The sequence below is a fragment of the Temnothorax longispinosus genome, chromosome 1 (assembly GCF_030848805.1).
Source record: "Temnothorax longispinosus isolate EJ_2023e chromosome 1, Tlon_JGU_v1, whole genome shotgun sequence".
In the NCBI taxonomy this organism is placed as follows: Eukaryota; Metazoa; Arthropoda; class Insecta; order Hymenoptera; family Formicidae; genus Temnothorax; species Temnothorax longispinosus.
In genome coordinates this window covers 27640854-27784305 of record NC_092358.1, presented here as the reverse complement: position 1 = coordinate 27784305, position 143452 = coordinate 27640854, and the positions used below count along the sequence as shown (strand labels likewise).

General features: G+C 40.9%; 9 protein-coding genes and 1 long non-coding RNA gene across 47 annotated transcripts in view; 3 read left to right on the top strand and 7 right to left on the bottom strand.

The window, feature by feature from the left end:
- The window catches only part of Nup58 (nuclear pore complex protein Nup58), a 4637-nt gene extending 4421 nt beyond the window's left edge, over window positions 1–216 (bottom strand). For all 4 annotated transcript variants that reach the window (XM_071794747.1, XM_071794756.1, XM_071794776.1 and 1 more), the window contains exon 1: window positions 31–216. In XM_071794747.1, the coding sequence (XP_071650848.1) occupies window positions 31–98 (68 nt within the window). In that variant the 5' untranslated portion in view covers window positions 99–216. The remainder of the gene's footprint in view (window positions 1–30) is intronic.
- A 558-nt stretch (window positions 217–774) lies between these two features.
- Window positions 775–15419, top strand: Hppy (MAP4K3-like protein hppy). 22 transcript variants are annotated; one of them, XM_071794617.1, is made up of 23 exons: window positions 775–1115; window positions 1197–1254; window positions 1532–1687; window positions 1971–2203; window positions 2294–2557; window positions 2682–2877; window positions 2957–3060; window positions 3241–3308; window positions 4076–4159; window positions 5054–5092; window positions 6310–6363; window positions 7028–7095; window positions 7200–7358; window positions 7514–7689; window positions 7938–8142; window positions 8228–8411; window positions 8614–8891; window positions 9034–9117; window positions 9199–9291; window positions 9370–9496; window positions 9592–9792; window positions 11614–11715; window positions 11819–15419. In XM_071794617.1, the coding sequence occupies exons 1-21, from the start codon at window positions 1002–1004 to the stop codon at window positions 9689–9691; spliced, it is 2844 nt and encodes a 947-aa protein (XP_071650718.1). In that variant the 5' UTR covers window positions 775–1001; the 3' UTR covers window positions 9692–9792; window positions 11614–11715; window positions 11819–15419. The 22 variants fall into 22 exon arrangements, with proteins under 22 accessions (XP_071650718.1, XP_071650710.1, XP_071650736.1 ...); XM_071794609.1 differs by having other exon boundaries at window positions 9592–9802; XM_071794635.1 differs by having other exon boundaries at window positions 7212–7358; window positions 9592–9802; window positions 11614–15419.
- Window positions 15420–24657: 9238 nt separating this feature from the next.
- On the bottom strand, window positions 24658–65639 carry Gefmeso (Guanine nucleotide exchange factor in mesoderm). 4 transcript variants are annotated; one of them, XM_071794556.1, is made up of 7 exons: window positions 65239–65639; window positions 29708–31182; window positions 29121–29216; window positions 28880–29009; window positions 28642–28796; window positions 28452–28550; window positions 24658–28132 (listed from the first exon to the last, which is right to left on the bottom strand). In XM_071794556.1, exons 1-7 carry the CDS (start codon window positions 65321–65323, stop codon window positions 25781–25783), a joined length of 4392 nt encoding a protein of 1463 aa, XP_071650657.1. In that variant the 5' UTR covers window positions 65324–65639; the 3' UTR covers window positions 24658–25780. The 4 variants fall into 4 exon arrangements, with proteins under 4 accessions (XP_071650657.1, XP_071650671.1, XP_071650677.1 ...); XM_071794570.1 differs by lacking the exon at window positions 65239–65639 and adding an exon at window positions 37433–39299; XM_071794576.1 differs by lacking the exon at window positions 65239–65639 and adding an exon at window positions 38986–39299.
- Window positions 65640–67579: 1940 nt separating this feature from the next.
- On the bottom strand, window positions 67580–74979 carry LOC139822622 (serine/threonine-protein kinase VRK1). Of its 2 annotated transcripts, none has more exons than XM_071794521.1 (10): window positions 74112–74979; window positions 72493–72665; window positions 72252–72377; window positions 71920–72116; window positions 71578–71818; window positions 71108–71308; window positions 70797–71017; window positions 70429–70697; window positions 70204–70334; window positions 67580–69788 (listed from the first exon to the last, which is right to left on the bottom strand). In XM_071794521.1, the coding sequence occupies exons 2-10, from the start codon at window positions 72656–72658 to the stop codon at window positions 69712–69714; spliced, it is 1629 nt and encodes a 542-aa protein (XP_071650622.1). In that variant the 5' UTR covers window positions 72659–72665; window positions 74112–74979; the 3' UTR covers window positions 67580–69711. The 2 variants fall into 2 exon arrangements, with proteins under 2 accessions (XP_071650622.1, XP_071650614.1); XM_071794513.1 differs by having other exon boundaries at window positions 74098–74978.
- Window positions 74980–75722: 743 nt separating this feature from the next.
- On the bottom strand, window positions 75723–78150 carry LOC139822635 (retinol dehydrogenase 11). The gene is made up of 4 exons (XM_071794535.1): window positions 77416–78150; window positions 76998–77233; window positions 76626–76923; window positions 75723–76537 (listed from the first exon to the last, which is right to left on the bottom strand). The coding sequence occupies exons 1-4, from the start codon at window positions 77686–77688 to the stop codon at window positions 76364–76366; spliced, it is 981 nt and encodes a 326-aa protein (XP_071650636.1). The 5' UTR covers window positions 77689–78150; the 3' UTR covers window positions 75723–76363.
- An 856-nt stretch (window positions 78151–79006) lies between these two features.
- Calpb (calpain-B) lies at window positions 79007–94604 on the bottom strand. Of its 8 annotated transcripts, XM_071794461.1 has the most exons (16): window positions 94346–94604; window positions 93592–93718; window positions 85445–85621; window positions 85139–85326; window positions 84549–84852; window positions 84291–84472; window positions 83970–84220; window positions 83737–83894; window positions 83223–83440; window positions 83109–83151; window positions 82474–82518; window positions 81823–81952; window positions 80896–81030; window positions 80259–80386; window positions 79976–80171; window positions 79007–79796 (listed from the first exon to the last, which is right to left on the bottom strand). In XM_071794461.1, exons 1-16 carry the CDS (start codon window positions 94423–94425, stop codon window positions 79711–79713), a joined length of 2448 nt encoding a protein of 815 aa, XP_071650562.1. In that variant the 5' UTR covers window positions 94426–94604; the 3' UTR covers window positions 79007–79710. The 8 variants fall into 8 exon arrangements, with proteins under 8 accessions (XP_071650562.1, XP_071650592.1, XP_071650588.1 ...); XM_071794491.1 differs by lacking the exons at window positions 93592–93718; window positions 94346–94604 and adding an exon at window positions 88756–88896; XM_071794487.1 differs by lacking the exons at window positions 93592–93718; window positions 94346–94604 and adding an exon at window positions 87965–88413.
- Window positions 88446–101896, top strand: LOC139822640 (uncharacterized). Its single transcript, XR_011734564.1, has 5 exons — window positions 88446–88747; window positions 88966–89174; window positions 91651–91751; window positions 100150–100493; window positions 101036–101896. It is a non-coding gene; the product is annotated as an uncharacterized lncRNA (long non-coding RNA).
- Window positions 95128–111275, bottom strand: Alk (Anaplastic lymphoma kinase). Of its 3 annotated transcripts, none has more exons than XR_011734557.1 (25): window positions 110395–111275; window positions 105634–105928; window positions 105190–105388; window positions 104989–105116; window positions 104519–104641; window positions 104234–104389; window positions 104021–104160; window positions 103395–103558; window positions 103188–103282; window positions 102993–103091; window positions 102375–102552; window positions 102012–102159; window positions 101444–101590; window positions 101053–101209; window positions 100757–100942; window positions 100318–100560; window positions 100148–100246; window positions 99625–99826; window positions 99068–99347; window positions 98588–98880; window positions 98155–98380; window positions 97855–97971; window positions 97514–97768; window positions 96680–97213; window positions 95128–96223 (listed from the first exon to the last, which is right to left on the bottom strand). XR_011734557.1 is itself a non-coding variant. In XM_071794419.1 (25 exons), exons 2-25 carry the CDS (start codon window positions 105917–105919, stop codon window positions 96176–96178), a joined length of 4428 nt encoding a protein of 1475 aa, XP_071650520.1. In that variant the 5' UTR covers window positions 105920–105928; window positions 110395–111275; the 3' UTR covers window positions 95128–96175. The 3 variants fall into 3 exon arrangements, 2 of the variants coding, with proteins under 2 accessions (XP_071650520.1, XP_071650527.1); XM_071794419.1 differs by having other exon boundaries at window positions 96755–97213; XM_071794426.1 differs by lacking the exon at window positions 110395–111275 and adding an exon at window positions 108263–108640 and having other exon boundaries at window positions 96755–97213.
- A 6400-nt stretch (window positions 111276–117675) lies between these two features.
- LOC139822568 (uncharacterized) lies at window positions 117676–121668 on the bottom strand. The gene is made up of 3 exons (XM_071794411.1): window positions 121364–121668; window positions 119523–119954; window positions 117676–119272 (listed from the first exon to the last, which is right to left on the bottom strand). Exons 1-3 carry the CDS (start codon window positions 121437–121439, stop codon window positions 119178–119180), a joined length of 603 nt encoding a protein of 200 aa, XP_071650512.1. The 5' UTR covers window positions 121440–121668; the 3' UTR covers window positions 117676–119177.
- Window positions 121669–122577: 909 nt separating this feature from the next.
- Window positions 122578–129564, top strand: Toll-7 (Toll-like receptor 7). The gene has a single exon (XM_071794400.1). It carries the CDS (start codon window positions 123651–123653, stop codon window positions 128001–128003), a length of 4353 nt encoding a protein of 1450 aa, XP_071650501.1. The 5' UTR covers window positions 122578–123650; the 3' UTR covers window positions 128004–129564.
- The last annotated feature ends 13888 nt before the right edge of the window (window positions 129565–143452 follow it).

The following is a 143452-nucleotide window of genomic DNA, read 5'->3' as shown; positions in this document are numbered from 1 at the left end:
TTAGTGTTAACGCGCCGAAGCTATATTTACTTTTGCGTCCCAAATCCGAAACCCGTGCTAGCAGAGGTGACCGCTGGAGTTCCAAAGGTAAACGCCATTTCACGCTACGTCGAGTAAATGTGTCACACACGATAAAAAAAACAATCTATTTACAATATCACATAACCACACCGCGTACTACGTCCCAAACTCCTTTTCTCATGTTCACTGGTTCATTCGGGACATGCGCAGAAACGACAAGACCTTATGGAGCATTCGCAATTCGCTCTGCAAAATAGGGAAAATGCGCCTTTCACGATCTCTAGCTAGAGTAGTAATATATTTGACGAGAGAAATTTTGAATGGATTTTTTAAATTGTTTAAAATATTATATTTTTAATGCTTTACATATGTTTTTAAATAATATTTAAAAATATCCTTAAAAAATTAATCTACACATTTAAACATGTTTTAAATATTAAATACATTATTTATTGTGTATTTAATTTATAATATGATATTGTATATATAATTTATACATTCATATAAATAAAAATTTCTAAATTCTACACGTTTTATTCTATACAACACATATATATATATATTATATGCATGACATTGTATTCTCTCTCCACGCTAATATATTTTCAAAATTTAATTTTATCAATAAAAAATAGATGTAATAATATAAATATTAAAATTTATGATGTAAAAGTAAAATATATTGTCACAGATAGAGTTTGATCAAAGTCGCCCGTATGAACGGGTTCCCATGCGAGCGCGCACGCGCTAACGAGCGGTTCAGCTGTTGCGGACAATGGCGACGTCTCGACGGACGGTGTGACATCCCGACGGGCTAGATGTTCCCGCTACCCTGCCCGGACGCGGGACGCGGCTGCACGTAAACGCGCATCGGTTCGCGGACGCTGAGGACGGATCCACGGCACGCGGCCCCGGGTGTCCCGCTCTCCTACTCCCTTCCTCTCTCTTCTTTCGTTACGTTCGTCTCCTAGCCGCTCGCGATGGCTGCGGTGAACGCGAACGCGCTCTCCAGTGACATAAGCCGTAGGAATCCCCAGGACGAGTACGAACTCATCCAGAGGATAGGCAGCGGGACCTACGGCGACGTCTATAAGGTCGGTATCCCCCCTACGACTTGGCCCTCCCGTCAACGATTATGGCGAGATGTCAATTTACCGTGTTTCCCCTCTCCGCAGGCTAAACGGCTGTCCATGAACGACCTCGCGGCGATTAAGGTTATCAAGCTGGAACCTGGTGAGTGTGATCTCCACGAAGTGTCCGGTATCATGGTCATTGCAATCGGCTTCTCTATATCTGACCGCTCGTTGATTTTTCGTAAAGTGTCATTGCAGTTTTTTTCTACGAATTCACGTGCAGCGACATGGGAATGTAAAAGATACCAAACGCTTGTGTGCTCTTCAGATTATCTGTTTGCGTGTACTTTGTCCTCGTAATGAAAGTGCTGAGCTGTTACAAATCTTGTTTCAATGTGACAAAGTAGGATAGTTTGCAATATCTGTGTGTCTTTTAGGTGATGACTTTGCAATCATTCAACAGGAGATCCTAATGATGAAGGACTGCAGGCATCCAAATATTATTGCATATTACGGCAGTTATTTAAGGAGAGACAAGTTGTGGATATGCATGGAGTATTGCGGAGGTGGATCGTTGCAGGATATATATCATAGTATGTGAAATATTTATTACCCAATGTTTACATAATGTCAGAAAAAGGACATAAGGCCTTGATTTTGATGGTTGAAATATTTGAGTAATATTTAAGAAGAAGAATGCAGATTTATGATAATTTATAAATGTTAAAATTAATATTTATATACATATAAAATATATATAATGTATATAATGTAATTGTATATGATATATACAATTACAAAATATATAACATGTAGTCTTTAAATTATTTAAATTTGACTTTAAAGTTGTAATATTGAGTTTTAATGTGTTTCTAGTTACTGGACCATTAACAGAAATACAAATAGCATATATGTGCCGGGAGACCCTCACTGGTTTAGCTTACTTACATAGCATGGGCAAGATGCATCGTGATATTAAGGGTGCCAATATACTGTTGACTGAAGCGGGTGATGTGAAATTGGCAGACTTTGGCGTGTCGGCGCAGATTACCGCGACGATTAATAAGAGAAAAAGTTTTATCGGTACACCTTACTGGATGGCTCCTGAGGTATATATTCATGCTTATCAATAATATTTGAGGATCACGCTTTACAATTACATTGAGGACCAGCATAGCTGATATTTTTACAATCTACAGGTAGCAGCCGTGGAAAGGAAAGGAGGTTACAATCAATTGTGTGATATTTGGGCATGTGGGATAACCGCGATTGAATTAGCGGAGTTACAGCCGCCGATGTTCGATCTGCATCCGATGCGCGCTCTGTTTCTCATGTCCAAGTCTGGCTTCAAGCCACCGACATTGAAGGATCGTGACAAATGGAGTCCAACGTTCCATAACTTCGTCAAAATTGCCCTTACGAAAAATCCGAAAAAAAGGCCGACAGCAGAGAAATTGCTTCAGGTTATTTTATTATTTTATTATTCTTATTTTATTAGGTATTACGATTTATACAAAAAAGGTGTAATATTTTCATAAAATTGCATCAATGTGGTAATCTATAAGAGGTATCTATTTCGAATTATAGCATGCGTTTTTCCAAGGGGAGATGAGCAAGAGACTGGCTTTAGAATTATTGCAAAAAGTGTCGAATCCCAGCCATATGTTTACGGATTTGGAGGCCGACGAAGACGGAGCAGTGCCCAATGTTCCGCAAAGAATAGCTTCACGTCACACCGCAAGGCCTAGGCCGAAAAGTCCTATATCGCAACTGGATAGTGACGGTAAGATTAATAATAATTAAATAATGAATGATAGATAATCTCAAAGTATGATATAATCGTGATTATGATTTACCTGCAGATCAAATCAACATCGATGGAGGGACATTACACAGAGACTCCATATCACCATCTGTGGACGCTAATCCAGCGTGGGACATTATGGATATCATGAATAACGTCAAGGTAAATCTATATCAGACGCTTATCCTGTTTATGTGTTATTCACTGAGTATATTTTTCATAAAAAAAAGTAATTGCAATATTGTATAAGTATTTTTCCAATATTATAATAATTATAGTAATTAATGAAAAGGCGATTTATATCAGTGAAGTTGAATGTCTAATTTACGTACGTACATATAGGCCGTGCACAATTGTGATGTGCATCCAGACTGTGGGATTGGATCTGCGTTTGAAGACGTCCAGGAAAAGTAAGTTGTTTTGTATTTTATTCCATCAATTTTTTTTATTGCACATATGTGCGGAAAACATCGAAAAATATCGAAGCTTTTCTATTACTTTCACTAATATGGTAGTTGCTGTTTTGTTCGAAATTGTAAATATATCCTTATATATACATATTCAGAGCGAGATCCCAGAAATCGTTATATAGAAAGGTTTTACGTAGACTTACATAACATTACGTATCTATAGATATCTTACAATATATGTATATTGTAAGATGTTATCTTCCAAATGTACATATTGATTAAAGAGATATAGAGTAAGTTATAAGTTCAACGTAATCATTATACACACTACTAAACAAGACAGCAATATAATATATACATCGTATTATAAAAGTCACAAACATCTTACTCGTGGCTGATAGTAACTAATATGTTACATTGCATATGGCATGTGCGCTTATGCTTGTATCATGTCATACTTGTTGTCAAAGTGAAAGAAATATGTACATTCATAACTTTTACACTTGAAACAGCAGCACATCATATTCTAAAGTATATACCTTAATAAGTATGGACATTTTTTTTTATAAAGCAAAGAGGAATTGATTGGAAAGATATTATTAAATCTTTGAATACGAATATAGATTTTTTTTTGCAATCTTTGCCTCCAATATTATAATTATTAAGTTATTATTTTTCTCTGCTTTTATTGCGAATTCGAAACTATTTATTTTACTAGAAGAATTGTGATAGTATATTTTTCAAAGATATACTTATTTTTGTATTAGTACACTTGGCGCAAACCTTAAGACAAGTAAAATATCGAAACGTCGTAGCAAAACTGGCACAGAGATATTTCGTATGTCTTTAAGGTAAATTCGTTTGATTGAAGTGAAAAGTTTCTTTTTATTTTTAACATAACAAAAATATGTTTTTGTATACCAAAACAAATTATGCTATTTACACTTACTCACTTTTATAAAATGCTTGGAAAGCTTTGACTGGTTTGTCCCTGAATGATAGAAAAGTCTTGTAATATTAAAACGGATCAAATTATAATTCTCTCTGTAATTTATAACACAAAAATGTTATATTAAAGTGATTTTAAAAAGTATAAAAATTAAACATATATATTATTTGTGGATAGAGTTAACAATATCAGATATTTAATCAGACTTTTAACCGATATATAATTAAACTTTTCTATATAACAAAAGGACAATTATATATGTATTGTACAGACAACTTTCAACAGATTTAACAATATATTGTACATATACAAAATTACACTACTTTTTGCATGTTAGGCAATAAATGTAATTGCTTGTATGATATTGCATGATAGCAAAGTTGTTATGCATTTTATTAAAGTAAGAACGATCACTTTGAACTATACCATATATACATCAACATAATCCATTTACTGGAATGATTTAATTTGACATAAAATTGAACGGAAAGAATGAATTCTATGTATTTGTAATTACATTCTTTTTTTTAAGTATTCAAGAAAGATTTTCAACAAGACTTCCTTAAACCGTCGTTTAGTTTGTACAGAAATTGAGATTATGCCCATATCCTCGATATATTTTAATAACGTAGTATTCGGTTATATATATAAAAAATAATATTTATATCCTGCCTTTGTTAGTCCTTGCTCCCGTAGCATACCTGCTCTATGCCCTAAGTTTAGTAATCCATTCCCATTATTCTTTGTATTTTAATTTTTCTGATCAGTTTGTAATTCTAATAATTTCTCCCAACAGGAGTCTATTGCAGTACATTGATGAGGAGTTGTTGCTAAGGTATTGGCAGGTAACCCTTTTCCCTTGCACCTTGCACCTTGCACTTATATCTCCTAATTCTGTGCATAATTCTTATAAATTGCATTACTCAGACGATTAATTCGTCGCGTTTATTCGCTTACATTTGTTTGATATTTTTTTTTTTTATTGCAAATATTAACATAATTTGAATTAACATGCATTTTTTTCAATTTTGTTAGTTTTTATTTGACTCCTTTGAAATTAAATGTATAATTTCTAAATTATCCCTTACGTCGCATTCAAGTTGAATAGGGAACTGTATAATTTCTAAATGTACACATGTGAGAGAACCAATTCAATTAATTGCGTTTAAAAAGAGGATTATATGTTGATATTGATACATAATATTTTAACATAACTAAACGACACTGAAGTTATGTAATGAAACTGATTAAATATTAAATAATACAAATGATATTATTATATGTTAATAAAACTATAAAATTGTATAACAAGAAGGAAGCACAACTGAATATCACAAATTTAATCGACATTCACACAGCGTGATTTATAGAAAAACATTAATGTGCACAATTTTTAGATAGATATAGAATGAAGTATGTTTCCTGTTACGCGTTTGATGTTATTTGTTGCATGTTAGTTTTTCCAACATTCTAAACACACTGCAACTATTTCTATATAGTGTATCGGCCATACTGGTGAAGGAAATTTATATACATATATGTATATACAATCTTATATCACAAAATCACAAAACACAACAAAACAAAATGACGTAACACAAAATGTTTATTAATTAAATTTTCTATCATATAGGATTGCCTCTCTCGATTTATATATATTCTTGTTAATATATTTATAACTACTTGTCATACTGGAAACTTAAAACGCCATTTGGGAAAATCGATTGCAATTACGATTGCTATAGACTTTCTTGATATATTATGGATAAAATTATGGATTAAGAGTATATTTTATATAGAAAAATTCGACGACGTGTCCATTTAATCATCTCATAATCATTTGTTATGTAAAAATGTGACGTATTTATTGAAGAGCAGAAACAGTATTAATCGTTTTATCAAGTATTTTATTTTTTTATGTATGTTATTTATATATAACATTAAATACATTGTTTGTAAAATTTCGAGACATATTGTAGTCATACATCCAGTAGCACCACAAAACTAGTTTATAATTTTATAGTATATGACCACAGTTTCACATGTGTGCAGGGGGAATGCAATGTCGATGGTTGGTGGGCATTGCGACCAGCTATATTCCCTGCAGTAAGTAAATAATAAATTACAGTAAACACAATTTTATTTCTGATTTTTTTGATAATATATCATCGTGAAAACATGATTTATTTTATTGTGGGTGACTAATTGAAACATTGAAATTATAAACATATAGGATCACACCGCATTATACAAGTAATTATTACTTCATCAATATATTTGTATCTAATTATCCTTTACTAAACGATATAGGTACATAAAAAAAAAGTTTGATTCTATTATGCGGGGAATATTAATGGCTAACGTATCTGTTTCTGCGTATCATTTATTTCACTAGCAATATATGTTAAATTCATTCATGTATCCCATAACACCAGAATAGGCATTATATGTACGTTCGATCTCATTAACACCTTAATAACGCGATTGCCTTGTGTACTAAAATTTGCTAGAAATATGCAGCTTTACTTCTTTAACTTATTTTTTCATTATGTCTTATTCGATTTTTTTTGTTCAAAAAGCTACCATATATTCCCAAAAGAATACACAATCCAAACGTTTATTTTATTATTTATGATATATACATCATATTAACATGTTCACTTTTTAAGTATCGCTCATTTTTTATTAACAACATTTATGATTCTTCTTTCGTGATGATTTAAAGAAAACGATTTTACGTTAACATTTGCTTAAACGTTTTCTTTTTTAGAGCTACTCTTCCATTGGGGGAATCTTCGAACGATTGCGAAGTTCATTGTCCATATTACAATGTGTCCGGTATGTAAATTATATTGTAAATTGATGAAAAGGGTCTCATTATATTCATACAACCTATCAGATTGTCCCCTTCTTCAATCTATGTGTATGAGAATGAAGAATAGATTCATGTACAGGGTCACAAGCGAGCCCCAGACGTCACAGCTCTGTGGACGAGTTGTACGGTCTCGTCAATAGTTCTCAGTCTTTAACAGCTGTGAATGGGCAACGGCAACGATCATTATCGGACAGCGGCCCTAGGGACGAGCCCGCGCAGTCAAACGGTATATATCATGAGCTTAGCACTTGAATAATATAGATATTCACACGATCATCTCGTTCCATCGTAGCCTCTTATGAAGATATTATTTTATCAGAGATCACTAATATCTTGCCTACATTCAATCGTTATTTAATATCTTTGCATAATCATTTTCAGGTGACAATGAGATATCGGCCGATCGAGATAGGGAAGGTATGAGCCCTGACTTACTGTCAGACACACCACCCGTCCCTCCAAGGAGAAGGGATCGAAAGAGACATACGCCACCGAGACCCATAAGCAATGGATTGCCTCCCACACCGAAAGTGCACATGGGAGCGTGTTTCTCGAAGGTCAGTTTACAAAAAGCGAAGATTTTATATCATCTTTTCGTTAAAAGGTGTTTTTTATTGCTACAAATCAGTCTGTCATAAATAAATAATCTTTTTGTGTTGTTATATCACAGATTATTATTTGATCATATTATTTGTTACATACTTACTTTAATTTAAAAAAATATACATTGCGAAAATATTTTTATTTTATGTTCTTCGATAGCTATCAGTAAGATATTTATTATTTTTGTTGCAAATGTTAACAGGTATTCAACGGCTGTCCACTGAGAATACACTGTACCGCAAGTTGGATTCATCCAGATACAAGGGATCAGCATCTGCTGATTGCAGCGGAGGAAGGAATTTATAATTTGAACTTGAACGAGCTCCATGAGACTGCGATAGATCAGCTATATCCCAGACGTACTATCTGGATGTACGTTATTAAAGATGTTCTTATGTCTCTTTCCGGTAAGCAAATCTTGATCTATATTGATACTGCTGCACGAAAGATTGATTTGTATCCTTTAAATATTATGAGCAATGTGTATTGCAGGAAAAACGCCTCAATTGTATAGACACGACTTATTAGCGATACTAAGTAAACAAACTCATAGATTTTCATTGCACATGAATAAAATACCAGAGAGATTAGTCCCTAGGAAGTTTGCTCTTACGACGAAAGTACCGGACACAAAGGGATGCACTACATGTTGCGTTGGCAGAAACCCATATAATGGGTGAGTGAAAACAACATTTGTACATTTTTTCCCGAAAAAAATATGTATATTACTCTTCAATGAAAGGAAATTGTAAAGAAACTTAAGTATATTAGTGATTTTTGCGTAAAAAATTGATATTCGATATAGAATAATTAATCATATTTTCAAACTTATCTTGTTAAATAAAATTTGACAAACAATGGCAAATATTTTCTAATAGGTACAAATATCTGTGCGGTGCGATGCCGGCAGGTATATTTCTAATGCAGTGGTACGATCCATTGAACAAATTTATGCTTTTAAAACATTTCGATTGCGTTCTGCCGTCGCCTCTAAATGTCTTTAAAATGGTTATCACACCGGAGATGGAATACCCGATGGTATGTGTCTCAGTTAAACAACCGTATCAGCAGAACAAACTAAAGCTGGACTTAATTAATATGAATTCGGGAGCGAGTTGGTTTCACAGCGATGAATTGGAAGATATGGATGGCTCAGGTATTCTTATATGTCATACACGTCTGACAATAATTGTTTATTTGTCTACAATCTTTATTTTTGTCTTTAAAAACCTTTGAAAATTTAATATTTATGATCAAGGAAATGCGTCATCTGTTCTGTAATAAAAATATTGTTTCAGCAACTGTGATACCAAGACGAGAGAATTTGAACGTTATTAACGTTACGCAATTTGAAAAGGATGCAATTCTCGTTTGTTATGATAGTGAGTATTATTAATAGATATTATCTTATCGCATGTCTTATCGGTGGTATGTTATTAAATTGAACATTTTTGAATTTATAGATGTGGTGAAGATGGTAACTTTACAGGGGAAACCTCGTATTAGTAAGAAGCAACTGTCAGAGCTGCAATTTAATTTTCAAATCGAATCTATCAGTAAGCATAACATATTTCCTCTATTTGTAATCCATACTGTAATCTTCATAAATAAAATATTGTATTATATATTTTCAGTTTGTCTACCTGATAGTGTATTGGCATTCCACAAACACGGTATGCAAGGTAGAAGTTTCAAGAATGGCGAAGTTACGCAAGAGATTAGCGATCCGAGTAGGACTTACAGGCTACTTGGCTCAGATAAGTACGTATTTAATGATATAAAGAAGCCGATCACACATATTAATCCAAGTTTTGAAGAACATTTGAGAAAACAATTAATCATTATGTCTTAAACAGGGTTGTGATGTTGGAAAGTCACCTGGTTCACAGTGGCACATTGACTGAATCGGAAGGAGCGGATTTGTACATTCTCGCTGGACACGAGGCCAGCTATTAAGCATTGATCCTAAATAGCGAGCACACGCTGCATGGTCTCGCATGATATGTGATTGAACTGCATGTAACGTGAAACGACTACGAGAACGATGAGAGATTAAAGTATGCGGAGGTGAAAATTTTACAATTAATTATTCTACCGCGAATGCACGTGCGATCGGCACAACCAGCGTGCGATTCAAACGATAGTCGTTGTCTCTCCGTGTAGTCGATATCGCATAGACTGGTTATCTCCGCGATAATTTCTTTTTTTTAACGAGAGTCGTAGGGCTAGACAGTACTTTTAATAGCAAAGCTATAATGGGGAGAAATAACGAGTTTAACAAGAGGACAGAGTAAAGAGAGCGTATGTACGCAAAACTATCTTTATGCCTAATTAAATGAAGCTAATAATAGCCGCACCACTTTGAAAAGTATCGGATAAAGGCGATTTACTAGTTTATTTAGCTATATATGTATAAACTACGCTCTTATAAATCGTAGGAATACGAAAAGAGGGATTTAAAACGAAATCTCGGGAATAATTCTGTCTGAAAAGTTGTGTGAAAATGAGAAAAATAACACTTATTATATAAATTGACCCCAAGCTATCGATCAAGATCGATCTACTTAGAACTTGATCCGTTCACTCGTTATTGAGATCTCAAAATCTCGGGTACTCGCAACTCGTGCGACTCGTTGCGATAATGTCACAACGTAATATATTTTTCTTTAAATTTATTTTTTTATAATTTCTATAACAATGCACAGCAAATAAAAATAAACAGAACGATCTATTTCCGAGATTTTGATTTTACTTAAAATATTTTTGGTAGTAAATATGTTTATAGGAGCGTACTTTATGTAAAATGTTCTCCGTGCTTTTCTGACGTTTTAATATATAGTAAAATTAACTAGCATACCGCCTTACTGCAAGAGAATCGTTGCGTTGTATCGCTTCAAACGCGCGAAGGTAACGAAGTTCTAGCAGTGCTGTACAGATTTCCAATTTTATCTTTCTAGAATTGCATTATATTTAATAGCTTTTAGCCTTCGAGAACCGTTTAATCATAATAGCGTTTAACAGAATAAGAGTTCAACATGTTTGTATTTTTAACTATTACGAGATTACTAGACGAGATGATATTTATATTCTTACACAAGTGATCGCATAGTTTTCGAAGGTTAAAGCGCTATCGCTGCATCCAGATGGGACATCCAAATACGATTCAACGAGATTGATATACCTATCTTCGCGTTGTATAAATGGGATTTTCGTGTAATCGAGTTTTCGCGGAATCTGTGTAACAATAATCAAGATTATACGTGTAATTTAGTATACGGGCTGTCTCGCTTTTACCGAATCGAATTTCAATCGACTTCTCGACGAGAGAACTTTCTCGGCGAAAATCTCGTAACATGTTTTACGGCCTCTTCACTCTCTCGACATTAACCATCCTATAATTTTGCATATAAGAGACAGAAAATTGAAGATTGAATAGAAAAACGATATTTCTATTCAATTCCTGTGACTCGGTATCAAAGGACCCGAGTTGCCATTTTTATCGTTCAAGTAGCCTTCTCCGTAAATCAATCATATATAACTATGTATTAAAGAACACAATACGCGAATCTGTTCGTAGCAGCTCTTTCTTTATATCAAGTAATTTTTTACGTTCGACGCGACGATACGATCATACATGTGTAAAGCGACGGAATAACTTCCATGTGATCGGTCTTAAGACTGGGAGAAATGCATTTCTTTGTTTTAACAATGGCATTTCTTAACTTGAAAGAGAGAGAGGACACATAGGACTTATAAAGGAAGATGATTATCTGTTTTGCGTTCACGTATTATAAAACGTTTAACTTGACTTCGACTGATTTTTAATGTCATTTAATTTAACAGAATTTCATTTACCTGCTTAAATTCGAATATTTCAGAATATTTGTTGCCGAGGTTCATAATCGATCTACTTACAAGTCGATGCTTATTGACAATATTGAAAACATTCCTTTTTTTATTTGGAATATTTGACCAATGCTGTGAGTTATATTCATTAATCGCACAACTAATTATTAACGAACATGTTGAAGGATATTATATTTACTGTATATAACGCTATATTCTATTTGTATTTTCTTGCAGGATCGATGCTAGAATTTAATATTGCTTTCTAATGTCCACACGTTGGAAATATTTAATTACGCACAAAATCAATTATTCATTCAGTTATATCCTGAACGCAAGTAAATAGCGCGATTAGCTCGTAAAATAACATGGACGTGTTTCTCGACAAAATTGAGTGTTAATTACGTTAGAGTCAAATGATTCATTTATACCCGGCTGTAAGAAGATCAGGAGTTTTCGGAAATCAGCCTTGTGAGATACGTAGAACATACGTATTTTTATGTGCTTCTCGAGCTAATATTCGGCACATTTATTGTAAAGATATAAATATAGTATCCGGCACTTTTTTCCACGAATTTCTGTCGTCGAGCTCTTGCAAGTTGACGTCCTTAATTTGCACCTTTTAGGCGAAATGTAAATTGAATTGTAAAGAAAATCATCAGAGTAAAATGTATAATTATCCGCGGAATGTTAAACTATTTTGATATTTTATACGGACATTTGCGCGCTGTATATTAGAGAGAATAGATTACTGAAGAAAGTACTATGATATCGAAAAAAAAAAAAAAAACAAATTTAATATACATTAGCGAAGTTGTGCGAGTGTCTCGATGAATTTTGTTGTTTCTGCTAAGTCTCTTTGTGGCGAAAATTACGCGTCTAGATTTATATCCAAAGCAGTACAGTTTATCCTTAATGTTATCATTTACCGCAGATCCAAATGTCCGGAAATTCGTAGCGTAGCGTTTTTCTAGAGGAAGATTTAACGGAAATCTATTCCTAATACGTAATTATAATCGTTGCTCTTATGCAATCAAACACCAAGTCGACCGTTTAAATCAAATTCTGCGCTGGCCGCTGACTACACATTATTCGCATATACATAAATATAATAGAACGTGCAATGTGTCTTCCCGTTATTTGCAAATAGCACACCGTATTGCTAGATGTGTTAAATGTATTCGCAATATAGCAACGTATTTGATAGTATCCGTCGATTTATCTAGGAATCCAGCTTCGTTAACACTAAGAGAACTATTCGAGCGAGTTATTGTACGAGAAGCGTGTCTTCTTTTTGCAACAAGGCAATCGCGAATTTTTTGCGACGTTCTCATTGTCTAGCAGGAAGAGAAAGATTGTGATATATGTCGGGAAAGAAAGAGACAAGAGCTATCTTTATTTCACGCGAGATATAATTCAACCGAGAATATATTCTGAAAGCAGTTTCAATGCTATTAGAAAGTTCAGTCAAATGGGAGGATAGAATTATTTCGTTCCCGTATACGGATGATTATTTGCGCAAGAGTTCTACTTCTTTCTAAAGACATGTATATTCGCGAGATATTTTGATAACGACGGTAAATAGTAACTGCAATGTTACCTGACGTGACTTTTTGTATTATTGTAAAGACAATAATTTTATTCGGAACGTCGTACACAAGTCACGGGAGACAAAAAAAAGGATAGACACATCGGCATAAAGGTATATAGTATTAAATCCTTGAATCTATATAGAACGGATAAATTAGCGAAAAGTGAAGAGGGGAAAGTAAAAATAATTAGAAAGTTTTAATCCCGTGTCGCAGACCAAGTATTAGAACCGTGAGAATTAGAGAGACAGACATACACACGTACCGTACACACAGTTTGTGTAGATTTCACATATCTGAGTTTTGCTCGCGACCATACACACAAATGAGAGTTTTATTTTCACAAAAGAATAGAAAAATTAGAAGATACGGGTGTAAGACACTCCAATACTCGCTTCCTTAATTATATATATATATATAATCAAGTCAATTTTTATCATTTCTTAAACTTAAATTGATTGTTTTGAACTTATACGTGCAATACATTAAAATTTATTTATTATCTGAACGGAATATGACTTCAAAAATATTATTTAAAAAAAAATGCTTAAACAAAATACGAGTATGTGATTAATATTCTGCTGGCTGTTGCATCTTATCCGCAGTGTCATATACCCGTACTCTTTCTAGCGATCTTCGAAAAATCTCTTCTATGCAGACATGTACACGTATAAGTGCTAGGACAATTAATACAGCGATAAAATGTACCTGTACACCGACCATATGGATGGTTTGCCTCTACATACGGATGTTTAAGTTTCGAATTCTCAATTCTTGCGTGTCTGAAACTTCGAAATTAAGATAGCGAATGTGTAGCGAGACAGTAACGACTGTTTATTCCTTCAGCTGTCCCTCGGATCTATTCAGACTGAATTAATTGCTCTTTAAAAGAGGGCATTACTCCAACATTATCTTTGACGTTTTCCAGTTGTGGAATGCAAAGACGATTTAAAAAATTAGAAACACTCGTTACGTCAAATTGGAACATCTATTCGATAAAATTTATAAAATTCTACTATTTTTTCAGGATTCCCTGAAATATGCGAAAATTTCTAAGTTACGAATATCCTACACTCTATGATTAATATATGCGCGTTTTATTCAATTATGTTCAAAAGTTATCGAAAAAACTTTTGTTTATGAAACCAATATCTATTTTAGGATACGAGAATCTCAATCCCGAATTGAAGATCCATATTTCTGATATTTCCCAATCCTACGTTGGTTTAAAGAGAAAAACGCCGCTCATAATTCAATAAGGATAAGAATCCAAGGGATAGAAGATCGAGCATATGCACATACGGCTTACCATTATTTCCAATCAAGAAGATGACGATTAATGACACACATGCGTTACGTTTTGCATGCAAAGAGATACAAAATATTTTGAGAGGCAAATTCGTGAATTATCGTAAGATGGATAAAAAGAGAAATACATATATACATATATACATAAACAAATATATTTAATAAAATTCCTTGACATATATATTGTAAATTCGAAGAGATATTCATTAATCTATAATAGGATGGATTCCGATAATTTTGTTAATTAGCCGGTGGCGTTGAAGATACGAATTGCCGATATATCAGTAGTTAGTAACCAAAGCCGTAGCGACCAATAGATAACGCAATGAATGAATAAAATTATTCTTACAACTGGAAGTTAGGAGAGCGATCGAAAAAGAGATATACCGTGTTACAACGTACAGAGATTTTTAGGAATAAGGAGCTTCTGCTACATAAAATTCTCTTAAGTATCCGTTACGATATTTAATGCTCACGTAATTATTTATTTAAAGAGTAATGCTTTCCCTCAAATTTTTCCACGGTACAGACAGCGGAAGTTGAACGATGAAAGATGATTCTTGTTACATTGTCGGAGACTCGTGAAAGAGGTGGACGTTAATTTATTCTTTACAGTCGAAAGTTACGTATTAGCGAGAAGTATTAGCGGGAGAAGAGTTAAGTATAGGGCGTTTCTTATAAATATTATAATTGTATATGTGAACTGTACTAGCAACTAAGTCTTGTAATTACGAAAGCTTGTATATAATGTGTATAACGTATTATATATGTTACTCTTGCGTTCGCCGAACTTTCATTTTAGTCATTTTTTATATGAATGCAGCATTGTGAGAATAATTTATAATTATAAACATATTTAATTTACCTGTATCTATAAAAGCAACTAGCCAAACTTCTGTAAATAGACCGTCTCGTAATAAAATCTGTCTAAGGAAAAAATATATAGATATACTTACCTGAAAATGATTATATCCCGAGCACTGACTTCAAAACACATGAAAGATTTTTACATGTGTATGAGAAACCTTGTATTAATATGTACATAATCCAATAACATATTACAAAGATTCTCTTGTTGTCAATGTTTTAATTATTGATCATGGTAACACAACAACGTAAGAAGTCAGTTATATGTGAAAACGATAGTAGAAAATGATAGAAAATAAAATTTATTTCGACGATGCGAAAACTTGCATTTTCAAATTCTTTCTTAGATTACAGTACCTCTTCTAAGCTAGCAGGACCAAATCGGCAGAATCAAACCGGACCTATCAGAATATTTAGTACCCATTTTGTACTAATTTGTACCACGAGTAACAATTTTGTATCCCGTGCCATTTCGGAGAAAATCGTGGCGGTGCTACCTTAGCAAAGCTAGAAAGACCACAAGAAAAAAAGAAAATTAAAATTTGTACCATACAAATAATACATTCATCCCTTCTGCTCGAAAAATAACTCGCCGGCTGATGCGCAACAGCGGAGTTGTTTTAGCGTCCATTCGTATCGTTAATGAAATTCTTTATCCGTGTTCCGAAAACGATGTCCAATCAACTTTGTTCCGAATTTCGAAGTCGCGCGACACAACGCGAGACGCGGAGTCATTGGCTGCGTTTCTTTTGGGCGCTCACGCGCTCACACGCGCTGTAAGCATCATTCTATCTTCGTTACACATCGAATATCAAACGAAGATAGAGCGATGCTTACAGCGCGTGAGCGCCCAAAAGGAACGCACCCATGGTCGGTAAAAGCGAGATTGATCGTCCGAAAGAACGTATAATCAATATTATACTATCGAATATATTATCGAATGCGACGTACCTCGGTATCTATATAAATTTCGCGAAGCACATGTATTAAATTCGATACATCAGTTTTTCGTAATCTAAACCGCCGCGCCGGGACCCGGCGGGCGCGATTCATTCGTGTATTATCTATTATTATTCCGGCGACGTTAAAGCGTGGTCGTGCGCGCCGCGGTAAACACGAGTAGTGGGGGTAGAAGAGCGGTTCGAGGCGTGCTGACGTCACGCATACCGTGCGCGCATCGTGCCTAGTCACTTGTAGCCCCCACTTTGTCCCTACCAATCGCGTTGACGAGAAGCCGTTAGCCGCGGCGCGGCGCCCGCGTCCCGCGACTCCCGCCTCCCGCGCTCCATGCATCAGTGCAGAGCGCGGCTTCTTCGTCGTAATCAGTCGTAATTTTTCCGTTGCCGTGTAACTAAGTAGGTACGTGCCGCGTCGCGAGATTAATGCCGGGAGTGTCGTGCGAAGTGTTGAAAATATCGCGGAGATCGCGCGATCATAAGCGACGATATCGGTCGATTTTCATGAATGTCGTGAGTGAGTGGACGCGACGCCACGGTTGCTTTTGGCGAGTCAAGTTGGCCGTGCGATTTACGAAATTCCGCCATGTTCGTCTACCTGCGGGACATCGCGGATCGCGGCACGGGTGCGGCGGCGGCGTCGAGCGGATCGTACAGCTTTTTCGCCGTAATTTTTCCGTCGCCGTGTAATGTACTCGCCGCGAGATTAATGCCGGGAGTGTAAAGTGTCGAAAATATCGCGCGATCATAAGCGACGCGATCTTATCGTCGCTTTTCGTGAAAGTCGCGAGTGAGTAGTGACGCGACGCCATGGTTGCTGTTGGCGAGTCCGCGAGTGAAGTCAACCGTGCGATTTACGAAATTCTCCGCCATATTGTCGTCTCCCTGCGGGACATCGCGGCACGGCGTCGAGCAGATCGTATAGTTTCGTTCGTAGCTGCTCCGCCGTAATTTTTCCGTTGCCGTGCAACCAAGTACGCGCCGCGAGATTAATGCCGGGAGTGTCGTGCAAAGTGTCGAAAATATCGCGCGATCATAAGCGACGCGATCTTATCGTCGATTTTCGTGAAAGTCGCGAGTGAGTAGTGACGCGACGTCACGGTTGCTGTTGGCGAGTCCGCGAGTGAAGTTAACCGTGCGATTTACGAAATTCTCTCCGTCATATTGTCGTCTCCCTGCGGGACATCGCGGCACGGCGTCAAGCAGATCATATAGTTTCGTTCGTAGCTTCTCCGCCGTAATTTTTCCGTTGCCGTGTAATTAAGTACGTCGCGAGATTAATGCCGGGAGTGTCGTGCAAAGTGTCGAAAATATCGCGCGATCATAAGCTACGCGATCTTATCATCGATTTTCGTGAACGTTCGTGAGTGAGTGCGGAGTGCGCCAACCGGCCAGCGGAGTACGGATTAACGCTGCAACGGAGAAGGACCTGGCCGACCTGGCGAATCGTGGAGAGGAGGAGGAGGCCTGGCAAAGGCATCGGGCCCCGACGGAGCAACCTTGGGGTAAGTGTTATTTCTCATTTTTTAAATTAATTGTTCTTTTCTATTTATTCGCGTCGATTTATCTCGGATAAGCAAGAAATAATTTGAGAAACCGAACGTTTATCTAAAATTTTATAAAAGTTTATATTCTCATAAAGGTTTTTCTCAGGAAATAAGTAAATTATATATTAGTAAATCTAATTAAAAGACGACGTAGACGTGACGTTTAAAAATTATTTTTTGAAACATTGATTATTTTGAGCGTCTATTTAATATGAATCTTTCATTTTTGTGTTACAGAATCATCGGAGCTTCGTGGCTGACTAACTCCGTCCGTTGCGCATCGGTTGGTGAGTGACTTTTTTTATAATGATCACTTGATATCTGAGGTGAGATTGGGTGAGATCAAATAATGTTTGCGATTTATTTCGCGGTTCGGTTCGTGGTTCGCGGTTCGCGATTCGGATTGTACTAATTTTTTTCCAACATTGATTTATTTACCTATTGATTTATTCATCGTTTGATTTTTTAATTTTGGTTACATATATATATATATATATATATGTATCTCTTTTTTTCTTTTTTATTTTTTGAATTGATAGCAAAGCAAAGAATACAACGACCATACCTACCGGTCCGACAAAGATCAAGGTCTTGCCGGTCTTACCTCGGGGCTATCGTGAATTTATAGTCGGCGCCGTCTTTAGATTTGTAGAATTCGAACTGGATATCTATTTGTCCCAACATTAGTTATCCGGTCCATTGCTACGATTATTACAGCTTTTTTTATTATTATGTCGCTGCGGCGTCGAATAAAGTCGGGATTAATAATGCGCGGACAGCTCTCTCGGTTTAATATACATAACGCCGGTTAATATTCGTCGCGTTTGTAGCTTTGTATAAATTTTACGTCCGACATTGGCCGAACGCGGCCGAAAATATATCCGAGATTTTTAGCTATTGCGTCCATTGCGCGTCAAATGCGCTTCATTTCTCGTCATCAACCCCCTTACCCTCCGTTTGATTTTTTAATTTCGGTTGTTTCGTGTACATTATGCTATTTAAATTCAGATATTCGCGATCAAGATATAATCTCGACGATTTCGATTAAAATGCGGTTAATATATTCTTTGCATTCTTTGAGTCGGGGCCGGCCGCTTGGTTGCCTTTACCTTTACCTAAACTTAAACGCATAAAAATATACAAACAAGCGCAGTTCTCGTGCCTCTTCTTGTTTAAGACATTTTCGTTATTTTTTTTGGAACTTGCAGCTGAAACTTATCAAAAATATATTTTAAAAGAAATACCTAATACAGATTTCTCTAAACATTTTTACGTAATATTTAATTAATATTTAAATACTGTCTAACATTCCTTTTGTAATACGTTAGCTCCAGTTTAAGTGCACAAGCAGAGATAGTTTCCTAGAGATATCAAACTGTTAGAAAAAACGTGGTCTAAATTTTTTAGGTAAAGAATTAAAAATTGGTAATATGGAATACACATTGGAAAGACTACTGTGATTCCATTTTACGTAGTTGCCATTCACATATTTCATTCATAACTTCCGAAAAAAGTACTGTAGGTGAAATAAGAACTGCCGAAATTCAGTAGCTTTGAATCGGTAACATTCGCCTAAACTTCTCGTGCGCGAACTTTTTTGGACAACTATGTGTAGCTATTGTTAGTAAACGCTCGGAAATATACCTTTTTGTTTATATTTAGTGCTCTTGGTTTAAATTTTTCACCAATCCATGCAGCCAGTAAAATATCGGTTCGGTTCCGGTTTCGGTACATAAAAATATTTAATAAAGGTTTCGGTTTCTCTGTTTCGGTTTTCTAGCTAACAAAAGTATCGGTATTGCGCAAATTAGTTTTTTCGGTTCCGGTTTATCAAAATTTTTTTATTTGAAATTTGTATTAAATTAAATTATTTACATATTATCAGTTTTTTATTTAATGATTTACTTTTAATACGTAATTAGGATAATAATTGTATCAATAATTATGTGCAAAGCATTAATGGACTTTAATTTAAAATTATAGATCTATTTTTCACATATATGTTTTGTATTTTGACAATTAGTAGTCCTGAGAAATGAGGAGGGGAGGGAAGTCGCTGACCACTTTTATTTACATAAATTACAAAAATATTTTTTAGGCTCTAGTAGAATCTAAACTTGACCATATCGCTGTTCTATTTTGTTTGAGTGCCCCTTCCTGTCGCATATATCACAATAACGCTTCATCAGAGCACTAACTCGATGATAAATCTGCGTTGTGTCTTCGGATTTACTTTGTAAAACGAAATAACGTAAATCAATTATAGATTGCCATCATGCAAATCAAGCTGTTAACGACATCACACGTCGTATCATCGTTATTGCGGTCGCAAGCAAAACGATTCGGATATAACGCGCAGACGAATGTTCTCAAAGTAAATGCTGCGCGACAGTATCGTCGTCGTCGCGCAAAAATTGGCCGTATTTTTCATATTTACAATTAGCCAAGATTAGAGACACTGATGAACACAATGTCTTAATAAGGATCGAGGTGATCCCATGCCCAATGAAATGAAGCTTGGAAATAGTATAAGTTTGATACGCACGTTCTCGAGGGTGCGACATTGATACAAGAGAATTTTGTACTGTGTATACGAATATATATATACACGATATTATACAATCTCTATGGGAAATCCGTTTCTATGGAATTCTTCAAAAACTTTTTATGACGCTACACATTTTAATTATCTACTTTCCTTCTATATCGTTGTCGTTTTCTCTACGGTCTATCGTTTCTGGAAGAAGATATACGGTGTCGCGCTTCTAACAGATCGGATTGATTTTTTTCTCAACAAAAATCATCCTTTTCAAGGCAATAGATTATAATATATGCGCAACTTACAGTTTTTTTCCGGTTCCGTTTTGTTAAAATTTTCTTGAAATTTTTATTAAATTAAATTATTTACATATGCATGCTGCGTGTGCCACTGTAAAGTTGGCACCTCCATTTTCAAAAATCGTTTGAATGTATCTTTTCCAGAAGAAACCTTTCCCCAACTTTTTTTTCTTTATTTTAATGAATTTTTGACTCAATGTGTTCCGTACAGAACATTGCCAGCTTTTTTTATCCGCGGTTCTATAGTACGGGTAATGCTCAATGATATACGAATAGATGCCATTCAATACTGAATAAAGGTTTCGGTTTTCTAGCTAACAAAAGTATCGGAATTGGGCAAATTACAGTCTTTTCGGTATTGATTTAAAAAAATTTTTTTATTTGAAATTTGTATTAAATTAAATTATTTACATTTAGATTTATATTTAGAATCGGTACTTTCCCCAAGGGGCCTTAAAGGGCGTTTTTAAGGAACGTACCCAAATTTTTACATATTCTCTATTCCCATAAAAGAAACACCTGGCCATCGTGCGACTTCACAAATTAACACCCACCCTCCCTTTCTCTTTATATATTTCTAGGACCTAGACCGAACGAAAATATCGGTTCGGTTCCGGTTTCGGTCCATTAAAATACTTATTTATAAAGGTTTCGTTTTCGATTTCGGTTTTGTAGCTAATAAAAGTATCGGTATTACGCAAATTAGTTTTTTTGGTTCTGATTTATTAAAATTTTCTTAATGAATATGGAGAAGAACAGTATGTTATATCAAAAGATTTGTTGTACGTCACCAACAGTAACTATTTTAAGAATAATATATTTTACACATGAGGGAAAAGAGAAAGTTATGATAAATGGATTATAATGACGCGTAATGAGTTAATATTTATTTTAAAGTAGATTAGTGTAAAGTAGATTATGGCATTTAAAATTATCATGTGAACATTATTTGTTACACTTTGTGAATCGCTTATTACCTTTTGTGAATTATGGCAGAAAGGATAAAAGGTTTATAGACATATTATAGTTATCTCACGAATCTCACGTGTTGACGCTGAACGACCCTTCTTAAGAGTTCCAAGCTCATTGAAGCATGCGATTATCTATCACTTTAGCCGGGGTGTTGAAGTTGGCCGGCCTTGCAACGTGGGAGAAGCGGACGCGATTTTCGCCACCGCTGCGAGTCGAGCCCCGGCGCCGGGTATGCTTGAAACGCAATGCCAGTGCACTACGTTTGACACACATGGATATCCATTCACGAAATAACAAGTATTTGTTTCTATTTTAATTTGACACGGCTACTGGGGGCAAATCTCGTGGAGACCGTGGACATATTCGGACGAGTCTGTATTTATTATCTTCGACTTGTTCTTGGCCGTTATGTGATCCCGAGGAGGATTAGCCATAAAATCAAAGAAGAAGAAGAAGAAGACTACTGAGGGCCACGGCACGAGTCTCGTGCATCAAGAGGCGTAATCGTTTCTATACCCGATAACTGGCTCCTACTCTCAAGGGACCAGCAGCTATGCACTCACTGGGTGTCTCCGTACTAAGTCACCACTCTCGCATCGCTTGCACGTGACCATCCGAGAACCCGGGCATGAAGTTTCATTCTTGACTTTTTCATATTTACTACGTGTTGGAGAGCAAACGGATTGACAGCCGAGAGCTCCCCAGATAACCGTGCTCTTTCTTGGCCCCACAACTCACCATGGACAGCGGTACTTGGGCCTGTATCATTACAGGCCCTTAGTGGCGCATTCAGATCGCCATTGACGTCGCTTGGTTACTGCAGAGCGCGCCGACCAGCCGACATCAGATCTTGCGACCGAGCCGTACTGAATCAGAACAGCCCCATTGCAACGTTCCAGCGAGACCACTGGGAGGTGGGCGCATGACTTGACTGGGAGAGGCTATATATTCGCATCACCAGATTAATTGACTTTAACCCTAGGCCCAAAGGAACTCGTGCAGAGAATCAAAGGCTTAAGACAGCCTAACTCGGTCGATACAATACGACAGTGCTCGCACCAGCGCAGTTTTCGAGCCACTCGGATCGCCGGATCCTAACACGGATCCGCCACTTTTTTCGCGCTCCTTTTTGCCACGATTCACAAAAGGTAGTAGCCTTGCCACTGTTAACAATGTGGACGGGAGCGAGGCCGCCGTGGCCAGCGTGATTACCGGTAGTAGGTCCGACGCACGTTGCACGTAACTTTTAACTTTTTAATTCGTCATGATTATTTGTACTTAATGCATTAAATTATGCGTTTTACTCATTGATATTGTTTAACAATAATCTTATCGTTGCTTATTAAAAATGCAACGATAATTTTATCATTGCATCTTTAATACGCGTATATATCGATGCTGTGAGATTTATATCAATATTACTCGTATAAAGCCGGGTACTCACTAGGACCGTGCAACGTGCAACGCAACGGTTGCTACAATTTTTTCACAATGTGTTTGTTCCGGAATAAGACGTATTCACTAGTTGCAGCAACCGTTGCGTTGCACATTGTACGGTTCTAGTGAGTATCCGGCATAACAAACTCCCTCCGTGATTATATCTCCGATTTAAGATGAGCTTAGTGTACTTTCAACGCAAATACGTGTGTTAGAAATTCGCGGTTGACTTATGGCCGCTGGACATTAGTATACTCTGCCTGTTGCGTTTCGCCGCAAAACCTAAGGCCGGGTACTCACTAGGACCGTGCAACGTGCAACGCAACGGTTGCTACAATTTTTTCACAATGTGTTCCGAAATAAGACGTACTCACTAGTTGCAGCAATCGTTGCGTTGCACGTTGCACGGTCTTAGTGAGTACCCGGCATAAGATGGCTAATAGAATGGCTGGCAAAAAATGATGCTGTTGATACATCATTTTTTTTCCGTGTATATTTCCCTTATTACCTGTAGCATAGCGTGACCTTGCGATCTCGTAATATCAGGAATTGAGCGCTAGTCAAGCGAAAAGCATTAGAACTCGTCAACATAAATCGTGTAGATACTCTTCGAAAAGAAGCTGAAACTCTCTAATCAGAACTATCGAATTTTAAAGTAGGAGTGTCAGCTTCACACACCCGTCAGATTATATCCTTTCGCGAATTTTTAGAGCTATGTCAACGACAGGAAAAATAAAATGAAATAATTGCAAGCGATCGGTTCCGATCGGTCAGATTCAGATGAAAGCACAGTAAATCTGAACTGCTTCGTGTTCGCCCCAAATACTGGTAAAACCCCTGTTGAGCTGGCCCCCCCACCTTGCAGAAATTAAAAAAAAAACCGCAAAATTACAAGCTATTTGTGAGCTTTTATATCCTGCAGATTAAAATTTTTGAGCTTGTCACACTGAACAGGAATTTAATATTTTTTATGGAGGGCTGAGTCAACGTTTAAAAATAGATATTGAATTGATTTTTACGGCAGAATTAGGAGCTATTTATGAGTTTTCAAAATGATATAGTTTTGATTTTTGATCTCATCCTTTTAACCCCGAAACAACCTTTTAATTGATTCAACTCAAGAGAAAAATGTTGAGAAAAATTTAAATATATCGTATCGCGGATATAATTCGTATAGCGTATAAACTCTAAGAATAAATTCTTAAAATACGCGCATTTTGATTATTGAGCTACAACCTCTTCGCAAGAAAACCATCCCATCTTCCTGGCTTAAGAGAGAACTGTACTTAAAATGAATAAAATTATTTTACGACTAAATATTGTTTACTAAATTCTGAACACTAAAATAAAAAGAAAGAGTACTTCACTCTTGAGACTGTTAGGGATCGGGGGTAGTTTTCCATCAAACGGCTAGGGTACAAAATCTGAAACTTCATATTTTTGTGATACAAATTATCCTGAATCGAGTCTACAAGTAGCAATTGATTCTGCTGATGAGAACGAGTACTTTACTCTTGAGACTAATAGGACTGAGTTCTATTAGGAGGTGTTTGAAGCAGAAGGGATGAATATATTAAGTTTATTTGTATGGTACAAATTAGTACAAATTCAGTCCTTCAAATTTCTGTATTTAATTTTCTTTTTTTTTCTTGTGGTCTTTCTAGCTTAATGCTAAGGTAGCACCGCCACGATTTTCTCCGAAATGGCACAGGATACAAAATTGTTATTAGTGGTACAAAATAGTACAAAATGGGTACTAAATATTCTGATAGGTCCGGTTTGATTCTGCCGATTTGGTCCTGCTAGCTTAGAAGAGGTGATTACAGTTTAACTGATGATTTTTTCAATCAAACACAAAGTTAAATGGCTTTATAAATGCTTCGTTTAATTAAAAACTGCTCCTTTTGCTCTATACAACATAAGTAATATCAAACAATACTTAACATACAACAGTCTATAGGTGAACATTAATTTTTTTACGTTCCTATGACGATAACACGAACGTAAACGTATGGATGCGTCTTTCTTATATTTACGCGCTCATCAATCACACATTAAAATATGAATTTATTACACAATAATAGTATCACGTTATGTCAATGTTATTCTTCAGGCACATGTGAAAAATATTAAAATAGGACTCTAATTAGCTCTGCAACATCACGGCATCATGTTTATATGAACAAAGCGAAGCAAATGTTTTTACTTTCATTTAGCAATGCAAAAAAATTTCAGAATACCAAAATAGAGATATTAAAGGATTATTTTTATTTATATTTTATCCAAAAATAATTACGCAATAATTTAAATACATATATTTCGAATAAATTATTCTTGTTTAACTTGTTTTAGCCAAAATAAAACAATATTTTTTCTTTAATTGCATGCATATAAGTTTTTTTATCAAATTATTTCTATTTTTTTCCAATTATTACAAATTTCTTTGCATATGTACAAGTTTCTTAACTAGTATTCTTATATTATTACGTGATGACTCAAGCAAGCTAGAGTCATCATTCGCGTGACTTATGTTAATATAAAATATTGATTTAAAACACATTGTGCTTTTCTATTTTTGACAAGAATATTTGCTTCACTTTTATCCACACGACTTACGCCGATTATGACTCGAGATTTCTATTGACTTTTCGACATGTAATCCTCATCTTGTAGGCCATCTACAGATCACGTCTCGACGTGACCTTGCAATTGACCTACTATTTTCCGTACCCAACCAGCCTGGCTCTGCCCCGCGGAAACGTCGTCTCTATCCATCTCGACGTTCCGATTATAACCATTCGCTGAACCATTCAGTGGTTGATGAGTCACATTCGCCAGTCTCGCGGTAACTCTGGACTCCGAATCACCAGCGGCATGTCCCCTCGCCAACAGCGACTTTATCTTCAAGTAATCCGGCTTCTGCGCAACGCTCGGCTTGCATCTCGCCGACGACATCTCTTGCTTCTTCTTGGCAGGTACCGGCGGTGCAATCTTCGTCTTCGCCGTCGACGCTGCTGTTGTCATCGTCGTCGTTGTCGTCACTGGTGTCGACTGCCGCATCACGAATACCTCATCGACGTCGCTGAATATTGCACTGTCCCGGAACGCCTCGTCCACGTCAGCGTCCGCGTAATTCTCGATGGTCTCGAAGCTCCTCTCATAGAAGCTGTCCGTCTCGCTCTCGTGACGCTCTGTATCCTTGTTGCTACTCGTCTCCTCTTCGCAGTTTCTCCTCTCCGTCTCGGCGATCTTCTTGGATTGATTAATATCAACGGAAGAAGACTGCGCACGTTTGTTCTCGGCAAAGAGGATCATTGGATCGGCATAGTCCGACTGGGCAATTCTAGCACCCAGACTGGAGCTGCCTTGCTTGTAGTAGAGTTGGGGAACTCGTTGATCACTCGAGCAATTTAGCAGCTCCTCCACATCCGAGGACGGTTGTTCCCTCGCGTGCTGTTTTGCCTGCTTGGTCCGCCTTTTCGGATGCTTGCCTCCGGAGTTCAATGAGCGGAAATAACGTGTTCGTTCGACCTCATCATTGCACTCGAGCGTCTCCGTGCTCATGGTATTTCTCAGACGACCCTGCAAACGGCTTCCCGCCTTGAAGACATTCCGGAAAATTGTACTGCCGCTACCGTTACCATTCGCCCGGTAGATCTTGTGGTCTGGATGAATATTCGCATTGTCGCTGGCAGATATGGATCGCACGTCGGAGTAAGTATCGTCGGTCAATCGTGTGTCCTCCAGCGAACAGAAGAAAGTCGAACTGGAGCTTGTCGAGGCGGCGGGCATGGGAAATTTGGCGATTCTACCCTCCGGCTGACACGTGGACGCGTACCTCTCCATATCCTCTAAATTAATTTCCGCTGGCTTGTCGGATGCAATCGTGAAAGGTCGCTCGCTCATCGGCTTGCCATCCCGCTGTAGGAAGCGAGACTTTGTCACGTTCATCGGTTGGGAGTTTGGGCTTATCTGAAAGCTGCGCGGTAGCGAACCGCTTTTAGGCGGCGAGGTGGGCAGGCCCTCGCACAATTTGGTAAGCCAAACGGCGGGCCGAGTCGGACTGTCGTTACCGTCGACATCACCTTTCACCGTCTGCAGACCTTCCCAGACGTGCTGTAGATTGTCATAGTTGCCGAAGCCCTTGGACTCGGCGTCTCCCGCATCATTCGCGTCGCTTCTCTCGTCGTTACATCGTTCCGATCCATCCTTTTCGATCCGTCCCGACATTACAGTAGAATTTATCTCCTTTCGGTCTACCGCTTGGTGATTTAACGTGCACGTTGTCGGGGATGATACGACAGTCTCCTCATTGTCTGTCGAATTCTCGCGAATACGCAACGCTGTCCGCATCACTTTATTTTCGGTGACAATGCTTTGTCGTTTGAACGTTTCGAAGAGTGCCTTTTTCTCGTGCAACTGGTTCGTCTTATCGTTATGCGCGATCATTTTCGTCGATTTCTGAGTAGTTTTTAGGTTGTCATAGAGGAGCTGCAGCGGCTGTTGGTTTTCTCGCGCCGGTGCCGAGGACAATACATTCCACGCGTTATTCGTCCTGATCAGTCGCTGCTCTCGATGTGTTGCCCGAGCGCGTCCTAATCTATTATTGTTGTTGTTGTTAGTCAAACCATAATTAGCGTTCTCCGAATCACTCTCGTCCGATGTATCCGCCGAGATACGCTTGTTAAAGCGTTGATGTCGCACGTTGATAATGCTGCTGGTCCGTTGTTTCTCCAACAGCTTTTGAAACTCTTGATTCTGCATGAGAATGTGACCGACGATCTCCTCCACCGTTTGCGTCGAATTAGCGTGTTGTTCGTTATTATTTTCTTTGGCTTCAGCCGGTGGCGAGGAGTTCAATGTTGCCGTCTGATTCTCTTCCTCGGTATGAATTTCGACTGCTTCTTCAGTCTCGACCGTAGTAGATTGAGCATCGCCGGCGGTATCTTCTTCTTTTTGCTCCTCGTCCGAATGATTGAGACAAACGTACGACTGGAAACCTGGCTCGGACTTCCGTCTCCAACCGGTGAATCGATCCTAAATAAATTCCAACAGATTTGTTGAGATTGTACATTTCGCTGCTTTTCGCATGCCAACTCATTGTTCAAGATAGTTTCAAAATTCCAAAACAAATCTAATAATTTCGTCAAGCGAGATAAAAATATAATAAAAACTAAAAGCGCTTAAAATAATTGAAAGAATCATAATTTGATTTAAAAAAAATAATAAGGATTAATAAAACGTATAATTCAGAAAGTAAATTAATAATTTAATGAATAGAAGTGATTTCTTAGAATGTGTTGTACAGCTTTATAATAATTATGTGTAACAAGTAGAAGAGTATACATAGACTTACTTTAACTTTTGAAGTGCGTACATCTGAAGACCTGTTGAAAGACTCCCTAGAGTTATTAACGTCTTCATTGTCATTTTTACGGGACGATGCAGGCGAATCCTAACAATGTAAAGAAAAAATCGTAAAATTTCTTATAAATAAAGAAGAGAAAGCGAAGTAAAAAAGAGAAAACATTTTCGCTAGACCTCACCTCCATCGTAGTATCAGATTTCCTGACACCCTTTTTGAACTTCTGCCTCAGACCAGTTTCGGATCTACGTCTCTCCCTCTCCTGCTTACGTTTCTCCAAGTATTCCGGAGGGGCAGAGTGTTTCTTCGCCGATCCTTTATCCGTCAACGCGTCATCTGTTTGAAGTATTAAGTGCATTTACTCTTTGGTCGATTTCGCCTGACGATTAAAAGTACATTCTAAAGTGGTTAAATTGTACCTTCTTGTTGCGTCTGACCCAATTGTAACACTAACTGTCTCGCATGCGACGGTATAACCGCATTATAATTCTCTAGTATCACTCTCTTTATCTGTAACGTCCATTCCCTCTTTTGTTCTAAATTGCGTGCCTGAAAGACAGATGGTTTAATGAGAATACAGAGAATAGCGTGTATATAAAGCCTGCTTTCCAATCAATATCAATAGATATCTCAATCAATAGATATCTCAATAATACTTACTTGCAATGTGTACTGCAACCGAGGATTATCAAAAGGTATTACGTGAAAGCTAAGTGGCTCTCCCGGGATACTTTCAATCAGCATTAGGTTTGAACACTAGAAGTGTAAAAAAATAAAGAAAATATTTTATCAATTTTTATCAGTTCAATACTTTATCAATTCTTATCAATTTAATTATGTAATTGTACTATTCCATTGCAGCTTCAGCTTCAGACTGCATTTCAAGACCAATAGTAACGGCGTAGTTTGCGAAACAAAAAATGTACATAAATTCGAGAAAACATTATTAAGCACAAAAGATCCAGCCTGATCATATATTGGTACATTTTCTATTTTGATTGTTATCATAATAATAATACTCACTTGATATACTTTACTGAAAATACTTTACATTTGTAGTTGTATTTATTTTCTAAAGAACTATAATATTTAAATATATGAAAGAGATGTTCGAGAAATCAAAGTATCTTTTATAAAGAATTTTTAAATATCCACTATGAAAATTATACGAGATAAATATTAAGTAGAAGTAAATTTTTTTGAAAGCCGTACAAAGAAAAGGCGAAAGGTCATGACGGAAATCGTACCATAATATGAGCTTTATAGACGAGAAGGCCATCCTCCTTCTTCTTCGTCAGAAGAAGCATTCGATCGAAGAGGAAGGCGTGCCTCGGGGCCTTGGCCCCTCGCATCCTGAATCGACCTTCCGCGACCAATTCGCCACTTGTAGTTAGGTCTGGTCCCAGCCAACCGTACAGAAGTGATTGAATTTCTTGAACACGTACGGCGTGCTCGTGCCGCCTCTTCATAGCATTGATGTGTTTCGCAATGCCAGTCATCGCGGCAAGCGCAGCCTCAATGGCACTTCTGCCTTCAGCCTCATTCTCTCTCGAATCACAATCGGCGTCGTACTCCTTCGATAAATTATCCAGAAGCAAATGATACTTAAGGATCCTTTGGACAGGCTTCAAAAGATAGGAGCCGAGCGGCAGCGCGTGCCCCAGAGCCGCTTGCCGTTCGCGGAACGCGGATGCGGTTTCTTCCTGGCCCATTAAATCGGTCAGTACCGAGACTGTCCTCGGATAATTGGTACAGTATTCGGTATACACTTTGAATCCCGAATTATGCTTAATGAATGTATTCGCGACGCAAACGGGATCCAGACCGCATTTCTCTATCTCCCACAAGAATTCTCTATTAAATTCGAATATATCCTCGATATTGCTAAATAGATCGCCGAGGTGCAACCGACGCGCGAACGACGGTAGACTGTCTCTCCAGAATATGAGATAACCCTGAATAACTTGACGCAGATGCTCGACGTATATCGCCTCCGTGTCCACGATCTCGAGGAGCACCCTCTCGACGGGATTGCGATGCGGATCGCAGTAGCGCGGCCTATGGCATAAAGGATCCTCCTCGGCGCTGTTCCTCCTCCTCTGTCCGTTGTCGTCGTTCAAGACCCGACAGCTAGCTTCCGAAACCGTCACGACTCCGCTGTCCGCGGAACCCTGGGAGCTGGCACAGGTGTCGGCGAGGGACTCGACGGACGCCAGATAGGGATTGGCGGTACAAGTGTTCCCCTGATTGCTGCAGCTGCTGGAAGACGTGCTGGACGCGATCGAGCTTCCGGAGAGCGGTCTATTGCCGTTCCTATTGCGTCGCCTGTTGTACCTGAGTGGGGTGGTAAGACCGTTGGTCTCCCGCCTCTCGTACATCGGCTTCCCAATGGTTTCCCCGTTTCCCTCGTGCTCCAAAGCCGCTACCGGGATCACCGTCTCCACCATGGTGTTATCGGTGGCGACCTCGTCGTATTCGCCTTCCTGCTCCTTGCTCTTCAGCACGTCCTGATGCACGGGCTTGGCTAAGTCGCCGTTTGTGCAGAGCTGACCGAATACGGAGCCCCGATGGGCGACTGGCACCCTACTTAAACGTTTCTGAAGGACCGCGGGTACGCCGCAGGACGATGGTAGGATTACGCGATCGCCTTCGTAGCCATCGCCGCGACGTGCCAGCTCGTCAAACATGCCCAGCAGTTGCGGGACTAGATCCGTACTGGTACCTGAAAACAAATAATTCATTCCGATTAAGAGATATCAGAGCTGCGTTATCAAATACCAATGAAATTTAACGATTAGCTTTAACAATAATTTTCAGCGTAAATAAATTTCTACGGGAGGCCAGATTAATGCCAGATTAATCCTTTAATTGTTTATTGTTAGCATATTTTCCGACAATTTATTTCGGGCCTTATTTTCTTCAAGTATTTCTTCGAACAGACTTGATGACATTTCCTGACGTTTCATTACATGATTTGTCGCGCGAATTTTTTCACGGTCCAGTCGTTCAAACCCGTCGTAAATCAGCAATATATTATAACGATTGGCAACGCAGATGCCTCTGGTAGGGAGAGTATCAGTGGAAGAAATATACAGATGAAATCTATTCTTATTAACATTAATAATAACCTTCAATTCACGCGAGAAAGACAATGGCTTTGTTCGCGTGAAAATGCTGTCGACACTTTCTTTCGTGTAATGATCAATCATTCTCGAGCGTATTAGAGATTCTGAGAATACCGCCTGGAAATTACCGTGCCTTTCCTGGCACTCAACTTATTTCACCGAATGCAATAATTAATCAATGATCTCACGAGAATCGTCATTGTCATAGCAACGTAATGAAAATTAATTTTTCTCGCTCTGCGCCACATGACATATCGGAGAAATAACTTTGCGTGTCTCATACCTAATCACTGACCGCATACACAATGACGAATATGTCTTTAAACACTTGTGAATTTCATATATCTTTTTCGGGTATGCATGCAAATTTTTAAGCTTGGCGGGATTTAATATTTAGGCGGAATTATATTAATTTTAATAATTATGTTAATAAATATATATTTTATGCAGACACATGTGTGTTATCAAATTCTTCATCAATAAAAATTTATATTTTGATTTTTTTCACGCGATTATTTCCAAAAGTTGCGGTCTAAAAAGATTCTACTATAGATTAAAAATTTTTGGTTCAAGAAGTTTTTTACATTTTTGGAATATTACATCTATTGTTTTAAATGCAAGTGCATGATCTTTATAGTTATTTTTATATATAAATGGATTCCTCTATTTATTCTTCGCGTTACATTAAACTCATCAAAAAGTCAATCACTCAACATTTATTGTCTGCGAAATCTTTTTTTTCTTATTTTTTAATTTTCTCGTTTTTAGTACAAAATAATTATTATTTAATATAAGTTTCTTTAAAAAAAGCAAGCGATTGTGAATTTATCAGAAACCACGTTATTGAACATTCGAATGTACGTTCTACGAGACACCCTGTATAGGCACAAAACAGTAAGAAATTAATTAGTACTCATATATTCCCGTTTATATTAAACCAATAAATTTACACGAGGCAACAGGATGCCCCTATTGACATATATCCGCGATATTTCATAAATCATTAAAAATCACCGATAAGAAATATCGCCGCTGCCGTTGGCTGCGTTTATCGTTAATGCAATCGCCTCCAATTAACTCGCTACCCGTTTATCGGCGCTAAAAGATTGGCGGACAGCTTGCGCCGATCCGATTACACGCACACAGACAAAAAGCACGACGTAATTATACGCACACATGTAAATGTGCACACATGTGCTTGACATGCATGTCGATATTTATACGTACAGAGTACTCCTAAGCTTAGAGTCTTATTTCTTTAATGAGCTAGATTCTTTGACAAATATGGAAAAAAAGAGAAAGAGAGAGAGAGCGAGAGAAAAAGAGAGAAGAAGGGAGAAGGGAGATCAAACTCCGTTTATTAGATTCTAAAGTTGTCTATGTGGATTATTTTATTTTACGAATCTTCTATCCCCCCCTTAAGAAAGGAACAGATCCCTGTATGCACAAATCGCGCCGCAGCCGCGGTTACATCTCGCGACTTTGCTCTCTCGCGCACACGTGTGTGGAACTCGTCGATTGTGCATGGCGAAACAAACGAGCGGGACGGCGGTTTCCAATTTCCGCGGCGGCAGACGTGAAATCAACGTCCATATACCGGTACTGGTGCGCGTGACCATGCATTTATGCGCGCTGCACCCGCGGTATACCGCCGCTTGAGATTTCTCTATGGTCACCCATGGAGTTGCCACTACGAGAGTGTACATCCAGTCTGGCCCTAACAGTTTGAGATGTTAACTCCGCTTCGTTCGTTCGGTCGATGCGATCCGCAATATCTCGTGCTGGACTTACCTGTGTTACGAGGGTGATCGACGTCCGCCTATAATGCTCCTTGTCCTGGCGGAGCGTGAGATCGGCATTACTCACGATGTCACGTGAACGTGACGGTACAATCGTTACGGAGAAACGGATTTTCTCGAAGAGCGACCGCTTTGTGTGTTCCGGTTCAGGCGTGTCGCGCGGCAATTAACGGAAGTTTACGCGAACGGGGGACGATTGACGATCGTTTCGAGCGATTCGCCACGAGTGATCGACGTTGAAGCGAACCGATTGAAACGAGGCGGTGCGTGATGTATCGGGCTGTGTTGCGATAAGGCCGTCAATATCAGCGACGGGGGTGAAAGTGAAATACAGTAAGTTATTGTTGCTCGCACCGGGACGCCTGCCGTCCGCTTTTGAAAAGCATATTAGAGAGGTAACCGTTCTTTTTTTTTCAGTCCGAGGTCAAAAGCCAGACACTTTTATTGAAATTGAATCTTTGCCTTAGACAAGCATTATTTTCTATTTCAATGGATTTATTCATCATTTCTCGTTAGACACCTACTTGTAATTCCACGGGCGAACCGGCACTTATCCCGAGGACAGTTTCGAGGCCGAAAACTCCGGTTTCGTAAAAACAGCTGCGCTTATGTAATTATTATCGTCGCGTATGCTCGTAAAATCTGTCGTGTGCTTTAAGAGAAAGGTGCGTTAAGAGCTATCTATCCCGTTTCTCTCTTTGCGATCTTTTGGGAAAAGTACACGATGCACGTATCCCAATATCATCGCAGTCTCTGAGATTTTTATTTACTGCAGTTGTTTAGCTTTCCGTTTCGTGATATTTTTCAAATTTGCTGAGTAACCTAATGTTTTCTCTTGCGTGACTTGTCTTTGGGATAATTTATGTGGGGAGGGCGGGTCTCAGACATATTCACTTTGTTGGAAAAGTTTATTCAGGTGCTGAATGTAAAAATATTTGACTTATCTTCCGTAAGTTTTTACAACTGGAACTTGACGTACGTTACCTAGAAGTCACTTATCGGAGATAGACAGACTCGATACCTGATGACGAAAGATAATCGATCGTAGGCGACCGTATAAATCGAGGTACAAATATTTGTCGAGTCTGTGGCTTTTGTGAATCTCTCCAAACTTATTGACTTAACAAGAACGATTCTATCGTCGCAAAGATAGATACAAGTAAAATATTCGTTAAGAAATACTGCGATAAATAACTTGAATTCTTACTAAATGAAAGTATATTATTATTACACGTTTACTTTTCAGATATTAATTAGCTGCGTAAAATTGACGTATGTTATTTAAAACTGCGATATGAATGGAAAATGTTGAAACTATGGAAATTACTATAGTGAATTAATAATAAATAAATATAAATTAAATCAAATTTTTGCTAAGCAGAAATTGACTCTAATTTAATGAATGTCATTAGGATGGCGGATAAAAAAATTTTGTGATGGTTCTTTAGATTAGCGGAGCTAGTCAATGTTTTGAAAATATTGGAATGACGATAAAAGCGTGCAAAAGACTCATAGTTCTTTGTACACTGCGAATAAAGATGGATGTTGCGACGTTGTTAATGCAGGGAGATGAAAATGTGATTTAATTTCTTAATTGAGCATTCTGGGCATTCTGATTTCGCTCATCGATTTAATTGACTCTCCCGATGTTCATCTAAAAGTACAACGTTTGTGCGAAAGTTTTGATTTCCGTTATCTCATATCAAATATTAGCGGGGCAGCGCTGTTTGCTCTGTCTCGTTTGCCGTACCTCATTATCTCATTGTGCCGCGATTGTGCAAGATTTGCACAATCAAGCGAGGATTGCGTCGTTACGATCTCGGGATAAAAGCGGGAACAGTGAATATGGAAATATTATTTTCTCAAAGATTCGGATCCGAGGTACAATATTTTATATTGAGAAACATATCTGCTCCGATTTATCGCTCCAGTGTATTTCTCTCAGACAAGATATATCCCTGCATAAATCTATATGTATTTATAGATATTATTATATCCAATTCTTTTATTGCTGCAGTATTATGTTTTAAATCAGCTCCTTTTTTAATTTAATAATGGTGGTTTTGCATGGTGAATTCTATGCCCTGAAAGCAAATGTTAGCTCGTCGATGATTCATCATCTTTACCCACGTGACGTGCACCTTGACTGGTATTATTTTCGACAACTCCTTCGCTCGTTATCTTCACACGTCCGTTTTTATCTTCGGCGCGGCTGCTCCCGAGCGCGCGCCTCGGAATGCGCGCGTCCCGAAGCGTTGGCGCATTTCCGGGTATATCTCTGGGAACAGATAACAGGTCACAAAAGGAAGGCACTCTGGAATCCCGGGGTGCAGCGGCCGCGACACACGCGGGGTCCTTGCACTTGTCGTCGCGGCTATACCTACCTACGTGAGGCGCATAAAACGGTTTGCGGCTTCTCTCCCGATTTCCTTTCTGGCGTCGCGCTGCTCTCGCGGCGCGATTTTCCGAGAGAACCGCAAGTTACCGCGCGTGATCGGTTTCCAGAACAGCCCGATCGCCGAGAGTTCGCGCGAGGCGCGATGCAATTACCGGCGTGCCTTCTCTCCCATGCCATGCTTTCCCGAACTTTGGATATCAGCCAGTTAACGGTAGCCACCGTCCTTCGCCTCCGGCGCGGCGACACGTTTCTCAATCTTTTCGAGTATGTCCGGAAAGAAGGGCATTCGATAATATCAATAGTTATAATATTATCTCGCTAAAAAAGTGTCATTAAGTATAATTATCTAGGATTTTGATAGATATTAGTAGATATCTATGAGAAAGTTGGGATTGCTGCAAGAAAAGGAAACCCACAATAATAAAAGGATTTGCAGAGACATCACGTTATTATTTTTTATATCAAACGAGACATCTTTTTTGAAAGAATTGGCGGAATTTTTTATATTTAATTGTTTATTTTCATACCATGCCCTAATTAATTAAGTTACGTTAATTCTGTTGAATCACTTTTGCAGCCGTGGTTAGCATAAATATAATATTAGTTAAATCTTCTCCGACGTGACTAAATATTCTCTCAAGGAAACAGGAAATCGTTAGAGTTAATTGACCGGAGATGCCGTCGGTGCAATTGACCCTAATTTGCCGCGAAACGTTCGCTGAGTATTGCCACGGGAAGGAATTATCGACTCGCTGCGAGTTGTCCTCTCGCAGAAGTGCCCCTGTCCCTCATCCGCGATGCAGATTTATGCGACGAGTCTGTTGTAGGCCTTTCGTCGGACGCAAATGCAAGCGCATGTCCACGCCTATGCGGAATCATGATTCATAGGAACGTGTTGGCATGCAGGCGTGCCCGCGGCGCCGAAAGCACTTGAAAATTTTCTCAGTGACCGCTGCTTTCCATCACCGAACGCCATTTCTTCCTCGCTTTTAGAGTCTGTCTCCGTTAGTCTTTCTTTCTTCTTTCCCTTTTTTTCTTCTCTTACATATCTTCTCCATTTTCTCATCTCTTCTCTTACATATCCTCTTTTTTTTCTCATCTCGGTCCTGTCATCGCTCACAAAAAGCACTGTTTCTATTTACAACACAAAATTGCGCTCACCTCACACACAAAATGAATAAAAAAAATGTAAAAAAAAGGATATATATAGTTTTATTTAAAATAAAAATAATCTCTATATTCTTCGAAGCAATAGAAGCAACTCTATATTCCTATAAAAAAAGTTATGATCACAAAATATTCTTCTTAAACCAACTTTGAAACACTTCATTCTTTATCGACTACTGCTTTTAGAGATAAAGTCATGAAGATAATCAAAATAGAGCATTCTGAATATGTGCGCGCGCACACACATACACACACACACACAATACGCACAAAAAATTACATAAAATAATAAACAGATAATGAGAATGACAAATAGTCCGATGAACAACGTTGACGTCGAAACAAATAATAAGTAATACATGAATAATATATAATAATTACCTACTCTAAAGAGCAATATATTATTAAAATATAATATTATTAAAAAAGGAGAAGCTATTACAATAAAAAAATTCAATTAAAAGCTATTTGCATTAAACTTACCTTAGGACAAAGTCAAAGATGGGAGGAGAACACGCATTTCTTTTGACTTATTTAGATGATACACATGCCATAAGGATACTATTTACTATTGATTTTGACTACAATATATCCTGATCCGTTATTTATCATTACCTTTACAAGCTTTCGCTTATTTATCGTAAGCAATAAAATATGTTTTAATAGGATAGAAAGGAATGAAAACAACTGTAGATCATTATGGAATATTTCCATTATCCAATGATTTACGTCATGAAATAAGGAAAGTCATTAAATCAAACAAGGAAAAACATTTAGAGATGAAAACATATGAATAATACGATTCGGTTGAAAGAAACGTTACAGATGCATGAGATGAACAATATTGGAACGATTGAAAACAGTTTCTCTATCTGTCTATCAGAATGTGTTTGCACATCTTGCTCTGAAGATCGTCCGCGATTTATAACTTTATCGAATTTGCCGAAAGAGAAAATATATATTGTCCATTATTCATTTTCAAATTTTTTTATCCATTAAAATAATTATTCCTTTTTAAATTTTTATTTAAAGTCCGGAGAAAATGTCAAATCTAAAAGAAACTACAAATAAATTATGTTTAAATTGTGTCGGATATTATTTTTTAATATATTTTTCGTAAATGGTACTTAAATTTATTTTCTTTGAAGTTTTTAACATAATCATTTGTGAGATATTATTTTTGGTCGTATAACGTTCGAAAAGAATTCGAACACGACTGTGATACATTTTAAAAACGAAACTGATACATTTGAATCTTAGGACCGAGAGCTATAATAGTAGACATAGGGACTCGAAGATCTCAAAGTTTATTCGCTCGTAAACCCTTAAGTCTCTTCATGCCGGAAGGATATAAATAAAACGCTGTTATTTTCTCCGTGAAAAAATCGTTTTCTGTCGTTCGTATTTATATGTTACGTTAAATGTATCGCGCGCGTGTTCGTTGGTAAGCCGAACCGAACAGTTCTCCTGTTTTCAAAACAATATGGAGGACGTTTCGTAAGATTCTCAAGTTTCAGCGCTTTCTGTGTCAATAAATTCTTCAAGAATTTTAATTGGACACCAGGCACTTCCTCTTTCGCTTTCGACAATTTTTTTAGTTAATAAAAGATAAGAGTAAATAATATAAAAAAAATGCCTTCTTTTTGTAAGATTACTAACGCATAACGTGTAGTCGGAGTTTTTTTAAGCAGCCTAGATGAGGTGGCTGGACAGAAGTCCGCGTGATTAGAGAACTTCCAAGCCAAGTGCATCAGGAGGCAAGTCAAGGGATTGCGACAGTCGAGATGATATTGCGAGGGAAAGACATAAAGGGTTTAGGGCCAGTCCGGGAGCAAAATCCGTTTCTCCGTAACGATTGTACCGTCACGTTCACGTGACATCGTGAGTAATGCCGATCTCACGCTCCGCCAGGACAAGGAGCATTATAGGCGGACGTCGATCACCTTCGTAACACAGGTAAGTCCAGCACGAGATATTGCGGATCGCATCGACCGAACGAACGAAGCGGAGTTAACATCTCAAACTGTTTCAATTACCGAAAAGTATCTCGATGCGATCAAAGAAAACTTAAATCATCTGCGGTGGGCGACCGATACGCGTTTGAATCACCCTTGTTCCACACGTCACACGGCACGCGCGATAAGGGAGATAAGGAGTAGTTCGTCCGCTGCTGATCGGTAGTTGGAACGTGTCCCACTGTGATCGAAAAATGCACCGTGCAAATGAAAAGAGAAAAGGAAAGACGCGCGACGTCGCGACGCGAGTATAGGTCTCGGCTGCCAAGTGCCAGGTAGAGACCGAGCCAGCCTTCGCTGCTCGAGCAACAGGTAGATACTGGCGACGGGAGGCGGTCGAGGATGGGAATGGAGCGAGTGTGCCAACTCTCGGATGGACGACCACGGGATCGAAATGCCTCGATGCCGGAGCGGCTCGTTAAGCCGGCGTCCACAACGTCTGAGGAGGCGGAGCGGGTGTCGGATCGCGATAAGCGACCGTCGAGCGCATTCCTATCTGTCGTCCTACGTCGCCGGATAATCGGCGTCGGATAACCGACAGTTATTGACATCGGCCACGAGAGAGTGTGACTCGGACCGGGAATTAGAGGTGTGGTAATTGCTGCAGCGCCGGCGCGATTATCTATACGCGATACAACGCGATGGGAATAAACTCAATGCGGGACGTCGCCGCGTCGTCGATCGCCGTGGAGAACGTGTGCCATTGTCTCGTCCGACCGCGTGGTAGGGTTGCGTTATCGCGATAGTCGAAAGACCTTCTCTCGTTTTAAGATTCCTCAGGAATCATATGAAACGCGTGAGTTACTCCAATATCGCAAATACAGCATAAAATGAGAGAAAGACAGGTTGTGTTACGGATATGTGTATCATCGTTACGAAACAATTATTTCTGCATAAATGCTTTTGCGTGCGTATCCGTGTATATGGTCATATCTTTCCTACCTTTGATAATTTGTATTATATAATATAATTTTTCTGTAAAACTCGTGCACAGCTTAGACACCTATCTCTGTCATGTAATGAAGTATATGAATCTCGTTTTCTAAATGCGATTAAAGCACGAGACGGAAAAGACGTATCGTGCGATATCCCGCGTAATACGGAGGCTAAAGTTAAGCCGAACGACAATTGCATAATACGCCTATAGCTGGGTATGTCAATCTGATTAATAACTCGACTATTAAAACGTTACATCGATATATCACGGATCAATGCACATGTATAACAGGACATCGATTTTCCGATGGTTCTCAGAGATATATGTGCAAAGTAATCTGTCGCTCACGAATTTTCAGCGATAATCTTGCGGCGTACGCGACTTTAAAATGCAATATGATCGATATATGTGGCACACGCTCATATTGACTTATCATAATGGAATGACGTTTTAATTAATCGTGAATGTACTTAGTACTTTCTATTAAATAATCGATTGATTGCGCACAATAAATAAATAAAAATAACGTTCCCCTCATCGAACGTAGAAATTAAGCCAGCTATAAATCATTATGAATACATAATGAATCATTGGAATTAAAGCAATTTTCTCTTATCTTTTAAATCAAATATCGATCAAATTTTTAATAAAACACCAGATTTTAATAATTGAATAATACCTTCTCTTTATCTCTTGTTTCCAATATTCAAAATTTTAACTTTATAAAGCTGTTTTAGAAGCTGATGTGTTTTAGAAAAGATTTTATATATTTGTTTTCACATATTGACTTCTTCTATTCTTCAAAATCGAAAGTACACGTTAAATTCATTCTCCTCTCGAGTTTTAATCAAATATTCACGAATGCAGAAACATTCCTTTGTGGCGCGATTTGTTTAAATCATTTCTTGTAGAAAAAGGAACTAACAATATAAGATTATGTGCAAAATATTCTTCAAACCGTAATATCTTTTACTTTAAAAATTTCTTTTAGCCTTATCAAGATATATCGATACAATGCTACTTTTTGTAGCTCAGACTCGGCGTCTTTTATCTCTCTTTTTTTTTTCAAGATAATTTTAAAAGCCTATAAGCTACTCCTAGGTGTGAAAGCCGCTTCAGTGCGTACGCGCGAGAGGTAGGGGGGGTTCAATCGTCGCAATGAATTACAACGAGCCAGTCACTGAGAGTGACTCACCGAGTACTCTAAGCCACCAACCGCGGCCGCAGCCGCTGCCGCACGGCGCGCGTCACACGCCGATAAAAGGCTCTCTCGGCTCTCGTTGCTCTGGAAAGAGGAATTTGAACCGAGAGGGAAGTGAATAACACGAGAGCCAGGCATTAGGCGGATGCCAGGGGGTCCCGGGCCCCTCCGTGCCCTTGCGCGCCCCGCGTCCAGCCTGAACCGGTTCGGCCGCGAATTATATGAATCATCGAAATACCGTATCGAAGCGCGTCTATAAGCGTGGATTCCGAGTAAAATCAAGGGCCTAACGGTATCCTCGGGAAATACTGAGAGCGCGTTTGTTCGCGGATTATAGCGATTATATAGCGATGACGAGAGGGCACTTGCGCTAAGTGCTGGAACTCGACAGTGGAACGATAAGCTAAATTTGTCCCCTGTATGCGGCACACTTTCGGAAAGTGCATAGAAAACGAAATGCTTTCACGGGTAAAGGAAATCCATCATAGGGATATCGCGTGTGCGCCTGGCTTATTATCCGATCGAATAATCTCGTAAGCATTATCTTTAATATAAACGATCACTTATCGAGTCTTAATCTAAATTAGTCGTAAATTGACGGCAATCTATTCTGTACAAAAGAATCTTAATATCTGAAAAAATTGCATATTGGCAAGAAACTTATTGATATTTTATCTTGCCTGATTTTCAAGACTATAATTTTATTAATTATCTATATCACTACTTAAAGAGTCTGAAAATGTGGACCAAAACGTCTCATAAGTTGATCGTTGTCTAATTAATTAATTATTAATAGATTTCGCGATTCCTAATATAATTTCGCGCATTGGCATTCACTTATTGCCGATCATTTTATTATCTTTGTCTCCAATTGTGTATCTCAGCATGACACACAATTTAAAGAACTATTGCAAAGAACTATTACTTTGATAAGTCTCGCATAAAGAAATATATAATACATTCTTAAGAGTTTTCTAAGCGATGCGTGTCACATATAAATCTGCAGTCTCACACAAAGCTATATACGTCATTTAAAATTATTATGTCTCGGAGATCCCACGGCGTTTCCGGAGTACCCGAGCCGCACGTATGTATATACCTATACACGTGACGACGAGAAACGTACGTGGTATTCGCTAATTGACAGTCAAAGGGTAAACGCAAGCAATTCGTAAACGGCGCGTGCTTCTGTTTGCTCAGCCCGACGCGGCATTAATTATGTTACAAGCGTACTGTTATATTTAGCGGCGTCGGGATGATGCACGCGCACCCGCGCATCCGCGCACACGCACGCACGCACATACGGGGATTTTCCGATGAACCGTTCGCCGCTTCGCACGCGAATTCTTCAACGCGAATATATATTTGATGCATCGCAACGTTCTTACGTTCTCAGCCGAGGACATGCGGCTGTCGTAAGAGTCGCGACGAGTTGCTGTCGCTCAGGTTCCTCAAGGTCAAAGAAATGCGTCCTCCTCGAATTGAATGGCTCTTGGCACGGAAATTCCGCGTCGCGGACTCGCGGGAACGAAGCTCGCGCAACACTCGATCGTAAAAAGCCCGCAATTTTACAAACGCGCGTTCGAGTCGAGAATGCTTCCACGCGCGTTATATTATTGCGGGCTCTCGCATATGCTCTCGCGTTACGAATCACCGAGAATCACGGGCTAACGAACGCCGTGCTCGGTTTTCGCTTATCGGAGTAAACGCCCCGCCCGGGGGCCCCGAATTGAACCTTATCATTTTCCACGTACGGAAGCACTTATGTTAAACTCGAGAGATCGATGCGTGACGATGCACCGCGGAGTATGCCGCATGCAATACGCGGCCCGATACCTTCTGTACCTTTCACCGAGTTCGATAAGGAATTATATTTACGTTTTAAACCATTTACGTTTTAATCAAGATTTATTTGGCATATATTTTTAGAACGCGGTCCGGAGAGTATATCTTTTCTCGAGTGCTTCTGATACACGAATTCTAATGATAGGTTTATAGCGTCCAAACTGCTCCCGAGAGAATCGCAAGTAAGCTTTTTGTACAACTAAAAGTATCGAGACAACATCGCGTTAGATATACATGTGTTTCTATCGCGACAAGTTGCTTATCTCTCGGCCTTCTCAGCGTTTAATCTCTTAACTCAACGGTTTGGTTAGGATCTTCTTATTCGTCAGCCTTTAACGATGTGAAACATCGACGATTTCAAGAAGCTAACTGATATAGAATTTAATGTGAGAAATATAAATCAACGTATTCCTTATTCAAAATGTAATTTTTATTTTCCTTATATTTTCTTACAAATAATACCTCTATCAGAAAAACAGCGCTTTTTCTATATCTACATATTACCGACAAATAGAAAATGAATTAAAATAATACAACAAAGATTTTGTAAAAAGTTTATGAGTATATTTGCGAGAAGAAACGCAGTTTTTTTATCAAAGCGTCATCTAATTTTAATTTTTAGACCACTGAATATCTCCACACTGAAGATGGGAACGTGTAGATAGGATTATACTCAATCAAAGGCTCTCAGAGGTTTATCCATTTGTTAAGATCATTTAATAAACTGGTGTAACTTCTTTCCATGTCAGGTACACCGTGTTTACGGAAATTCGATACCTTCTTCTCTCGCGTAAATCGAACTACGATATCGCGTCGACCTTGATACTCTCTTATCTCCTTGCGAGCGTCGCTGCTCCGCAACGCCTTGATTTTCTCGACCTCTAATTTATCCCCGTTGCACCTCACAATTTCTCTCTAGAAATAATCTCTTATGGGAATAAAACGCTTGTATGCTTTAAAAACATCTTACATAAAATTATCGGAGAAAATTTTTACGTAATCCTTTTCGATGTAAAAATGAAATTGCAAATTTCAGCCGACTTCTGATTCATTTCCTGTGGGACATCGATAGCGCGCGCGGTGTTAAATTCCAAGAACAATTTCTTCGTCATTTCGAGCTTGAAGGCGTTTCTCCCCGAGGAATCCACGCGAGAAACGGCGTTGTTTTCACGCGCAGCCGGCCGAAAATCCCAGATATTCCTTTTTCCGTCGAACCGTCGAATCCAGTTTCTGGAGTAGCCGGTCATCGATGTATCCAGGACATCCCGGCGCGATCCGGTCGGCATACCTGGCCCGTGGGACGACGATCGACGGGTGTCGCGTGCGCGCGCGCGCTTATGAAAGCTCCTATCCGGCCAGTTTCCGATCGGACGACGATAATAACACGTATTCGCGGCAATGCCGGCGCGCGAACCGGATTTCACGCCCGCAGTTACTTACGAACTCGGGCTCCCGGCCCGGTCGCAACATTAAACTCGGGCGCGTATATCTGCGGCCGCGGCGGCGCCGCTATATATAGACCTTCCGCGAACGCGTTGTACGCACCGTGCGGTCGAGCGAGCGAGATCGTTGCATCTTGAGAAAGTTTTCCGTCTCGCGGGAAAAGGAAACCGCCTCGCGGTGTCCTCTCGATAGAGAAACGATCCGCGCAGCTGCGCCGCTGATTTTCCATGACGCAAACGATATTTGGTATACCGTTCAATTCGGTCCCGGACCGCGCGCCGGTGTCAACAGCCGCCGCGCCGGTTCAGTAGTCGTCCCGTCCCACACGCGTTTGACGTTCACCAAGTACGTGGGCATACTTCTGACTTCTGGCATCCGGTGATATCTGTTTAATATGTATCTGAACTTGGTTGAATGACTCTCTTTGATAACGATCGCGATTCGCTGTCGGTTCAGTCTCTCTGGGTTAATAGAGTGATAGTCCCGGCAAAGAAATCGAGAACGGTTCGCAGAAATGCACTTTCATGATGTTAACAAACTCTACCGGCGCGATTCTCGGCTATGGTCAATAATTATTTCGCCTTTCCACGCGCCGATATTAGGCATCTTATACTTACAATTGGTCGGTATATATACGGAGTGTTTGGAAATGATAGAGCGGTGAACTTTGCTCACGGATTCTTGCGGCAATTGGAAGTCGATCGTTGCTTAATAAAATTTGCCAAGTATAAAGTCACAGTTTCTAAATTATAAATGGTATGAGGGCATTTGGCATTTCGCTAATTAAATCGAAACTGCAGGTTACTTAGATAACAAAATGTTAAAGCTTTTCCTTTTTATAGATTAACAAATTTTTTAAATAAAAGCATGAAATGAATTATGTGAAATGAAGTAAAATATAAAAAGAGATAGTAACCGAGATAAAATCATCAACTTTAAATTAGTCGAGGAATCTCCGATGTACGTGTTGTTACGGAGCACCCCGTATAGATGAGTGATGCATGAATGGCTGAATGCCACACGTGCCTTCTTGAACGGCGCCGCGCATTTTCATTCCGCACTGAGAAAGTTTCCGACGTCGGACATTCGTAGATCGAGATGGAAACGCACTCACCGATTCTTTGTTGGTCTGCCGTCTTATTTTTCTTTTGGCTGCCAAGAGTAAATGGCAGGAGCACCGACGATTTGGACAAGATTGCTTCCAGAACGATTTACTCGCTGCATATGCTTTTACAACAACGCAGTTTTCGTATAATTGCGAAAATAAGGAGTGAAAGAAGATAATTCGCGTATTCGGTACTTTCGTGTCGTTAAACGCGTGTTCCCCGAGCTGGAAAATTGAATAGTAACGGGGTATTATATCGAAGAAAGAGAAGTGTGTGGTTGTCCTTCTGTAATGCAATTACGATATCGCATTCCGCGAATGCGGATAAATCGCAATAAAACGCGCGCGCCGGCGCGGCGATTTCTTCATTCCCTCAGCTGCGCGACGTTACGTGTCGTTGGTTTAAATATAATTCCTTATCGAACTCGGTGAAAGGTACAGAAGGTATCGGGCCGCGTATTGCATGCGGCATACTCCGCGGTGCATCGTCACGCATCGATCTCTCGAGTTTAACATAAGTGCTTCCGTACGTGGAAAATGATAAGGTTCAATTCGGGGCACCCGGGCGGGGCGTTTACTCCGATAAGCGAAAACCGAGCACGGCGTTCGTTAGCCCGTGATTCTCGGTGATTCGTAACGCGAGAGCATATGCGAGAGCCCGCAATAATATAACGCGCGTGGAAGCATTCTCGACTCGAACGCGCGTTTGTAAAATTGCGGGCTTTTTACGATAGTTTATTAAATGATCTTAACAAATGGATAAACCTCTGAGACCCTTTGATTGAGTATAATCCTATCTACACGTTCCCATCTTCAGCGTGGAGAATATTCAGTGGTCTAAAAATTAAAATTAGATGACGCTTTGATAAAAAAACTGCGTTTCTTCTCGCAAATATACTCATAAACTTTTTACAAAATCTTTGTTGTATTATTTTAATTCATTTTCTATTTGTCGGTAATATGTAGATATAGAAAAAGCGCTGTTTTTCTGATAGAGGTATTATTTGTAAGAAAATATAAGGAAAATAAAAATTACATTTTGAATAAGGAATACGTTGATTTATATTTCTCACATTAAATTCTATATCAGTTAGCTTCTTGAAATCGTTGATGTTTCACTTCGTTAAAGGCTGACGAATAAGAAGATCCTACCAAACCGTTGAGTTAAGAGATTAAACGCCGAGAAAGCCGAGAGATAAGAAACTTGTCGCGATAGAAACACATGTATATCTAACGCGATGTTGTCTCGATACTTTTAGTTGTACAAAAAGCTTACTTGCGATTCTCTCGGGAGCAGTTTGGACGCTATAAACCTATCATTAGAATTCGTGTATCAGAAGCACTCGAGAAAAGATATACTCTCCGGACCGCGTTCTAAAAATATATGCCAAATAAATCTTGATTATGCATCCGAAACGGGATCCATCCTCGGCTTATACGTAGTGACCTCGCCGCAATTTGATCGTCAATTAACCCTTGTATCATCGAGAGGGGTCTGCCGGACCCCAACAGCGAGGTTTCATTCATGCAACGTTTTTTCTATCGCACTCGAGAGTGTGTCCGTCATCTTTTCACTCAAGTAGAATCGTCAGGCAAATTCTATTATTCGCATTCCACTAAATAAACGGCACATTAAGTATATAAGTGTTCGGAAGTGAAAACATTTTAATTAATTAAAATTAATATAATTGACGCAGTCAACTCTGACTCTTATAAGTGGCTGTATAAATATCGCAAAATTATTGGTAATATTATATATTATCTGTTTTTGAATTAAATGGTAAATTAGATGTGTCGGGTTTAATATTTCTCTGCATAACTTTTGTATTATACTTATATATATAAAAATATATATATTTACAGAAAAATTGTATAGAAAATATTTAAATGTATAAATATATGTATACAAATAAATGCATGTGTGTTGCGCAGAACGCGCGCTGCATTATACAAATTTAACTGGATTAGAAATAATGCATCGACTAGATCTTAGAACCAGATCTTATGGTCTTATGTTAGGCGCAACGGACACTGCTCCCTCCCATAAAACGCCGGAGTTCGCTGCGTAACATGACGTACCGCGTGCGTCTGAAGGAAGAAAAGTGCACGCGGAATAATGCGTGCGGTAGGGGATGGCGCCAATCCGCGTCCTCCCGTACCGCACCGCGCCGCTCCTCGTCGCCGCCACGGTTCTCGGCCAGCGGAGTAGCTACGAGAGATATTCGAGTTTTTATATTCTTTATTGCCCCACATCTCTTTAATTCGTTTTTATCCACGTCGGAAATAACCGTGTATCTCATTACTTCAAAATTTAATGCGAAATAACTCGCCCGAGATTGACTGTTTTCTCTCGAAAAATAAATTATATGTATATCTATGTGTGGGAGAAACATAAATTATTTTTATTACTTTTTACCATGTCAACTTGCAAAAATTTTATAAAACAACAGGTATTTTAAAATACTGAAGGCAAGTGGATTCCATTGTTTATTATCACGTGTTATTTTATATAACATTAAAGAGGAATTTAAATCGCGAATATCTTAATAATAAACATCTCACTTAATAATTTAAATTTCGAATAGATACGGCAATAAATTCGACTTCTACTTTACGAGCTATTGGCGATAGTCAGATCCCAATCAAAGAAAAATATTTTCTAACGTTCTTAAAAGTGAAAACTAAATATGGTTCCTTCGCGTTTGCTCTCAGAACAAGTAGCTACGCGCCTGTCCTCGGACGTATTAGTATCCCTAAGTATATCTCATCACACCGCAGAAAGAGGAAGAGAAGAAGAGGGAGAAAGAGAGAACGAGGGAGGAAGAGCGCGGGCTGTGGAGGAACGACGAGGGATAGAGAAAGAAAGTCCGCAGTGTCGGATGTCTGCTCGTCGGATCGTTTTTCTCCAAGGAGCGGCGCCTCCGCATGGGATCGGCCGACCGGACCGCGCCGGCACCGCGTCGTATGTTGTTGCATCGTAAGGAAAGGGGAAAAAAAACATCACCGAGGAAAATATCGACATGACCTCGAAGATGTTCCGTTCGGATGAAATTGAGAAAAAAAGAATCTCTTATACATACTCGACTGGGCCAACCAGAAAACGGGACAAAAGTGAAAATTTCGATCAAAAACTTGATTGAAACTTTAATATAAATTTAAATGAGTACTTTCAACTTTCAGGTACTTACAAATCCTTTCGATCATCCGTAGAGAAACAATGGACTTCATCTTTTATACTTATTGTTTTACCCAGCGTCTATACGTGGCTTAAAATCGTTTTGTCCCTCTTTCTCTCTCACTTTTTGAGTCTCTTTTTAGAAAAATTTAGGGAAGATTAGAAGAATTGCAATTCCTCTATTTTTTTTTGCCAATTCGAAGTAATCCTGCTTTTATGAAAAGGATCTGGGACCCGAATGCAAATACATATTGCACCGAAAGGAATGGGAGCCGAGGTTGTTACTTTCTTCCTCGTGAGAAAAATTCCGCTTGGACGTATGGACGTAATACCGGTTTAAGTTTACGTTTAAAAATAAGCCCGCAATCGACGGCATTGCACGTGCACGTGCCGCAGATTTCCAAAAAAGGACTCAAAGGTACGATGACTACCGCCCGTTAACCCACAATTTTGAAAGCCGGTCACCTCTTTTCGTTTAACCACACGACGCGATGTGTACAAAGTGTGATGAAACGACGATAACGTGTCAAAAGGTCTTACAGAAGCAGAGAGGGGTTTCAATGCATCGCGCGATAAGGCGCCAACAAAAAGCTTCTAATCATATGCGTTAATGAAATCCCCTTCGCTTTCCTTACATTATTTGACAATAATATTCTCTCAGAAAGTACTTCTGTTTTGATAACGCCACGTTATGGGTCCCTCGATATCTGCTTGATCCGGCAACGGGAAATGCGAGCCAGCCGCTGATCGGATCGTCGTGGAAATCAGCTCAAAGTACCTTCTAGCTCCTGAGTAATTTGATCGGTTCGTTACGTCGAGGTCCACATCCCCTTTAGCACTCTCTCCGTAATCTTTCCCCGGCGTGAAAGAGGAGCGATGAAAGTGATTTCTCGCACTCTGGGATCGCGGCGCGAATAACTATTGCCTCCCGGACTCTTTTTTTTTTCCTCTCCTTCGCGAATAGTTTTCACCACGCGGTCGACCTGTTGCGTATAAGCTATCGGATTCCAGCTATCGAACCCCGCGCGCGCGTCTATTCGCCAAATTTTCAACATTCTGAATGGTATTGAAATTGTTTGCCAAAAAGATTATTTGTTTTGTTAATTGAGAAACAATTATCACGATCGCAGTCCATTTGTCATATACAGCAACTTGTTTAATTTTTTTTCTCTTTCTTTTGTACGAGCCAAGCCAAAATAGGTTGCTAGCTGGACGGTCTCCAGTCTCACAATCATCGGCTCTGTTTGAGAACTTTTGCGACCCTGGGTACTAATGTGCTTGTGCGGTGGAGGTAATTAACGGAGACAATGCTGGCGTTATCGCAATAAATTTGCAAGTTCCCTCGAGCGGTGCGATTAGATCGCCGCGCGTCGTAGCGTGATTAAAGACGGCAAAACCGATCGGGCGACGGTCGCGCGGTTTCTCGAAGTCTGGGTTGGGCGAATCGCGCAATCCGATTGTTACTGGCGCGACATTGACAGGTCCAATCAGGGATCTAACATACGCGGCGATACACCGCGTTGTATACTTAATAATCGCTATATGCTCGCCGATGCTTTCTAATTACGAAAATCATTGCGAATAAGCCTTGCTCCGGGAACGTTTTGCAATATTTCACCGTGTATTAGTAGCGAATCGACTCACCTAGAACCCGCGCCGATCGCTCGCGAACATTTACGCGATTTTTTGCGCAATTAGATACCGAGCCGCGTACGAAGGCGTTCGCTATAAATAGATAACTATTCGTTTAGTATCGCCCATTTGGTTTTTGATTTTTATCATCGCACGAGCGAAATATGGTACCGGTTGGTTTGCCAGGAGTAAACGGATTGTTCTTTTTGGTTCTTTTGTCACTTTCTCAGATATGTGTTGGAAGAAAATGCTCCATTTACGATAGCGGATTGATATAAATATAGAGTGTTCCCGACATAAAATGATTTTCGTTATGCTCACGCAAACATGAGAGATATAATCGCCGTTATTGCGCATTTCGTAGTAGATAAAATTGAATCGAAAAGCTATTTATACCTTCTGTACAAGTTATATCTCGCATAATGACTTTCTCAGGAGGACATATAAACATATAATTATACATTTACAATCTCAACAACGCTAAGGTTAACGAGAAAAACCAGTAGGTGTATTTAACGAATTAGTCTTATATAACTTAATACATTTAATCATGAAGTAGTCTATTGCTCCTTCTTTGCCGTTTATATGGCATAAATGTGAAAATCTACGAAGTAATTTCAGAAAGGTGCATTAATTAAATTTGAGAACTATCTGCTTGTTTAAAGTGAAACAAATTAATTGTGAAATTGTAAATATAGCATCATGATTTTCTAATAACACGTTAAACAGTCGTCAGTAAATAAAAATAATACAAAAATTATTTTATTACAAGTACCTAATATTAATTCTTATAATAATACATTTTATAAACTTTACACAACCATAATATTCTAAAATCAATACATTATATATTAATTTAAAACGTATCTTGCAAATTTTCAACTTATTGGTCACACATACATTACGATGGCGTGGCAATTATACTCAGTGATAAAATTAACAAGCCATTGTCTTTCATAATTTTACGATGGTCGTTAATTATTAAATAGTCTACTTTAAAATCCATTGTGGTATTTCCGGTCGTTCCGGCGATACTTTCCGGTTTCCGCGGTCGGATTTTCACGCGCGTGCCTCTAATTATTTCACGCGCGGCGCACGGTTCGAAAGTCGACGATAGAAAAAACGGACACCGGGGCGTACCGGTCACGGTGCGGCGGTCAGTTTTCATGGCGCTATGACGCGACGTGCGGGGCACGGTCAAAGCATTCTCCTCGTCTTACGTACGTACGTGCCCAAGGAACAATGACGGTCAATTGTCGCAATTAGAGAGCACCGAGTTTACCGTACGGATCAGCAACGCAGCTGTTCGAGCGCGTGCGAGCGCCGGCAATTTTCGACCGGTCGCAATTAATCTTGTCACGACACCCCGCGAAAGTCTCGCGTCGTGAAAATTTCACAGCTATCGCCAAAAAGAGAAGCGCACGTTCGATATACCGACATTCATGAATAATACAGCGGCGGCGACGCGGACACAATGATTTCTCGAAAAGTGAAATTGCTAAAACATTTTACTTTCTACTTTGCGTGCTTTCAAATTAAAAAAAAAAAGAGTAAAAGATTGAATAGTTAACAGTTATAAAGCCACTCAACAATGCGTTGAAATATGGATATCTACTCTCATCTACATATATGCATCGCGATTAAAATGAATATTCGATTGATCCGCCACTCTGTTTTATTTCTGTAACGCTCGTGGATGACGAAATCTATATACTCGTGGACGTGCTGGCCCTCAGAATAAATAGAGCAACACCGGCGAAGTATTCAGATTCAACGAAGAGCGTCACGTTGTTATTATTATGTCCGACACCTCGTACTACGTACAATTATTATCTTATCTCGTACGTATCGTGATAACGCGAGTCCACTTGCAACGGTCGATAAATGCATCAACAGATGGAGAGGTTGCCCCTCGGATTTCGAGCCAATTGCATTAATCTTTCGAACATGCGCTGTTATTATGCAGAAAGATGTGGACTTTTTATTGGTCTTTCGAAAGTCATGTAAAAATTTAAAATATAAATAAATATAAATAAAAGTAAATTTTTACAGACAAGAATTTTTCTGATTTCTTCTGCAAAACAATGGGTAATTATTTACACGTTATTCTCTTTCTTCACGCCTAATTGTAAGATATTAGCTAATCTAACATCGCTATATACGTTTATGGCAATGAAATAGCCGGTTCACAAAGGACATTCCATTGTGTCTTACGTCGTCCGCGTTATCTTTTGTATATCACGATGGCTGCGAATGTTAGAACGGGGAGGAATGCGATAAAATATATATTTCTATTTTCTTCAAGCCGCTAACGAGACGCGTACTACGAAATACGTAACTTTATCAAAAAGCCATATTATTAGGATTCATAAACAGTAGAACATTGAATGTTTAACCACGTTCGATTATCTGAACGGCATCGTCTAAGAAATAAAGATAAATACTTATTCTATATGTAGTCACATAGTTTAAGCGTACGTTATATACGATATATTTGACAATATATAATCATAAGATTTCATTTTACTTCAATTTACTAACCTATTAATTAATATAATTTTCTAATGCATTAACTAAGGAAAAAAATTCCTTAAACATATTCGGCAATTATACGTGAATCTTCTCCCGAAACCATAATCTGTAAGAAACCACATGTTAAGATACTGTTTGTCTCAAGACTTTTGAATTATATATATAAAGTATAAAGTTTTACCAGCATCTCATCAATTAATAAAGCTCGCAACTCGAGCGACCTGAATGCGCGAGCGAGCGATACCACCATCAGCTATAGCCGAGGGTTAAGCCCGGCGATACCAAGAATCGCGTAATGTATGATGACACGCGTAACAAGACTATCATCGGCAAAGATGCTTTTTGCGCGACGCGCTATGAATATTGAACAAGGACTCGCGCATTCGTAATAATAAAGGGGCGTCTGTATACGATATTATATATAGCGGAAGAGCGGGATACATCGCGTCTCAAGATAGACCTCGAGATATCGCCCACGATATCTCCGAAACCATCCAATGATCGCGGTTTTATTAATGAAATCTGATTTGCATACTTCCACTGCAACGACAGGCAATAGCTATAATTTGCGCCGACCAATAACTGTCCCGAACTGATGTCATAAGAAATAGCGATCGGTGCGAGAGGCATGGGGATTTCAGAGAAGAATCGAAAGCAAGGATTTTCAAATTGCTATTTGCCAATCGACAAAATAAATGATCGAGGTCAGCCACAAACTGCTAAATTAATTACAACGAATTAATTATGACCAGAGATCGTAAATCATTAAAAAAACAAGTCTATATAATAAAGTTTTAATTTTGAAAACCATTTTGACGCTTATCTCTCTCGGCAAACGAAACGTTATCTAGTTTCTAACAATGTGGATCAGATTATAATAATAGATCTATAGTAAATGGAATTAATAAATTCAACTCAGCAACTCGATAATCGACATAACTTTATGACATAATTTCTGGAGTTAGAAATGTCGAAAGAAAATCATAAACATACCTCCATCAAGCGTCTTACGTCTTCTTTTAAAGAAAAAACGCGGAATTGACTTTCTTTCTTAACAATGCGTCTCGTTTGACTCTTTCCGGTACGAACTCCACTCGCGTTAAAATATTTTGGATCTCGCGATGTGCCGCACTACGTCACGCGACGTCTCGTTTCGCGGCGGCACTTTTCCGCGCGGTCGGCTGCGAGAGGAGCAAAACCGGTCTAGAACGAGTCCGCGGAACGACGCGACGCGCGACGGCCCGATGAGCGCCGAGGTTGGCGTCACTGTCAGGTTTCGGCAATTAAATAGCAATTGGGACGAAACTTGGCAGGACAAGTGTATTCGTCCCAAAATTGTCGGACGATCTTTAATCCCCAAGTCGCCAAGCAAATCTGAATGCTCGAGGTAAATCACTGGCACTCTCTGCTCCAAATTGCGAGAAATTCAAAATCAACAATATCAGTTACGAAACAAGCACAAGTTACGCATGTGCAACGATTACTAGTCTTTTGTTTTCTAAAATAATAACTTCAGATGTGATCCCCTTACACTGTTCTATAAAGTTTATAGTATAAACGGATTGCACTATTTGTCAGATATTTGCGGCGCTTGTAAGGATTTTAAGTAATCATATATAAAATTTTAATTCCATATTATATAATGTTTATAAGTCAATTCAATATTAATAATATATATTATAATTATATAAATATAATATTAATAACATATACAATTTTATTATGTAACATTTCTATTCGGCAAGCTATTGCAAGATTCGTGTGCATTTCATTGATATATGCAAGTTTTATACGACTTTTAAAAGTATTTATATATAACGGATTTGTCTACAGGGTTGATAAAGTTTTATAAAAATATAATCGTTCTTTGATAAATTCTTGGACGATATCGGGTGAGAGACATCTCTCTTTCTCTCTCTCTCCCCCTATATGAGATACGTACGATGATTATTTTAGTACATACGTTGGTAAGCCTGGTCGCTGTCATTACACCCACGACGCTGTCGCGCGACGTAATAGGAGCGTAACCGTACGAGCGGGCTCATGGCCTCGAACAAGTTTTTCCCCCCTTTTTTTTCCTTTTCGTAGCTCTGTGATCGTGGCGCATGGGCGCAGCAAGAATTAACCGATTAACAACGAAAATCGAAACATTTAATTTATTTCAAGAATGCGTCGAATCAAGATTAGTTTTACATTTCGAATGCAAAATTGCGCCAAAAACTTTCACCTATCCTGTATTTCACCTATCCTTCATTTTTTTATTTTTTCAATTCCTAACTTCTTGATTTCTCTATTCTTGACCTTTCACAATCACAACGCACAGCGAGAGAATAAATTGACATCGCGGTAAAATGGAGCGATAAACCTTAATACTTTCGATTTTACACGGCTTTGTTCAGATTGAATCATTTATCATATATCTCGATTAAAGAAAGAGATAAACAACTTCGATATCAGTGCCATTTCTCGAAACTGTCCGACTCGACTTCGCATATATGTTTTTGATGCTGACGCTGATTCTTGTAGACAAGATATTTTCGCGACACAAAGAGCGAACGGGAATCAATTAGCATCGTGGTAATATGCATCGCGTTCGGAAAATGCGTTGGCCGAACAGGCACGTTCGCGAGAGATATCTTTCGGCTTTGTTCGCTGTTACGCCACTGCACACGCGACGTATTTCGCCTACCACGTGCCCTGCGCGGCCCACGATCAGAGATACCTGTACAGGGTGGTCCGGAAGAAGAAAATAGAAATAAGACCAAAAGACACTCCTTTCATCACAATGCAGTATTGAGAACAATCATTTACGCGGATTGTCCGCGAAGATCTGATTGTTACGCCTCTTCGCGATTTTTATTTTGCAATGTTTAATAATTAATTCGTAAAAAATTCTATTAAAACAGAGTGTATTTATAATTATATCGAAAAAATACTGTAAATTGTATTCAGATACCAACTTCAGCATCAAGATACGTCGATTATCAGTTCGATTTTGGTTGCTACGATGGAGAGAACACACACACGCGATTTTTGGAACACCCCGTGCATCGCGCCTAGAAACTGCTCCCCCCCCCCCAAAAAAAACAACTAGGCAAAGATAGCTGATTAAAAACCAATCTATTTCTCTTTCAATACTTATACGTAGCATGATTCTCAAACATCATCAGAGTCAAGTAAAACGCGCTACGGTACTCCTTCAAAAGATAAGAAAGAATAATGTCGTAATTAAATTCCGTGCGCTTACCGGCAATGCCGACTCGATTCACCCTTCGAAAAGCTGCCGCGCGCGTGCCCAAGTTACGTCGGGAACGCGTCAAAGATCACGTTTATCGCGGGGAAGAACTGATTTACAGGAGCGCGGTGAATCTGTGAAAGGTATACGGAATGGAAAGGAAAGGAGCGGACCGCGCGCCGGGTTGCGGCGCTTCGCGAACTCGATAGAACGCGCGAGGCGATTTTCACCGTTAGTCGACTGACAGTCTTCCAGGAGTCAACTCTCGCGTGCTTCGTCGTCAAATTCGATGAATCTTACGGCGATCCGCGCGTATAGCGTCGCGCACTTTCATCGCTATTTTATCACGAGCACGCCGGGAAAGAGAAAAGACCAAATAATCCTAACGATTTAATCCGAGCTTCGTTATTTATGATCAGTCGACAACATACTTGTTAATAAAAATGCATAAGAAAGACGCTGGGAAAACAGCTTTGAAAAAATTAGATTTATCCATCTTTATATGCTAATTTAATATTCATATTAATAATTATATATTCATATAAACTTCAATCTTATAATAACGGAGAGACGAATACACCGGAGCATCGACATCAAACGCGTGCGACATGGAAGGTACGGTGCGGTGTGCGGCGACATTTTGCGAGCCGCAAATTGATTTCAGGCTGTCCGGTCGCGGCCTTTTGGCACGGGGCTTTGTGCAAGGCGACACCTTCCCAGAAATACAATCTCGGCGGCGCACGTGCGACTTGGAAAACGACCGTTCCACTAACTCTACCTGCGCACACACGTGGCCATCTTCCTGCTCCATGAACGCGCTTCTTCTCCTCTAGCCCGTGGCATATACACTTTCGGCACCCTTAAATGGCACGCGCGTGACTCATTCGTGTCCGAATCCATTTTAAAATGTTAAAACGCCCAAAGAGAGAGAGAGAGAGAGTTTTGAAAAAATTTACACGTCTAATTTGAAAGCTTTCAATATAGATTAAATTATATTTTTAAAAAGTTAAAAAAAAATTAAATATTTAAAAATTAGACATTTTTTTAGAGAAGAAGTAAGAAAGGAGTTTTAAAACAAATTTTCTTAGCATTCAGGTTAACATCCGTATATAAATATGCATAATAAACAAGAATTTAAAGCAAAAGAATTCTTTTTCTTCTTTGCCAAACAAGCAACCTTCTTTTGCAACTTTGTTTCTTCTCTATTCGAAAAATAATTAAAACTTTAGGTTGCTTTATATTCTCTATTTATATTACTATCTTAAAATATTTTACAAAAAAAACAATTTACATTAGATTTTCTAGAAATTTTCAAAGAATCAAAAAAATTTAAAATAGCGTCATTTAACGAAAATGCTCGCCGGTGATTTTTTGACGTGAGTGCAGCAGACACGCGGTGCATTATAATACCTTTCCATGGCGCACGTATGTCTGACCATATCCTTCGATAATTCCGCGATGTACTCAAATTAATCACAGCTGAATTAATCCGGCCGCAGTTCGACGACAGGCCAATTATATACGCTCTCCGGAGAGCGTATCTGCGATTCGTGCTACCCGGCACAACCGCCGACAGGCGAAACGCGCCGCGGGCGATTTTAAATCAACGATATCTCGGATAATTGTGCGCTCGTATAATCGTATCGATGTCCCTCGTTTAATTCGCGTAACGCTTGGATCCGATCGCTCCCTCGCTCATCACGAAATTAAGTACTCGGAAAATAGCGAGCAAATCGCGCCGCCTCGTGTAGTTACCGCGTGCGATATATATCTGAGAGATATTAATTACGTTCCGTTATCCTAGAATCCGGTATCATTATATGGGGAGTCTAACACGTAACTTATATAATGAATTAATTGCGTCAAAGAAGCTTCTCATATTTTTCATCGTTGAATTTATATCATATTTATTTTATCTTCTTCGTTGTGTTTCATCTTTTTGTCAAGCAAAAAAGCATACATTTTTCTCCCGACTGAAGACTCATAAGATTTCTCACCCTGAATTTCAAAGAGAATGCCCGTTCATAAAATCTGACTGGAGCCAGAATATTAATTATGCGGTTAAATCGGTAAGAGGGCCGGTGCGCGAAAGATTGGAGATTATTCGCGTCGATTAGTAGATCGTGCGAGGGCACGTTCATGCACGCAACAGATTGCACGACATACGAATGCGTTCACACCTCTGTTGCACATTAGCGACACGCGCGTTAGCGATGCAAGTTTTTCCCGACCTGCTCGAATGTCGAGTCGATTGGTCTTGGAAAGAGGTCAACGTTTTCTCAAGATAACCGAGCCATTTTTCGAGACGTTTATTTCCTTTTACTTTGACATTTAACTTTGCTTGATGAAAACGACGCGTGTATACACTGACTTGTGTGTACATGTATGCACACAATATATATGCACAGAATATATGCACAGAATATTCTGTAGCGATAAAATTTTGTAAATTATATTTAAATTAGGATTTGCTATGAAAAAAATTTTCAACGCGCCAACTCGTACGTTGGTCATTGTTTGATCATTTTCCCTGTCATGCAAGTTTTTGAAAAACGCGTTTCTGAATAATTCCTGCGGAAGACAATATTTAGAACGTGCACAGAATGTGCATTTAAGCCGTGGCTTAGTTTTCGCAACGTTTTATCAACATTTAAAGTGTCGCGCCTCGCGCTTTCGCAATCTTCGCAAACTACGCGTGACATTCGTCAAAATATACGAGTGACGATATGTAAACTCAAGCTAATTATTGCGGCCGTCCGGACTGCCATTACGACATCCCGTAACTTACACACGTCCTTATTTATTTGGAATGTTAAAAATGTGTACCACATAAACTGTGTACACATACCAGCTTAAACGTTTCTCTCTCACTCGTACGGCGGCTAGAGTGTTAAGACTAGCTATCTCGGAACTAGATGAACGCTAAGAAATAACGAGAACAGAAATGGAAGAAACGGAGAGGGATAAGAAAACGGGGTCCAACAGAGACGCGGACGTCGCGGGTCAAAGGTCAAGTGCCAACTGATTTGTCCATCAGATCAGGTCGCGCTATTCCGGATTCAGTATCCGTTGTGAACCGCGCCGGTGCGGCGGATAAAGACGACGATAAAAAGGCGATCGCACGTATTCCGATCGGGTCGTTCCCGGTCCCTTTCTGTCTCTCTTTCTCTCTCTCGTCCCGCGTGATCGAGCTCGCGTGTATACCCGGGGTACAGCTGATAAAACCGGATACCCCCGCCAACCGGGGAGGGTTAAGTCGCCGGGATGCCTAATGTCGCTACTCGTTACGATTCCCTTATACGTTTAGCGAAGCGTCGTCGCGCGCAAATCGAGATAAAGGTTCGTTCACACTCCGCGTCGTGGCCGGTTCCCGAGTCAGACCGGCCGCGGCCGTCCAGCTTCCTCGATCCCGCGATCACGTTGATTTCGCTAACGAGAGAGACGCGCACGACCGGAGCCGCCGAGCAGGGAAAAATTGTAGGTATAAACGTCGTCGATGCGTTAATTGTTATAAAAAACTGCCGTTTCTCCTGATCCGATTTAGATACATATATGATTGCAGTTTAAGAAACAACTTACTTAATGCCTGTTTAAATGAAAAAAGAAATAAAAGAATATTATTTTATTTATAAGAACCCATTTGTTTTTAAAGAAAACTCATCTAAAATTGATTGTTTTACCATGTTCTAAATGAGACAATCTTCTTAAGAGTTTATGTTCTTTTGGACATTGAGCAGGACACAAACGCGAGAGATGTCAACTCGTGCAACGAAAATCGTATCACTTTTCGCGTGGGCGCGAATGTGATCAAAAGTTGCGGGGATATGAGCTCGCGCGAAGAAGGACAAAGCCCGTAAACATCCTCTCCCGGTCATGGTAAACGGCGAATGTTGGAACACGACGTGATGGAGAGGAAAAGGGGAGCACGACGATTCCGTTTAGATAATGCGTTTATCCAGCAGCTCGCGTCATTGTGCATTGTCAAAAAGAAATCGCGATAAATGGCAATTGATATCGCCACAACAACGAACTCGCCGATTGTTGTTCCGCTCGAAATCTTTAATAGAAAATAACCAAATAAAAATCTCTAAGAAAAAGAAACTGTACTAATGCAAATAACAAAATATTATTATGAACTATTCTAGTCTTCCAATTAGCGAATAATAATTAGTTGGACTTATCAGCAAATCATATAGCAAAAAATAATAAAATTTATTACATCTGAGCAAGATCTTTGCAATAACTTTCGCTATATCTTTGCAAGAACTCGGATAGAGATAAAAATATCTTTGCTGCTCGAGTAAGATCTTTGCTCCGATAGAGATAAAAATTACGTAAATACATATAACAAATAAAAATCGATTTTGCATTCCCTTACGCCGAGCCGGCTGAGTCATTGATAATGCCACATTGCGTGTACATCCAGCGTTAATTTGGTCAAGTTTAGCTAAATGGAAGAAGACGAGATAAGAGACTCTCGGTGGAGATGCACGTTCCGGTCTCGCGAGCGAACCTGCGCCGCCGCAGGCGATGCGGCTCTCCTTTAAAATTTCTGCACGTGCAAGCGAGGCCGCGGGAAATCAAGTTCAATGGCGTCTCGGATGAAGATCTAAGCTGGCCGCACACGCGCGTACGGTCCGTGCGTGCGTAAGACGTAGTACATGCGTAAGAAACTGCCCCGAAGAAGCGCGTTGCCCGCGACTCTCACGGGCACAAGTTGCGTGTGGGCATAGTACATGGTATACTCGTCTTTTAAAAGAGACAAAAAAGAGAGAGAGATAGAGAGGAGAAAATAATTTTGCCTAAAATTTAATTTTTGTCTAAAATAGATATAAATAATCGCTTTCAAAAATTATGTGTCCTAAAAAAATCCATTACTTTGGTAAAGAAAAAAAAAGACGCTTCTCTTTCGCGGGGTTGCTATATTTTCACACACACCTCACGCGAGATGTTATCGCGTTACTTGATCTATTTATGCACACAAGTGTGTGTGTGTATGTTTTCTCGCATACAAATTATCCCATCGCACCGAGGACTTTCCTATTAACCCTGACGACGCAAACATATTTTCTGTGCAAAGGAGGGCGTGATGTCTGTTGTGCAAAAGTCACGTTTCCTGCTATTAAGTTTCTCTTCAACTCATGATGCTTTATGGGGGAATATTTGTTACGTTTCCATAAAGAGATTAATAGGCGATTATAGTGTTCTTTATTAGCGTGTCCCTAACTTTCATACATACTCTCCCTGTCCCGCGACTTGTTTTCTCCTATGAGGATACTCTATCAAACACACAACAACAATTATTATATTCACCCTCGTGTATGCGTTAGATCTTCCTTTCATCGAGGAAGGGTTTTTACGCGCGACAAAGTAAGCGAGAAATTTTTTATTTAGTAGGTACGCCACGAATCCATCTCTCGATATACTATAAATTACATAAGGCCATAAATAAGCCGCTAAAACAGTCGAGCGACACGAACGCATCTGTCGAAACGTGAAGAGCATTACGTTAACGTTTTGATAACTGTTATCTCTCGTACGTTCGAAAAAATGTCCAACGCCATCCATTACGTTCTCCTGGGTCGCCCTCGGCGTTCCCGACGCAGAAGAGAGCAAGAAGCGCGGCGTGTGCACGCCCACGTTCCAGTCGAGGCCCACGCCACCCAGGACCGTAAGTATCGTGGTGGCCGCGATGTCGTGCGGCCCGGAACGCCCGGTCTCGTACACACACACACATACACGAGACGATCCGGATATCTATTCCGAATGTTAGTCGCCGAACCGCGGAAATGCTCCTCGCCGAGGACGATCGGCGTTTAAATGCGCGCGCGGGATCGCGTCCCGATGGCTAAGGCGCTCGTCGAGGAGGCACATCGAGATCGAGCCGCGGTCGTTTATTCGTCTCGAGCGTGCACGCGGAACCACGAGGACGATGCGAGCGACCGAGCGAACGACGCGGTTTCATCCTTGCACTTTCGTTCGTCGTTGCATCGAATACTGTTCCGTATAAGCCCGGTAAAATTTGTCGAATTTTTGAGGAATTTTTAAAATCTAATACAGATCTCTTTAAGACTTAATCTTTGCTTAGAAAGTTGGTTTGCTCCGAGATTTGAGGATTTCCGAGAATTTACGAAATTAGATCTTTCGACATTTGAAACTCGAGAAATTTAAGAGCGTTACAGACTTTGCAGCTATATTTAGAAAGCTGCCGACGTATTTTAATGTCTAATGTGCCTGGTCAAGGTACAACGGTGACCCTTTGTGCCGCCGGAAAGGCTCGAGAAACTTTTGGACCGGCGGATACAGATCCAGACGGGAGATCGACCGCTCGAATTTTCGCCCGCGACGCGGCGTAAAAGGGCAAGGAATACATACGACGACGACGACACGCACACGCGTAAGAAAGGAACGCGCGCGCGCGCGTTTGGCCGTCACTCTAAGCTGCATCCGGCAAAGCGGCGGTTTTTTGCGTCACGCCGGGTATTGCATCCTTAAGCTCCACCACTTGTCTTGGAAGTGGTCGAATGGTCGTCGTTTTGCACGCGGAGTATAGCAACCCGCGAGCGAGCAGAAGCGAGGCGAAAAGTTTTGCACCCAGCCGAGGAGAAAGCGCGAATCCAAGAACTTTCGGAGGCTTTTTTTGTCCGAATGTGTAGTTTCCACATTCACATGCATAGACTACGTATATGTATATGTATAGTCTTATACATGTGACGTGAGATATATAAAAAAATTGTGTTTACAACTGTTAGTTTATTGAAAAATTATTAAATTAGTTTATTAAAAGGATTACAAATATAAAGGTGACGCAAGACGTTTATTTCCATCGATGATAAGAGTCTCAAACAGAGCTAATGTTGCGCGACGTAACACTTTAACGATACTTATATTGAGCAAGTCTCGTTGTGAAAAATCAAACACGTTTTGTTTTCTTCAATACGTTTGACATAATCTTCTGTACTTAAACGTTAAACGATCAATATTGTTATCATATCTCGCGCTACGCGTTAATATCGATCGTATATAGGGGACGTCTTAGGCTCTATCGCGAATTCGCCCTTGGAATCTCATAAACTAGAATAAAACCTCTGGTTGAGGTGATATCCTTCACAATAAATTTCTTGACAATAACGAGATTTATAAAATGCTTATCAACATAATAATATTAAATTATAAGCATAGTAATATTAAAGTTTTTATTAATATCGATCTAGATTGAGGTAGCATTTCAGTTTTTGCAAGTTATTTATTATTATCGATTTAATTGAGGTAGCATTTCAGTTTTTGGCGGAGCAATAACGTTCCCTATAATTCGACCAAGATAAAATCCATATTTATAATTTTATAAATATGCCATTTAGCTATATGTTTTAATATGTATATGATTTATATGTATGTTATTTCTGATTCTTCAAATATTCTTCGCGTTACACGGTACGTACGATTAAAAATAGGAAAAATATTCTATCTATCTAAAGTCTGACATGAATCATACATCATTTAAAATGAGTTTAAGATTGGTAACCGACGCATAATTCAAAATACTGCAATAATGTTTACAACTCATGAATTAATATTAAGCCGACGATATGGTCGATGATAAAAGGTGCCCTATTTACTTATTCGACGTTGCATCTACACGCATATCGATCATCATTTATTTCTCCACGCACCCAGGCACCTGCGGTATACTTTCGGACGGCAAAACCACCCGAGACGAATGAAATTCGAGTGCTCGAGCGAGAGAGGCGAGATTTACGCGCCGATTTATTATAGGCGATTAATCCTGGCGACTGGTCCGCGAGTTAGCTTCTTGACCTTACGGTAGCCCCGTCTCTACACACGCGTAACGTCTCAATTACGCTTTTTGTCATTATGAAATAGCATAATTTTCCACGGGCGAAGGACTTTCTAACTAAGAAGAAGTGTTACGCCACGCGAACGCTCTCCTCAACCTTCCAGAAAGATATAATTAATCCGGAAGAATACACTGAAAACATTGCAGGAAAATCACGGCGATCTTCACCGAAGAGAAAACTATACCGAATTCATAAAGGAAGTGATATTAGAGAAGATAGAAAAGATAAAATTCTAATTTATAAAAGTTTAAAAGAATAATTTGTAAATATATAAGTTCATAAAGACAAATTTCATGAAAAATTGATATATAAAAAGAATGTTTTCCAGAATTATATATTACACCTATTATATTATATTACACAATAAATTATATTATTTTTTAAATTTATTATCTATAGATGTTTTTAATTGTGAAAAAAAATATTTTATTATGTAATATAATATACTAAAATATTATAATAAAATAATGCATACATGAAAATACGTGCGAAAATAAAAAAAAACATGCGGTACATGCTGTGTAATATTTTGAACGATTCTCTTAACGAATAATTGATAAACAAATGTCGACAAAGGAATCACACGATAAATGTTCTCATTTCCTTGTCAACAACTGCGAGTGTTCTAGTTTTCCTTTCTACGCGTAAAAAAATATACGGTTACCCCAGTTTCGTAGAAAAACAGGATTCTATCTTTCGCACGCATCGACGGTTCAACATTTATACGATATACGATGCCGATGGTCCGCCTTTTCTCTCTCTTCGACTGGTACTTTCTACATCTATTTATACCTTTTTCTCTTTCTCTCCTTTTCCGGTCTCGAAATGCGAGCGGCAGCCAACGCTAAGGTTTCGCGCAAAGTGTGAGAAACGTAATAAAAGGCGCGCCGAGGAGCCGCGAGTTCCGCGCGATCGCGTCGGAGTCGGATGGACAAAAACACGCCGCGCCGCGCCGAGGAGAAAGACGCGATTGCGCGTCATTAGGCGGCAGGCGCAATGAGCGCGCGCGAGACGCACGTTAATCCGGGTCGTCCGTTTCGAGAGTGCGTGCGCCCGCACTTTTATCTGTCCCAGCCCAGGCCTACGCGTGACGTTCGCGCCACGAGTTGAACTGCAAAGCGCGCGGCGGTGTTTCGCAGGCAATTTCAAACCGAAGTCGCGACGCACAATCGTAGCGCACGGTTGTCGGTCCACAAGCCGAAACCGTATTTCCATGAATAATAAATGTAATGGGAAAAAAATAAGAATATATATGTGTATACGCATATCTCTCTCATATGTATAGGTATGCATTTGTTTTTCTCACTCACCGAAAAAGTCCTCCCAGCTAACCGAGCCGTCGGAGTCGACGGCGTTGACGCTCGCAGCTTCCGCGTCCGCCTCGCTGCAGTCCATCGCGTGAATCGCGTCCCACGTCCCACGTCGATCGTCAACAACAACACGTTACCGCGTTGCTACTCGCGCGACGCGCCACGATCATCGCGCGTCACATCGCGACGGGCCGTGCCGAGCGAGGCGGACGCGCGCCCACGAGCGCGCGCCGATCACGACTGACATGTCTTTCGGCGCCGAAAGTATATCCGCCGATCGGGGGAGGAGGGTGAACGATCGAGACGGGGCCGACGAACGAGAGGCGTACGTACGCGCGCACGCCGGACGGAACGCGACACGCGACTGACACACCACACACCACACCACCGACTGACGCGGCCGGCCGCCGGCGCGGCCAAAACTCGCCGAGGAGGGTGAGCGATCGCGGAGCAAAGCCGACGGGTCGGAGCAGGCACCGTGCGCGCTGCGCTGTACACATCGCACACGACGCGGTCGCAGGATGAAACGCGACTGACACCAACACCAACGGTTGGCGCGCGGCGCGGCGGCCGAAATCACCGAGGGTGAACGATCCCGCGGACCAACGGGAGGTTCCTGAGAATTCTGCGAAATGTACAATCCTCCGAGTCGAATACCCCGCGTTTCTATAGAAATGCAAATTTATTTGTATTGTACCGTATACGTGTACTGTAAAAGACAAGAGAGACCGAATGTCGAATCTTGTTGAGAATGTTATTGTATACTGAAAATAAGATATATATACTTATATACGCCTATCTTTATAAAAACGTACAATGCTAGAGTATCATAAAATAAATGCTAATATGTAATTGATATTTTCTTAATTTCGATGTTATCGTAGTTTTTAGATAATTACAATCAGAATTACTGTTATTAAATTACTATATGAATGTTATTGATATAAGATTTGTCATAGTAATGGTAATATCAGTGCATGTAATATAAAATATATCTGATTATATAATTAATATTGATATTACTGTTTATGTACGTCATACGCCAACTTTTATACATATAACTTTTTTAATTGATATTTATATATATGTATATCCAATCGACTTTTTCAATTACTACACAAAATCAGAAAATACGAGCAATATAACTGACATTTGTTGGACGATTTTTTTATCTATATATCCGTGCTTAAAGTTAATTCGAAGTGACATCATTGGCCCCCGACGGCCAATACGACCCGCTGGAATCTTTCTCGGGAACTGTCGAAAGAGCGGTATTTCGGAAGATATATCCGAGGTGTTTCGATGAGAAAGTGGAACCGTGTGAGATGCGGCATCGCGTGGAATATATTAACGAGCGGCGCAACGTCTCTCTCGAAATAAAAGATCTCCCGAATATATATATATATATATATATTGCTCAACCAGGCGCCGTGAAAGTCGCTGCTACACATTCTTATGACCTTCCCCCCCCCCCGCTTCCCCGGCCCTTTACCCCCCGCGCCGGGCTGCGTTTATTTTTTCGAGGAGCGTGGAATATACACGCACCTATACGCGCGCATATATTAGGGGCCCGCTACGCGCCGCACGATACATCCACGGAATCGCCGGCGTTCTATTATTAGACGGCCGGCGCTCGCCGTTGCATCCCGCGACGGCGGGATGAATGGAGAATGAATGCTCTCTGAACGCGTTTAGGATGTCTCGCCCCTCCGGCGCGAACGAAAATTATCTTGCTTTCCGAAAAATCGAAAGCGAAACGACGAGCATTCGAGCACGTGTCTCTGATATTTATCGGAGATCAGCCTTTCGAAGATAAATCGATCGCAGCGTTCGAGAATGAATCTCTTTGCTATTGTTATTGTTAATTCTTGCACCGAGCGGAAATAATTGTAAAATTCCGAGCTCCATTTCGGGTCATCTCCTACGTTCGGATTATTTCGAATTGATATAATTTCCAGATCGATTTTCTTTGCTCACTCTATTTGTTAATACATTTTTAATATTGCGAAGCTAATCGCATGCCGATTTAATTTAATACAATTTAGAAACTCAACTTGTTGATTATTTCACAATTTTTTTTATATATTTGTAATATTTTGTATGATTTCTTTTTTTTTTGCGAAAACGAGTAATGAAAAAGGGAAATGGCGAAATTTAATTAATAACAGTTAATTATCCACATGCGATCATTTTGCAGTAATAATTAACACACGTATTAATTTAATAATTTATATAGTAAATATAAATTTCTATTTATATAGTAAATATAAATTTCTATTTATATATAATAAATATTTATAATTCTGCAGGCAATAATACGGAGGAAAGAAATCATTCCATCTATTGATCATACATATATTCGTTTTATATTTCGCATCGTAATAAACAACGTACATATACAAGATCGCTATATAAGAAAAATGCCGATGCGAGTATATATAATCTAATACAGTTTTTTTTTTACATACACTTTTTCTTCTGTGATTATCTAGTAGTTACATCTCCGATCGTAGTTACACATCTCTCTCGCTTAAACTTAAATTATCGCGCCTTACGAAACAATAGGTGTTTCTCTAACAATACTTAGGAGAATTAATGCGCCCTTGTGACTTTATTTGTTACCACTATAAAGTTCGTTTTATTGCCAGATATCAACTTATACAAAGTAATAATATATTTGGCCGTATAAAATATTGAATGGATAAGACTCTCTGCAAAGAGAATTCGCCATTATCCTTCCAAATCTATCTCGCGCGCGGAATTTAATTGAACAGACAGTTTCTTGGATACTTTCCAGGATATCAAGTACCTACCATTTCTGCACTGAAACAAAATGATGAAAAAATTTCGCAAGTAAAAATAAAATATAAATACGAATGATGCGCGATCAATGACAGTTAGTCTCTAGCAGTGACGATGTTCTAGTGGCACACAGGTACATATATAAATGTATACATTAACTTAAGATGATAGAAATAAATTATCACAAATGTATTGTAAAAAAGTTTTAACATAAATCAGTAAGTGAATCACGATAACCGAAGCGTTAACAATGATTAAACGTCAATTAATAAATGTTTCCTAAACTTAGAGATTAGAGATACCTACCTAACACTATCGAAGATAAAAAGTCACAGCATAGTGTGAAAGTAAATTTGACTAAATCGCGTACTTCCGATATATAAGCTCAAAAAGTTATGCGATCGATTTATCAAATCTCTCACTCGTACAGCATATAAAAGAACGTGGTTATTTCGGTCATTATGTTTTACTACTGTTCTTCTCTCTGTGGTGAATCTTATTATCCTCCTTCAAACATCAGAACCACTTTTACGTGTCATGATGATTTAAGTGTCATAAATTTAATGTATATTTAATGTATATTACATTACGATTACCATTGAAATTAATATACCTTTGAAATACGTTATTGTAAAAATTAGCGAAACGAATTAGTTTCATGAAGAAATGCCGTATTTACAGGGTCGATGTTAACAAAGGAAAGCGCGCAACGTGCGTAATGCGCAAAGAATCTGTGCTATCCTCTTCCTATACTGCTCAATCTTGTATGAAACGTTGATCAAGTCACATATGTAAACACATAGATAATTCCTTAATATTTTACAATTATCCTTGAGCAGTTAAATAGGGAAAGACACAGTACTTATGGAAAACAAGATTTTTATAAAGAGACAGATTCACGTTACCTCTTTACTTTGATATTTCTTTATGATCTACTATATATTGCACAAGAATATGCTTAAAACAAGATTTTGTGATGTATTATCCGTATTTATCCATCATAATTTTTTTTATATAATTATCTTTGCTATTTTGCGTAAGTTTATTTTTGTATCTGAATATCTGTTCAAAGATCAAGAGATGAGAATGTGAAAAGTTTTACAATTGCCTGCTATATGTTAAATCAATCATTGTATATTACTGTCCAATTAGATTATAAATATGTAACTAAAATATTGATTAATCTGATTGATTTTAATGTAATATCACACCTATAACACTGCGCAATATCAACGTTAAATAAATTCAACCTAATAACTAAATTGCAAAGTTTACTTGTACAATCGTAAATCAATAGACATTGCATAGACACCTTCAAAAATATTACGACATCCACACAATCAACGTTTCTATATCAACATATTAATTCTATCGAATCTCTGCAGTTTCATAGTAGGAAGTCACTTAGTATTATTCATTAATATTACCGCTATTTTGTTCACTATATAACTATTTAAAAGTTCTATCCTGTGTATCGGATAACGTTATCAAAGAGCAAATTATATAATGATGAAGCAGTCTTAAACAAATTGGCGCGATGTATATCTATAAAACATCGTCAATGGATGAGATTTTGTGAAATAATACTTAATTTCATATTTCCTATTAAAGTGAATGCCGATGGTATCATTGTCAGAAGTCTTTATAATACTAATAGGACCCAGTTTCCTTTTAAGATGAGCCTTTCCTTCTTTTATGAGTAACCTTGGTCGGGTCGTCCTTAATCTCTTGTTCCTGAGCTTCAAATCCTATATAATGTGTAAATATATATTAGATATAAGTTATATTATTCCTAAATCAAGAAGTATACATATAATGGCTCAGCATTACCGCATAAATTTCTAATAACAAACTTTTCTAACAAATTTACAGAAATAATTTTTTTCTAACAAAAAGTGTCAGTGGTATTTCTCAAACTTGGTTTAATGTTATAATTTATATGACTGTAAAATGGTTTCTTACAAATTAATCCTTCTGACAGTATCAAAAACTGGCCACTCAATTCGCTACTACATCAATAACGTATTAAAGTTGACTTAATAAATGCTTGGTTCGTAATAAATTATTGCCTAAATCTGATATTAATTAAAAATGCAGTAGTAGCAGATCATACTATATGTTTCAATGTTTACATATCTATATGTATATGAAATACAATCTTACGTTTTCTCTTTGCCATACGTGAACGTGTCACTCGCGAACTATTTTGGGAGTTGGGTACCGTCTCGATCTTTTTTCTTAAACGCGCAACTTCTTCCATTGCGGGTGTCATCCATTTTGGTTTGAGTTCATTACTGGAGATTCGAAAAACCAGACCATTAAAACAACGCTAGTAAAGATAGTAATGTAAAAAAAATATATATATGAGCTGCAAAACTGGATATTTACTCCGACGATTTTGGTGGAGCTTTATGCCTAAATGAACCTGATTGCCTCTCCTTCATTTTACGAAGTACTTCTAGCATTGCGTACGTCGGCAGAGACGGTGGCCGCGGAGACTCGGGCAATGGTGGTGTAAGAGGCGGTGTGAGAGGCGAAGGTGGCAGTTGAGTACTGATTTTCGCAAGTTTGTCTGGATGCAGCGCTAATACCGCTTCCCAACTAAACTCTCTTTTCTGAACTGGTGGCTTAGGCTGCGTATTTCGCGTTATTCGTATCTAGAGCAAATAATATCAAAGTAATAATCAGTTGTGCGTGTATCGTGTATGTATGAGCTTACGAATTAGCAGATACTTTAAATTCAAGTAAATTTTTACCTCGCCATTTACAGGCCTGCAAGGTTTCCTCTCTCTCAAATATGGTCGCTCGAAAAATATAGAGCTTGTAAGATTTTCATTTGACTCTTTCATATTATACAGACATGTAGGAATATTGCCATCTTGGCTACTGTGTAGAAATAAATTCCGTAAATAGGAATAGTTGGGCTTGGTCTCAAATTCTAGCTCAGTAATGTACTTCATATACTTCATGATTGCAGCTATAAAAAAATAAATATTATATAAAATAATATATAACGTACTAGAACAAATCTTTTTATTGGTTACTTATACATAATATTTTTACTAACCTGGTGGTTTTTTCTTATGAGGAAAGCACTTGTCCATAAATAGAGGCAAGTCTGATAAGAGAATCTCTTTTTGTTGATGAACTTCTTCGGGATCCATAACAAAATCGATTTCATCACTATCTTTCTCCCAAGGTAGTTTTCCACACATCCACTGTAGAATATTATATCCTAAAGTCTCTAAATCTCCTCTCCTTGAATGGGCTGAAAAATATTTTATCTAATGAAAGCGTGAAGTAATTTAATTTCATTTAACGAATAGGAGAAAGCTTAGTTTGTCAAATACCGTTACGCATTAAATTGCTCTTTATTTTAATAAATTTAACAATTCTTTGCTAATATTAAACAGCTTGATTATTCTCATCAACTTTTCTTGAGGAAGAAAATTATATATTTTTTATAATCTTGATACACAAAACAATTACAAGTATACGAAAATATGTTTCTTTATGTTACTGAAATGATCGACATACTTCCATGATGAGCGTCCCGCGATGTAAATTCTAAAGTGCCCTCGTGAGCTCTTCTTTCATCATGTACAAATGGTTTATGTTCACCGGTTCCTGTGCGGAAACGATATGCCAGTCCGTAGTCTACTAAGTACGCCATAGATTTTTCCTTTCCTATTCCATTACCATCCGACAACAAGATATTTGGTCCCTTAATATCCGCATGAGCATATCCCTTACTGTGAATATATTCCAACGTATCCAACTATTAAAAAAAGAGAGAGGTATTACAGTTTTTGAGTAACCATAAACTCAATTTAATCGGCTATTAATTACAAAACTCGCAATTCCAAGAGTGAAACTCACCATTTGTACAGCTAATGTATTAACCAGTCTCGTTGGTAATTTCTTCCTATGGGATAGGAATAGTTTTCCGATATCTACTCCGTATCGCGGAATCACTAGAAACCTGTATCGTTGACCTCGATAAACGTGAGAGCCTGATCCTTCATATGTGGGAACACCGATTCTTCTCTTTCCCTGAGACTCACACCAACTTTTGACTGTAAAATATACCAGAATATCAAAGGTACAATCATTCCATGTGTATATGTATATACATAAAGATTTAGAGATATATATATCTCTAAATTATAAATGTAACTGAATATAAATTTTGTTACATGCATGTTACTTACTCATGTGCTTGCGTGCTGCTCTTATATAAAAATTCATTTCAACAAATAATGGCCCATTATTATGAGGTTCGATCTTTACGACAAATTTTGCATCTTGACCAACAGGTGATGTGACGTCATTAGAGGCTGTGGAAGGAAAAGCAGTGTTATAATTCATACATAGTTCTACATATATGAAATACATGATACAGTTGTAACAAAGTTATGAGTAAAAACAGATTATAAATGTAAAAATATTTACCGAGATAAATGTCTCCAAAACCACCATATCCAATGGTATTTCCCAGCCTCCATTTATTCTGTGTAATGTCCGTTAAGATTTCTCCCGCTGGCAGTTGCGCTGGTAACTTACAACCTGCAGCTGCCACTCTCTTCATAGGCACCTCCTCTGCTCGTCTTGGTGGCATCCTATCGCTATTAAAAATCATTCATATATATAATATATTAAATTCACTATTGACTTGACAAAAGTAACGCGACTCGTCACATCTCACACAGAGAGAATCATTCGACATTTATTCTTGCTATCAAAATTGTATCGTGAGAAGTAAAACATATTTGACACAAATGTGATAGCAATAAATTATATAAAACAAATCTCGCAACCTTATACAAAGAAGAAACACACACACGTCAAGGATATTAATAATCTTACACTTTATTTTTTCATTTATTTCTTAAAAAATGCCGCCTGTGTATACATTTTTTGAGATGCTTTAGCTAATATTAATTATGTAGAAATATTTTATTGTTAAAATAATACATACAATATATGTATATATCGTGTATATTAGTTTCATAGTTGCGTAGACAAATTTTTACAATATTAAGGATGTCTACATATACATTTGTAATTAAGAATAAAAAGCAGACGTTTAGTACATAATATTAAAGAACATAAAGTCGTATATATTTCTCTCGATTAAGACAGATATATGCTAAATTATACTCTTTAATAGATATATGAAGTATATATATATTTATTTTATTACTCTTCGCATTTATACCAATGATTTAATCCTTTCTCGACGATCCAATCAAATAAAATGCACCATGTGGCACAACAAAACACTGCTCTTTTTTAAGAATACTGTTTATTACTATACGTAGAGCTGAAACTCTATTGCAGGATATAAATTAAAATATCGATATGTACATAGGAATTGTTGTAAATCGACAAGAAGACTATACTGAATATTCTTTAATGATTACGGCATATCACAAATAGCAAATTTAATCACCTGCACTACTTTGCACACTAAAAGCTATTATACATGAAGTGATTAAAATCACCAAGAACATGACGTAAATGTATCTTGATTCGTAAAATATCCAATGTTTATATCGCTACATTCTTAACGAGATATAAGTATATCAGATGTTTTATCCGTCAAAGTCTCAATATTATGTTTCTGTGCTTAACTATCTTTATGTACAACGCACTTTAGAACCAATGTGAAATAGTGCAAGCAACCGAATTAGCGACAGACGAAAATTATGACTTTTAAGGGCGTACTTGCGACAATTTTTGGCAACACGTTGATTTACATGATGCAACGTTAAACGACGGTAAATCATCATAATGATCCTACGACACTTTTATATACAATTCACGAGTACAGAGAAACGAATAAAATCCCTCGCAAACGTGTCGATTAATTAATTACGTAAAATAAGCCAGAAGACTCTAATAATAATAACGGATCTTCGTGCACACATGAGAGCGTTCATTACAAATACATTTTGATATCGCCGATAATAGGAGCATCGCTGACAACATCGAATTTAAATATATATGAAAACCAAACGCATCAACATGCCTTTCTACATAACAGCGTATACTTACATGGACGTACGTACTTTTCTAATAATCTTTTTTTCTCTACTTTTTTTTTGTATCGGCCTATTAGTTTAACATGAGGAACTCATATCGCGCATCTGAACGGCGAGCACTCGCGGAAAGAACGTCTCGAACAAGAGAGAGAGAGTTCGCAGTCTGTTAGGACTGTTAGGAGTCACTGGACGCCAGACGCATACCATGAGGTTAGTCGTTATACACAACGGGGATCGCGACCGGAACTAGCGGAAGCCCGGCCGCCGGCGCATACGTGTGCGTACTGCGGCGTCGACTGCGTCCTGCGTCGTCGTTCGAAGCTTTGAGGTATCGCGCACGACGATCAGCCGGTGCCTCTCCTCGAAGACGCGCGGGTGCGTACGAGGAAGAGTCGCAACGCACGACGCACGAAGGAAAGTATAGGCTTAACGAGCAGGACGCGGACCGTCTCGATCGCGCGTCACGAACCCGCGACGTCTGACGCGCGATTTCCCGGGTTGCCGCGTACGTTCGAGGGATGCGCGAGGGCGATGTCTCGTCGACCAGCCGACGGTGCCGAGTGGGAAGCGCATTCGAAGCCGAACGCGCCTGCCAATGTTCGTCGCGACAGCGACAGGACAGCCGCCGCCGCCGCCGCTCTCGGCCGACGGACGTGTCTCTCCGCAGTCCGCCTCGGGTACTCGCGCGCTTCTCCGCAGTCCGCACCGAGACGCGACGAATCACATCGCACCCCCTCGTAAACACCGCTTCTTCTCGCGGGTGCGCCGATCAGCTGGAACCCGTCTCCGATGACACTCCTCGCGTAGGAGTAGCGCGGATCGCGCGACAAGCGGACAGCTCTCGGCTTTCGGCCAGCCGAGCCGACCTCGGGCTTTTTTTTTCGAAAATGACAGAACGCAACGGACAGCGATTGGCCAATGAGGAATTCGCAACCGCGCGCGTCCACAGCCGACGACGTCCGGCGTCCAATAGGAAGGCGGGTCTCCTAGGGACGGCGGTGTCCCCCGGCTGGAGTCCCTAAGCAACGCGTTCGCTCATTGGACGCCGGACGAAGTGCTACGTTGCACGCGTGTGAACTCCGCGTCAAACCGGCACCCACAACCGGCAGCGAGGAAATTAAATTTTTTTTTTCGGGACGTTCGGAACGCCGGCATCGTGGAAACGCTATTTTCACAGTTTTATGTTCATTTTTATCAATGTAGATAAACTTTAATCTTGTTTACCTTTTACCTTTTTCTAATTTTTTAGAACTGGAAAATGCCGTTCTTTTTATTCTTAGCACTAGAAAAAAATGTAAAAAGTAAATTATCTTTGGTTTGACTTACTTTTTATTCTTTACTTCACTTTTTACTTTTTTCTAGTTCTTAGAACTAGAAAAAGATGAAAAGTAAATAAAACCGAGATTGAAGTCTATATATTGGTAGAAAGAGAAATTATATCTAACATCAGAGTGTTCCAAAAATCATCGAAAAAAATGTTTAAATTTTTGTTTAAAAATGTTTGTAAAATAAATAAAATATATATAAACGATGAAGCAATTATTAGGAACATAAAATTAATTTGAATTAACTTTAGTCGATGTTTACGTCTTACGATAATTAGCGCATAATTATTTGATAAAATTTAAGGATTTTAAAGGCTGTCTATATTGAATTTTATTCTAAATACATACATTTTCTCTATGCTTAGCTGCGAGAATTGATACTTTACATCTGTTCAACGCGAAATGAACAGAAGGCCGCACTTGTAAAGGACTTGTAGAATTTATAGGATTGTAGAATTTGTAGGATTTATAGACTTTAGAGAATTGGAGGTATCTAATATATAAAGATAAATATATACATACACACCGAAATAGAAGATATATCTTCCCTTAAAATATAGATATATATATTATATATATAAAATTAATTCGCTATGACTTTAAATACATAAAAATGGAAATAAGAGTGTGCCACATTGACAGTGTCTAGCTCCTATTCGCTATATATATATAAAAATAAATGAATAATTATTTGGAATACGATAAAGGTGAAATTGCGATGTTGATGATAAAGAGCAAAAGCGCTCTTCGATTCACACGTAGCGAATAGAACCGCATCTGTGTCGAGAGCTCTCTCCTTTAAAAGCTGCGTCTCCGCCTTTGGTAATTAACCGATCAGTCACTGAAGGAGGGAGAGGAACTCGATGCAAGTGCGATTCTTCGCTACTCCGGAACAAAACAGCATTTTGCTGAGCGATTGTACGTGTACAACATGCGCGCGTATCCTAAAGTCACTTATTTCATAATCTCCTTTGTGCCAGTCAATTTCGCGCTTACGTCCCACAAACGGAGCGCTACCTCCGGGTCCAGATCCTTTTTAGAGACATAGAGCTTACAGTCGCGATACAAATGTCCGCTTTCCTCGGACAACGACGATTCTGTCGCACAATGCAATACTGTTTGCGCACCCTGTGAATATATTGATTTGCAATAGCAAGTATTTCCCAGTACTGATTTTTTAAAATATTGATTGCGTGGCAATTCACATATAATTTACCTGATTTGGAGTGCGCAGAAACATAAGAGCCACAGGCGAGAAAATGATATAGTGAAACCAGCTTCTTTTCACGTTCCTGAACAGACCGGTATAGGTAAATCCGGGACACACCATGTAAACATTGATACCGGTATTTTCCGTCCGTTTCGCAAGCTCGGCGGCAAAGTACGCGTTCGCGAGTTTCGAATTGCAATAGCCAGGGTTCATCCTGCTCTTCACCGGCAATCCTTTCTCGCCGTTCAAGTTTGAAAAGTCTATTACTCCAGATTCCAGAAGCTTGGACGTCACCACCACTATTCTGTACGATAAAGTTTTTAATTTAATACCAGTTTTGTGTCAATCTCAAGTAACAAAATCGTATAAATTACTAACCTGCTGGGAGCGCTTTCCTTCAGGCGATCCAGAAGCAAATGGGTGAGCAGAAAGTGGCCCAAGTGATTCACTCCAAAATGAATCTCGAATCCGTCTTTCGTCAACGCGTGATCTTTGAGCGGCGCGTATACCCCGGCGTTGTTGATCAGCACATGAATTTGAGGGAATTTCTTTAGCGCCTCGTTGGCAAAATCTCTGATCGATGAGAAAGACGAAAGATCCAATTCCATGGGAATCTGCAGAAAGAGATAACCATATTGAATACACATCAAATATTAAAAAGTATAAGAGAGATAGAAACTCCGGACAGCACGCCAATCTCTACAACATTTTCTAGACATATGTCGTCCGAGAATAGAAAGTAAGGGGAATAAAATTTCATAATTTGACAGTAAGAGAGAGGGTGGTAATATTTTACTAGTTCGCCAGTAGGTATCTTGCTGCGTATCTCCGTTATGGCATTCTTTGCGCTTTGCACATCCCTGCAGGCCATGACGACCGTGGCTTTCCGCTTGGCCAGCTCCTTCGCCGTCTCCTTGCCGATGCCGGAGTTGGCGCCGGTCACGAGGAACACCCGGCCCTGCAGATTGCCGGTGCTCCTGCATCTTCCCCAGGTGCGCTCTCGACATTTGCGTAGCAGGCCGATGAGCAGGACCACCGGGAGTATGAAGTAACACCACGAAGATACCATGTTGACGGTGGCAGGGCGCTTTCAACCTCGCCTCGACATGAGACTATTCCGGGCGCGGTGACTCGCGATGACTGGCCTCAACTCGAACGCGAGGCGAACGCTAATGCATATATTGCATATTAAACGTGGCGGCACAATGCGCGCCGTTTCTCATCAGACCTTTGTTCCAGTCGAGTGGGAGCTTCACTCTAATTTGTCGTGCAAAACATCGTGACTGCAAGTGCAACCGGAATGCGTTGCGCGTGATGCGCCGCGAGACTAGGCGCAAAAAACATCGGTACAAAGGCGAACCTTATTCTTATCTCGACCAGCACTCCAAGCGATCCCGCATCTCGAGGCAATCTCGCGCGAGAATAATCTGGTCTGGAGCAGTATACAAACACACAAAACAAACTGCGAAGTGCGAACTCCGGAGCTTTATTTACAATCGCAGTGCGCAGGCGCTACGATCCACAATGCAAATGCTCCATAGATATGGATCAGTGAAATGCTCCCCCGTAATCTTCGCGAGCCCTCGCGCCCCTCGCCTTTCGCCCCACGGGTCGGAATTTTTTCGGGAATTCTTGGAATTCATTCACCTCAACTAACATGCAGCCACATTTTCACCTCGTTATATCTCATCTCGATACTTAAACAATTTTTGGGAGTTTTTACTTGCAATCTCCAGCTTATACTTATCGATATTCGGGAATTGATAAACAATGTTGATAAGTTGTAATGTCGATATCGGTAGGAGTGGAAGGGAGAGAAGCTAAGTTGCTCTAGGTCAAGTTATAGGATAGCTAAGTGGTACTGTAGACTGAGTTAAATTGAATTAATTACGTGTAAACGAAGCGGAAGTTCCTGTGACTCGTTAGGGATGCAATAAAAATCATATATGCGTACTAATATCACCAAATTGAAGACGACGGTCAACCCTAAGTAAATTTTCATTATAATTATAAATGTAAGAAGTAGGATTAGTGTATCAGAGAATAATTAAAGAATGATACTGTTTCGACCATCGACGCTGATTCACATCTTTGTTATTACGTAACGAAAATATCTTTTTGTCTTACTCGCCTTAGGAACGGCTATTACGATGCAAAAATTCCAAGTCAGCAAATATTCATTTTAAGAAACGTTGTCGTTATTCCCGACATATTCTTGAAATTTTCGAAGCGCAAGTAAAATTATTGATTGGAGAAAAATGTTTCTTATATAAATAATTATGGCTATCCATGATGATATATGTATTATCAGAAAACTTTGTTTAGTTATAAAATAAAATTATTTTATACATCAAAACGTGCTAAATGTGTGTAATAACAACATAGTGTAAGTTTAAGTACGAACTTGGTTTATTCAGTACATTGTATGTAATTAAATATCGATAAAAAATATAATTTTGCAATTATCGTTCTGCGACATTCGACCGTATACATCCACATACATTCTTCATCTATTTTTCATCATACTTTCCTGTCAATTTTATGAAATATAAAAATGGAATTGCAAAAATTAATAAAATTGAATTGTTGCTGTCATGTTCCAATTAAAAACTTGTACAGATCTATGGACTAGTTGACACACGCACATTACATATTCCAATAAATTAATTTTAGATTATGCTGCAATCACTTAAAGCATGTTAAGGCACACGATACCATATTCTTCCACATATCCATACCAATCAACATAATTATTACAGACAGAATATTTATATGTATATGTATATATTGTTATTTATAAAGATAGTTTTTTTTTCATTGCTTTTAAATTTATACAGCAGAGATTCATATAAGCGCTTTAAATAAATTGGTTCGAAGAAATAAAAGTTAATAAGAATAACAAGCTTTGCGTACATATTATATATGCTATATCGCAAGTTAAAAAGTAGATTCTCTCTTACGGTTCTCTATAAAAAATATTTCTCATTCATATTTTACGGCCGTTTATCATCACAATCTGATACATCGGTATCAGAAACATTCCCGAGTTCAAGATAAAATTGAATCATGGCGAATGTAAATTTATATTTCATTACGAATAGAGTGTTTTTTCTATCCATTCTTCCAGTGTGAACGTAGCTGTTTGGGTTTGATCCGGATCTCTTTCTCTAAAAATATCTGCAACAACGTAACAAGTGATTTTATCTTACACTTATTACTATTAATAATTATATATATAATTACCGACATTAATTACTTATATTAATAAACTATAATAACGTATTAAAAAATAATATCTAATAATTGATATATTATTAATGTATGAAGATTAATTATTAAATACAAGTTTCGCTTACCAATCATTGTTTTGAGCCTGACCGCGCACATTATGTAATCGTCGAAAGTAATTTTGCCGTCTTTAGTACCATAACGATGAACCAATATATTAAGAACGTGATTGTTCAAACGGTATCCCGCGCTATTTAACGCTTGTCTCAATTCAAATGCACTTAGAAATCCTGATTCATCTCTGTCATAGAGCTTATAAACAGCCTGAAATATTTATCGTTTACAAACGTTACAAAGATCCGCAAACATTTTACGAGAGTTGCAAATTGAATCGAAAGATTTCACACTTACCCTCCACTTTCTAATGTCATTCCACAAGGTCTTAAATTCTTCAAAACCAAGTTTGCCAGAGTGATCTGCATCCAACATAGCAACCATGCTGCGACATATATCTTTGCTGAAACCTCTGTCCTGAGTCTCTGCAATTTAAGAGAGAGAAATCCATTTTACCTGTTGTAATATTCACGTAAGAGAAAATTTCTAGCATTCAAATTCAAAAACATAAAATTCAAATACGGAAAATTCGCATAAAATTAAGATGAAAATGTAAAAAGATATTGTCCTACAGTTTGTCGAATGTTTTGGAACAGAAATGAGAGAGATCCGACGAATGTGATACATCACAGACTTTACACGTGTGCCGACAGATTTAAGCAATTCGTTAATGTTTTCATTCTCTGTTAATTGGAAAAGCATGCGGTAGGTATTTTTCATCGAAAGATCCTACCTTGTGGAGACACAAGTTAGAGCGTCAAGCTGCTAAACGTCGACATTGACACTTAGTTCGCCATACGAGTGCCGATGAAAGCGTATTTCGTGTGTTAACAAATAGGGATAAATAATCGAACGAGTGTTCTGTGACATAATCGTCACGACATAACGCGACGACGTAAAACAATCCTGTGGTAGGAGATGTTGTTTGTCTTACCTACGCCCTTATTGTACTGTTCATTATTACAAACAATGCCGCACAGCAGTGAGATGAGAGTGTCGACAAACGAACCATTTCCTTCGACAGTTTCGGGAGTATGTGCCTCGCTACGATGCGCCGACTGCGGTAACTCTACCCGTAACACACAGCTACATGTTAAGTTCGATTTTACATACGTACACTTGGGCCATAAGAATCCGTAACGTTCATTACGTTACAGCTTAAATTACAATTTACATTTCTCTAACTTTTATGTAGACTCTAATAAACAGTTTTTTTTTTAAGAATTAAAAGAACTACCGCATGCCTACCGCATGCTTTTCCAACACACTTTTAACAGAAGTTTGTGAACCACCTATATATACTCCTTTATGCTTTTTTATTAAAAGATTACATTATTGAAACTGTTTTTAATTTCTTACATATTTTTTAATCGATCTAATTAAATCAAGACGTTTTCATGATATTGACACTGGACCAAATGTATTTATGCAGTGTAGGTACAATTTACAAGGTAAGAGATAAGCATGCGGAATTATTAACATGATCATTGAAATGCTGTACAGCGTGCCAAAAGAATAAAGAATAAAAATTTTTAACGAGAAATTGAAGGAGCAAATTTCTAGTAAATTAATCGATTATCAGGCTAAAAGTAAACGGTGCAGGTGATAAAATATTCGAAATACGAGATGAATGAAGAAGCGTGATTAAATGTATAATTCTATCAATGATTGCAAGAAACACATTGAACAAATTAAGCAAAAAAGTTACAAAAAGCTACGAAGCAAAGCTCTTATAATTAGAATAAAATACGATCGTGTTTTTGTAGGGAATATCGTATTCAGAACTGATACATATTCCTCTTTTATACTTCTTTTTACGTGAAAATATATCTCGTAAGCAGCGCGCAGACACAACATTTACCTTTCCTCATGGCAAAATCTAAGATATCTTTTAGTTCCATCCAGTCCACTTCCAAATCAGGGCCAGCGAGTTTCTTGAAGAATTCTCGAACTTTCTCGGTATTGCGGTCTTCTTCGGGTTCATCGGGAACCTAAAAATACAGAAATAAATCTTTCGTAATAAAGCCTAAAGACAATTATAATCTGTGACATGAAATTTGAAATTATTTTACTTCGTAATTATTTTTAAATTAGAATATTTAAATATGATTCAAAATATTTAGCTAATTTTTAAATATTTTAAGTACCTATGTAAAATTTATGCATACAATACGAGTCATTAAAAACAATAGCGGCATTCTTTCGAAGATGCAAAAAGTCTGTAAAGCACAGCTGTATTCAAAATATGGATGTAATGAACACATTCTATTTTCTCTTCAAATTATTTCTACCCCTTATTGATTGTAACTGATATGAGAACGAATTTAATCAATTTTTGCCATGTATATTCATTATGTACTCTCTACATGTATTTTCGTGCATGATCTTCAGATTAAAACAGTCGTATTAGTAAGAAATGGAATCGAGACCATTTCCTTTTACTTCTTTCACACAAAGCATATATCGTGTAGCTTTCTGTTGCTTCAACGTACAAGCAGTGCGTTTTACTTACGTTATCTCCATTTTGATCCTCCTTACCGCCTGCAGGATTAATTATCTAAAAGCCAAGCGACATAAACGTGCGGATCGTTAGTGACCAGTTACCATTGTGAACAGCGACATTCTAAATCTTCATGTGATTGATAATCAATTATCAGACAGCACGACAGATATCAAATTTTACAAGCATTAGGACACAAGACTCAATTAATCTTTGTGCAATTTAGCATAAATCAATTTAATGCATTACTAATCTGTTATTACACCCTTTTGACGATGCATATATTTAACAAGCTGTGTTTTATTGCGTGAATTATTGTGGGTGTCTTGTAAGTTGTGTGAAATGAGATAATATATTTGTTAGGATATGAGTAATTCTAAACAGCATTAGTGTGAGCTGACAGTCCAATATTTGAGAACTTTGTGCACAATTATTCCTCCCCAATTCCATTTTGAAGACTGATTTAAATATATTTAAATAATTTAAATAGACTGATTTAAATAGATTTAAATAAGACTGTTTTAAATATATGATTTGAGAGTTTTATAGCGATCATCTTTCAACTTGTTATTGCAATAAACAAAATAATTTGTATTGCAATTTGTATTGGTTAATCTATCATTCATTCAAAAATTCACAACTCTTACTCTATCATCGACGTCTCCAATACCGACTTCTTCATCGTTTTCTCTGTAAAAGAACGGAAACGCTTGAATAAAAGTCCTCCAATGTCATGATACATATATCGCAACAGAACTTACTCCATATTGTTCTTGTTCTCAGAGAAGATTCTCAGCAAGAATTCACCCTCTTCGTTCGGATCAAAAGTACTCGGAACTATGCAATAAACACCCGGGGGTAATTTGAAACGGCACGTGACCTCCCGTAAATTTATAAATGCCGGTGAACGTCCAACAGACGCGTTGTACTTGAAAAAGTTAATGTCTAGTGGTTTCGGCAGTCTCTCTGGATACTCCAACTGTCGATAAAAAATAAATTTATTAAATGGAAAATTTCACATTTTTAGGTTTTCTTTCTTCTAACGTTGATCCTTGGAATCGTATGTTCCTCATATGACATTTTATCCATAATATAATATATTACCTATACTTTCTAGTACGGAAATTATGCATGTAATAAAAAATATAATCTATAACTAGTAGTGAAATTTTATCTTCTTCGAAGAAAAATACTCGAACCCTTAGATAAATCGAATCATGACTCAATTGTATTGTATTATTGAAAATCATATCAGGATCAATCAATTTCGCATACATGGTATATCGCGAATCCGATAGTGAGGCAGTCGGCACCCATCCTTCTTTGCGCCCTCCTGTTCTTCTGCATCAGAGCGATGATTACGGTACACTTGTCATCGTCCTCATCTGGACACTCCAACGTGATACGATACTGCGGATTGTGCCAGAAGGTCTCTGCGAGATACGTATTTTTCGTTTAACTTCGCTTCTACGAAGTTTGACAGTTCGATAAGTATTTGCATAGCTCACCTAAAAAGTTTCTGCAACCACCCGCTGTCACTCCGCGCACCCACTCTCCTTCGAACACGCTCATCTCCCAGCGTTTCTTCCCGGCGCTGATATCGTCCGTCGTTAAGGAGTCGGGATTCAAGTTGCATATCTCGAGCTGAGTGAAGTGGCGGGTGAAGTCGTGGAACGACATCCAAAATTCGCCGTCCATGTCGAAGGTCAGGCCGAGTTCCTCCTTCTCGTGATCGGGGATGAATCTCCATTCCGGTGATCTGTCGGCGGACGATGAAAGCATGAAGGCTTGGAAGCGTAATCGACGAAGCGCGGAGAGAGAGTACTCACTGATCGCTCCAAGGCCCATTCCATTCCGCCTCGTTTCCCCAAGGATTCCGAAGCCTTAATAGAGGTATCGTACCGTACCGATTCGGCATGTGAATCTCCACGTTCTTCACTTGGGTAATGCTGTACGCATGACCCCGTATCAATCCTTGAGGCGTTTCAGCCTCCACTACGTTGGGATCGGGCTAAAAGGGACGGGGGATCAAAGTAATAATGGCCTGAAGCCTGCGAGAAGAATAAGTATCATAATTGTTAATTCACCTCGATGGAGCAACCCAGTAATGAGTTTCTCTCAAAGGCTTTTAACAGTATGTTGAACAGGTTTGGCGGCGTTTGGTCCATCTGATACATTTCCGTTACTCCACCGGTGAAGTCTTCCATGGCCTCGCAGGTTGAGCCGCCCTTCAACGCTTCGTAGGAGCCGTGAAGTTTCGCATAGGCCTTCTCGAGAAGGGCGCTCCAGAACTCGTTATTCTCGGCCGAGTGCAGATATACCAATTCCCCGCGACAGGTAGGCAATCGATCGTCGATCACCACGTCGACCCATCTACCGTACTGCCAAAACCTGATGCGTATACATATCTTATGTAAATGAGCTCTCTTTCCAAGCTAGCAGTATCTCGTAATTTAACAGAAATATTGTCGCGGAATCCAGATAAAGTATAATATATTCGTGACATTCTACTCAATGATTTTTTAACGAAACTGCCGAATGCAGACATACGTAATTCGTAGATATAGACAATCCGGTTTACATGATAATCAGTATAAGATATAATTCGCATGCAAATTGTATTGTTTTTTGCCACGTCGGAAAAGCGATTGTTAGCGAAACTGGACTAGCGTCGAACCTGAAGTGGAAGATTCCAGCGTAATTTTCCTCGAAGCTCTGATCTTCTGGCATCACTTGAAAGAATAGATTCGGATGCATAGTCAGATTCGCCACGGCGGCCAGCAACCAGCAATCTCCCAGCTCTCCCTGCTGGACGTCGAATCTCGAGAAGCCCTCCACGAAGAGCTGAGGATCGTCCGCGATTTCCTGCGAAGTACAGATGCATTGTAGGTCGTTTGAGAGTCCACCTCCTCACGTGCTCGATTTGTAAATTATTCTCGAACGGACGCTAATAAAACTCGGTATAACTCGGGAGATTTCTGACCATCGGTCGCTTCCATTCTATGTATCTGTCCGGTCTGCGGGAGAAGTATAGCGACGAGTCGTTGGCCGGGAATTCGGGATCCTCGAAGAGCCTTCCCGCCGCCAGGCATTCTCGTCTCAGGGTGTTGAAGTCCTGGACCTCCCCCCGTGGTCTGAAGCCGGACCCCTTCTCCCCTAACTGCGAACATGCGGTTTGTGCGTCAGGTCGCGGCGGGGGTGTACGAATCAATTTTTTTTTTAAAGAGGTAAAAAGAAAGGAAAAGAAAATCGCGATCTAAAGATTTTCGATGGACGGCCCTACGTTATAGCAGGATTTTCCGATGAAATTTTTCGTCGTTCGTATCGCTTTATCGTCGCACGGTTTTTTACGTTCCCACGTTGCGGAATTTTCGTCGCGAGACTTGCTCGGTGAGCTCGCTATCAAATTTTTGGCAGCAAACTCGCGTTTGGCCGAGTGAAGGACGTTATTGTTCCTGCCGATTGTTCTGTCGTCCGTGAATATCGCGGCCTCGACACTGGATCCAATTTTCAGAACCGCGAGACCCTCTTGCATGTAATTGGAGTAGCGATAATTGGCGTATTTGCTACGCCGTAGATCCATCGCGGTAAAGTGACGAGGTGAAGTGGATCACTTTGTATGCATGGCAGAGAATAAAAACGCGCGTGCGGAAAAAATCGCCGCGTATAAGTAGTCAGAAAAACAAGTGTTTCTCCTCGCAAACGTGCAACCGATGCGGAATAAAGAACGAAACTGTCCGACGGAATAGTTCCATTGTTCAAACTTTGAATTTCGATACAGCTATCATTTGTGGTGTGATAACGTACGATAACTATACGGAAGACAACTGACCGCAATTTAGATTGCGATATTGTTTGATAAGCGTATGCGAACAGCTGCGCATATGTGAAGGGATAGCAAAAATTGATGCATAGTACGCGATGCAGAAGTGCATTTTTGAGTGTTCCATTGCAAAATGAGCAACTATTCGATAAATGTTCATGTCAGAATATTTTTATTCCTATATTAATTTGTATTACAACCATTTTTTAAATTGTTTTCTGAGAATATTAAAAGATGTAAGGAATTAAAATTAAATTAAATTAAAAGACTCGGCTATCGGACCAACTCAAATCAGCGAAGGTCACCCGTGACGAACAAAATGCAAAGCAAGTTGATACCTGACCGATCTTTGCGAATTCAGCATTCCGAAAAAAAGAACGTTCCGATCTATATTTAGACTGTTTTCAATTTGCTACGATATATATAATATATTTATCTGTTTAATAATTATCTTTAATCATTATTATTTACGCTCTATTTCATTTTTTCTAATTTTCCAGTTTGCAAATTAAATTTCTATATTGGGATCCGAATAATTTACATGCTTTTGTAAAAACACGTGGCACGAATACCATCGCGTTGACACATGCCATGACGCACATTACTCTACTGAATGAATACATTTCTATCGAGTGAATATCATGCGGGGAATGTATTGTATCAATTACACATTTCTCATAACAATGTCGTCATCGATTAATGCCATCACCGTCGGTGTCGCTGGAACACCTTGCATGCGTGTATCACAAACGACGTGAGAATAAATTATGCGTGACATTAAATTGAAGAGGGTTTTAGTATCCACATTGTGAAAGACCGATGACCATTCCATTTCAGATTAATTGCAGGCTTCTCGATATCAATCTGCGAAATATTTTCAGAGTGAGGAAAATGGGAGGTGATAACAATGAAAGGAATTGATCAGTCGTGCGATTTTCTCGATGTTACGATATTTTATTCCAGCTGTGTGAATGTTACATGATTTTTATGAGTGTTTAGTCATGCTTTTATAAAAAAAGACTCGTATATTAAGTTGTGCTTTGTAGTCAAATACGAAGATAATATACATCCCGTTTATACAGTTTTTAAAAGGATAGTAATTTTGCGACGTTCTACACATAAATAATCGAAAAGAAAAGAAATACTTTAGTTAGAAAAAATAAACGCCAAATTAGAAAATGTCATTATTCAAGAAGTAAACAGGAAATGTTCCTAATAAATTAATAACTCTTTCAAATTTCTGAAAAACAATTTGATTAATTATATGCATATCTATTAGTACTTAGATTCCGTTATTATTATTGAACTATTGTGTAGCCAAAGAGCCTCTATCGTTCATCTTAATTTTTATAATCCAAATCGTAGTTGAAAAATATAATTAAATATATAATAAATAAATAATAATTTAAATAAATCACTTATTGCTCAATTACAATTTATCTTAATTTATAAAAGGAAACAAATAAGGAAACAATAACAAAATCGCTTGAAAAGTACATTGAGCGACGGAACATTTATCTCGCCCAACGCTCGTCTCAACGAGATAAATTTCGAGAAAGATTCAAAGATTTATCTACTAAGGAAGGGTCTACTATCGAAACGGAGTTTGTGTTTTGTGTGTGCGAGCTTCATGACTCATCGGCTGCTGACCCTTTGCCTCCGCGCGACAAGTAAGCGTACCACTTTGATGTTGAAGAGCGACGGTAGGAATCGCTTGATCTCGGCCGCCGTCTTAACGAACACATCCTCGGCGCCACCTCCGTCGCCGTGATCGCCGTACCCGTAGTAGCTCATCCCGCACGCTCGTTTCTTTCTCTCTCTTTTTCCCTCGACTACGCCCAGATCCGAGGAGAATTATTCCGAATTATTTCGAAAAAGTCAATCGTCCCTACGACGGACGCAGCTGGAGCCCGGAGCTTCCGACGTCGTCCCGATATCCGTCAACCGTCACGCTGATACTGTACTGGCACGAATTACGGAGCGCGAGAAGATGCTCCGACACGAACGTTAAACCGTTATAACCTGACGGATTCTACGCGCCGGGTTCAGCCTTCAGCCTAGCCACGAGCCTAACCCTCACCCATGGCTTTTCCTCAATTCCTCCTCGCGTTCCGTCACGCGCCCAGGTGAATACGGCTCGCGAAATAACCTTGAGAAGGCAAGGCACCTTTCAGTGGCGGCACTGACGGCATTCCGGGCTCGGATCGCGATTGGCCGCCGTTCTGCAACCTAGCCAATGGCGACGCCCGCCTCGAGGCTCGCCGCGCCATTTTGAAAGTTACGCGATTCAGCGTGCGCGCGATTTAAAACGGCGCCGCGGCGGTGATTCGTGTGTGTTCGTGTGATTTCCCCGCGGCCGTTAATTATCGAGATCACCCGAACACGTTAATTAGTCATTGTGTCTATAGTCGCCGTAGGGAGTTGTGCACAAAGTCGCTTCAAAACTCTCGGAACACGTATAAGGTACTCACCTCCACCTTCTTCGTTGCTTGTCGGACGAATTCCGGCTCGCGTATCTCCCTGCTCCATCCGTACGAGCTCATTTTCAAGGGCTTGAAAATTCTTTATCCCGATGATCTTGACAACGGGTGATTTGTTGCACTGATCGCGTGTCTTAATTTAATTCTCGTCGACGCCGAAACGGATCTTTGTTCTCACCGATTAACCTCACTTTTTTGCAGCGCTGCTGTCAATATCACGCTGATTCTGTTATCAAGGTTGCGCGAGTTATGACTTTTATGACTGTGAGAAGTTTAATCGACATTGATACGCGAGCACAAAGGATTATCTCTCTGGACGACTGTATTGTGTACCAATTCTGGACAGGATCGTACAAAGAGCGTCAAGCATTCGCCCTTTTTAACAGATTCGTTTTATATGTAATACTCTGGTAAGTCATTTAATATTAATTTAATATCGTCACATTAATTTGTCAGAGTTGTTACATATATTCTTATATTCGAAATTATAAATCGAGTACTAAAGTAATCAATATACTGATAAATATTTGAGAAAAATATAAATTTAAAATATAATTAAATTCGAATTACATTCGCAAAACTCTAATCGCATATTATATATATATGCCTGAAAGAATCACGATTGTGTCATAAAAATGATTTCTATATAAATCTTTAAATAGAATTCTCTTCACCCTACATCTGTTGTTAGTTACGTACACTTATTCCAAATTATTAATCGATTACTGAATCAATACTGACAAACACATTTGAGAAATATGAATTTAATATATAATTAAATTCGAATTAAATTCCAATCGCATATCTTACACGTGAAATTTCTTAAAAGAATGCTTTTTGTACAAACCGGCTGTCTTTAAAACTTTGTGTCTAGAATTAATGCTCTCCACCCACGTCTATATATTCGAGTCGATGAGGTAAACTTTATGCACTATCAAAGGGACATCTGTATCGGACGTTTATCTTACACCAGATGTCTAAAATGCACTACTGATGGAGCATTATTGATTTTCGGGACGACTGCCAAACAGTTTCATCCGAAGACCGGTATATTACAGAGTCGCTCGAGTCTGGAAACAATTTCCGTGTATCGATGATTTCTGTCATTATATATACGACTTTTGCGTGCCGACAATCGGTCCTGACAATTGTCTGCAATCACACGCAATTATAACCGACACGCAATTTTGCCTGCTTGTAAACACAATAGCCAGGAGCAGATTCCGGGATCGCCGCGCCGTGGCTGTCGCACCTGTGGCTCGGCGGCGCGAAGTAACGCGAGTCGCCGTATACTTAACATCCGGCCGTGTCTTTATCAGCTTTTACGAGCACCTCCGACGAAATTGGATCTGTCGCGTTTCGCGGAAACCATTCTGTACTACGTCACGGTCGACTTAACTGGCGCGGAGTCAGAATCATCGAGTTGCGACACGGCGCGCGCTATCGCGACAGCGATTATTATTGCAAATCACGTATGTCATGTTTCGCCGCCGGTACCGTAATCATGTATATTCGTACGCGTGCCGGTTCAACCACATGTTACCATTTCTAGCTTTTATTGCCGCTGGCAATCGTATCGTGTGCCGCGCAACGTGACAGTTGTGACGATTGTTAACGTTTGACGTCATTCGGTGGTCGGAAATCCATCACAAAGGAAAAAGATGTTCTCTGTCTGCAGACATACGGACATCGTTACGTTGCAAGATAAATAAATTCACTGGAAGATACGCGTAGAGAAATAGACTTGCTGAAACGCAAAATTGTGCGGAACACGATTTCATATCCAAGAAAGAATTTTATTCCCACATATCCTGACAGAAAGTAGAAAGCATTTCGTGAAATAGTAACTTTTCGATTACCCTTACCTTAGTGTTTTTATATATATAGAATGGCGAAAGGAATTTATGTATAAAAAATACGCAAACAAATCTCTTGCTTTATTAAAACCGAGAGTTGCTTCTCATTCTGACAGGATTGATCTTTCAATCTATTTTTATTCAGTATTTTTAACTTAACAAAGTACTATTCACTCTATAAGCTGTAATTTTTTTTAAATTAAATTCTACGCGTTTATGTAGCGATTAGATAGTGGGCAATTGGAATATTGTTCTCTTAACTCTCTAATGATTCTTTATTTCGTGCGATAATCTGGGAGCTGCACCCTTTTTTAGCGCTATTAAAATTGTGGCACAATGCCGAACGTTTTATCGATCCAAGGGCGCACCCTCGGTGCAAAACGTGTGTCACGGTCACTGTGTCATATTAAAGATGAACTTCATCTCTCGTTTGATGGTTGATTTAGATACGGTCTACCCGACAATTTAACAATTACCGCAATATCGCGGTTAAGTTGGTGAATAGGATCGTTTAACCGGAAATTATATCACAACAAATAAAAGGCTCGTTCACAACGATGATAAATGGGAATATTGTTAAAATGAACTAATTAGCTTCCATTATCTAATTTACACGACTATCGTTATCCGAATAACTATTGTTGCAACTATACAATGCTCTCCATATACGTTGCGTAATATTGAGGTTTTTTTTCCCAATAATAGAACTTGCAACAAATATAACAATGATTAGACAATTAAGTTTAAAGTATATTAGTATCAGAATAATTGTGCCAATGCAAATAAAACGTTATTGCACAATTTTCTTTTATTATACGAATTTAATCTGTTATCTTTTATCTCAATTTCACCAATGTCGAATTCATTGCACTGCCCATAATTAATAATTACGCTTACAATTGAGCCTCTCTGTGTAACAAGACCAATATCGCGAGCGTTTTGCGGATCGCCCTGTAGCAAAATACGTGAACCGTTGTTTTTTTTTTCGCGCAATTTGGGGCACAAAATTAACTCGAAAACCTGGTTACAGATGAGATGACATCGAATGATACCGATTCCGCGGCACACGTGATCTTGCCGAAATGGACGCGGACGAGCGTGTGGTACGTGATACACTGGCTGGCATATCCGGTAAGATTCGCTCTGTTTCGGAACCAACTGTACGTCCCTTCCCTCTTCAACCGCCCGAGCTATGTCGCCAACGCGGCGCCGATATACGGGTTGCCTGCTTACACGTTGTGCACCGCACTGAACTGCTTTTCCTTATAAGGGATTCTCGTACATTGCCGAAAAAGAAAGTTTTAATTCGCGAACCGGTTCTCTTCGCTACTCCGTGCATAATATTATGCACGAATTTTTTTTATACAGATGAAAGGATAGCCGTATCAATTTTATTATATGCGAGATATCGCATCGTGTATATTAGAATAGAATTTTATCACGTATCTATTGCTCTTAAATATTTTTCAAAATTGATTTATTTGTTTGAGAATGTTAGTACATTATCCTTGTCTCTCTTTAATTTTAAGCTGCGGGAATTTTGAGTTTTGCAGTATAGATAAAGCTTTCGTAGCAGTTTGATGATGTTCAGAGCTCAAGATCGAGAGACTTTCAAGCCGAGGCCACGAAGCACGTTTTCGACCGTCTAATCGCATAAGTTATTTTGGGAATTTTGAAGAAGCTAAGAATGAGTCATTATGTTATGAGAACAGCTCAGACGGTTCTTTTTCGCCGTATCAAATAGAGGATATTTTCCGCGTTTTGTAATCGTTTTGTAAACTCATCGTTATCAGTGAGAAGAGTGAAGAAAGCTAGGTACCAATGAGTCAGTTTAATTAATGCCACGCACGTTTTGTTATCGATGAAAATCGGGAATAAACAATGTTTGAATTTAGGCAAAAGATATTCTGGCATCAATCCAGCAGATGTAAATTACTCTTTTGCAAACAACAAAAATATTGATGACAGCAAACAAAAAACAGAGATTTATCTTTCTAATCTGAACATTTATCTTTCTAATCTGAAGTTTTAGAAATTAAAAATCGTTATTACAAATGTTTTTGTTATCTACATGTAATTTAATTCTATTCTATTTTATGGCCTTTCTTCATCGAAATTTCTTCGATGCTGTTTACCTTAATTTTCGAGTGCCTAATGCTCAAATGCCGCAATGTTAACTTTTAATAAAGTTCGAAATTGAATTTTGAAGAATACTGAGAAGGTTATTAAAATTTTGACAATCACATAGCTTTAGAACGTAAAATGTACTTTGGACAAGAGAAAAATTCTTAAATCTATTCATAACGTTGAAACTTACTCGTTTATTGAAATACTGTTGCTGTAGAAGAGGTAAGCTCCCAATTTTAAAAGCAATTTCACAAAATTCTACTCAAAGAATCATAATTTAAAGAGAATCGCGAAACATTAAAGCTCCGCAAATGTCGCGGAGACGCGAGCACGAGGGCAGAGTGTCGGATGGCCTAAAAATATGTCGACGATACGCATCGTGCATCGTAGTTCGCGCGTACGAGAGGGTTCGTGTTTTACATTTAAAAGTGAATTTGGCGATGCGCCAGGGGTACGTTGAAAAAAATTTCTCTCACTGTGCGAGGACGCACGATTAAAAAACGCGGTGAGTTTTGATCGTTATACGCGTTTGGCTCGCGTGGAATGCCCACCACCGTTCAACGAGCCAGAAAACATCAAAGAATCGAGAATAAAGCACAATCCCAGTCAGAGTGACCGAAAATCTTGAAATAAATCTCTCTTTTTGAGTCGCGCGTCACGTTTCAGCTAGAAATTACACTCGTGAACGAGTATGGTTGAGGATTTATCGAAGCAATTATTAACAACTAAAAATTACGCATTGAGTTCATTTTCGCTGCGATTCTAAAAGGAGTACATCGCAGGAGGATTCAGAAGATTAATAAGCAACAATATACAGCGAAGCTAAGGGTGCGCGATAACAAACCTTGAAGGTGGTATTGGCAGGATGGTGCACATCGCCGGAACCGGAGAGCCCTCCTCGTAGCAAACGCGACAGAAGATTGTAACGACCTACCGTTGACCACGCGTCCTTTGTCGCTTGTACAGGATATCTGAGCAAAAATTTGTTTTTTTTTGTCTAATGTAAAGTGCGTGAAAAAAAATATTCCCGAAGATGAAGCTGATGCTGAATGAAGGAGAATGAAAAAAAAGAGAGCGAGCAATACCAATGCAACTATTATACCAATCTGCTTTTCGATATATTAAACATCAATATGGAACAAGTGTCGGAGCAAGTAAATCGATGTTAATTAATTCAAGCATTAATTTAGATCGCTAAATAAAGAGAAAAGTTGATTATTTTTCCACAAGTTATTTAAAGATTCGCCCGCATTGCCGTTGAATTTATGTTGAGGTGTTTTTATTATTTTTCGTCTTCTCAATTATCCCAACTTGCTCTGTAAATTTAACAAATTTCCACGGCAGTAGCATACAATTTAAAGTAAAAAAAGAAATATACATTAAACAATCTTTGTCACCGAAGTCACAGCCTTCGGACATATAGCATCAATTCTTGCACCACATCTTAGATCTTTTCGCGACAAAGGGACATTTTTAAAACTACAGAGTCGTGCGAAACATGATAGATGTTTCGAGCTGATATTTCGCACGTGGCTCGTCTCGTCTCGTTTTACGATCAAGCTTTTAAAACTTGTTGCCAAGAAATTTAAAGTGCTTACCCTTTCGCGAATTTATACGTTTTTGGCGGTCGACCGTCCTCAACGATGGTTTTCACGTAGTAGTACGAATAACTCGACATCGTTCCGGGTCACGGAGTCGTAAGACACACGAATTGGGGACAAACACGATCGGGGGGGCACGTGCGACACACGCCGAGGTTCCATGCGCGAATTGTCAAATTGTCATCCGGCAACCGCGAATCGGACTGTCATCCTCTTTCCTTCGCTGCGTGTTCGCGTATGCACGCTTAGCCCGTGTGCCGTCGTTTATACTTATCTACTCCGCGTACTCGAGTGCACGGGCGTATATATAGTCGCCGCCAACGTTACTGAGAAAACTATGACGCTTTCCAAGATGTGACAATGTCGGCGTCCAGCGCAGAGATCTCATTGCCAGCGATGCAAACGTCCCTGAGAATGTTCGCCAAAGAATGAACGATGCAAAACGGAAAGGAAGGGAGAGACAGCTAACAATAACGCCAACTTGCTTTTCGATGAACTGAATGTTAAGTTGGACCAGCGCAGGTAGCAATCCGCTTTCGGCTGATACAAATATAAACGCTAGATAAATCAAGAGAAATAAAGAAACGGAGAAAAATAAAGGAACTGATAAATGGAGCTATAAAGCTAATCATTTTTCTAGAGGAGATTATTGAAGGGAACTGTTGAAGCATTTTCCTACAACTACCTGAAATTTATAAACAGTTTATAATGAGTTTATATAAACGAATTCATTGTAATCATCGGGAAGGAAGCTTATGATGAAGTAGTAACACGCTACCTTCCATAAACACGCCTTTATTACGTTTCACGTACAGATACATTATAGTGGCTGACTTTCATACGCTACGCGCACGTAAAGTACGTCGTCGTTGTAAGAAAAATAAAAAAGGGCTTGTGCTCTTTTTATTCCCTTCCCTGCCCCCCGCCCCACCCTCTCCATTCCCAAGACGCGTTCATCGATCAGCCTACGGAGATTTTTACATCGATATTACAGTGTAACATTTTACTCGACAGCCATAGCCACATTTCGCGTATCCGTATCTCGCTGGGAACCTCAACCCTTTAGACAGATAGGACAATACGGCCGTAATGTCTCCGACCGGGGGTTTACTTTACGTCGAAGACGAGACTGCTCGCGTTCCTTAGACTTTTAAATATCAAATGTATATATATACACCGCAAAAACATTCCTCAATCTGCCATTTCCAAGTTTACGCATCCACGTTTTTAACGTTGACTTTACGAGCTGCTACGTCACCCTGATTAATTCGCGCTCGAAGATCCACGTTAACGAGTGATACAATAATTTTATAAATTCCTGCCCCATTGCTATCACGGAATTAGAAAGTTCATTCAACGAGATCACTTTGCGTAAGAGTATATGTGTATGTATGTATGTGTGTATGTGACGCTTAACGTATTGAATACATGTGTTACGTATTTGGTATCTTTCATCCCCCCCCCCTCGTATGTACACAATTTGCCTGTTTTGCATCCTTTTGTAGCAATCTCTTTTCTTCCGACTTACGATAGTCGCGCGTCTTTCTTACGGAGATCCACGTTCGGCGCGCGTCAAAAAAAAGTGTCGCCCGCGCGAAGAGAAATTCGCGGTTTCCTCCCCGAATATCCCATTCACAGGAGAGTCTCCTCGGAATAGTAACGACGCGAGTATTCGTTGTCCTGGGCCCACATAGGCGAGGAGAGTTCTACGAGCTGCGTGTCCCTGATAATCGCAGTCGTCGTGGCCGACCGTTGCAGCTGCAATCGGCGAGCGATCATGCAGCCGAGCGCGGCCGGGCAGCCTCGTCAACCCCCCTCGGATAAATCTCAGCAGGAGCACTCCTCCTCCCTCGGCAGCTCGTGACCCAGAGAGTCCTTCATTGCAAAAGCGAGAAAGTCGTAAAATATTAGGGCCAAGGAAATACTAAGATCTGAAAAGATACATTTCAAATAGTAATGCAAGAAAAACTATAAATCGTTAATGCTTCCTTTAAGACTGTTACTGAATTCGCAAGGCTGCAAATGAACAGTAGTTCAGAGAGTCTTCGAAAGACGTTTAGAATCTCAAAAAGATGTCTTATCAATTCACAATCAAGGAGTTTGCATCGTAAAAAGTGTATAGGTATAGTGTCTTCTACACAAGAGGCATATAGAATATATCGATATATACGATTCTATTTTTTATTTTTTACATTTTTTCTTATGCAAGAGGCTGTAGATTTATAAGCCTCTATATTTCTTAATTACTATTATTCCTCGTTTCACAGGAAAGCCCTTGATTGCAAATGTTCGAATTTGTCGGTGGACAAATTGCGTTTTAGTGCTAAGTACCTTCGATCAAGGACCACGGTCATGTACAGATGGAAACTTTGCAGGACGCCGAATGTAGGGGGGAGGTCAAGTTACCTTCCTTAACTCCAAATTGCCCGGCGTGCTCGAGCGTTGCGTTTGCGTTGTGATCTTCTCGTAGGGGATGGTGCCTCTGCAGAGCGCGCTCGGGTCCAGACTCAGGGTCGCCTTCAGAGTATTCTTCTTCACCATGCCGTTCACATTACTGACATTGGCGTTGAGGCCGATGGTACGACTTGGCGAACAAGTGCGCGTATTGGGCGACGAGTTCGTCGTGGTGTCGGGCGGGGTGTCCGAGGATTGTGCTATCAGAGAGTCGGAGTTGGTGTCGGTAGTCGTTGTGCTCTCATTGCCATTTTTGCGATCCGTTATCGCGTTATCGATGTTGGCAGTCATATGACATTCATCCTCTGGACGGTTGTTGCCGTTGTCTACGTTATCGCAGTCTTCGATGTTGTTGGTTCGATGTATTGCCCTGCTGTCTTGTCGATCCGATCGGTCGATCCTACGTTTGTCCTGCGAAACAGAGTCGTGTAATATATACAGTAATAATATAAACTGGAATCGTAAAATAATAAAATAAATATAGCGTATAACATTAAATGTAATGGAACATTTGTTCTTCTTTCGTTATCTCAACTTCTAATAGCCATTATTATATGATTTATGTTAATACGAGAAAGAAAATTTATCACAAAGGAATATAATTAAAGCGTTAATTGAGATAACAATTAATTTAATAAGAAAATAGTTAAATGCAATTCAAGTATCGATAGATTTCCCAGAGTTTTCAAATATATTGCAATTTCCGCTCACCTCGTCGTCACGATCTTCATCGTGATCGTTGTCGCTGTACGTTTGCTCTAAAGCATCCGTGCCAGAGTCGTACGTATTGCAATTAAATTTTCCTTTCCGGCATCCCGTTGATTTCGCGTAATTTCCTCCGTACAACTTGCAGTCTTCGATTGATTTTTCATTTTCCGGATCATAGACGGTGCCACCCATAGCTTGATCCACACGACGTGCAACGGACCGTGGATCGACGATTCTCGGTTGCATGTAGCCATCCAACTGTCGGACAAGTTTAAAGCTCGCTTTCTACGTGTATGTCTAACAAGATATAACATTTTCACATTTCATTTTATAACTATACCGACATCAGACTGCACGTTGATGCATTCCGCTTCCGGGTCCGGTCTCATGATTGTTATTTCACGATCGCAGATTGGCAATATATCGAAATTAGGCGTTGGTTGATTTATCACATCAGGATCCTTGTAAAAAAAAAACATTAATTCGTAGATTATATTGTTTTAGATTATATTTAGATCAAATAATGAGATTGTGACTTTATATAAAAATAAAAATACAATGTCGCAATAATGAACGAAATAAAATAAGACTAAGATTAAATTAAAGAAAACCGATATGGTTGAAATCCTTTGTTGCGCTCTCACCTGTAAACAATACCCAATCCTTTCGGCAATGGTTGCGAAACTTGGTCTGTCATCAGGGCGTGGATGCCAGCACCGCGTCATGATTCCATATATAGGATCTGGGCATCCCGCGGGTTTCTCGAGACGGCCGCCGGACGTTACCATCGACATGACTTCGCGATTTGCACATCCGGTGTAAGGCATATATCCGAATGACATAATCTCCCATAGAAGCACGCCGAAGGCCCTAAAAATTACATTGCAACGTTAGGAGCTTTATCTGTTAATTTATATTAATGAGAAAATTTTCTTTTCTACTCGTACCATAAAACTTTAATTTTCGATGAAAATAAATTACGTAAAAAAGAAAACGAAAAGGCGTGCGTATTTTTGAAAAAGAAAATTGTATGGGATCGAATGACGATTTTAGCGAATACGAAATACGAAGTCTCACCAGACGTCGGTCTTCGTAGTAAATATGCCGTCCAAGAAGCTCTCGGGTGGCATCCACTTTATGGGCAGCATCGCCTTACCACCTTTCCTATAATAATCGCTTCGATAAATATCCCTGGCCATACCGAAATCCGCGATCTTGACGGTACGGCCCGGTGCTTTGGTAGTCAACAAGCAATTCCTAGCGGCAATATCTCGGTGTATAAAACGCGCTTCCTCCATGTATTTACAGCCGTTCGCGACGTCGTAGCCGCACACAATAAGGTCTAGCATCGTTAACGATGTAGGTCGGTCCTGCAAAATCAAGAATATGTGTATGACATGCGTCCTATAGAAATTAGATAAAAATACGGATTAAAAATATTCGCGAATAAGAGCTATAGCTACTTTAAAGTAGGTGGAGATTAAAAACGTAAGTGCAATATATTTCACTCTCGCTTTTCTCTTAAGTTGATAGTGTATAACAGTTATTAATACTCACTGATCGAGGCCGTTCTTCGCGCAGAAAATTCTTGAGGTCACCTCCGGCTAATAATTCGAGAACGATGTACCTCGGATGTTTGTCGAAGGAGACACCGATAAAGTGTACTATATTAGGATGATTGAATTTGCTCATTATCAGTGCCTCCATCATGAAATCCGCTTCTGCCTGCGTCGTGGATAAAGACGGTAGCGTCTTGACGGCGACGGGATGTTCCTCGCCGCGTCTGTATTTGTACACGCCCTGGAAAACTTCGCCGAAGGCGCCTTGGCCGAGAGGTCTGCGTCAAAAATTACAATCGATCATTCTTACTTTATTCCGTGCAATAAAAAAGAATAAATAGTTTTAATTTTATTTTTTATGTTTGAATTCTTGGATGAGGGAAAACCTAAAGATTTTTATATACAAAACGTTGAGAGAATAATCAATTTGTAAAATTGTCTAGTGTATCTGATTTAGCTAATCATAAACATTGAGAACATCCAATTCAATCTGTACAATTGTGTAGTATCCGATTGATATGTTAATTAGTCTTGGTTTGTTATATTCGTACTAACTTTACTAAAGTAATACAGTCGCGAGGTATTTGCGGCAAGTCTTTGAAGCTGTAGAGATTGCCGGCAAACTCGTAGTTGGGGTTGAATTCGGTCATCATCGTGTCCGACACGTTTCCTGGACGCAATGCAGCTAATTCGGTGCCGTTGCCGAACATCACTTGACGGCGATGCGAAAGCGCTTTCTGTTTTTGGTATCGTTTATCTGCCGGAAAATGTAAGATGTGCAAGCGGAAGAATTTTACGTAAGAATAGAATAATTAACGAAATATTTAAACAACAAATATTTCGCGATTAAATATAACAAAAGAGAAAGAGAGAGAGAGACTGGTGTTATTTAAAAATTAAGATACTCATGATAAAAGCTAAAACAAGACCTTCACAAATCATCTCGTTCTTTGATTGTATCTGGAGGAATATTTTGAATAAAATAATTTTTATCATAGCTATTATAGTCTCCTTGCGATAAAAATCAATCTAGCATTATTTTATTTGTTATATTATAACACTCAATGTTTTTACTTACAGGATACTAGGCAAATTCCAATAATAGTGAAGAGGCCAATGACTACACCTAGAAGCTGAATTAAGTGCGTTTGATGTCCACCTTTGGAATCGTCAGTCACTGAAATCCAATACGATGTTACTTTGCATTTAACAACGATGGCAGTGATATGTCATGGCAGTTGCGCTTACTGATGCAGGATTTGGAGTCGTTGCTGAGCAGCCAACCCTGAGGACAGAGACACTTGGTCTCGCTCAAGTACCGATCGAGCGCGACGCAGCGATAATCACAACCGCAACCGCTGATCGCAGGTATGATGAAGACCTCGCCCGGGCCGGAATGGACTCCAGATTTGAAATAAACGTCGGTGAGCTTCTGACTGGCGTATGAGTAACCACCCTCACCGTTTCCGTTGTTGTGTCCGGCATTACCACCTAAAGAACGTGAAGTTATTTCTAAGCTAATTAATTGAGGATCGTCATTTACGACGTATCTAAATCAGCAAGATTTATTTCAATCAGTATTTCTTCAATCTTAATTCTGATATCTCAATTGCAATATGTGATAATATAGCAATATGTGATTCTATAAGCGTTATAGAATATTTAAATGTTTTATATTTCTCTTTACCGACGTAACCACCGCCACCACCCCCTGACTGGCAACCGCCTCCACCTCCACCGAAGCCTCCGTTACCGTGGCCTTCATTTCCTGACTCGCAACCGAGTCCTCCTATACCTCCATAAATTAATGGCGATCCCCAGGTCTTTTGTTGAAAATTAGGCTTCGTACCGTTCCAATTGGCACCGGGTCCACCTAGGAGCCGAGGTTCCATTCGAATTTGCATTTTTTTCTATTTCAAGTTGCATTGTAAAAACGCAACTGAAAGATTTTTATTATGCATTTTAGAGACAAGAGCTAATTACCCATGCGTTCTGAAACATTGGACGGAGAAGATGAAAGTCTACCCGCGGGAAAGGAACCGCGCCCATGCTGTAATCCATCGTCCATAGAGGGATTCAACCCCAAACCACCGCCACCACCCGCGATTAAGATAGGTTCCAGTTCGCCGTTCGCTTTGAACTACAATCGATTACGAGTCTACGTCGAACTTGTACAATAGTGAGAAGGGAACTAGTGAAAAATTGAAGCAAGACTTTCTTTGTGCAAACACTGTTGTGATTCTAATGAAATATCTACGTGACTTATTGTTAGTTATGTAATAAGAACTGACGCGTCTTTTATTCTTTGTTATTTTACTAAATTGCTATAGTCATTATTTTACTAAAGGCATAATATTTATCATATTTTATTTACCGTAAAGATGGCAGTCGCACCACCGCCACCGCCACCAGGATTCTTAAACTCGATTTTCTTCACTTCTCGCACTTTTGATGATGTCTGCTGCGGCGATAAGTCGATTTGATCCGACGACTGACAGGTGGTTGTCTTTAAGCCGAGATTCTGATTGACAAAATCAATAATATCAGTATCAGTATGTTGCAAACAATAATATAAACTGAACAAATAGAGGACATCTCTAGCAATTTGTAATGCAACTGGGAGAAAAAAATGTTGCTTCTGTAAAAATAAGCATGACATTTTTGCGAAGCTATGCAAACTTTTGAAAAAAATCGATTTTAAAATATTTCGAAGGGGAACGAAAATTCAATGTTGAAACAAAAAAATAACTGTGGAATTTATAGAACAGTATCAATGAAAGTTATAAAGTAGTAGAAGCTTAAGAAAATAAAAATAAGCTTATTAATATTCCAATTCACATTTTCCTGAAAATAAATTTTCACGTAGAAGAAAAGTTTATTTTACATCTTTATTATATTCTTTTATGTAGATTTCTTATTCCAGTTATGTTAGCAATACTCACTTTAGCACAGGCGTTCGTTCCCTCTTGACCCATCATGAAATATAGTTGGTCGCCTTTCTGGAGCTCTATGACACCGCGAACAAATGCACCCAGGGTGATGCCGATGTTACTTGAACCCTGTCCGCCTCGTGCTCCGACGGCGATTAAACTGTTTTCGAAGACAATTTATAATTAGACAGGTCAAAACAACGGATTCGTCATTAAGCAAATCGGCAGTTTAATATTAATTCGTGAGTTAATCTGTTTTCTAAAATTAAATTGCCTCCTCACACGATTAAATTGATATTAATAATCACTATGCCAATGAGACGTTTTAAAATCTTCCATTATTATCAATCTATATTTCTGATTAGATCTACTAACGTGTAATATTCACCGCGTGGTGCGGTCCACCGTTGGATTCCATTTAAAGGAATTAAAGGAAAGGGCATTTTATCCTCTTCATTTTGTGACGGCGACAAGAACTCTACATCTGTATTATTACATTTCTCGTAGGTAGGACCATTCCTGCCGGTAGCTCCGCAAGTGGTAATTCGGATGACTGTGTAAGATATAATTTGATAACAGTGTAAGATTAATTTGATAAGTTTTTCAATACAGATGTAAAGAAATAAGATATTTTATTTGTACTTTTAACTGTTATTTCTAATGACGTATATGACACTCCAAACATCTTCTTTTATGTATGCATAATTATTGCAAAATTTTATTCACTTTTTACTTTTTTAACTTTTAATCTACTATAAAAAGTTTTTTAGCAATAGAAAAAATGATTTGATCAATATAAGTAGTAAATAAGCTTTATATAAAAAAATATATTTTTTTTTCTGTCAAGAAAAAACAAAACAAGATTCATAAAAACATTTTTCGAAAAATTTTATGTCTATAATAAAATAAAATTAACACGTTACACAATGTACATGTATAAATAATTTTAAAAATGTATAATCAAGCTTTATTGAATGCGTCACAACTTCATACCTGTCTCGTTTACAAAATCCGGATGCTGCATTGGCACCTTCTCGGATTCAATAACGGGTCGGTAATAATCAAAATCGCCTACAATTTCCCGTGGAACCCCTGCAAAAAAGAGACATTTATGTGTGAATGGCAGATGGGAAAAAAAACATAACTAGCTATGTAATGAAGATACGTTTAACATTATGTTACAATTACCAATGCCGAAACATTCTGGACTCAGGGAAATATCATCAACCGCTATATCACCTTTCGAGGAATACCCTCTGGACGCTTCGAATTGCAAGTGGTACCTACAAATGCGTGTCGTATCGATGACATTTAGTTCCTCATTGTTCGGAGCAAGGGTTAAATCAATTTTGCGTTAATTGCGTTTATCGCTGCGTAATTTTCTGTGCTTATTACCTGTATTTTACATCTAGAGCAATCGCCTCGTTGTGCCAAGCGTCGTTATCAGGTCCGTAGGACCACCACAAGTTTTCGGTATGATTTCCATATGGTTTTACTTGGACTAAAAAGAGCCCAAGAGATGCGCTATGCGCACCGTGTTTGTGATAGAAAAAGCGTACCTGAAAACATTTTCCGTTCACAAGATATTTGTTAAAATAAAACTTTCTTATTGAAAACGTTAGAATAGACTTCTATCTAAACGCTTTCTATCGAAATTTTGAAAATAAAATGCACTGTACATTCATAATCGTTTGTGGTAAAAAAAAATAGATAGTGTTTCAATCTCAAATATAAATTTAAATAATCAATAACCGTTCTTCCATATCGAATAAATTAGTGAAAAAGTCATATTGATTTTATCTTATAGATTAAATCTGTACTCAAATTGTTCCATTTAATTTTTTTCACGACTTGACTTTATTGATCTTAACCGCAATTTATCGCTCTTAAATTTTTTACAGAAACATAAGACCGAATCAAATGCTTCTGTTTTTTCAGAGATTTAATTATACATATGTATAGAGAGATAATTCAAGATATTCAAGATTATAAGCGTTAAATAACAATCGAGCAATACGTACTTGACACGACCGATAATAAGGGCTGTTAGGGTCCCTGCTGTAAGGTGGTGTCGGATTATACAAAGGACTTGTCATCGTGGCTCGACTGCCGTACTTGACAGCCGCATGTTTAAAACCCATGTTCACGAACGCGTACATTCCTGCCCAAATAGATGACGATTTATTGTTCTGTGAATAATGTGTGTTGCGCTTCATCTAGTCTCAAGCGCATACCAGTTGCATTGCGGTAAGTATGATCGTAATTGGGTCCGGTCCTTTCGGTTGGCGTAGGGCCACTATGACGGGTCCAATTTAGAGGTCTCCCAGGGACATTTGTCCATCCGCACCAACCGTCCTCGAAGTTGCACTTCGCGTTCGCCGGTATCTTGTCTGTGAAATATTTTTAAATGTCCAATTGTACGGACATACGTCTCAAAGACGGGGCACAAAGAATTCTTACGTCACGGAATACGATATTTAAGGAAATGTAAGATAATGAATTTAGGATGTTATACGTACCGCACTCGAGCGCTTCGTCTTCGCCGTCGACGCAATCCTTCGTGAAATCGCAGACACGGGTCCTGTTTAAGCAGGGGCCGCTGTTACACCGAAACATGGTCTTGGTACAATCCTCGATGGATTCTAAAATGGAAACGCGCGAAAGAGTTATCGTTTTAATTATAGAACTTAATTTTTTATATACATTGACCGGCAATCGTATACAAATTTCGCATCTGCTTCAAAATTATTATTGCTTATAAATTCCTACGGATATAATCAAGCGTATTATTTTTCTCATTTAATTAACTTAATTAATTTAATTAACTTAATACTTCCATGTATGAAGGGATACGTATATGTAAAGCAGAGAAGTAAGGTCATCGTATACAAATGCCGCAATTATCACAAAGCTATAGTCGTCATTGATATAACACGACTATCAAAATATTCCATTAACTTAATTATCTGAAAATATTTTATATAATTACCTGGAAAGCAATTAACTAGGCGAAGGTTGTCGACGCCGATGCTCGAATTAGGATAGGGCAGATAGACCTCTAAAACTAATTTATAGGACTGATCGATCGCGCGTAATGAGAAGCTTATCTTTTTCCATCTAAAACAACGTGTTTAAGCGTATTTAAAAAAAATCTATATTATCATAGCATTGTAAAAAAATATACACATACGTGGCGGTGTTATTTCCGCTTTTCGTCACCGCGATGGAACTCATGTTGTTGCTGTTCGTTTGTATGACAAGATTTATGAATCCGTACTCCATTTCCACCATATAAAGCCAGAATTCGATACGGCAACGCGGGCCCGTGCGACCAATCGATTTGGACCATATTTGGGCGTCCCCTTTGCCGCTGAACCACAGGAAATTACCTTAAGAGAGAGAACAGAACCAGTTAATTTTCCGAAAATTTACATTATTATACGCGACATCGTAATCAAATTTTCATTTTAAAACTGTTTCACAAATTGGTTCTTAATTTTAATTTGATTCTATGGGCCAAATTCTACAATGTTACGAGATCTTATAGGACTATGACATCCTTTTACTTAAATTTGCGCTTTAAGTCTCAATTTCTCCTGAAAAAAAATATACAAACGTCTCAAAAATTTCGTACCGATTGTGGAATTGTCGGCGTCCGTTCTCGGAAAGGGTTTTGGCACATCGCTGCGCGCCTTGACTTTCTTAAAACCCTGGGTCTCGCTCCAATCCCAGTCGCATTCGGTGTCCAAATCACAGTAACCCATTTGTGGCGGAGGGCTGTTTCGAAGTTCCAATAATTTTTCCTTAAAACTTTTACCATGCCACATAGAGCAGGAAGTCACCGAGATACAACAACAAATCACGACGATCCGAAGCAGCGAACCGCCGTTGCTGCCGTTGCTGCTATGATCGTCTTCCATTATTCAAGACTGAAATTATACAAGTATTTTGGTTTATATATAATAATGTATACACACATATATATATATATAAAAATACATATGTATATATATAAAACATATATATATATAAAAACATATATATATATATATATAAAATAATGAGATACACACAAATAGAGTGTTTATGTATATACTGCAATTTTATTTTATTATACATTTATATATATGATAAAACCACTATGTGTGTATGTGTCTATATATATTGTGATCTCATTTTATTTAAAATAGAATAAAATAAAAAAATGATTTGCGCGTTTTTAGAGAAATCTAAATAAAGATTAAAGTCAATACGTATCGATAAGAGCAAATATCTGCGCGATACAGTATTTCAAGTATGATATTTATTATATTCATTACAGCAAATTTATGAATTAATATAGTTTATTTCATTTATTTTTCATTTTTTGATAATTACAGCAATATCAATTCTTTAACATAATAGTATAATTAATCAAATTAATGTCTTTAATGAAAAAGCAAACGTTTCGTTTATTATTATTTCAAATTTAATTTTAATACATTATTCCTTATATACATCTTATTTAAATTTCACAGTTAAAAGGAAATTTATATTAATTTTGACAATCTTTTACGAGTATGTTAAGGAATATGTTTTTTGCAAGGATGTTACTTATGCAAGAGCAATACTGTTAAAATTTACACGTTGAAATTAAATATTTAGAATATTACGTCCATATGCCGTCATCCGCATAGCAAAATAGTGATTGATACAGCATCAGAGATTATAAAATTCCGAGGGAAAACGAATTAATGAAACGAAGCCGTGAACGCCGGAAATAGAATAATTCATTTCCCGATATCCCTTGATTTCCGGTTTGCGCGCGGGGACGATGTTATATGCCTGTCCGCTGCCATCATCAATACGATATTTCAGAGGCGACTGATGTCATACACGTTTATTAAAAAAAACGGCTAAAATACATTTTCATTTATTTGGTCCAACATTGATTATAATATCTTCTCGCTTTCCTAGGTGCAGAGGAAGTTTTTCAAAAATGAGAAATAAATATTGCTGATGAAGAGATATATTTCATCTATAAAAAAATGTAGGATTACGAAACAGAGAGAAGAGACGGAGAAAGAGAAAATTGATAATAGACAGATGTAAGGAATCAGGAATTATTATTAATCAGGAATTATTTTCAACTTCTGATTCGCAAATTTTCTAAGAAAATGAGAATCAAAGATGAAAAGCTACAAATTTATATTTAGCTTTAGCTCCAACTTCAGTTACGGCTTTAACTTCTGCTTTTGTTCGAGCTTGTTTTAGCTTGAACGCTTTAGTCTCCGTATTCTGAGCTTAATCTCTTCTTATTTTCAGAATTGCTTCTTGTATTATAATGCACGATGAAAATTTGTTAATGCGTAGTTCGATGCGCGCGAATTGCGCCGCGAAAATCACGTAGGAGTAACAATTGATCCTATTAGATCAATTCCGCCTACACGTATTCTCTCTCTCTCTCTCTCTCTCTCTCTCTCTCTCTCTCTCTCTCTCTCTTCTTTGGCGAGCGATACAATTACAGTTGTCAGAGTGCAGTATTGCTGTAGAATGCGCGGTGATCTAACGCGCCTTAACTCGCCTCTATCTTACAACGAGTCGACGTCGAGTCGCTCGGAACGGAACGAAAATCTCCCGGGAGATCGCAGCGGCGCGTCCGCGCGATTTACTCCAATCTCCGCCGAATTTTCATTCTCTTTTCGAGCGCGATTAGCGGGCCCGACAACGGCCAGCTATTGTCAGCTTGGAATATCGATCGTACACCGAGTATAATACCCGCGCTTGCCGGCCAATCGTGGCACCTCCCGCGACGCGGTGATCATTCGAATGCCACCATTAATCCCAAAGAGCTCTGATTGAAACACTCGACGTCACGGATTCATCAAGCCCCGCTCGAGGAGAAAAAAAAAAGAAATCCGATTTCAACGTGGAAAAGAGGGACGCTTCGTTTGCGCGGAAAAACGCGCGACCGCAAAAGTGAAGATATTCGCGAAAATGGAGATCGCGGCCGAGTACGTCAGGAAGAACTGGAGAACGATACTCTTGTGCCCTTTTATTGACTTGAGTTAAAGATTTGTAATGTGCAGGACCGAGTAACAGCTTGAAGAAATTATTTATAATTAGATCAGTCATATTATACTCTGTTTGTATTAAAGTCACGCCACCAATGTTTTTTTTTACTTATTTATTTATTTATTTACTTGAGAAGGAACTTTTTTCCGTTGGTGAGAAAATCACGCGCGGCGATGGATCAATATATCGATGATTTATTCACAGCGCACCTTACTAATTCAGGACCCTCTCTTTCTTTCTGTCTCTCGCTCCTCGATTAATCCAACTTTCAACACGGTCTGTCTGTTCGCCAAAAGCACCAAGACACAGTACGCGATGTAAAGTGTACTGCGCGCAGGATGCAGCAACGACGAGATCTGTCTGATCTCGTGTCTCGTTAACAGCAATCGAGGAAAGCGTTTTGCTCTTTCCTTCAGATACATCTCCCTTTCTCTCTCTCTCTCTCCCTCTCCCTCTCCTCTCTTCCGGAGGATTCGAGCAATCGCCCGGCTTATGATTATTTCCGTGGATTATGTCCCCTCGTTTCAATAATAACATGGCCCGTGCATCGAGAGCCATGGAGACCGACCTTTTGATCAATATCGGCAAAATTCGCGTATTTACGCAATCGCGTATGTATATACGTAGCGACGGTAAACATTCCTCGATTTACGATGTATGCTGTTTTGCCATGCAAGCGACCGACGGCCCTTTGAACGGCACACTTCGAGCAGCAGAGCATTGTCGCAAAGTCAAAGCAGACAATGTCGTAACGTAATTAAGACAAGTTACGTCGATATCGCGCTATGTATAGTTTTCTGTCGTGCTCTCGATCCTGATGATTTCTCGCACGTGCAGCGTTTGTGAGCGCACACGAGACACGTGCTCCCCCATCGTTCCCCTTTTACATCAGTTCAAGGTGAAAGATAAAACAAGGAACTCTATCAACAACTGGGCAACTAAAGTTATCAGACAATTAAACGATTAATATTGAAATTAATATAAGTGCGTGCTCCAATTAGGAATAATTTGTTGCCCGTATTAATGTCAAATGTGACGATTGCTGTAACGCATGACTTATTCACATCAGGATTAGGGAATAATAGTAATGAAATTGTAAACAGTATGGAACGATGTATGGAGAGAATGAAGGGCGACGTATTGACGAAATTGTGGAGGGAGAAGAAATGTAAAATGAAGAAAAGGAAATAAGAACGTATTAGGAGCGTGCGGAATGGGTATGAATGTGAATGTGAATGGAGTTTAGGTTCTATTGTAAACCAAGTCCCTTCTTGGCTTTTTGGCCGAAGGAATAAACGATTGATTGATTGATTGCTGTAACGCATTTAGATGGGCACTTTTTTATTTTATGTATATTAAAAATGTACTTTTTAAATATAAAAATGACATTAAAGAAAATTTTTAAGATATAAATTTTTTTTGGAGTTCGATCCAGCTCGGACCGTAAATGGCGATTTTAGTTTAATCTTTGATTGTATATCATAACGGTTGTATAATTCTTGTATTATTAATTATTAAAAGTGTATATTATATATATACTTAAGTATATATTTACTTGTAGTATATATGTATATAATTATATACAGAACACGTAAGAAGTTAGATATATATTTTCTTTTTTCTTAATTTTATTGTGTAGGATAAAGCATATGGAATACATCTAAGGGCATTATTCATAGTCAGATCTTATATATTTAAGATCGTCTTAAATCTGGTCAAAGACAGGTTTAAGACTCCATCCAACCAACGAAATGACCGTATAGTGTCTCGAAATAGTACTTAAGACGATCTTAAATATAAAATCGGGCTATGAATATCGGCCTAAATTGCTTTTGTTGCTTGTGAAAATATTTAGTGATATGAGGATACTATATACTAAAGATAAAACGTTAAATTTTATTTCTTTTCTTTTACGATTTTACTACGATTTTATTTTTAGCGGTCAACATCGTACAATGCATTTGTAGCAACATTATTATCAATTAGTATTGTTTATTTAACAATATGGAGTCACGCTCGAATAAAGCCAAATTCTGCGCGTGAATTTTACATTCTCTCTTCCATTTGTATATTTTAGATTTATATTTTTTATCTTTAAAAATACGATTACACTCTAAAAACTATACATTAATAATAATAAAATAGTTGATATCGTAACGAGAGATTATTTATTGCAAAAGTTATTTCTCTCCCCTAAGTTTTACGAAATTAAATAATTAATTTTACGCGACGGGGATGTACCCGATGTACGTGTAGAATATAGAGAGATACGGGCTCGAGGTTTTGGCAATTAGTACGGTATAAGCAGCAGAGTATAAGCACATCAAGTGTGCCATATTACCACTTTCGGGTGGAACAGCCCTCCGCGCTTCCGCTTCTCTCAATTCTCCTCGTCGATTATCCGTAGCACCAAATGCAAACACAAAACGAGCAAGGTCTATCCGTGCACTCGCGACGGTACCGAACGAGTTTATTGCGTCTGAGAATTTCGGGCACCCCGTGCATTCGCGCGGCAACGTCGAGGGGTCCGAGAGATACCCGATGGGATCCCGGGCATCTCGGGCAGCACACTTCGCGTTCGATCGCACATGAAGGAAAACCTCGAGATTCCGCTTCCGGCACCGATTTTCGCGCGACCGCACCGGACCGCACGGCGGGGTGACCCGGGGCGACCCTTCCGCCCCCGGCACGGGGAAACGTTCGACGAGGAGTATTCGGAGGTGTTTTACGAAGCACAAAGGTCGCGCCGCGGCCGCACCGTCCCGCCTGTGCGTGGACACGCACGCGTGCGCGCGTGCATCGCGCGTGAAAGCGATCGGCGTATACGTCGCTCTGACACGACCGGGGCGGCGAGATCACGCACGCAGCATCACGCCGCGCTCTCTCCTCTCTAGGACCGCGGCTCCGGCCGGAGGACTCGTGCCGCCCGCGCCGCTCTTTCCGCTCCGCTTTTCGGTGCTTATCGATCCGGCCGTCTCTCCGTCTCTCCTACGCCTCTCGCGGCCGGCTCTCTCGCACACACCCCTCGCGCGGCCCTCGCGCGGGCGAAAGACGTCGTCTCGCGATGCTCCCCGAGAGCTACCAGCGGCCGGGCCCGTAGCCGCTTAACGTTAATCCCAACCCCTCGTACGCCTCTCGCGCATCGAGGAAACGAGGACCCGCCGACACTCTGGACCCTGGACCCTCGGCCGCGTCCTCCGCGGGGTGTTGTTCCGTCCGGAATCTGGACCTCGCGGCGGAGCGGAGCGCCGCGCACTCTCTCTCTTTCTCCTTCCCCCTTTCTCTTTCTCTCTCTCTCCGCGCGCGCGTGGAGCGTGGACCACACGGGGAGATTACGACCCGCGCGCGTTCTCGCGTCCTCGATCCGGCGGGGTGAGATGGAAAGAGCGGAAGCAAGAGAGAAAGAGGGAGAGAGAAAGGATAAGAGAAAGAGGAGGACAACACATGGAGAGAGAAAGAGGTGAAGGGATGAAGAGGTGGCGAACGATCGCCTCGCGATCGAAGACGTTAGCGGCGTCGCGAGGCCTACCTCTTTTCGGTGCCTCCCAGCATCCAGGCACCTCGGCATCCTCTCTCTCTCCCTCTCTCTCTCTCTCTCTCTCTCTCTCTCTCTCTCTCTCTCTCTCTCTCTCTCCCGTGACGTGCCGCACGCGTGGTCATTCGTGAGCTCGCGAGCGCCGGGCGCGTCGATCGATCGGCCACGTTTTCATCCCGCCTTGCAGCAACCCCAAGAGCGCGCGTTCTTTGCTCGCGAGAGCGGCTCCCTGCGTTACTCCCCGACAGCAACCCGCGTGTCACCCGGGTGACGACAGAAGAGAGGGTATCTTGCCCTCGACATAGACATGTATAACTAACAGGCAGGGATTTACTCGAGATCTAAAGCGACCAAAATGTATCTAAGGATAGGAGAGAGTGTATATATAGCATTTGTATATAAGCACCTGCATCGCGCGTGCTAATCTCTGGACTCACGTCGCGTGCACTGTCTCAGTGGATTTAAATTTACACCTAACAAACGTGACGGATAAATAAAGTCGCGATATATATAGTATATCGATCACGATCAAAATTAGACGCTACGATTTTTCCCGTTAAAATTTTTAACGCGATAGCACAGAAACATGATCGTGCATTTACATGGCATTTTTTTAACGCACCACGTGCAAGGCCAAACAATTCTTTTTGATACAGAACCAAGTGCTGTAAGGTTTCCCAAGGGAAGCTCGATCCTTTGCCTCTTTTTATTATATTGAATTTTTTAATACCGCGGGGTGGAAGGGACGAAGAGGTGGGAATTGCTTAGGAGACCGAGGATGGGTCGAGCAAGAGGAGAGCTATAAAGAGAAAGAGATATATACGAGAGAAGGGAATAAGGGTTCTCCGGGCCGATAACTGTGAGGAAGGGCACGGGCAAGAGAAATGATACGGCAAAAGGATAAGATGGGAATAGAAAGAAAAGGCGAAGATATATACGAGGGAATGCGCTCTCTTATTAACGGCCTGCGGCGATAAGTACCTCAGACTCACGAATGTGACAAACACGCATTGTCCTCCCCTCCTCAGTGCGTTATTTACTTTGCAATTTGTACGGCGATTGATCCTCGAGCGACGAATGTTACTCTTAATGAACGATAACCACAATCGAGCTACAGATTCAACTCTCATCCGAAAGTTTCGAGGGTGATCGTAATTTGACGTAACGACCTGGATCAAGGCGAATTAAATGGTAACGAACTGCGAATTAAATAATCTTAACAACGAATCTGAAATAATAAGAGCAAACAAGACCGCCATGATACACAATCAACTAAGAATAACAAGCCGTTTTCGGTCTAAGCTTAGATCTTAGGCAGCTCAAAATATTAATTTCCGATACATATATGTATATATTCCAACTTATTACTGCGCGCCGATCACAGTCGGACTTGAAACGCAACTATCGTTGAAACATTAAAAACCCTTCTTTCCCCGGAATTAAATCGACGCGATTTTAATTATCTAAAAACTATAAAGAGTTTATTGCAAAAAATATTACCTCAGCCAGGATTCGAACCGCCGAGGCATGTGGTAATATTTATCGCAATAACCGGTTAATAATAGTTTGAAACGTCTTTCTCATTGTCAGTCTTGTTAATATTTGATATATGTCTCTCTTAATATTTGACATAGAATATTTTGATAATTGTATAAACGCGATTAAAATTCAACATATGAAAAGAGTAAATTAAATTCACTTGAGTTTAAATGGAGTTTAGTTGAATGGAATTAAGTGACTTTGCAAACATCAAGTGAACTTTAGCGTGTCACGCACACATACACAGCGTTTCCATACATATTGCAATATACAAGCACGATACGTAATAAGATGCAATGTTTATATCATTCCTTGTTATAACGCAAATCTCATAAAGTAGTTATTTAAAACTAGATAAAAATCTACGTGCATCACCATATTGCATGATAAAAAATGTTTTATTAAAAAGATTAACTATTACACACACACACACACACATGTATATATAAAATAGTTAATATAAGGAAGGTGCCATATGAAAATGTAAAAAATTACATAAACGACAAATAAAATTATACAATTTGTTTATATTTCTATTAGAAATTGTGTGACTTTTATACTCGCTGTTCATACAATTTTATACAGTGTATGCTGAGATAAAGCACTGTAAAAAGAAAGTAAAATTATACGAATAACAAGAGTAAAATCACGCGAAATATGCACCGTTATGAATCGTATGATTTGTACGCTTGTTGTTAAATATAATTTAATTCTTTTAACAGTACATGCTGAAATAAAGCCTCTTGGAGCCTAGAAATAATCTGAGTTATTTTTTTTTCGCGAAACGGGGCTCGCTTTCAGACCTGATAAAGACCCGCAACGCGCGCCGTTAAACCCGTATCGCTCTTTTGCACCGTCGAAGCGGCGCCGCGGCGGTACGTCCGCGACTCCGTGTGCACGTTTATCGTCCGCAGCTCGTAATCGTGCGATACGTAATAATTCCGTGTTGATATCCTGAGAAATTCCACCGAGGTATAAATAGTGGGCCGCGGAGCAGGCTCTCGGTGAAAGGAGTAAGGGCATATCACGCTCTGGCGAGCTTATTCTTTTCCCGTTTCGCGATCGCCGATCGTTATACACGTCGGCGAGTTATATAGGGTGTTATAAAACCGTTGGACATTTCATCTATACGCTATTAAAAAAAAGGATGTAAAATTACGAGAGAACGACACGTGTAAAAATCGTACAATTTGTAACGCAAGCATATTTCCGTTATATATCGTGTGATTTTTATATACTTGTGTACGTAATTTTACACCTTTTTTTTACGGCACATATTCTTTGCCCGACACGAAGTGGATATTTCTTTCGGAAAAACACGTATATGCGAGTAAGTGTGACGCAACAACAATATTCGAAATTGATTTTTCGTATCTCCAGTAGATCTCTCGTATTTCAATAGAGTCTCAATTTAAGACTCACAGGTGCGAAAACACGTGCGTTGCAAATTGAAAAGCTGACGTAAGTAATGACCTCCCATTCTTTCCTCACGACTTTCTCTTAGAATTTTTCTGCGAATTGTTACGCCGGCCCTGAACGCGAGCTGATAAGCGCACGAGGAAGTGAAATTTATAGCGAAAAGAAAATGCAGTTAACGTATGCACTGCGCAAAAAAATGAGTAAGACGAAAAATATTTTGATAATTGACGTTCGTGATATCTTGCCAAAGAGAGAGAAGCGAGATGCGATAAGGATATTTCGGTGTATTATTACATCCGTGTATCATCAAACAGTTATATATAATTATGCAATTATCCAGTTATTAGATGCAATATTGGATGCCACACCTTTATCATGTTACTGTTTAATGATCGGTTGACCAACTTGGCATTGATTTTATCTTTGCGAAAGTGTGAGAGATTATCGCTTTTCGCAATTTATTTTTAACTGCACTGTATATCTTCGTAACACAATGAGCCTTAAATTCACAAATTCTGTGAAAAGTCTAATTGAAATTAATTAAGGAATATAATCTTGTTATTTATTCGCAAACTTAGTACATGAAAGGGTTCTTATTTTGAACCATTAGTTACTGTTGGACCGTTGACGCTTGATCACCTATTGTGTAAGGTGTTTCAAGTTTCCCATGTCTGCTTTCACGTACTGATTATCGCAACAATTTAATGTAAGGTCCTCTTCTCATAAATGAACATGAGTTTATGAAACTCGGCGAAAATTTCAAGTCGCTGACATTCTTGGAAAAATTTCTCTTTGTTTAAACTTACTTTATTTTGCAATGTAAAAAACAAACTTGTATCTTTCTCTCGTACTCTACGACGTTTAGTATCCTCCTTTAAAAAAAAATTTATCGGAAAATAAGATCCGTTTTTACCAGAGTTATATATAAAATTCGATTGGATCTGAGCGACCCAGCTTGTTGAGATATCTACGCATACAAAAAAATATGTCTGTAGTTCTAGGATTAAAAATATTTTTGAAGGTTAAAGTGTGGATTTTGGTAAATTTTACGCCTAATTTGCAGTAATTATTTATGGAACTTATTATCCAAATTTCAAAATCCTAGATCCGTAGTTCCCCGAAGAAACTTAATCTTTTCCAGAAAATCAAGTTTTAATCTCAGCTTCCTTCAGGTTTTTTTCCCCTTATATTTCTCTTATATTGCTCTAATAACCATAAATATTCTCCAGCCACTCTTGCGAAAGAGTTCACATTTTGAAACGACTTACAGTATAGGATAGGAAAGGATTTTTTAAGTATTTAAATCATAGGACTCTTATTACATACTAGCTGTATTAATTTTTGTTATTAAGGCCGATTCAGTGTTTTTACTTGTTTCCCTCTCCAAGATTTTTAGATGTCTTGAAAAATTTTTTATCTCATTTTTTTCTTTGACTGACTCAAATAACCGTTCCTGACTCTACATGTTTTCGCCAGACGACGTCACGCAGGTCTTTTTTTTATTACGTCACGCTCGTCTCGCCGTGATCTCTTTTCTTACGCGTATGTGTTTTTCTTATCTCTGGTTTTCCGCGCTCTATCTCATCTCTGGGAACGTTACGCCGCAACACTCGCACGCTCAATATGCGCAAGATGAAACGGGAATAAGAGCACATGTGGCTTCCACAAAGTTCGGGATGGTTCGTCGCTCGTAAATTTGATCATGTATAATATTTTATTATATATTATAATCTGATTGTATTTTAATGTATCTCGTAGTCCTGTTATATTTTTATCACATATTATAATCTGATTGTATTTTAATGTATCTCGTAGTCCTGTTATATTTTTATCACATATCATAATCTAGTTATAGCATCTCATCATATGTCTTTAATTTGATTGTATTTTATTATATACATGTGATAGTTTGATTATATTTTACTATATATCGTAGGTCAATTATATATTTTATTATAAAGTATTATAAAATGGTTTTTTTCTTTTTTCAAGGCAGATTACTTAAGATATCGAATTGGTATGTATCTCCAGCAATTAATAGATTCGAGAATGCAAATGCTTTCCGTTCCATACTAAACGTGACGTCGGGAATTTTCCGAAATAGGTGCGAGGTAACGGGACATCCTACAACCGTTTTCTCGGAAGATACTCTCAGCGAGTAAATTATTGCAGCTTGGCCAAGCCAAGCAAGTTTATCGACTGCAATATCACACGGCTTCGTCCTGCGCCGTGTTTGCCGCATCGGATATCTCATTGCAGCCTCGATGAAACTGTAGATCTCTCTCTCTCTCTCCCTCTCTCTGTCGTGTACAAATCCCTTATTCACAATACCGTGGTACGTGATTTTCTCGTTATCGATCCGCTCCTTTCACCTTATCCCCGTTGTTTTCTTTTCTCCCTTTGCACCTTCGTGCGACACGATAATGGATTTTTCCTCTCCCGGCGCGGGGAACGACAATTAAAGTCGCGAGTTTCTGAGCCGCGTATTAGTTTTAAGCGGAAATATATGTGTCAAGTACATGTAACAGCGGCGCGATGCGATCAATACCCTTTCTGTACAGGGTAAATTCCTGTATTTAAAATCGCGCCAGCGAGCGATATGCCAATGGCAAAACACGCCGGCGGTCCTCAGCCCGGCGGCAATTGATTATTTTCGCGATACGAGAACGAGGAAGAGGCGCCTCCGCGCATCGTCGACGCTTCGAGATAGTTCTGACGTCATTTTGCGGGGAAATTACGTGCGATAACCGAGTTTTTTCGCAGTTATAAAAAAAAAAGATTTATCCGCTATTCGATATCTTTCGATTAATTCGTAATCTTACGGACGTGGTGAGAGATATATTTTACAATTGATCTGCATTTCGAGGATTCTTTTCGATACACTGTTTTCAAATCATTTAAATATAATACGTACTTTCACATAAATGCATTTATTTGCCGAGGCAGATTTTTTTTTTTTTTTCGAAATCCTCTTCGCGGTAAAGAATAATGAAGTGAAATCCGAACATCGCGCAACTAAAGCGAGTTATACGTATTTTCTACGATAATAAAACCATTATGACATATTGCTGATAATGCCGATAAGGATATCAGGAAGAGGAGGGCCTCATGAAATATTACAACACAGTGTTGTGTCTTTGGATTTTCAATATTGTACTATAAACGTAACCTAAGGCGAACCGAAAGAGATTATATATTGCACATAAATATAACATATAATTTTTGCCTTTTTTATAATAAATGTGACACGTTACTTAGAATATCGCTTAAAGCTTAATTAATACAGTATTGTACTATTTAATATATTATTTCACAATACTAGCTACAAAAAAGACCGTTAATTAATTAAATTTTGTGGTTCATGTGACATGTGACGATGTGCTAAAAAAAAAGGTGAAACATTTTTCAGTTGATTTTTTGTAATTTGATTAATCTTAGGCGAACGTGTGAGAAAGGAACTATTCGATACTTAGGCATTCTATTTGATGAACAAGCATTTTAAGAAGTGTAAAGAGAGTTTTATGACATCGGCGGTTACGATTGCAACGCGTAAATAATCGACGATATCTTGAACGCGCTCAAGAATAATGAAATTATCTTACAAAGAAATAAAACTGTTATCGTATGCAAACATACAATGCAAATTCAGGCGACGCTGAGTAAATAAGAGTAAATAATATGTAAAAAAAAAGAACGCAAAATCGGATAGAAAAAAATAAACCTTAACTTCGATAATATCGTAAATATTTGTACCATTATCCACGCGTTGCTCAGATCTTGCCGGAGAAATATCGTGCAAACAAAACTAGCGATAAGGGCAAAGAAGAGAGTTGATATGCTTGCGATCGTGTAATTGAACAGACTACTACGTTTTCAATAACAGTCCGGCTTTAATTCTATATATTATAGAACGCATCTCGGATGCGTCGATGTCATACTTTGGGACACGTCCGTCTGAGATTCAAATGTTTTGATGATTTATTTCGCTTCGGCATCGTACCGTTTTCACGCTAAGATACCTGCGTCGAACCCAATGTTTCTCAACACTTTCTCTTCTCTCTCCCGTCTCATAGAAAAGTCAGACCTTACGTAACTTTACTGCGGAATGTATACACTATACACCATACCATAGATTAAAAAATACAGCTTGCCGACAGTTGCAGTTTCAGCGAAAGCTAATAAGAAGTGGGATAATGCGCGTTTAAAGAACTATGATCTCCCTCTTTTTCTCTCTCGCGGAATGTACGTTTGATTGGTCATTAGCTCTCGTTAATGCGCCCACCTTTCTCCCCCTCCCTCCATCCCATCTCGTCTGCCTTCCTACTTGCAACACGCAACTCGTCACAATCTCTCATCTACTAGTAAAACGCGCATATAAATACAACATCATCGTTTCCAATACATACGATTACTTAACCCCCTCCCCTCCGTCCCTATTAGATAGATATACATGTATTGAGAAAAACGGAACTCGTGGTTGCACATCACATTACTAAGAGCACTTAAACCACGCAACACTTAACTGCGTTATAAAAATACGCAATATTATTAAAATAAAATAATTATTCATAGTTCTTAATTCGATTAACTGCGTTTACTTGACGAAAGTTTTGTTATAGCCTTGCACGTTATCACAGAGTACGATAGTTGCCTTCTTTGCACTGCCTGTAGAACTTCCACGAAAACGCAGCAATCGCCATCAGACATGTAGTAAGGACAATGCCACCTGGAAGATATAACAGGAAGATATACACTATTTCGATATTTGACAGTAAACATTTGCTACATTAATGAATGAAACACAGCAAAAAGTTCACGATGAAAGAAAATTATCTAAAAAAATTTTTTTTTATAATACTTATAATGTGCGCTATTTTAATTATTTTAATACACAATTTCTTTACGGATTTTTTACTTTATCGCCTATTGATGTTAATCAATCTATAGAAACGACCTAGCAGAATAACATTACGTACCAAAGAAGCTTAGACCATCAAACTGGCGATCCTTAGATGCAGGGGGTACAGCTGTTGTCTTCGATGCATCCGTGGTACCGGGTATAGCTGTAGAAGAGGGTGGAGCTGTAGGAATATGGCTTGTTGTTGGTGACGTCGGTGTAGTTGTGGATGTAGTTGTAGGAGTAGTAGTGTTACTAGTGGTAGGCTTGGGATCAGGTACAGCCGTAGTAGGTGTAGTAGTAGGTTTAGTAGTGATAGGTGGAGTAGGAGGTTTAGTAGTGGTAGTTGTAGGAGAAGATGTAGTAATAGTAGGATTCTGAGTGGTTTTATTGTTTGGTGGATCAGCAGGCTCAGCAGTTGTCGCATCAGTGATGGTCTTTGATACCGCTGCAAGATTTGGCGGAACGATAGATTTAGGTGGTTGTGTCGGTCCAGACTTTGCCTCTATACCTGAATGCATGAAGAACCCATATATTATTTCTTTTAATACAGATAAAGATTTTATACATTTCGAACATAAGTCAACTCATTTTTCCTGACTCTCAATAAAGTAAAAAAAAGTATATTCAAAATTCCATTTACATTTCTATTTATAATGAGCTAATATTTCTTTACACGTTATACATAAGTAAAATAAATATGAAGTAAAATAAATAATTTATTTAAAATGTTTCCTAAATTAATAAAATATTCGTATTTAAAAGTACAAAGCAAAGATAAAATTCGCATCAAATTTCATTCTGCAATGATATTAAGATTTCTTCAGACGTTATCTCTTGCGGTTTCAAACGTTAAATAATTTCTACTGAATTTTCCTACGCTTTCGGATAATCTCGGGCGTCGAGTTGATATCTTTCCGTTTCTCGCGGACGTGCGTGAAAATATAAGAATGCGTATCAAAACGGGAGCAAAATGTATATCTTTTCGCGGTAAACTTCCAACCGCTCTCAGTATCGCGGTTTAGTACATGTATCGTTCGCCGGCTGTTTTTGCGTTTTGCATCCATTGTAGAATAGGCTTTATCTAGCTGTGAAGTCGACTGTCGACTCGCGTTTTGTGGTCGGTTGGCGAGCTCGATCGTGTTCGGACGTGTTTTGTCCGGAAGAAAAATTTTTTTTTGAAAGTATTGCGACTGTTACTTGTTACTGTCTGCATTGTTTAACTATCAGTACCTCGTATCGGCGCCTATCGAGGCCTACAACCTTTGTAATTACGCCGCTTGCGGCTTATACGACTAGCGGATCGCCCTGGCCGTTTTCAGAGCAGCACTGCTCCCATTACATAGGAAGAAGAAAAGAAGATCGTTCGCCGGGGGGCGACCGCGCGGATGTGTGCTGCTGACGAAACATTAAAGTCGTCGCGCGTGTGATCGTTATCGTTCATCGTAGCCAAGATTCGGCCGGCGGTGGTCGGCGAAAGAGATCAATAGCAATCTGCTCGAGACGACCACCACCACCACCACCGTCGCCGTCGCCTAACGAAGGTCGAAACGCGCGTAAGAGACATACTACACGTTGTACACCGGACCGCTGTGCAACGGATCGATGTTTTTCTTCTCAGTCTCTTATCTTCCTGGATTTCCCGCGCGCGAAACGCCGATCGTTACGTTTCGCGCGTGAGAACGGAATACGCGAGTTCATGAATAAATTTCGCGAACGACGCTCTCGGAGAGAAACTCGTCTCGGGGCCCAGGAGCCGCTATCGGTAATTCGACGCGGGTAGGCGTCACACGGAACGCGGAACTCAGCTGCCTTCGGACCGCTATCGTGCGCTTATCACCGTTATTACGTACGCATGAGCGGCGGGCACTTCGGCGACGCGCGCTACGCGCCAAAATATCGAGATCTAGCTTAACTCACCGTTTTCGGCCAGCACCAGCGTGGTGGTGCCGATCGCGACGCTCAGCAACGCGCAGATCACGTAAGCCGGCTTCATCTTGGCTCTCGAAAGTTTTGGGGTATCGGGAGCTCCTCCGGGGTTCCTCCTCGTGCTCCTCGAAACGTTGCGCACACTGCACAGACGACGGAGAACAGACGACGCACGACGCAAACTACCGCCGAACTGGAACGAGTGCCTCTGGTGAACTCGCAGCGACCTGCAGCCTGCCTGCAGCGACCAGCAACGACCGCGTGCAGTGCGTGAAGACTGTGAAGATGGCGACTGGCGACGGTAACGGCGCAGTTGCCAGATTGTCCCGACTGAATAATCCCTAGAACATGGTGGACCACGATTGCAAGTTCGTTCGTTTTACGTGCACCTTCTGCATTTGAATTTTTCGCTAATTTTCTCTCCTACGCTCGAATATACGTCCATCTCGTTTCAGAGGATCGCGTGTGATTTTGAGACGAGGTGAAAATTGAGAAGTGAGGAAATTCATTAATTTACAATTTAATTTATCAAAATTTAATAAATCTATATTCACTTTTCTAATTTTTCATCAATCCGATCAATCGATCCTCAGATGCGGAAAACACTAGAAGTGCAAGAATAAGGTGCACCGTATAATTCCGTTCGTTTAGTTTTTAGTTGCATTCCCTATTATAGAACTGATTTGAGTGAAAGAGGGAGAAGCTTGCGCAAATCGAGAACGGGCTTATTGCGTAACTTGAGTACAGTATCCTGGACAAATTGAGGGATGAAAAGGGGCTCGAAAAGCATGCCATATGTTACGCGAAATGTTTCGTGCAATTTTTTCCACTTTAGCCTTTTTATGTTAAAAAAGCAGCTTAAAAATATTTTATGGAAAATGTATATTTTTATATTCTGTTTATACATTTTATATGTTAGCGGCAACCTTGCCAACGTCTTATCTCAGTTCTTCATACTCATTGTATTTAACTTTTCTGTTGTGAATTTTGTACATACGTACGCCATAAAAATATCATTATTACATCATTTACATGATTTCAAATAAAAATACATTTATTTGACCTAAATTATAGCGACGTCAGTCTGCTTTCCGCGATCTATCCGAAATACATATTTCTCAAATTTGATAAAGCTAGAATTCTGTTTGAAAGATATATTTTTCAAGTTAAAAAAAAAACCGTAAAATAAGTGATCCTCTTTTTACGTGTAAAATCGAAAGTAACGATCGTATTCCGAATGACCGTTCCAGAACGAGTTTCCCGCAACCCTATCCAGTACGTCGCCGATCTGCTCGACTACCCCGGACCCCCGCTTTCTTGTCGGCGGTTACAGGAGAGTGGTGCCCCCTAGAACCTCCGGGGGGCGGGGGAAACCGGGGACGGCAACGGTCGGGAATGCCGATGATGCGCGCTGCTCAGGCGCTCGCGGGTTCAGTGCTGGTGCTCGATGCGAGGCGAGTGCGCGCGCGACGGTGCAGCACGAGTGCTCGCGCTCGTACGGGACTGTTTTCGTTGATATCGTCGAAGAGCGTTCTGGCCACCGTCTCGTGCACAATCGTAATACGATCCGGGGGTTGATTTTGTGACGGGGTGAAAGAACGGGATTCGCGCGCTCCGATATCTCGCGGAATCGTATATACACGATATAAGGATTGAAAAAAAGGAGTATCTTTATTTGTGAGCCGCGAAAGAGAAAAGAAGAGTATCTTTATTTGTGAGGGCCGCGCGGGACGACGGCCGATCTACACGGGGGTGGTTGACGAGGGCTCGCGGAAGCGCGGGCGAACGGTGCGGCGTTCCGGGGTGGCAGCAGCGGGGTGGCTCGCGACTGGTGGCCAGCCCGCGGATAAAGGGCGAGGGAAATGGGCCGCTCCGCGTTTGATACGTGATACGAGGTGCGTGAGCGTGCGCGCGCGCGCGCGCGCGTGTGTTCTCTTTCCCTCTTATTCCGTGGAGCAGCCCCGCGCGTGTGTATGTGGCGTGCGTGCGTGTGTCGTCGTCGTCGGCCTCCACGTCCTCCCCGTTGTTGTTGTCGTCGTCGTCGCCGTCGTGCCGAGCCGAGCCGCGAGTCTGTGTGCCGCCCGTATCACGCGTGTGCGTTGCGTGAATGAAAAAGGAAGAAGGGGGAGGGCCGCTCGTTACCCCAAGATTGCCGAAGCGAGCGTCGTTGTGGTGACCGTCGTCGCCGTTGCCGTCGTCGCCGTCGCCGCCGTTGCCCCGACACGCGCGACTCGACATTGACGTCGAGAGCAAAAGGGGCGGGCTGCTCTTCGTGAAAATGCGGCGCGATATGACGACGGTGAGGGGTGGTGTCGTCGCGACAACGACGACAACGGCGGCGGCGACGATGTCGTTGACAGCGTCATTGTGGTTGACAACATCATCGAGAGGATCCTCGACCGCGTTGTCACCGATGTCGACGTCGACGGTGACAACGGTGAGCGCGACCACCCCGTTCCGTCGCCCGTTCGCGGTGACGACGCTATCGCTGTTGCTGCTGATGTCGATGCACCCTGGCCCGGCCGCGGCCGCCTGCCGGTGGACCAACGAGGCTGGCAACGACACCCGTTCGGCGGACTGCGCCCTTCGCGTCCTGGATCCTACGGCAATCGTCACTCTGGCGCCGTCCCTCGACGGCGCTCTCAAGCTACGGATCCGCTGCAGCGATGTACATCACTTCGAGAGCAGTTTCAACGCGCAAAGCTGGCAGCGGCTGGCTGGCTTGCACGAGTTGCACGTGCACGGTTGCAAGGTGCTGCGTATCCCGGAGGATGCGTTTCAACCGCTGCCGGATCTCAAGCGGCTCGTCGTGCAGACGTTCAATGCCGCTTGGGGTGCCGCCAGGTATCTGGAATTCGCGCCGAGCTCGCTCCGCGGCCTACGCGAGCTTCACACGCTGGAGATCGTCGAGAGCAACGTGCTAGCGCTGCCGCCCAGGCTGCTCTGCGAGCTGGACAACCTGCAGACCCTCAATCTCACCGGCAATCGTATACGGGACGTCGACGACATCGGGCTGACGGTGCGCGCCGACGTCAACGGCGGATCCTGCCGTGCGGATATCCGAATCCTGGATCTGTCGCGCAACGAATTACGGCAATTATTCGACGACGGGCCGCTGGTGGGCTTACGGCAGCTGCAAGAGTTACACCTGCAGCGCAATGCGATTACCGAGATCGGCAAGAATGCTCTGCACGGACTCACCGTACTGCGTACGTTTAACGCCAGCCATAACGCCTTGGACTCGTTACCCGAGGATTTGTTCAAAACCACGCGCGACCTGCGGGAGATACACCTGGCGCACAATGGCCTGCGAGATCTGCCGCGGGGCGTGTTCACCCAGCTGGAGCAGCTGCTGGTCCTAAATCTCGCCAACAACCGCCTCGGCAGCGATCACGTTGACGAGACCACTTTTCTCGGTCTGATCCGCTTGATCGTGCTCGACCTCTCGTACAACCAGCTGACGCACATCGACGCGCGTATGTTCAAGGACCTGTTCTTCCTGCAGATCCTCGATCTACGCAACAATTCGATCGATCGTATCGAGAGCAATGCCTTCCTGCCGCTCTACAATCTCCATACGCTCGAACTTTCCGACAACAAGCTCCACACTATCGGAGCGCAGCTCTTCAACGGTCTGTTTGTGCTAAATCGTCTGACCATGTCCGGGAACTCGATTTCAAGCATCGACGCGATGGCGTTTCGCAACTGTTCCGATCTCAAGGAACTGGATCTCAGCGGCAACGAGCTCACCGCCGTCCCGGACGCGTTACGTGACCTCGCCTTCCTCAAGACCCTCGACCTGGGCGAGAACCACATCAGCGAGTTCCACAACGGTTCCTTCCGTAATCTACATCAGCTCACTGGTCTACGTCTAATCGGCAACGACGTCGGCAATCTGACGCACGGTATGCTCTGGGACCTGCCGAATTTGCAGATACTCAATCTGGCCCGGAATAAAGTGCAACACGTGGAAAGGCACGCGTTCGATCGTAATATCAAGTTGGAGGCCATTCGCTTGGATGGCAATTTTTTGTCGGACATCAACGGTGTATTTACCAGTATCACCAGTCTCCTGCTGCTGAATTTATCGGAAAATCACATAGAGTGGTTCGATTATGCCTTCATACCTGTTAATCTCAAATGGCTCGACATTCACGGCAACTTTATCGAAAGTCTCGGTAACTATTACAAAATTCGCGACTCCAAGGTGAAGACTTTGGACGCCAGTCACAATCGCGTCACCGAGCTCTCGCCGTTGTCCGTGCCGGACAGCGTGGAGCTATTGTTTATCAACAATAACTATATCACCACCGTGCGGTCGAATACGTTCGCTGACAAAGTAAATCTCACCCGGGTTGACATGTACGCGAACATGATCGAGACGATGGAATTGACGTCGCTGCTGCTGACCAAGGTGCCGGAAAACAAACCGCTGCCGGAGTTCTACATCGGCGGCAACCCCTTCAATTGCAACTGCTCGATGGACTGGCTGCCGGCCATCAATAACCAAACCTCGACGAGGGAATATCCACGCGTCATGGATCTTGACAATGCCATGTGCCGTACCTCCGGGCCGCGGGGAGTCGCCATCGTTCCTGCCTCGACCGCACGCTCGGAGCAATTCCTCTGCCGTTACGAGGCGCATTGTTTTGCTCTCTGCCATTGCTGCGACTTCGACGCCTGCGACTGCGAGATGACCTGTCCGGCCGGCTGCAAGTGTTACAATGACCGTACGTGGAACACCAACGCAGTCGATTGCTCGGGTCTCGGGGTCGAAGAAATTCCGCGTAGGATACCGATGGACGCGACCGAGGTCTATCTTGACGGGAACGTGTTGCGGGAGTTGCAGAACCACGTGTTTATCGGCCGGAAAAACATGCGCGTGCTGTATGTGAACGCCAGTGGCATCGAGTCTATTCAGAATCGCACTTTCAACGGCCTCAACAACTTGCAGATTCTTCATCTCGAGGACAATCGGATACGTGAACTCAAAGGTTTCGAGTTTGAGCGATTGTCGCACCTGCGCGAGCTTTATTTGCAGAACAACGTGATCGGCTTCATCGGTAATTTGACGTTCCTGCCGCTACGCTCGCTCGAGATCCTCAGATTGCACGGCAATCGGTTGGTAACCTTCCCAGTGTGGCAAGTCACCTTGAACGCTCGATTGGTCGAACTATCGCTCGGTGGCAACCCGTGGTCGTGTCGATGTAAGTTTTTGCAGGAATTATCTTCGTGGGTGTCGGACAATGCGCACAAGGTTATTGACGCTGGCGACGTATGGTGTTACTATGGCGGTGACGCCAGGCCATCTTATCGGCGTCGTTTAAATGTCAACGAGACTGCCTGCTCGGACTATTTTGCTCAAGGCGGTGTCATCGAGAGTATCATGGTGTCGGACTATTTGCCGTTGGTAGCTGCTACTCTCTCGGCTATTATCGTTCTCTTGGTGATCATAGTACTCGCTTTCGTGTTCCGCGAACCGGTCGGTGCCTGGGCCTACTCCAAGTACGGGTTGCGATTCTTGCGTACGAAATCGGGCAAGGCTGCGACGACGGCGAGCATGGGTCCCGCGGCCGCGATGACTGCGGGTTGTTGCGACGCCGATCGCGATCGTCTCTACGATTGTTACGTGTGTTACAGTCCGAATGACGAGGACTTTGTCTTGCACTCGTTGGCGGTCGAACTAGAACACGGCGCGGCCGGTCTAAGACTCTGCCTTCATCATCGGGACTTGCCTTGCGTGTTGCGCGCCTCCGCGCCCGCACCGGCCGTCCTCGAGGCGGTGGACGCGTCGCGACGCGTGCTGATCGTGCTTACCCGTGATTTCCTTCAAACCGAATGGTCGCGCTTCGAGTTTCGCGCAGCGCTGCACGAGGCATTACGCGGTCGTGCCTCCCAGCTGATCGTCATCCAGGCCGGCCACGTTGGCGCCGAGGTCGAACGCGATCCCGAGCTGCGGCCTTATCTGAGAACGGCGGCGCTCATACTCACATGGGGCGAGAAGAGGTTTTGGGAACGATTGAGATACGCCATACCGTCGTCCACGACAACTGCGATCATTGCTGCTAGTACTACCACCACTACCACCGCTGTCGGTGACATATCTATCGAGAGCAAATCCTCGCCGTTGGTCTACAAACGCAATATCAACACCTACACGCTGGACGGCGGTGTCGGCGGCGTCGGCGGTCTCGAGAAAACCGGGATGTCGACGCTGCGTGGCGGCCAACGCGCCGCGCTCTTTAAAGACGCCTCGTCGGCGCTGATGCTGCAACACGCTCCGCCCGCCTATTCGTGCGGCGGTGGCCCGCTTCCCCCGATGCTGCCGCAGCAACAGCAACAACAGCAGCCGCAGCCGCCGCCGCCATCGTCGTCGCCAGCGCAGCCCAGGTTAACCGTCAATCACGCTTACCGGGACGCGGTGCCGGCCAATAATCTCGTCACGACCACTGTCGCCACCACCAACACCGCCAACTGCGGCGTTGGCGAGGACCACAGGAGACCGCTGTCCGAGCACATCTACTCGTCCATCGACTCGGACTACTCCACCCTCGAGAGGACCGCCTGGAGACAGCAGCAACCGCCACCCCCTCCGCCCCCACCCACCTCCGGACAGGCCTACCTGGTTTAGCTCCCTGCGACTGACCCCGATATCCCCGCGTACCCATGGGATCGTGGTGCCGTCGACCCAACTGCGATAACGACGAGCGGCGGTAGTAGCTCGTTCCCAAAAGGTTGTGCTTGGTCCCGTGCTCGTCCACGTGACGCACGGTCGGTGACTTCGATAGACTGTGATTGTTCGAAGACGTTGCGCGCGTGCAGAGCCACGGACCCCCGCGAGATTCGTGTACATAGTTCAGAGACGTCGTCGCAAAGAACGAGGGACGTATTCGCATATCATAATTATCTTTGGAGACTTTGGGGATGTCTGTTGCGATAATGATAGCACGAGTTTTCTTTTTTGCTCAACGAAAATTTCGATTTTTTTCTGTCGCTGGAATGTGATCGATGTTTCCTTCTTGTTTTTCTTTTTTTCTTTTTTTTTGTTATTTCTGTCTTTGTTATTTCCATCCGTCTTCCTTCGCTCTGTGTGCTTGATGTAATAAGTCTTTCGGCCTACCCCCTTGTCATCTACCCTCTTATCGGGGTGCGCACCCTCGGTATAATTACGAATTTCTGAATAGTCTCTTGCGAAAATATATTTTGTTCGGGTATACAGAATGTCCTAGATCCCGTTAATATACAGACCTGATTTGTCTTTAACAAAAATATTAACAAAAATTTGTAATAATTTTTTAAATTACATTTTCGCTATTTCTTTGTAAAAAATATTTAATTATCTATTTGGTGTTTGACTTCAAGAACGAATCCTTTACGTTATCTTATCCTTGATTCAAGAAGATTTCTTTCGGGCGAGCTTTATTTAGGATCGAATATCAAAAATAGATTGTAATCTCCCTAAATACTCTCGACTCGAAATTCATTCGAAGAATCAACCATTATTAAAACCAAAGGGACCCGAGACTCTCTGTACACCTCTGTGAACTCTGTTTACCTCATTCGATGACTTTTCAGCGAGCGCACTCAAAGATCTCAAAGTTCGCGCGGTCGCACGCGAATCGTCAGACTGTCCCTTTCGCGGCGGCGATTTCACCCTCGTGTAAATACTTCCTACTTACGACGAATCCGTGTAAATAACGCTCTTTACTGCGCAGTATGCGTTCGTGTACGTATGTACATTGTACATATATATACGTGTAACAGACACACGTCGCATTTCGACGTCCTCATCGCATGATAGGATCATGATGCTAGCTTCGACTCTGAAATTCTCGACTAGGTAGATGATTTTTTGTAATTTTATATGTCCGCGGGAGAGAAAGAACAAGAAAAAGAAAATGTGAATGTATGAGAGAGAGAGAGGGAGAGAAGGAAGGGGAGAGATGATTGTACGATATGTAAATATGTATATTGAGTATACACTCTTTATCGCCGCGCCTCATGTAAGATACAATTCGCTGCGTGAAAGAGAAGGTAAGAATCGAAGAGTGAGAGAAACAAAAGCGTGAGGCATGCGCTCGCGCGATCCGGCGAGGAGCGAGCCGCGCGAGCGTCTGCGCATGTGACGTGAGACTTAACTGTATACTTTTGATTTTATTTAAATCATGTGAATAAATTTATAAAATATGTTACTACTCATCTTCGCAATATACGCCTTGATATCTTGATTCTGGCAGTGACTATCGTCGAGCCCATTTCGGAGAGTTCATAATTCACTGCGGAATTCATTTAGAAGTGAAATTCTACAATTACTATTTGACACGTCGTAACGTAGAAATTATACGCGATATCAGATGTATATTTAGTATATTTACACATGTATATATATATTTCATGAAGAGAGTTCTAAAGACGAAGAAATGCGCGCAAGATTGACGTATGATAGATCATAATTTAATGTCGCCGCATCACTAATGAGCAATTCTCGATTAGTGCCGTGGCAAACAATATTAATGTGTGAAAAAATAGTAGATTGACAAATTTATAATCTACTATTTTTTCAGACATTAATATTGTTTGCCACGGCACTAATCGAGACGTGCTCATTAGTGATGCGGCGACATTAAATTATGATGTACAGAACGGAAAGATGACACGCTTGAAAATGAGAAAATTGTGGCGTAACGGCCTAACTGCACATGCGCCGATACGTAGCCGTAATGTGAGATCGGGGCAACGTAACACTTTTTTCCCCCCCTTCTGTTCACGATGTATTTACAATTCGACACATGAAATTAGATTTTTCCGCCCCGAATTATAGAATTACCGAAATGGGTTTTCCTCGAGGGCTGCATGCCGAAATTATATAAGTACAGTTCCATAAGCAGCGAGCTTAACGCGAGAGAACACGAGGAGCACGTGTTCTCTCGAATACGGGGAAGGGGAATCTCTTTCTTTCCTTTGGTGGCGCAAGTTGGAGGAGTCGTTTTTTTTTTTCACCCCGCGAACCGAGTTGCGGCGAAATTCGGATCGATCGAGGGAAAGAGAGACAGAGACAGGGAACTTATTTCCATATGGTAATTTCGCGCTACGATTGGTTAAAATATTCGCGCAAATGCATTATCCGAGCGTGTGGGGGGAGGGGGAGGTGGAGGGAGGGGGAGAGCGAGCGAGCAGGGTGTGTGCAACCGTGTTGTTTCCCACACAGCCCCGGCTTTCTCTCTTTCTCTCTGTTGTTACCTATATATCGCGGCGCGCGGCTGTGTGCCGGCTATATAGACCGCGAACGGAACATTGATCCTAGTCAGCGGCGCCGCGCACTCACTGCACACCATCTGCACACTTACATTATTAATGCGCCTACGACCGCCACCGCACCGCGGCCCGCACCCGCGCGAAGACGACGACGTATGTTTCTGTTGTTTGCGAAATCTTTCTGCGACACTCGTGTGTAAACACTCGGGAATAACGCGCGCTCGCGGCGTTTAAGTGCCGCGTGCGGCGATTCGCGATTCCGCAGATTCCCGTTCGAATCTGGGCTGAATTTTAAGCGGGACGTCTTTTTCTACCCATGAGTTTTCTGCCCGCGGATCGCGAAACGGATTTATCGCGCGGGGTCGACGTTCTCCTGACGAAGCTCACCGCGATAGAGAGAGAGCTCGAAGACTCGGAATGATTGATATCGCGAATTAAGCTTGACGTATAGACAAGACGCGTCTCATTCTTTAACTAATTTCAAATGGAGTTTACTTCAATTATATTTTGGACTTCACGTCTGCTTCACAGAAGCTTCTTTGACTATTGACGATTATCAATAAATTTGTCAGTAAACACAGGGCTAACAGAATCTCTTAATTCGATATGTAATTATTAAAACGTTAAAGAATTAAAAGAATTTTTATCTCCAAGTCCTATCGAAGAGAGAAATTAACCGAGCGAATGATTCTAAATATAACGGTAATGGTTACAATTCACGAATCAATAGGATTCGTTCGAAAATGTCAATCAAATTTATTTATTCCGTGTTATATACATATCGGTCGTTGATTATTCTTTAAAGGAGAAGTAACGTTACCTTCGCGGCAGAAGATTCGTCGCTGAAAGAAAATCCACTACCGACAAGGCATATGTGTGTTACTTCGTACGTAAATAGCATATTTTGTCCTCGCGCATAATTATCATTGAGGCTCCCGCATGGCGCAAATACAAATCGCTGTCGCGGTGTTGCGCCACGCAGGACGGCGCACGCGAAAGGCTGAAAAACGCGCGTATATGATACTTTGAAGAAATATGGTTTCCTCTCCGCGGGTCTCTCTCTCCGTATTCTAGCGCAAGTGGCCGCGCGCTCGGAACCAGTTTGCCCGCCTTGCTATGGAATGTAAGGACGGCTGTAATTATTTGCAGCGCGTAGAGCCGCTGGCCGCCGCCGCGATCGGATCTAGGCGTGTTGTAGGATCGCCGCTATGATCCCGCGATCTCCTTGCGGTATATCTCGGACGGGCCCGCTGCCGCCGTCCCGATTTCCATCCGCCGTCATCTCTCCGCGATAGGCCCCCATTGTATCCGACAACGCCCGCTCGTCTCTCCCCCCCCCTCCTCCCTCGATCTCCCCTTTTCCGTTATCGGATCCGCGTCGTAGAACAGAAATCCACATAATTCGCGCATAGTTCGCAAGCACCTCGCGCCAGCACTTTGCGACTAAGTTAAAATTATTTGCAGTCCGGAATTTATCTCTCAGAGACGCTTCCGGTGCTGTCTGTTGTCCTTTACTTAATTACTCGCATGGTGTATTCTGTATTCTGTACGTCAAAGTACAGAAAAGCGTACGTACAATATTCGGCCAAGTTACTCGGTAACGTTTTCATTCTCTCTGTGTTCGTGTGATGTATTTCAAGTTAAAAATGCAAATATTCGTTGAATTACAACGAGACTTTCGTTGCGTGTGATAAGACGTGTTTACAAACGATTTTTTTAAGAAAATAGAAATCTAAGAAAATTTTCTGATTCCCGATACATTTCTTGTCTCATTAAAATTGTACTCTCGCGAAAAAGATCGACGTTGTACGAAATAGGAAATTTTCTCGAAAAGTCTCGAAAGACTTTCTTAAGTTATTGATATTCGCCTCGCGATAATTGCGCGAACGATAACCGTAAGCGGTGTGGTTTCGACTTAACGCGGGAGAAGGAGAACTCGCGATAATACGCTTGAGCGTCCTCGAGATTCGCGAGAGCACCTTTCACCGGGCATTCGAGAAAGGGTGGGTGCCCACGCGTCGGCGTCAAGTTCGTTATTTGGGTCGTTCTTGCGAAACACTATTCAGAGCTCGCCGTACAGCGCTCGTCGGCCTTGACGAACGGCCGATTTCAGTGGCGTAATCGGCGACAAGTCCGGTCGGTTCGAGAGGACACCTGTTCTTCGACGAAGATGCTGAATCTGTTTAAATGAACTTAATCGTCCATTAGGCTTCTTCTTCTTCCCACTTGAAATCTGCGTTCGTATTTTGGACGATTTCGGGTTTTAGTTTATATACCTTGTATTACACGGGTGAGGTAATTGAAAGAGAAATCGTAATTGAAAGACTTTTATTCATGATTATACGCTTAATGCGTTTGCGCGGGTAACAAAAGGAGGCTCTTGACGTAAAGGAAATATCACGCGATAATGTCTCGTTTACGAGCTTCATATAGTTAACAGTGGTTTACATTCGCGACAGTTATACGTATTACACAGGATGTCGTGGGTGGAAAGACAGTTAACGCCGCGAGTACACGAACGTAGAGTGGTAGTAGGCAAAGCGCGCGTCGTGCAACAACCGTGGTCGCTCACCTCTCCTATCACCCGTCCCGTCGAAGGAGGTAACGAGAACCACCCGTTTACCCTATTCGAACGGCTAATCGAAACGGCTAGTGTCTCGAACGTGTAAACCCTTCGGCTGTGTACACCGGGCGTTAAGGCCCGTGTCCCCGATAACGGCTCGAGATAGCCGAGAATTCATTTTCGATTCCCTCGCCGGCTACATCTCTGCATCGCCACCTCGATCGCTGCACCGGGCACGATCCACGAAAGATCTGGTTCTGATTCTCTCAAGGTGCGCCGCGCCGCGCCGGGTAAATCGTTTTTACGAGCGCGCCTTCGTTCGAGAAGCCGGCCAAAGGAAAAAGGGCGAAAAAAGAAAGGGCACGAAAAGGGGCAGGGTAAAAAACTTTGCGTACCTATCTATCTGCCTGCCTACCTACCTACCTACCTACCTACCTATCTACTCGATGAGGACGCACGCGCGCCCGCGTTAAAATCCTCGTCCGCGCTCCTAACACGCTCGAATAAGCAACGAGGGCCGGCGGCGGCGGCGACGCCGCGCCGGGCCTCCGCTCGCTCGCGAACTCGCTTGCGTGTAACGCGCCGCGGTCTCGCAAACGGGCATACATGTATAACGCGCCGTATATACGGCGGTACACACACGGACGGTCGTTTTCCCGTGGCGAGGCGAAGTCGAGCGAGATATCGTTGGCGGGTTTTGTGACTTGCGTGACGACTGCCATGTTTGCAGAGAGAGAACTTTAGCGCGCGACTCGTTGCCCCGCGTGCCCCGTTCTCGTGATATCTCCCTCCCTCTCTCTCGCTCTCTCTCTTTTCCTGGCCCCCGGTTGCCCCCGCGTGTTTCTGCCACCTGCGCCATCGCGCTAAGCTAGCTCGCCCCGCACGCATGCAACGTAGTCGCCCTCCCGTGCCCCTCCACCCCCCGACCCGCTCTTTCCGCCTCCGCACACCGTGCACACGTCAAGTTGCATCCCCCTTTTACCCTCCCTCTCCCGCTCCGCGCACCCGCACTCGCGCCCGTTTAAACGTGTACCGGTGAACCCGGTAATTTCGCGAAAACTGCCACCACCGTCGTCACTGTCGCGGCCTCGTTTTTCCCTCTCTCCCTCTCCTCCTGCCTTGTCCATCTCTCTCGTTTTCCCATAATAAATTTGCCCCTCTTCGTCGATCTGACTGTCGATCTTTCCCCTTTCCGTTGTTTTCTCCCGTTCGCCCTTTTAACGATACCACGAGCTACTACGACACACCGTTACGGGACTACCCCGAGGCGGACAGAGCGTGCACACCACGTGTCTGCACGCGAGGCCTATCTTGCACGCTTCCCTCGGCGTCGGCGTCGGTAACAACGTCGGGGCGAACGGTTTTAAGGGTGTCCGTCTCCGCAGAGAACCGCGAAGAGCGTGACCCCGACGCCGACGCGGCGCTCGTCCTTTCGCTTTTCCAATTCTATTAAAAGATTATTGTCCACCCTTGTCCCCGATAAGACGTTGCGCACGCTCCTCGCTCTTATCGCGAGAACGCTCGCTCTCGCAAACCCTTCAACCTCCCTCTCTCTTCCCCCCGGTAAACACTCGATCGCCCGCGCGCGCGGTACGGAAGGCGTACCCCTCTCGTACGTCTTCGTTCGCCTAACTGCTCGCTCGTATGCGGCCATCGTCGATGGCCCTTTACAATTAATCAGTCGCGCGAATCGCCCGGATAAGAACCACGCTACACGGACGTACACAGACGCGGGGGAGAGGGGGACCGTCGCAAGCATGGGCGTCGCGAGTCGGTCACGTTTTTCCCAGGAAAGGAAAAAAATTGGATGAAGAAATGTGTGAGTTAACGTAATAATTTGTCGCGATGTCAGTGGATTCTGCAAAGTGTGTTTTGCGCCACGGTACCATGCGTTTTTAATCCATTCTAGTCAAGCTTCCGCTCGGTCGGCTCGAGCAGAAACTCTCTTCCCCGTTTCGACGTCGCAGCTTTGAGTCGCGTCTCCACACTTCGAAATTATAAAAGCAAAGATCATGCGAGAACGATTTTGCACCTCCAACTTTCGCATTTCTTGGGTACTTATAAATATATCGTACATATTATGCGATACTTTTTTTTTGGACATAACGTTATAACACTTCATTTCGCCAAGAATCGTCGATATCGAATTTACAATGAGCTAAAAAAACGAGGGATTTACTCAAATTCCAGTAGAAGATTACGCGCTTTTCGGGTACCTACTTATCAATATTGTATACATCAATATATATAATATAATTTATTTATGTAAAACATATATACATATATATTTTATTTATCTGCCGATATCTCTGGATATCAGATGTGCATTCTACGCTAAACACCAAGTAAGGAAATTTCCTTAAATTCCTTGACAAAGTTTCCTCAACATATGCATTCTCTCTCTCTCCCCCTTCCTTCTTCCTACCGACCCCTGTCGGAGAAACCTTGTCGCGGCGCCCATGTCCGTATGTAGGTGGGCGAACGAGGCGGCGATCTAAACTGGAAGGTTCCGCGCTGCGTGACCTGTCACCGTGAGCGTTGCTAGATTTATATGCGGACGCTAACTTGTCGCATATTTACCCCCTCGTCGAGTTGTTGCCCCGCGCCCCTCTTCCGTCACAACCCTGCCAGCCTTCCCAAGCCTGTCTGTCCGACAGACCCTCGTGCCCTATGAACGTCTCGCCTTTTGCCTCGCTCTCGCAGCGCGAAATTTGCCCGATATATACAAGGAATATACCCTGTCTGTTCATAAGCGACTATGTCGATATAAGCTATCGCGTTTTAATATCGTTTTAAAATCGTGCGGTTTTTTTCGCGGAAGAATTTGGGCCTACACAATAGTACCTGGTAGTCACGAAATGATCCAAGTTAAACGATACACCCATGTTGACGTGCAATCACGAAGAACATGATCGGAGGGATCGTTTCTATTATTTGCTTCGCTCTTTTTTTCTCTCGTTTAGCGAAGCCGCACGGAAAAGAAACTAACGAGGTCTCGTCTTTTCGTTATTTTCATCCCTTTAAGCTGAGGCCGAATGTCCGACCGTCCGACTGCGTAAGGGTCCCTCGCCCCACGGTGACACGGTCCAACAATGCGGGGATAGACAGCCCGCCGCCGGATTCAGATGCCGACTGTCACACGCCGACGATGACTTTTTTTTCCTTTTGCCAGCCGGTTTCTTTCGCGCTCAACTGCGCCGCGGAGTAGGCGCGCGCTCGTAACGCGGTCAGGTAAGCCGACCCAACGTGCATCGACCACCCGTACAGGGTGTCCCATAAGATTTTCACCGAGCCCCAGGAGCGTATTTGTCGGCAAACCCCGAGTAAAGTCGTTCCCTGTGGAAATGCAAACGCGAGGAGCGATCTGTATAATTTATAGGATTCGTCCTTTCTTTCTTTAAAACGCATAGAACACGCACAAAGCTTGGCGATTTATTTCCTGGACGCTTTGCGCAATATTTCGTTGTTCTACAAAAAAATTGTTCGTGATTTCTTCTCGATACCTGGAACAGAAAAATTTTTAACATAGATGACGTTTTATTCGAAGTCGTTCTCCAGCGTTAAGTTTAAAAAACATATTTTCGACAATGTATTACAGTACACAAAACTTTAGCTTTTAAATCTACTGCGACCCTAGCAAACGAATGAAACTCATAAAGAGTGATTTCATAGAATGTGAATATGTGAGTTTCGCTCAATTATGGACGAAAAGTAACGGATTCTAATTGACATTTTAATTACCATACTTTTATTATTATATCTTATTGCCTATATATTATCACATTTTACTATCGTTATTCTAAACTATACTCTAAATTGAACTAGGGGTTCTAAACTAAACTCTATTCTAAAATCAAAATGTAGGAAAAAGTATAATATTCGATTCTCGCATGCCACAAATTCAAATATATATGCAAGAGCACGTTTCTACGATTCAAGGTGCGAATCTTACGAAACACCCAGTACGTTGTACGAGCCTCCAGGAGCCGTTCGGCGAAGAGATCAAACAGCGAATCTATCGTCCCTTTGTAGCGGTGGGTTCTGTTCGACTCGGGACAATAAATATCCCCATCGACGGTAAGGGGAGACGGGGGGGGGAAAGACATCGTGTCGGATAACGAGATATTGTTACTTGTTAGAGGCCGTATTTGAAAATAGGTGGGGAAACGGGAGACCTAACACATTTCGGGGAATTATGTAAATGGGATCTTGTAAAACCTAACTCTCCACGGGTTTCCTCGCTCACCTCGCCTACCCTTCGCCCCTTCCGGCGGATAAAGTTCGGCGTTAACGTCGCGGAAGCTCGCGAAGTGGAGCGCAGATTCGTTCGGGGCGCGTCGACTTTCATTCGAACTTACTTTCCCGTGGAATCCCTCGAAATTATAATTCCACGGAGTGTTTGTCCCACGTGGAATTTTCCCCGTTTTCTCCTCCCTCTCTCGCGCACTAGCGCGAGGTAGATTTGTCGTCGTGTCGTCCGCGCGACATCTTATTTTCACTTGAGCAATTTTTCATAACACCTTCAATTTTTCATCGCCGCGCCCGTCCGTTTTTAACCGCCCCCCGCGCTTTCGCGTGCCGCGCGATCAAAGGGACAAATCTGAAACTTGGCGTACTCTTCGGAAGGGCGCCCTAAAGCACCGCCTTATCTGCATTATCGTTCTTCGTAAGGTACTTTGAACGTTGGCGTAATATGACAGGGAACGTAACGCGACACTCGTGTGTCTCATCATTCTTATACGTTCCCGCGTCTAAATAAGATCGCTTACGCGCGCACTTTCTTTTCGCCATTTCCGCGAAACGCGCGACAGCGCGTTTTGTACTGACGTATGCAAACGCGCATCGGAATTTCTCCGTCTTCGAGACCATTTCCGCGGCGATTCAGGGTGTGGAAATTGAAAACGCGAATCGGAATTGAACATGCGACAATTTTATTTATTAAAATTTTTCTCGCGGAGCTGAACGTCGGGCTGCCGCTGGCACGGCAGCGATTCGAATGTTAATAGTCACAGATGAATATTATTCAGATATATTTAATATTAGTAATTTTAAATTAAATTAAATTAATTAAATTGAAAGTTATGTTTAATCGCGAATGGGCTTTGTTAATGTCCAGCAAATAATTTTTTGTCCGAGTTTTAAAAGACCGTAATGTTTCGGGTCTTTGATTTGAACCGTTTAATTAATTATTTTTGAAATTGAAATATCGAGTGCGATTGTGTGTAAATGGTCTGCACCAAATTTGCACATATCATTAAATTTATAAGAAATTAAAAAAAAAATTATTAAAAAACATGTTTGCGGCAGCTGTTTGCTCGAGGAAATACGTGCCGGATACCGTCGTGCTGTCGCTATGATATTCGCAAATTTGCGAAATGACACCGTGCCGTTTCAGCTGACGGCTTCGGTGATCGATATCGCGAGTCACGATAAAAACCGCTGTCGTGGAAGTGACCTAAGCGTCACTCTGCTATCGATGAAAATTTTCTGAGTCACTTCTGAGTTGGGCGTTCGACTCTGGGGGCCGGAGGGTGGTGAAGGGAGAGAGAGGAGCCTGCGACAAGGGACAAGCGAAGGGGCGCCCAAAGGGACGACGAAACAAGGCGGTTCGGGCATCGATGGGAGATACCCTTCGGAGGGGATACTTTCGCCTCTCGGTCGGGTTGATGTCGTGACAAAAAAAAAAGAAAAAATAAGAAAAGAAAGAAGAAGAAGGAGAAGAGACAAGCTCTCTGGATCCCGCTCCGATTTCCCGGCTACCATCCTTGTCTTCTTCGTTGTCGTCGTCGTCGTCGTCGTCGTCGTCGTCGTTCGATCCGACGATACGTATCTTCTCATGGGATGTATGTGTGTGTGTGTGTTCACACACTTGCGCGCGCACCATAATACCATCCGGAAACACACACACACACAGTATATACACAGAAATGTATGCTGTATATACAACGACGTAACTAGGAGAAAGATTTATCAAGTTTGTTGAATTTATACGATACTTGATAACCCACAGGATCGAATTTTTTCCCTCGACAAGATATTTATTTCGCTCGCACTCGTGACAGAAATGAAACATGCGCGTTCGTTAATTTACTCTACACCCTCGGTCCTTTATTAATAACGCTAATTTTCTTTGCTGAGGCTGCCGTAATTACAGCGCGCTCAGATTTCGGTGCGGCGGACATGGGGGAAATGATTTCGCGACAATAAAAATGCGAGGCTCGTCGGGATAAGGCTCGCTCTACCGTTCACGCCGTGGAGAATTAATATATCGGTTTAATATATCGCGTTAACGATATAACTGCGACGTGCCTGCTCGACGAGGAGGGATGCTCGGAGTAGACGAAGGGACGCGTGCCTAATGACCGAGTGTTGGGTGGGCGTGCGCCCGCGTAGTTACGCCACTGCGTACATTCGTACGTACGCTAGCGTACGTACGAACGTACGTTCCGAGTTCAGAAACGCTCGGGAACGCTCCGCGCTCCGCTTCGCGCGCTCGGACGGCCCGGCCGGCGCGCCACGCCGACAGGCGTATAGCTTTTCTCGGAGGTTAGATGCGCGTGATAATGCGATCCACGGCACATCGGTATCCTCGCGGAAGGCTCGCGCGCGCGGAGCGGAGCGGAGCAGAGCGGAGTGGAAGGAGCCTGGGCGCGCGAGAGGAAGAGAGAAGGAAAGTGATACGTAGCAGGGTGGAGAGTGAGACGCCGCGCCGGCAGAAGGAAAAGCAGGAGAGCGGCCGGGAGAAGGAGGAGGATGAGGTCGCGCGGCGTAGGCAACCGGCGAGGGGGAGGGGAAGGGAGGAGAGGGGGGTAGAGCTCGTATACACCCTACGATGGAGTAGGTATGCGGGAGTCCGCTCTCTCGGTCGGCTACGGCTAGAATGGCGGGTGTGGTACGTGACTATGCGCCACGCGATAGAAGGAGAAGGTCGAAAAGATGGGACCGAAACGGGGGAGCGGGCGAATGGGTATAGGACGCGCGGGGAAGGGGGCAGCGGGAAAGGGTGGTGTAGAGCAAGAAGAGGGCTACCGGAGAGCTGCGAGAGGATGCGTCGGTTCCGTTATCGACCTGCAGCAGGGCGTGTCTCTCGCGCGCGCTCTCTTGCTCTCGTTCTCTCTCTTTTTCTCCCTCTCTTTCTCTCTCTCCCTCTCTTTCTCTCTCTGTCTTCCTTCGTCTCTCTCGCGTGCGCACGCGGTCGGACCTTCCGCCTTTCTCGTCGATTCTCTCTCTCTCTCTCTCTCTCTCTTTCTTTCTTTCTCCCTCCCATTGACCCCTCGCGCGGTTTCTCTCGCTTGCTCCCTCCGTTCCTCCCTCCTTCTCTCTCTTTCCTTCCCCCCATCTCGTTCTCGCAATCGGCCTCGGCAGGCGCGATCGTGCGCGCCCTACTCCCTTTTCGTCTCGCTCTCTCTCTCTCTCTCTCTCTCTCTCTCTCTCTCTCTCTCTCTCCCCTTCGTTAATTCGCTCGCGGCGATTTCGCCTGCCGTCCTCGTCGCGCAGGAGCGAGTCGAACCGATTATGAGTCCCCGAGCGCCGTGGCTCGAACTCTTCGACCCAATCCCGGCCGCCGGCGTGCCGCGCCGCCGTCTCTTGACTTCTCGGCCGCGCGGCACGCTCTCGGGCCCTCAGTTATTGGCATTATTATTATTATTTGCACCTTGCCGCGCGCGTACGTCCAACGCGCGCGTTACGATGATCGACCGACCGGCCAACCGACCGGCCTCGTCACCGGCCTCGTCACCGTCGACGAGATCGTGCACGGTCGGAGGGTGCGAGGGAAAGGGGGAGAGTACTCGAGGCGCTCGTTTGCTCTGTAATGAGTTTAACGAGTTTAAAGAAGTGAGTCACCGCCGGTCGTCGGCCGTCTCACGCGCGCGTCGTCCCTTGCGAGTCTTCCTCGTAGACGTCCCGCTGAATAAAAAGATGCCGCCGCGGCTCTCCTCGTCGCGCGGCGCGGCGGCACGAATCACGCGAATGAGACGATCCGACGAGGATTCCAGAAAGGTGCATCCGTCGTGAAAGGTTTTTGAATAGAATTATCGAGAGAGAGAGCGAGCCGTGTCGTCGCTGCCGCGATTACGGCGGTGGACAATCGCAGGAAGGCACGTAACGTAACGCGTACTTTTCGTGCCTATTGTCGTCTCTCCGTGGAAAACGAGAAAGTGAAACCGGAGGAGAGCTCGTTGTATTGTCGCATGGGACGGTGTACGGGAAGCTGGGATCTTTCTCAAGCGAGAGGGTAATTGGTTGCGCCGTAATGCACTTGGGAATAATTCATACACCGCGCGTGCACCGACCTCCCAAGTCCTCCCGAGTCCATCAAACATTAATATGTATAGTACCTCGGAGACACCTTGTTACCATTATTGCCGCGGCCGATTAGATCGTTTTAAAAAATTGATAAGTGGGGATTTGCACCGAGGATCGCTTACTTCGAATTAGTCAGATTGGCAACAATTTGCCTACTCCACCTTATATTTATACGCGAATTGTACACCGGAACTCGCGGACTTTTAATCTGTGCCTCGCGCATTCTGTCGATTTGCTGGTTCTCTAAGGTTTTAGGTACGTTTCCCTATACTCGCCGAGTTTAGGCTCGCGATACGCAGCGTTAGATTCCCTCGGAGTTCTCTGTTTTATTCGGTCTTTCCGCGCGATACAGAAAGGGGTGCATCGAGTGTAACGGTATCGGGAGCGTCGGATTTGATTTCGAGAATAAGGATGTAATGGAACTGTTGATATCGTAAAGGGAGGAGGAACTAGGAAGTAAAAGGAGTAAAAGGGGGCCGCTATTCGTCTCAGTGACGAAAAGCTATCGCATCCGGAGATGTACCGTACGCGAATGGCGATGTTACTACTCTCCTCGCGGATAAGACGATCCGTCTTCTCTTTCCTGGGACATTATCGATCAACGGAAACGTATATTGTTCCCCCGAGGGGACGGGAAGTCGGGCCCGGCGGTGGCGAAGTTACTGTTCCATTAGTCCGCAGCATCTTGCACGATACCCGAGCCTTATTGCGTTTCCGCGAGTTCTTCGGCCATTAGCGTGTATCGCTGCCTCGATATTGTGCAACCATACCCCCGCGCGATCTTGTTTGCCCCCCATCCCCCTCGAGTCCCTCTTCCGCTCCCACCCCCCGCCCGCCCCGCCGTAGTCGTAACGACTTCTGCATCTCGCGATCGATCCGCACGCTCCGTCACTCGATAACGGTTCGCCTAATTCGTCGTCGGAAATGAGCAATTAACCTTCAAGTTCTGCCGTTCTATTGTCGATGACTCCCACTCGCGCGCGGTCGCGCGCGCTTCGTAATATCGTGATTGGTTTATCAAATAACGATGAGGGACGAACGCGCGGAGTAACGATATCTCTCAGTTTACGAGTGCGAACGAGGAGTTCGGAGCCAATAACGTGGACGCGAAAATTGTGGACGATATAATTTTATTTACTTCTGGAAATAACACATTAAGGAAAAAAAACTCGAAAGCTGCAAAGAATAGTCCAGTTAATAAATAATTTATAGTTGTTTTGTATTTCTATATATATGAATCTGGTATTTCCAAATATATTCAGGATTGTTCATCTTCTCTAACTTTAAACGTTTATTAATAATCTAAATACATTCATTAAATTTCTTTATTAAATTTTCTTGTTCCTTTAGAAATTGGCGTAATTATATCTTAAATCTTTATGTTTCCAATAATTATTTCCTATAAATATCCAAAGTTGTCGTGAATACTACAATGTTTACGTAAACAGTCTAATTTATATATTTAATTTCCTTGTTACTGCTACATTATTTGTGTCGCTTAATTTTTGATCGAGTGAAGGAAAGATAAACGACTTGGGTGAATTATTGAAGTTTGCACACATAGATAATACCCTACGAAAGTCGGTAATATAAAATTGATGAAATCTTAAATCGCGCTCAGTTATGATATTCAATAGATTCGATCGAATTTAAATAATGATAAATTGATGATAAATTTAAATGATGATAAATCTAATATCAGAGTTTGATACTGTCTACAGATTCACTCATGTAATCACAGTATTATATTCGACTTATTAGCACACACACACCCTTCGAACGCCAGTAGCGAATGTTAGCGAATGTTAGCCAAGTTCAGAATGAGGGTGGTAATACGTAACGAGTTAACAGTTCTCCGCACTTGGTTACTCGCGCTCGTTGGGCGCAGGAATACACACCGTATACACCGCTTGATTTTCCACGGCATATTTTATGATGGCTTCGCCTTGGTTATG

What these genes read in the sequence shown, in the direction of transcription:
- Hppy (XM_071794617.1), top strand. Translation starts at nt 1,002, where the DNA reads ATGGCTGCGGTGAACGCGAACGCGCTCTCCAGTGACATAAGCCGTAGG. An exon ending in CAGCAGAGAAATTGCTTCAG is followed by an intron (nt 2,558 to 2,681) that starts GTTATTTTATTA and finishes TTCGAATTATAG; the next exon opens with CATGCGTTTTTCCAAGGGGA. An exon ending in TCCATATTACAATGTGTCCG is followed by an intron (nt 7,096 to 7,199) that starts GTATGTAAATTA and finishes AATGAAGAATAG; the next exon opens with ATTCATGTACAGGGTCACAA.
- Gefmeso (XM_071794556.1), bottom strand. Translation starts at nt 65,323, where the DNA reads ATGGACTGCAGCGAGGCGGACGCGGAAGCTGCGAGCGTCAACGCCGTC. An exon ending in TAGCTGGGAGGACTTTTTCG is followed by an intron (nt 31,183 to 65,238) that starts GTGAGTGAGAAA and finishes ATTTGTTTTCAG; the next exon opens with GTACCAGTACGGATCTAGTC. An exon ending in AATCTGATACTACGATGGAG is followed by an intron (nt 28,551 to 28,641) that starts GTGAGGTCTAGC and finishes TTACATTGTTAG; the next exon opens with GATTCGCCTGCATCGTCCCG.
- Alk (XM_071794419.1), bottom strand. Translation starts at nt 105,919, where the DNA reads ATGGAAGACGATCATAGCAGCAACGGCAGCAACGGCGGTTCGCTGCTT. An exon ending in GAACGAACGCCTGTGCTAAA is followed by an intron (nt 101,591 to 102,011) that starts GTGAGTATTGCT and finishes TTTGTCAATCAG; the next exon opens with AATCTCGGCTTAAAGACAAC. An exon ending in GGATTGGGTATTGTTTACAG is followed by an intron (nt 97,972 to 98,154) that starts GTGAGAGCGCAA and finishes TTTTTTTACAAG; the next exon opens with GATCCTGATGTGATAAATCA.
- Toll-7 (XM_071794400.1), top strand. Translation starts at nt 123,651, where the DNA reads ATGCGGCGCGATATGACGACGGTGAGGGGTGGTGTCGTCGCGACAACG.
- Calpb (XM_071794441.1), bottom strand. Translation starts at nt 86,044, where the DNA reads ATGGATCTACGGCGTAGCAAATACGCCAATTATCGCTACTCCAATTAC. An exon ending in TCGGATTCGCGATATACCAT is followed by an intron (nt 83,441 to 83,736) that starts GTATGCGAAATT and finishes TTTTATCGACAG; the next exon opens with TTGGAGTATCCAGAGAGACT. An exon ending in CAGGCTCAAAACAATGATTG is followed by an intron (nt 79,797 to 79,975) that starts GTAAGCGAAACT and finishes ACGTTGTTGCAG; the next exon opens with ATATTTTTAGAGAAAGAGAT.
- LOC139822568 (XM_071794411.1), bottom strand. Translation starts at nt 121,439, where the DNA reads ATGAAGCCGGCTTACGTGATCTGCGCGTTGCTGAGCGTCGCGATCGGC. An exon ending in GCTGGTGCTGGCCGAAAACG is followed by an intron (nt 119,955 to 121,363) that starts GTGAGTTAAGCT and finishes TCATGCATTCAG; the next exon opens with GTATAGAGGCAAAGTCTGGA. An exon ending in TGATGGTCTAAGCTTCTTTG is followed by an intron (nt 119,273 to 119,522) that starts GTACGTAATGTT and finishes TATATCTTCCAG; the next exon opens with GTGGCATTGTCCTTACTACA.
- LOC139822622 (XM_071794521.1), bottom strand. Translation starts at nt 72,658, where the DNA reads ATGCCACCAAGACGAGCAGAGGAGGTGCCTATGAAGAGAGTGGCAGCT. An exon ending in AGCAGCACGCAAGCACATGA is followed by an intron (nt 72,117 to 72,251) that starts GTAAGTAACATG and finishes TATATTTTACAG; the next exon opens with TCAAAAGTTGGTGTGAGTCT. An exon ending in ATACATTAGCTGTACAAATG is followed by an intron (nt 71,819 to 71,919) that starts GTGAGTTTCACT and finishes TTTTTTTAATAG; the next exon opens with TTGGATACGTTGGAATATAT.
- LOC139822635 (XM_071794535.1), bottom strand. Translation starts at nt 77,688, where the DNA reads ATGGTATCTTCGTGGTGTTACTTCATACTCCCGGTGGTCCTGCTCATC. An exon ending in AAGGAAAGCGCTCCCAGCAG is followed by an intron (nt 76,924 to 76,997) that starts GTTAGTAATTTA and finishes TTTATCGTACAG; the next exon opens with AATAGTGGTGGTGACGTCCA. An exon ending in TTCTGCGCACTCCAAATCAG is followed by an intron (nt 76,538 to 76,625) that starts GTAAATTATATG and finishes ATATATTCACAG; the next exon opens with GGTGCGCAAACAGTATTGCA.